The 144,179-nt window shown below is 37.6% G+C and overlaps 1 protein-coding gene across 6 annotated transcripts; it reads right to left on the reverse strand.

Moving 5' to 3' along the window:
* Positions 1-53,804: 53,804 nt before the first annotated feature.
* On the reverse strand, positions 53,805-120,213 carry ETV1 (ETS variant transcription factor 1). Of its 6 annotated transcripts, none has more exons than XM_077175498.1 (13): positions 120,097-120,213; positions 118,838-118,974; positions 117,959-118,046; positions 116,187-116,234; positions 106,260-106,313; positions 85,816-85,945; positions 84,080-84,268; positions 80,150-80,397; positions 68,022-68,090; positions 65,596-65,664; positions 62,408-62,577; positions 58,797-58,898; positions 53,805-56,235 (listed from the first exon to the last, which is right to left on the reverse strand). In XM_077175498.1, the coding sequence occupies exons 2-13, from the start codon at positions 118,880-118,882 to the stop codon at positions 56,014-56,016; spliced, it is 1,434 nt and encodes a 477-aa protein (XP_077031613.1). In that variant the 5' UTR covers positions 118,883-118,974; positions 120,097-120,213; the 3' UTR covers positions 53,805-56,013. The 6 variants fall into 6 exon arrangements, with proteins under 6 accessions (XP_077031613.1, XP_077031620.1, XP_054488314.1 ...); XM_077175505.1 differs by lacking the exon at positions 120,097-120,213 and adding an exon at positions 119,979-120,000; XM_054632339.2 differs by lacking the exon at positions 120,097-120,213 and adding an exon at positions 119,520-119,728.
* Positions 120,214-144,179: the final 23,966 nt, after the last annotated feature.

A 144,179-nucleotide genomic window follows, 5' to 3' on the forward strand; every position in this document is an offset into this window, starting at 1 on the left:
AAACATCTTTACAAAAGACAGAAAAATACCAAAAATAACAAAAAAGATAAAAATAAATATTTCCAGTATTCAAAGAGGGGACTGCTGAATCATACAGCAAATTTGGCAAAAGCAGAAAAACAGGAAAATCCCATCACTCCATTTTGCACCATTAATCAAAAAACACAATTTAACAAGCCAGGAATAAGCTCCAATCTACAGTTTTTGTTTTCTTTCCCCAGAGCAACAGGATTCTGGTTAAGGAGGTTCCTTGTGGACCATAATTGCTATGCTGTTTGCAAATGTTGGTATAATTTGGAAGTGTAAAATTATTGTCATGTGATGGTTCCATGGATTCAGCTAGTCCACTGTTGAATGGATAACAAGCAAAAAGAATAAAAGAATATTCCAAGATGTGGTCATTTATTTTTGCAGGGGTTTAATTATTATAAAGATAAACATGCATTTTCTAAGTATTTTGATAATTTAGAGGAACAGATTTTCTGTGAGAGAACTGGGGAGGAAAGGAGTGGTTATACACAGCTAGTGAATGGCATCATGGAAAAGCTCATAAATAAATAAAATAAGCACGAACACACACAGGGCAGCTGTCCTAGTTCCCAGCTTCTCAGATGTCCCTTTTCTACAGGCCTTCTCTCCCCCTTTACTCCTCCTGATCACAGCCAGCTCCTTGCTTTACCTTTAAAGCAGCCATTGCTTAAGCCATCTGACAGATCAGCCTAACCAAGCTTTTAAATAAGCAAAGGCAAACTTGACCACTCTCCCTTCTAGCCAAGAGGGCAGACAGACTCTCCAGTAACTGTGCCAGGCACATAAAACCCATATAGAATACTTACTTTTCAAAATTACAGTCATCAAGAATATTCAATTTGCTCTACCAAAATGCTGACCTGATGTAGACTCCCACAGTATAATACTGTGCACTAAGGGTACACATTTCAGCATTCTTTACACAGAATTCTATGGGCCAAAAAAAAACCTCAAGTAGAAAACTGTAGTTCTTAATTAGTTCTTAGGCCCAAAACCTGTCCTGTCCCTCATTCAGAAGCAATCTTTGACTTGATATCATTCAGGCTCTGTGCAGCTTAAGCCCCTCATCCAGGCACAGACCAATTCATGGCCTTTGTCTTTCAGTATTTTTATTTAAAAGTTGCTATTTAGCTGTTGACACATATTATATTTCAATATTGTCCCATTCTGAAGAACCAAAACTGTCCCAACTCCAGAAGCACCAACACAAATATTGAACAAACCACACCCCTACTCAACACCAAAGCAATTGTCTAAATGTAAGTGGTTTAATGAGCAATATCCCAAGCAGAGGTTCAGAAGAACATATAGGTTAATAATAATAATAATAATAATAATAATAATAACCATAACCATAATGCTTTGCAAACCATAATTTTTTAACAAAGCTGATTAGCACAGCTTTGTACCTAAAATAAATTTATAAATAAATAAATCCATGAAATGAAATGTCAGGTTTCTATCTGCTTATAATATTAAAAAAAGTTATCCACAGAACCAGAAATACACAGAAAGTCAAAATGGAAACACACACACACATATATATATATAAATATATAAACATATACATATCTATAGCTAGATATCTCTATCTATCTATCTATTGATATATATATATCTATCTTAGCATTTCTGGCTTTCACATGTTTTTGCATAATGATAGGGCTAATATAACGTAACAAATCCTAAACTGTTTTCACAAGGAGTGGAAAAAAGATGTGTAAAAGTATGCTCTGTCTTGCTTCCTTCTGTTCACAATGTATCTAAATACAACAAATGGTGTTCTTGCTCTTTCTGTCTGTTTCTCAATCTGTTTGGAAAGTAGCCATCATTCTGCAGCCAACCATAATATTTGACACTTCCTGACATCATGAAAGCCACCATCTGTCTATCATTGAAGCCCTGTACTTTTTAAAGACTGCTTGGCTTGATCTTTAATGAAGATTCACTGTGAATGCACAGATCAGTTTAGAGAGAAAACTGGAGAAGTCTGACAAAAAGACTGCAAAATCATGTTTTAGTTAGATTCAGACACAAAACAAAAGGAATAACAAGACCTTCTTGCAGATACCAAAGAAAAAGTTCAGTTCACTTTCAGTAAGTCCAAGGTCCAAATTCATCATGGGAAGTTTGGAACATAAAACCAAATTGAGACAAAAATTTAAAATTATCCAAAAAGCAGTTTACCTACCTGCACCTAACTAGTTTTCAAATACAGACACACATCCAGTGTTTGCAAGAGACAAAAAATATATAATATGCTATTCATTGGAAATCACCATGCAATTTCATATTTAGCTATTTCTATTTTCAACATCCAAAAAGCAGGTTTTCTATGGTTTTGGCTTGATACATAAGTTTTAACGACCCTTAAATACCAAAATATAGAAATCTCTGTTTTGTAAATATGTGCAAGGAAAGCATAGGGTTTTTTTTTTTTCTCCAGGACATATCTTAACAGGGAAATTTATTCCCTGTGATATTTTAAGGCATGTGTTTTTACCATAATTTTTGCACAAAACAGTGACTCAAGGTGTAACATCTCTACTTGCTTTACTTAGAACAGATTTAGATGCAAACCTTTAGAAATCTGACCTGAAAAACCATGACCTTTGAATACCCCATTCTCTGTTTCCTTCATCTAAAAATTAATTCAAGTGTCTCCACATGGCTACAGAGGCCGAATGCTCCATACAGCCTTCAAATCTTCTATAGCCCTATTTATCTACAGCTCCAACACAAACCCATTCATGGATAGAGGGCCAAGACCCTTGTGCCCTTTGGCTACCAACTCTCCTCTCCTCCTCCTCCACCAGTCTGCCCTCCTGTTTTCTGATGCTGAGAATGGAGATGAAGCATTTCCTGTGCTTTTCTCAGCATGGCAGCAGTAAATGTGGCTGGTTCTTCAGCAAACAATTCAGGTCAGGAGAGAGCACTGTGTACAAGATGTGTGGGGGCTAAGCACCCTGCAACCACCACCAGTCTCACAGGGTGACAGTGAAAAAGCAGCATTCAACAGGCCAGAAAGCTGCTTGAGGTCCCAGAAAGAGCTTCTAGAAAAGAGATGCAATGCACTTCTTACCACTACTACCTCTGCAAAACATCACTGCTAAGGGTGAAATTAATGGGCATGAGGGCATGAAAGGAAAATGCCTTTCTTCTTGACAATAGATGGCTGTCATAATAATTATTATTTTCCTTTTGGTAATTATCTCAAAGCTAACCATAATAATTCCCATAGCAAGCATTGAACTGTGGTCCTGAATTTTGCAGTAAGGACAAATAAGAAGCAATATGGTCTGAGTATGTGTCCAAATCCTATTTTCAGCCCCATGCCCATCCGTTTGTGCACCTTCCCATCCAATGCCACAGTGCCTGGAGGTTGTCCCTGCATCCTCAGTCAATGTATTCTTCCTGCCCTCCTGTCATACCATCCCAAGCCACAGCTGCAGGAGTTGGTCTGCACATGCAATAGGTTTGCATGGCAATGTTTTGTCAGCTGGGAGGCTACAGGGAGTGTCTTCTATGACAAGCTGGCAGAAGCTGCCCTCATGTCCAACTGAGCCAGCCAGTTCTAAGACAGACCCACTGTTGGCAAAGGCTGAGCCCATCACCAATTGTGGTTGTGCTTCTGGGATAATTTATTTAAGTAGCAGGGGGAAAAGAACTGTTTTCTTTTGCTTGTTTGGAATATATGGCCACCAGGATTCTCTCTTTCACCCCCTCTCCCTGCTTCTCTTCTTTCCCTATCACCATGACACCTGAACATCTCAGAGTCTTTCATTAATTTACCCAAACAATGCTCCTGGGAGGCTGGGAAGCCCTGTTGCCCTGTCTCATTCTACTATACTGATGGCACAAAGGCAATGAATGTGCCCAGCACGGCAGAGCAGGAATCTGAGCACAGCTTTCCCAATTTCCTCATCACCGGTTCCCATTGAGTCTTCCTGTTCACATTTCTCTTTATTGCTTTATCAACAGCTTCAGGTTTACTGCTTTACAAAACTATGTGTTATGATTTTAATAATTAGGTTTTTTCCATAGATAGTTTCGTCCTTTCACAGCTTTTCCTGCTACATATTTTTTGGTTTATAAAAAATGGCATTTTCTAAAAATATTATCTTGCTTTCCACACAAATATAGAGCATTGGAAGATGATTTGGTTGATTAGAAGATTTCACTAAAAGCAAAAGTGGAGTTGCCTTAGAGCACAATAGGCAGACGAGTGATTTGTTATAAACTAAGTATCATATAAGATACAGGTACAACCTAACAGTGTGGAGAAGGAATGGCTCTATGTTACCCAGAATGATAGTGATGTAATTGGGGTACCATGACATTCAGTGCTATAGAATTTGCTTCTTCAAGCCCAAAAAAACCATTCAAGATATGCCTCAGGTATTTTTTAAATGTAAGCCTGAGAACAGGGTCTTATACACTAACTTCATCCAAACCCTGTTCAGAGAGAACTTTCTCCTTATATGTGTTGTAGACTGTAGAGCAGACACAAAACTCAGTCGGGATTTTTACCTTTCCTTTGTGAAACACATGGAGTTGCTAAGTAAATGAGGTGTAAAACAGTGTTAATGTATCACTGAAACACAAAAAAGAAAAGTAGGAGCCATTTCAACAGTGTCTTCACATTAGAAAAAGGGGAGTGAAGAATAACCATCTCTAGCTGACATTGCAAAGTGGTAACAAAACAGACTTTTTCCTTAGCATATTTCCTCTATCTTTGAGAATATTACTGGATTCAAAACAGCAGCCCTGATACAGGGCTCTGTTTTGGACACTCATGCCAATGTTACCAGCGTCAAAATTATTCATATCTTGTCTCTTCACTGGGAAAGTGAGAAGGATGACAAATATTCCAAATACCAGTGTTGATACTTTCAAACACACCTTCATGCTCTAGCCTAGGTGTATCCAAGTGCAGGGAAAACAGAGAAGGACTGCAATCCAATAAAAAGAGAAAGGTGAAAAGGACCTAGAAACAACAAAGGTAAATGTGACTAAGTAAGAAAGCAAATAAGTGATCCGGTCACATACATAGTAAATACTTTCATCCTCTATACATGCCTCATTTCTATTACTCATCAACATTTACTAGACAACACTACATATTACTGAACAGCATTTAGTGGTTTCTAAGTTTTTGGGTACAAACCAAAAGTGAGATGTGATTGTATATACTACTTCCATTTACTATGGATTTAAGACAAATGCATTTAAATATGGGTATTAAAGGTTTTAAAAGAGTAAACTGCCTGAAAAAAAAAGTTGCATATTGGTTAAATAAAGAATAAATTATTTGGAGCAGCTGTTCTCATTAGAACAATATTTTTCCATATTTATTACAAACCTCTTAGTTTGTTTTATGTGCCCAAAACAAAGGCAGCCTAATCAGTATAAATTTAAGACTATTTTGTGCCGAAATTTGTGAAGACTTACAAAGTTGGTCAAGGCCAAGAACATCTAGGAAGACAACAATACATATTTTTCTTCTGGCCTTGATCACAATTTTTCTCAAGTTATTCTTCTGTGGACTCTTACCATTGGGGGGAAAATACCCAAAACCAACAAAATAAAAGGGAAGCCAAGCAACCCCTGTTGCAAATAAAGATGTAAAGTTTGATGTATTCAGCCTTTGAATCCTGATGCAAAGAAAAGTTATTGTGAGTTATTAATGGATGCCACTCTTTCATTTTACAGGAATTTTACAGAAAATTCAAAATACAGCTCTGCTGAAATCATGTTGCATGCCAGTAATGATAGTGAATCTTCTTGTATAAAGTTCTATATCCTGTCTACTACCAGATGCAGCACAAGACTTTTCTGCTGGCAAATTTTTTAGATGAAATGAATAATTATAGAAAGGGATTGGATGGAAAGTCAGGAGATCTAGCTTAAATCCTACAGCTGCCATATATTTCTGCATGACCATGTGCTGAGTGCTGAAAATCTCTTTCCATTCTCTCAGACAGGGATGCTGATTTTTCTTTTTCTCTTTCTTTGAATATCATGTTTTCTTAGAGTATAAAACCCTCATAGCAAACACTTTTTCTCCTGTATCAAATAAATTATTGTATCCTTGGTAGGATATGTTATACACATTTGTAAGATAAATAATCATGTTCCAGTTCTTAACTCAACATTCATAAACTGGGAAATTGTAGTTAACTCCTAAGAAGACTAATTTGAATGGATTATGAGAAAGATTAAAATGACAACACAGTGACTTGGGCTAGTCCTTTTAGGTGGAAATGTGTTGTCTTCAATGTTTGTCACTACATCTCTTATTAGATGCTGAAAAGATCTGTACAATAAAAATATACATTGAAAACCATCTTCATTCATACTTAGAGTTTCAGCTCTAGAACTCTCCTGAACTAAGAGGGTTAGGAGAGTAAAAAGAGAAAGAAAAGGAGGGGGACTTATTGAAAGTTAAATTATTTCATGCTAATGTCTGGGTACTTTCTGGAGTTCATCCAGGCCCAAACTGCTCTTCAGTTCAGTCCTGCCATTCTACTTCACTGTGGTCAGACAATTAATCAATTCTTATGCTCTTTCTGTCCATTGTCTGTTTTTCTTCCTTTCTCTGTGTAATTAAACATGTGAAAGAATCTTCTATTAGCTCCCTAGAAAGGACTTAAAAGATAATTGACCTGATCCTGGTAAGAAAATGGTAAGAAAATTTTATGTATAACACAGCTATCTTCACTTTGCCTGAACATTCAGCAGGGTCTGGAGATGCTGCCAAACTGGTGCTTCAAAGGATCAGGCCCATAAAATGCTCAGTAGTTTGTATTTATGCAACAGAAGCTATACACTGAGCTAGCTAATCCACTGTATTCCCCATGGAGGCATCCCAGCATCAGCTACGTTTGCTATCTCTATTCCTGTTTAAAGGTGTCAGCCTAAATTCAAGCAGCTGTCAGCTACCTAGTGGGCTTGGCTCTTTTCTAGTAGTTAATTGTGCAGACACCATTGATTGAGAGGATAGGCCAGTTGCACGGGTTCTGATTTGCAGGAAAGCAAAGAGGAAGAAAGAGAGGAAAATAAATCCTTTTATTATATACAAGCCAGACATAACAAATATAACCTCAAAGCTATTTGTAAAATTAGCTAAGCATGCATGCTCAATCTGCAGGTTATTTTCCATATCTTGATCATGCTATGGTCAAGATATGCTGCAAAAACAGATATGAGATGCAAGCAGTTTCTTTTCAATCTTGTTTATGATTTCAGTTATTTTATTTTATAATGTTCTGAGGAGACAAAAATCTTTCTGAGAAAACCAAATCAATGAAGTTTGCTGGCCAGCAGGGAATATTAGTATTACCTTTGTAAAACACAAGCCACTTCATCCTTTTAACTCCATATCAATAGTGTGTTAATGTCTAATCATGGCAACCATTCCATAAACATCTAATAATTTTAAAAGTCAGAAAATGGAAAGAATAGAACACAGAATGAAAATAATCTAGGCTTGTTTCAGAAACATTCTATAGAGATTTAAGTTCCCAGAAAGATACAAAATACTTTAATGATTTTTCCCTGCTAGTATAGATATGTGAGACATACTCTCTTTTTCAACACCATGAGTGTTTTATGTGGAAATAAGGGATTCCTCAGCATCTTTACTGAAGTTGTAACCAGTATAGCTTAACACATGAGCCATTTGGGGCTCTGCTTTCATGTCCTGGCATAGGTTTGAATAAAGGTTTAAGGTACTGAAATTTTAAGAATGCTGTTCTGTTAATATGCAAACTTTCCAGCATTTATTCTAAAAGCTGTACCATAGAAACAAGCTCTTTCTTTTCTAGCATTGCCTACTGTAAAACAAATATGCACAGACATGTATGTGTCTATGTGCAAACTAAATTTATACTTGAAATGCTCAGCTATGAGAATCACAACATTTCTTGCTTTCATAATAAAAAGCATAACATACACATTAGACAAAAATTCATTGCAAATCAGTGCATACCCCTTCAAAATCACTGACTCTCTGTGGGATGTCACTCTTCTCTCAGCAGTGACTGACTGAGTAGTCAAATACACCTGACATGCTTTGGGGACTTAAATCCAATAACACTGAAATGGATAAGGCAATGATCTGAAAGGTGACTTGAAGAATGGTGGATTTGTTAAATAGATCAAGCTCAGCAACAAGATTCATCTAACTCTTCTTCCCCTCACTTTCACAAGTGCTGACTTCCTGAAATTTTCTTCTCCAGTGACCCTTAACATGTTCAGTTGTGATGCCTCCAGCAGGGCCTTAACCTGTATAATTTTCCACTACCATCACCCCCATGTTTTCCACAGAAGGGTATTTCTGATACAGATTTATCAATATCCAGACATCAGTATCAGAGCACAGTGTTTGCTTCTAGAAAGATTCAAAAGAATTTTAATGTCCAAAAATTTTAGTAAACTGAAACTTTCTATCCTTAAAAGCCAAAAGAAAAAGGTGAAACAAGCTTAAAGGATCTGAGAATCCTATTCCTCCCCCATCCCTGTTCTTTTTCATTTCCCCTGGAAATATGATATTTGTTTTGGTACACATAGAATCTTTTTGAAAATCTGACTGATTGCATATTGAGCTTTGTGTGCAACCACTTTGATTTGAAAGAAACTGCATTTTCCAAAATAAAGCAAGGAGCACTGAGAAGGGAGAGACACAGCTGTATGAAGCTCCATGTCCCAGCAGTGGGTGTGTCAGGTCCCCCCCACTCCTCCAGATGCTTGTTGCTTAGCTTCTGTGTTTTCAGCACAACTTTGGGGGAGTTTCTAGCTTATGGTTTCTGACTCTGCCTAGCAACATTTTTAAGATTTTTTTTCTGTCTGGAATTTTGTCTGTGAATCATTTCAAAGACCATATTTCTGGTGATACATGCTATCAGGCAGAATTAGCAAAATTTTGCCTGACGCAGGCAAACAATATTTGAGTTAGTTTGCGGCATCAGGAAGAACACCCACAAAGAAAGTGCCACTTTTTGTATTGTCTAAACTCTGCTTTTCAACCTACAGGCAATTGGCACCTAGGCCTCTTGAGAATGGTGTCCCACCTTTGTGGTGGGCACAGTGCCACCCTAGCAGATGGTCATGAGTGTTGGCATGCTGAGAATCAGTATGTGCATCACGTTTGAGTACAATAGGTCAGCCTCCCATCCAAGTATGTGGGAATGAGAGTGCCTGTGCTGGGCTTCTGTGCCAATGGTTAAAGGAATATACCATCATTAAGCTAGCTGAAGGAGAAGATTAATTTTTTTAAGATTAAGTCATGTTCTCTATAGCCATTTGGGATCAGCATTTCTGCTGCAGTTCTCTGGTTGCTGGATCACTGAGAGAAGGCAGAATGCATGTATGCATACATGCACACAGATAGCCCAGCCAGGGAGACACCTTCTTGTTTCAACAAAGATGTATTTTTGCCCTATTTGGTACCCCTGCTGAATGGCTCATCTAGGTACAAAAGCCAGATCCATAGAAGCTAGCATATAATTTGAGCTCAATAGATCCCTAAGAGCACTAGAGTTTTTGGCATGAAATTTGCCATGGAGCCCTTGAGGGGCCTTTCTCATCCTGGAACCAATGGAGTCTAATTTTGATTCAGTAATGAAAAAAAACCACCTTGCTGACAAAACAGAATGGACCTGTTCAAGCTCCTTTCTCAATCACATTTAGAAAGTTACTGATAACAGTGGGCATGCTTTCCTCACTCTCTTCTACTAAAATAGTAAAAATTCTTCATAAGTACTATGGAGGCTCAAGGCATTTAGACTGAATTGTCTTATAACAACCTCTTTTAGTGTAAAATGTGGTAGGAAATAAGACTGCTATTGTCTGTCAATGGCTTCTCTAGTGCAGGGCATAAACTAAGAGCAAGCCAGGAGCATCTGCTTCTCTAGAGAGATGATGACCACTCAGACTTATTGATGTTCTTTGGCCTTATGCATTTGGAACTACATCACAAGATGCACTGCAATTCATCAAATTTCTTTCTTATGTCACTGAATATTCTGTTTGTGTTTCCAAATTTCACTCTTATTGGAAATGTAGACTGTTTAGTCCTCATTGAATAGATACGTCTGCTGTCATCAATTTTAAGTAGACATATTGAAGAGATTTTTTTTTTTTCTGGAGAGTGAACAAAACTACCTATATATTTTTTATCATTGTATGATATTTTAAAATTAGCTTTATGATGCCATCAGGAAGAATAATTTTGAAACTTTTTCACTACCCTACCAGTTCTTGAGAAAAAAAGAGACTGACTGTAATGAATAAGTGAGCAATTGATGTGGAAGAGCCAGAGTTAAATTTCAGACTTTACCTCACTTGAAATTATTTGAGTTATTAAAAATAATCATTAACATCATCAGCTGAAATCAAATAAAGGACTCAAGTCCACTTCCAATATCTGAACTCCTTGAACCTGTTCCCTGGAGGAAGCTCTGTTAATGAAAATTATCAAAATATTTTAGATTCAGAAGAAGTATATTCTTGATTAAAGCCAACAATAATCAGGTTTTATAAGAGTACACCAATTACATCTTACATAGGTAAATCACTCCTTGTCCTTGTATCACCAAAAAACTAAAAAAATTTCATGGCACCATTCTCAAAGCTACCCATGAGTGTTCAGAAGATTACCTGTTCTCATCTTAATTTTGAAAATTTCCCCCATATCCTCAAGTTACCAATAACAACTAGACAGGGCTCAGAACCACAGAATCATCTAGGTTTGGAAGAGATCTTAAAGGTCATTTAGTCTAACCTTCAATCCAGTACTATTATAATCACCCCTAAACAAAATCTCTAAGTGCCCCATCCAGACATAGCAACTCCAGTGTGGGGGCTTCTGAGCCTACTGGGAAGAAGGCGACAGCAATTCCCTGGAGAGATCCACCTTAGGCTCCAGGCATTCCTCACAGCTCAGGGTGAGGAAAGAAGTTTCCCCCATGGTGCTCTGCAGCACTATGTTAATTTGTCCCAGTTCTGTCCTCCCCACTGGCCTGTTGGCCTTCTCTACCCCTTTTACCCTTATGTGTTCAAGTTCTAGTAAATTCTCAACTCCCTGTAATCCCACTGGTTTGCGTAACCCCACCCTGGCATTCCCTATTAGTCTCTTTCCTGTGTACCACCCCTGAGCCCTCAGACCATTGGATCCCTGATGCTCTTATCTGCCCCCTCTTTCCCTGTATTTGTACCCTAGACTCTCCTTTGTCTTCGTTTTTGGCCCCTGGACCCTTTCAATGTTGCCTGAAATAAAGCACATTGGAACTCCGTGCCTGGTCCCTCCCATGTCTTCACTGCTGAGCTGCTGCTGAGCTACTGTGTGTGTGTGGGTCTTGTTTGTGTGTCTGTCTGTGTCTGTGTGTGTCTGTTTGTGTGTCTGTCTGTGTCTGTGTGTGCTGGTGCTCTTGTGGCTCCTACCCATTGGCACAAGACATTCTCAGGGAAGGTTGTGTCCGCCACCACTGCAGACTGCAACACTCCAGCACCTCCCTGGGCAACTCATTCCAATGTCTAACCATTCTTTCAGAGAATATTTTTTCTAAAATCTAATCTTTACTTCCCCTGGTGCAACATTTCCACTCATCCTTTCACTTGAGACATGGCAGAAGAGACCAACTCCCACTTGGCTACAACCTCCTTTCATAGAGTTCTAGAGAACAATAAGGTCACCCCATAGCCTCATTTTCTCCAGACTAAATAACCCCAGCTCCCTCAGCCCCTCCTCACACAAGAGGTTTTCTAGATCCTCCACCACTCCATTGCCTTTCTCTGGACACACTGCAGCACCTCTCTGTCCTTTCTGAAGTGAGACACCCAAAACTGAGACATCACAGAACTTGAGATGCAGCCTCACCAGTGCCAAGTACAGAGGCACAATCACTTCCCTAGTCCTGCAGGTCACACTACTCTTGGTACAGGCAAAGATGCCATTGGTGTTCTGGCCACCTGGACGCACTGCTGGCTCATATCCAGCTGGCTAACTACATCTGCTACTCATCCTACTGTGTCTGCTTAGGGCAATAGGAACACAGTTCCTGTGTGGCCTCCCATATTTCTCATAAGAAGGAAAAGAAGCAGGCATAGGAACTAATCACCAATAACACCTACACTTATCTCTATGCTCTAACCACTTAATTATTAAAAGCTGCATAAGGATCCACAGAAAATGAGAAGAAGTTTCTGAGTACATTCTGCCTGTATTCAATGGCAGGGAACTAATTATATTAAAAAAACCAAGAAACGATTACATAAAGAAATAATTAATGTTCCAACTACAACTATTGTTTATAAGACTATTACATATATAAAGTACATATAATTTATAACCATACATAGTGATATCCTTTGATACAGTAAAATAGTAATATATTGTATGTCACAACATAATAATTAGAATGCTAACCCATGCTAGATAGTCTTCTAAAACTAACAAAATCACTAATTAAAAAAACCTAACAAATTATTCAAACCATACAACAACACTGAAACATCAAATCATTCCTTGAGAAGCTGAGAATTCTTTTTTGTGTGTTAATTATGCAATGGGGAGATTAACAAAATGAAAACTAAAAAGCTTTTACTATATAATTTACTTAAGTCTTTGTATTTCAGACTTTGCACAAGTGAAGAGCTCCATCTGGAACTTACTTTTAGTAGTGCTAACCAGGCAATAATTTTTTCACCATATAAAAATAAAAAGTAAAAGTAGAGTTAGAGGTACCACTACATTGTATCATATCAATGACTTGTTCCCAGCCTTTCCAAAAATGACTGAATTAATTGTAAAATAAATAAAATTATAATTTCAATTATGCTTTTAAAAGTATCTGCTCTAGTTCAATACACATCTTGATATGCTTTCTTCTCTTTTTTTTTAATATCTTCCCATGCCCTTGCAAATAATTGTTTTGTTACTTACAATAAGCCAATAGAGAAGGAGATTACTAGTTCTACTGTGTCTTCCTGGGACAGTAAGTGACACACATCTCTATGCCCTCCTGTGTCTTGAGAAAGAAAAGGAGAGGAGGATAAATTCATATGGCTGGACCCTCCTGTTACAAGTTAGGGCAGAGCCTGCAAAAATGGGAGAAGTTATGACAGTCTCTCTTTAGTCCCCTCAACAAGATTGTGGAGGAAAACATCTTGCTGAAGTGAAAAGAGCAACAGTAATATATTAAATACTCTTTTATAAGACACTTCGAAAACCACTAGAAAGGCAGACCTCACACTTAGAAGGCCATTGTGCAACAGAACTTATTTTAGAGAATAACAAGGAACCTGAAGCTTCTGAGTTAGGAAGGACAATTCTCAAATATTACCATGACCATGGTATGTTCCGCCTAATAGAAAGACAGATTCATCCTTGCATCAGTTTTCTGTTCATGATTTTATTTTACTATTTTACAAAGAACCCCTGGATTGAATGAATCTGGCCTTTTCTGCTGTCATTGGTGACTAAAAGAAAGCTAATAAAGCCATTTTTATGCTGAGCGTGTAAAACTTGAAATTTTTGCAATGATAAAGGCGTTTACTTTATTTAACAGACAAAACTGTTGTTACTACTTCATGTATTAAACTAAGTTATACCATATCTCATTTCCATCTGCTTAAGAAACATGTAAATCAACTTCCTATGTTAAGCAGCATAACAGTCAATATGCTTCGTTTATGTGAGAATTACCTACCCTCCATCCTTCCCCAGAACTGGACATCCTTTCTGCTAGTCAGTCCTCCAAAGATTTAAAACAGCTAGGAGAGTGACAGAATAGTAGAATGCATTGTCAGAAAACATAGCCAATTATTAAGTTAATTAGTATATTTGTGTCCCTGGCTAATTTCTTCTTTTTTTCCTCATTAAAGGTAATATCATACAACCTTCAGTTAAGCACATGACATTGTCATACTATGTTCTGCAGTATGTGACCCCAGGGCTATCACATTATGCATGAACAGGCACCCATGAATGACAGTGTCTCAGAGAAAGAAAAAAAGAGATTTAGTTGTATTCCCACCAACCACTGCCAGTAACGTGGTAACTGACATGATGCTTGTGCTGGTTTTTGGCTGCAGGATCTACATTACAGGATTTATAATCAAGTACATCAAAGAGTCAGCATTTTTTGTCTGTCATGCTTTTCTTACATTTTTCTGCTTCTGAAAGTTCTAATTCTCTTTCTAAGTGTTTTTTGTAAGTGTAGCATCAAAAAAGAGATTGTGAAATTTGAATTTTTTATTCAGAAATATTTTTACAAAAAATAGTCATTCATGATACATCTTATCTGCACTGTATGACAGTTAAATCTGTGGAGGATTCCACAATTAAGCACGTTGTGCTGCAAACACATCTGACTGATCTAGAGATATCTTTATGTAGCTTAAGGCAATCTGGCTCAAACAGCAGGTAAACTAGAGAAGGTAACTTCACCTAAACCTATCATGGGCTACACCTCTTCCAGCAGCATGACAAAATGTTATTCCATGAAAGCTTAGCTTTCTAGACTCTACCTGAAATGTGGAGCTACTCTCAGGCTAAACAAGCACTACTCAAAGCCACAATGATAAATAAAATATAGGCATCTCATTGGCCAAGATGTTCCACTCACCTCAGGAGGGTAAGCCAGAGCACACATGCACACTCTACACTGAAAGGAGATAGGTTTAGATTGGATATCAGGAAGAAGTTCTTTCCTGTGAGGGTAATGAGGCACCACAATAAGTTGTCCAGAGAAGTTGTTGACACCCCTTCCCTGGAAATGTTCAAGGCCAGGCTAAATGGAGCTCTAAGCAACCTGGTCCAGTGGAAGGTGTCCCTACCCATGGCAGTGGGGTTGGAACTAGATGATCTTTAAGGTCCCTTCCAACCCAAACCATTCTACGACTCTATCATGCCCAGCTCCCTGTGACATTTCTGAAGAAAGGCAGATGTGTTTACAAGGTTTGGTTTGCAAGGTGCCTGGTTTACAAGGCAGGGCATTATGCAAACTCAGTAGGAAACCAAGACCTAGGTGCAAGTCTATGGCTCAAAATTTTATTTCTGAAGCTTTCAAGAACAAGAGACCATGGCCAACTGAGTTACAGCAGCCCTGAGAATTGCCCACCTGGCTAATACAAAATTACTGAAAAGTCTGGTTTTTTGTCACAGCACAGCCTATCTTTTTGCTAATAGTCATGCCTATAAGTCAGTGAAATTGTGTTTCAATTCCCTTGGCAGCCTTTGAGAGGTTCAGGTGTAAATCTTCATCTCCAGAAGGAAGACTCCATGCAGCACAGAAGACACCTCAGCAGCTGTGCTGCCTGGTTGGGGGCAGGCAGCCTTTCAGAAGGTGCAGTCTGGCTCTGCAAGGCAGCAGCAGTCCTTGGTGGTCTCTAATGGTGCCTCTCTGAGCAGAAGTCAAGGGCCTTTTCTCGCAGTCTGGCCTCATTTTTCTCTTTGTTTGTTTTTCACCTAAACCATTGAATGTAATAAGGGATAAATAGTCCAGGGAACACAGATCAAAACCCAGATCTCACATAAACCGTGCCAGCATCCTTAATCAATAAGATAAAGATTTGCTGTCCCACTTATCTGTTTTCATTCTGGCCATCAGAGTTAGGCAGTGATGGAAAGTAGACTCTCTGACTCCCTCTCTTGAATTTAGGTATCTATGTTTTATCAGACAAAGTAGCCTTGTCTGTACAAATGTCATTAACTGTCCCCATTCATTGGGAGCTAGGATTTCTGTATGTGCCAGTGATGCATACTAGCATCCCTGAAAACTGTCTGGCTTCTGGGGGCTTCTAGAAAACCTGCCTGGTTCCCAGAGCAGGCAAAACAAATCTAACTTCCCAGGGCAAGATCATTTATATGGAAAGAGTGAGGAATGAAAATCCACTGGGAATTTGTAGCCAATCCTCCTACTTCTGTGAAAATATTGTGGAGTTTATTCAAGTGACCAAGTCTGTTTTGTTTCAAATGTATATACCTTATCTAAAGGAAATCATTCATTATTCAGTACTCTTACCCTATTTTTTATGTCTTCCTCATAAATACATTAACATTATTGTAAAGCCTGGAATACAAAGAGGTGAGGGTAGTACGATGAACACTCAGCAGTATTGTGGGCCTGGTTTAGATCTCATCTGATAAGTATGTATTAGGAGTAACATTTCAGAAGTCCAAGAAGTCAAACTGACCTAAAACTGGTACACGGCCTTTGGTTGGAGATTTCTTACATATGAAATTGTATGAATTACAATTGTGGTCCTCTGCCTTGTTTATAAAAGTGCTGTGCATTAAGGAGAGGTCAAAAATTTATGAAGTCAGTGGCTGCCATATAAAGAGTTCAGTCATCAGGGTGAGAGCAACCTGACATTGTCTAATTGTCAAATAACAAAGTTAAAATTTCCCTGTATTTTAATGTCCTCTTTCTGAGCCCTTTGAAAAGAGTCATAATTTATCAGATCCAAGGTAATTAATAAATCAAAGTGAAGATGGAGAGTATGACCCAGGGCATGAGCCTCTTGCAACTATTCCCACTATTGTTCATGCCAGGCATCTCTAACCCCTCAGCTGGAGTCCCAAGAGATATCTAACCTCTCAGAGCCATTTACATTAAAAATTAGGCACCACCAAAACACATCCTTAACAAAATCATATAGCGAAGGGAAGCTTCCTAAGGAGCTGGGAATCTCCTATGTCTAGCTAATAGGAAATGTCAATCATGTCTGCAATCCCCTCTCTCTCCTCTGGAATTTTGATTTTCTGATCTGAGCTGTGAGCAGACAGATACTCCTTTCACACTTGGGACCCTCAGTCCCAAATGCTCTCCTGAAGGAAGCTTTACCAATTGCTCTTTGTGCAGAACTCATTGTTTTATTTCAAAAATAAATCCAATGGAGAAGCCACATGTAATAGCTCGGTGGTTAGAAGCATTCCCCGAGGAGAGTGAAGGGGGACCCTGCTCTCTTCAGCCTGAGGGGGCATGAAATTAGCAGCTCCAGGAGCTGCTCCAGCCAGGGAACCCAAGGGGTGCCTCCTTCCTCCTGCTCCCCTGAGCAGCATGTGGCTGGTGGAAAAGCCAGCACAGCTTCTGGGGCCAGCACTGCACAGACAGGTCTGACTGCAGCAAGGAAGTGGTGACTGGCCATGATTTGTACCGCCAATTTGTTTTGCTTTCCTTACCAGGAGAATTTATACTACTACACCATTGTCCTGCTGTCCTACTCTCCAGCAAGAACACCTGTAAATATATTCCCCATAGCAATAGTCAAACCTGATTCACCCAGTAGTATTGAGGAGAAAAAAGCAAAAAAGGTAGCAATCTCTCAAGATTCCTCATATAATTCTTTTTATGTGCTGTATATTAACTCCTGCAAAGACTGGTCTAACTACATTTCATCATATTCTCTAAATTCATTTGTTATGCATTATGTCACATCAAAGGTCACAGTAACTTTTTTCCAACTCAAGAACAGTAGATTCTAATATCAAATATTTTTTTCAAAGAAAAAGCAGATAATTAGTGGATAGGGTAAGCAGAAGTTTTATCTCTAGAGAATTCACTCCTCACAGATCTCTAATTAAAGCAGAAGAAATTGCATGATGTGCATATGCTGTTAAGCGTTAGCACAAGCAAACCTTGAAGAGGGCTGGTACAAAGTGATATAGGATATTTTACTTGCTTGTTTCTTAACACTTCATGCAGACAAGACCTCTACTTTTGCTTCAGCTGCTAATCAGCTTGTCTGGTTACTGGATTTTTTTTGTTGGCATTATTGATAATTATATGCATTGCCCTGGTACTTAGGAGACTTATTTACAAGCTGAAATTATGCTACTCCTGCCAAAAAAGCAGGCTCTGCTTCAGCAATATTGCAATTTAAGGATACATCTATACTGTTCAGGAGACTGCTGCTCATGATAAAGTCATTTCATTTAAAGATATTTCAGATATTTTCTTTCTATTCTGCAGCTAGCTCCATAAATATTATGGAGATGGTATGATAAGAGGCAACTGATACAGACATATGGAGAAATACAAGGGAAAAATGAGGCGATATTGGTCACTAAGATTGATAGGGGTCAAAGCACATCCACGTCATAATTGCTGTCAGCTGTTCACTAAAATTTATGGTCCCAAAGAAGAGGGTTTTAAGGAGGGAATGAAAAGAGGATGATAAAGTAGCTGTGTATATGGTAACAGAAAGCTTTTCCCCAGGATGAAGAGCAGGGGGAGAGGAAGTTCAGAGGTGATAGAAGATAAAACCAGTGAATAGTGAAGACTCAGGTGTGAATAGGAGGGATATCAATGGTGGAGACAGGGTCTGGAGAAACTTAATGGTGAAAGCAATAAATTTCATAACAAATGTGGGAAAAGATGCAGAAAAAGGAAAAAATCAGTCCTTTAAAAGATTGAAGAAAGATGGTAACGAAATGATTGTAACAGCATTTTACATGAGACCAGACTCTCATAAAACTTGGACTAAGACATCCTACAGTACTAAGATGTACTTGTTTGTAGTTATTAAATAACTATTTAATAACTACTTGTTATTAAATAGTTATTTAATAACTATTAAATAGTTATTATTTATTTAATAACTAATTGTTTGTACTTATTAAATATCCACAAAATTTAGATTAATAGTGACTTTAAAGTTATATTAAGGCAGTGGCTGAAGCTATATCTACAGACAGAAGAGTGAGATTGGCAGCTCAAGAAGATAATTCATCTTCCACTCTAAGAGAGCTCATGTGAATCTCCTTTTGACTAATAGACACAGTCAAAATCTTTCTAAATACATTTTCAAATTACTTTGTTGGGTTACTTTTTTTATTCCATTTTTTTATGCACCATCTCAGTTACATCCAGGCTTCCTGTCTCTTCCTGTTCTCTAAAGGTTATGAAGTTAATTTATCAAAGTGGTTTTAAACATGAAGTGGTAATGAATATTTACACATGCTATGTCTGTCTTTGATGAGATAAAATGTGAGGATTTATTAAACAATTTTCCAATTAAAGATAGTCTACAAAGAACAAAAGATACATCATTGGGCAAAGTAAAGCGGCACAAGTGAAGCTGTTAAAAGCTTATGAATTTTGGGAGTATTGACCTGTAATAATACACTACTTAAAAATCCAGCACTGTTTTCTCAGACACTATTAACTTTTGGTATGCATTGCCCTTTCTAGCATTCTTGGTAGGTTTGTACCCCATGATGCAAATTCCTTAGGAGGCTTCCATCCTAACATCTGTTGTAGCCTGTGGATAGTTTATTACATAAAACCATACTTTATTGCAGGCCTGTAAGGTGTAGCATGCCACAGGAGGATGAGTAGAAAAATGGTAATATTTTACCTGTGTTTGGGAAGAAGGGTGTTTTCTTTTGGTGGTGGTGATCATCACGTACAGAGATGTCAAAAGCTGAATAAACAGTTTAACTTCCAAACAACTTATTTTACTGGCCACACAAAATCAAGGGAAATGTGCTGTTAAGTCCTACATTATGTCTGGTTTATATTGAGCAAAATTCTCATATACACAGAAATACCTAGGATTCTTCAGTCTCACTTGTAAGAAAACCTAAGTAATGTCAATATTCCTGAAAACCAGTGGGCAAATTCACAGAACCACTGCCAAGTTGAAGAGCTTTCTCAATATTTTTCCTTTTGTTATTCCATGGGTCCTGAATGTAAAGGGTCTGTCATTTCTCTACATAACTACATTATATTCAGTTCAGCTGCTGGTAGGAATAGAAGAAAACAGGGTTTCTCTTTGAACTCCAAATTACACTCATGTTCAAGAAAATGTTTATGTTACACAATTATCAGATCAGATTTACCTTGATCTAAAACATTTTCATAACATTTATCAAATGACAAAAAAATAATTTTGTCCTTGTTTTCTTTCAAATCCAGCAGTGTTCTTATTACTAAGAGGGCTCTAAGTGCTAGTTCAAATTCCCAAACCTTTGAAATAAATCCAACATGTACAGTGAAAATTACTTATTTTTTAAACATCACTAACACACTTATACAAGGGCCAATAGATATCTGTATATTTTAATGTTAGAAGCAGGGACAAAACCCCAAATTTGCTATTTAAATAAAATAAGCTCTAAATATAATCAGGCTGGATCCAGCTTCAGGTTCAGCTTACCTGTAGGCACTTAAAATATCAAGGCATGTTACCTCATACAGGAGAGTTCTTGCTCCTGGGTAATCTACCACCCACGTGTGAAGGCACATGAATAGACACGGCTGAGGGGTTACCAGGCATTGACAACATATTGCACGTTGCTGCTCTAACTTAACCCCCAATAAAGCAGTATTATGCTTTTTATACTTCAGTGGAAATCTCAAGGCATCCTGTCTTGTCTCAGAAGATGATATGGCATGTCAAAAGGGAAGATCAACTTTGTTAAAAAGGAGCAAGAATTTTTTCAGCAAAATGAACACCCTCCAATCAGATTTTTTCTAAAATCAGCTGTTAGGGTTTTTTCCTCTTTTCTTTCACCTGCCTCATTTCAGTCAAAAAAGGCAAAATCTCAGTCCCAGCTTCACACATACTTTCTGCAGCTGATGCAAATGAAACTAGTTATTAGCTTTGGATAAAGGAAATATATCTTGACAAATAAGGTTCTTTGTCAATGGTGTATAAAACCTTTGATATATATTCACAAAACTGAGCTTGAATCTAGATACTCTATTCTCCTTAAGCATATATGGTAGAGCACAAAATGAGGTTAACATTTATAAGGGGTAATTTATAGTAGAATGAACAATTGATGTGATTTTACCTTCCAAAACATGAGAGTGATATTGGACTTTTGACTTCATGAGGCCAAAAAGAGCAAAATTGTTTCTACTGTTCCTGTCAGTGAGATGCCAGCTGTCAGCCTATGTTTGAATTAAAGTAGTTATTAGTGCATAGATCCTAAAATGAATTGCTGCATTCAGAAATCTCTTATTGAGCAGGATTGATCCTTGCTGTAGGTTGAATCAAACAAAATAAACATCCACCCATGATTCAGTAACATTTTGACATTTCAGACAGAACATGTCCAGTCTGGTGAAATCTCATCTGGGGTTTAGAGCCTGGTCCATGATGGCAGAGATTGTTGGCAACTTGAGTCAGGCAGCCCTCTGAACCTGTTACAGGATAGCTTTTCATCCGTGGGATAATTTCAGGTTGCATCTATCATTGCAAGTTTTTACAGTAAATCTAAGAGGCAGTTGGGCCTCAAAATATTTCACTTCCACTTTCTTTAATAAAATGCATTTAATTCATTAATATACTTAAGAATTAATAAATGTAAACATTATTTATATTAATAATGATAATTAATTAATCAATTAAGTCATAAACAGGTATAATAGTAAAAATGTGATTAATGCAGAACATAGTTACTGGAAAGAGCTTTGTAGTTTTTCATAAATATTAAACAAATGGGAATCATAACACATTTTAGAAAAAATATTGGCAGGTAAATTCAAGAGGGGATTGCCTGCATCTTTACTCACTTCTGGCATTTTGGAAATTGTCTCTACTAATTATGTCACAATCTTTCAGTTTCTCCATGGAGATCTTAGTTGGCAGCAGAAAGATAACTATGTACTAGATAATATTATTCTAAATTAAAACTGCTGTCATTGCAATTGAAGGAAATGTGAACACAGGCAAATTCAGCTCCCTGAAATTCAGAGCCATCACCTATTCAAGTCAATGGGTCAGCATTAATTTTAATTTAAACTTCTATTGCAGTACATAATGAAATTTTAAAAATCAACATAGAAAAAAGATTATATGGTTAAAGTTTTAAATCCAAAGAGTTATATGCATCAGTCCAATCTCACACCGTCCCTGCTGCCCCTCCCTACTCTGTCCATTCCCTTCCCAGAGAATGTATTCACTGCTGCCTTCAGTGCCATTACCCTGGCAACTGGATGGTCTTTGCACATAGTCCCACCCCAGACACATTTGCACCAGAGTTCAGATCAGTCCATAGCAATTGCTGACATGATACAGCCCCAGGAGTTCCTGAACAGAAGCTGACATCCCACAGCACCTTGAGGGAACTTAAGAATAAAGTCTTTTCTACCTTTTGCACTTACAGATTCACACACACCTTCTACCCTCATTGTTGAGAGAAAAATGTAATAATCAGGTCAGTTAACCTTAAATTGATTGTGAGACTCGCTCTTGGAAAACATTATCTCTTCTAGTCATCACTACATTGTTCAAGAAATCCAGCCCATATCTAAAAAGAGTACAAGGAGGCTCAATCCAGAACTTGGTCCCAGTGGAATGGGATGAGTGTTGGTTGATGAACTTATATGCACAAATGCATGACTGGGGAGCTTGGGGGGTGGTGTTGATGTTCATTTCTTAGCACACAACACGGATCCTTTGCCATAAGAATATCAGGAATAAGGCTCAAATCATCTTGATACAGCAATATTTGTCTCTGATTTCTAGCTCTGACACAGACCTCCAGTGGGAGCATGGACAAATTAATGGACCAGACTCTGCCTCAGTAGCTTGTTTTTAGACCAGAGGCTGTTTTTCCTTGCTTCTGAAGGAGTAAATCTTTCAAAGATATGCTATAGCTGTGGGAGAGCCAAAGGACATAGACATCCCACATTTACTTTTCAGAACAAAATAAATTAGCCAGGATGAAACTTGCAGATAGAATAACAGAATCATTTAGGTTGGAAAAGACCTCTGACGTCATGGAATCTACCCAGCACTGCCACATCCACCACCAAACCACATCCTCAAGTGCCACATCTACACTACACATCTTCTAAATACCTCCAGGGTTGGTGACTCAGCCACTTCCCTGGGCAGCCTGTTCCAATGCTGGAAAACCATTTCAGTGTTGCAGCTGGAGTGATCCTAATTCCTTCTTTAGGGGTAACTCAGTACTGTCTACAGAGTACTTTATATTCACCAACATTGCTGCACAAGCTGCAGAGGCATCAAACCTATCCTGCTAACAGCTCATCTCTGGCTGGCTGTTTGCTTGTTCCCAGCATATACAACACCCATGTGTTGACATTGCTTCAGAGATGACCAACCCCCAGGCAGCAACAGTGCAGCCAAATCCATTGAGTTCAATGGAAATATTTCTGTTCAGGTCAGCAAACACAGGGTCAGATTCTCTTACATTCAAATGAACAATTAACAAGCAAAGAATAAACTGACACGTACTCCTGAAGGCTTCAAGAAGAATGAGGAAGCTTCTCTTACAGCTCAATTATGAAAGGTTAAAAGCTTAGGACATCTGATTGTAGGACTTCTAAGCCTCATTGATCTAGGACATACTTGCACATTAAGCAATGAGAAATATTTCAATTGATCATCCTGATTAGCCATGAAGTGTAAGGCTGAGCCAGCTGGGCACTGGCACTGTCCAGGCTGAAAATCAGAAGTTATCTCTAATTTAACTGGACTTGGGGTCTTTTTCAGCCCTGCATTTTACTTGCACATGCTGTGTTTATTCCTATCTGCCAAAAGTCTTAGCTCCTCTGCAGACTAGCAGCTTGATCTCAACATCAACCATTCCAAACTCAGACAATGCAAAATCAATTTTGCAACCAACATTTGCCAAGACACAGAATATGTATGTGTCAGCTTTTTGAGTTACCTTTTTTCCCCCCATTGCCCTGTTTCCAACAGTGAGTGGCTCAGCATTTTTTTAAGGTAGGAGGGTTTCTTTCACTTTGTGTTAGTACAATATCTTTGATGCAGATATCTTCAAATGTTTTACGACCATGCAGTAACCTTACTGCATATCATGGGGGTTGTATATTTGTTTATCTGTATAGCTAAATTTACACACATTTTATAAAATCCATATAGCACATACACACATATGCACATATGTAAAATAATACAAGTATTAGAACACATTTTGCATTATATGATTATACAATACTACATGTGGTTGCCAGCTAGGCAAATATCTTACTGCATGATTTCCTTGAGGGAATATGTATTCCCTCAAGGAAATTATGGAGTAAGATATTTAGATGGTTGTAAAATACGTGAACATTTCTGAGTCAAAGATTCTGCATATACAAAATCATTGTATATACAATCATCATTGTCTCTACTCATGTCTGGATGAACTATAGCACATAGCAAATTCTCAAGATCATTCAACAAATCATGAGCACAATTGGGAATAGGCAACCCTACCCATGAGATACAATTTATTTTCAGTGCTGTGTACTGAGAAATGGAAGACATTAGAGAGAGTACTGATGTACCAGTGTTAAACAAAACAGCATTTCTCTCTTCCCTGACTTCTTCATTTTTTGGCAGAAGCAATTTTATTTTTGAACATTTATATTCTTCTTGTAATATAGTGCTTCAAAACAAGAGTGTCAGAAAGTTAAAGTGCAGGAAGATCAATGAAGCTTTTTAAATGGTTTCTAAAAATGTGATAAATGTTTCTTCTAGTTTCTTCTATAATAAGCACAATGTTTAGCAAAGTAGTTAAAGAGATTTTGGACTCCTGTAAATCTGACTTAAGCTGTTCTAGCATCAACATGGAGAGGAACCTTGAAGAATAAGAGGCCCTTTTGTTAGCAACTTTGACTGCAGCTGATTTACTTTCAACCAAAAAGCATGTTCTAGGGCACTCAAGGTATTTCTCTTTTGTCTGATTAAACCACAGGTAAGAAAACATATAATTAAAATAGTTCTAGCCAATGATTCATAATCAATATTTAGTAGGGTAGCACAGAGATTTCTAAGGCTAAGTCAGGGATACACAATGCTTTCTCAACAGAATGTTAGTGCACACTAAAAGAAAAAGGTATTATCCCATGTTGGTGGCCAGGGAATTACCAATCCTCTGCATTACTTGCTCCTCACAATGTTACCACCATAGTTTTCCAGCAGTCTTTTGGTCGCTGCATGCACAGGTGTTCCTAAATACAGTTAAATTAACACTACTTGCAGTCCATGTCACATGGTCTCCATAACATCACATCACTTAAGCAGTATGAATTGGTTAACATATCTTATGACTGAGCCATATTAATGAGTATTAAGCATATTTTAACAAAATGAAAGAAAACCAGCCCAACATGTTAGATTTAATAGGTAACTTGGAAAACGAAATGCTTTTTTTCCTGCTTGAAAATAAGAGTCATCTGGTTTTTTGTTACTGTGTGAATATGAATATTCTGATGAAACTGGTGTAGCTGTTGCTTTCTGTTGCTCTCTGTTACTCAGTGTTTTCAGAGCTTGGGAACAGATGGTGCACCACCTGACTCTGCACACTCTAATGTAAGATTCATTGTGCTTCACAGGAAATCAAAGATCAAGCAACATTGCAGAAGGTGAAGCAGCACCTCAGCAACCAGCAACACAGTATGATATAGTCAAGTGGTGGAGCAAGAAAGCAGAATGAGAGAAGGAGAGAGGTAAAGAGAGATATAATAGAAGAAAGAGTCCTTTTATTTTCTGCCTTTTTTTTTTTTTTTGCTATATTTTCGTCTTTCTTTTCAATCTCTGATCTATTCTTTGGAAAAGGATCATGTGATTTCAAATGAGCAACTTTAATCCTTAGGTTGTCAAAAGTTCAGATCTGCCAAGCAAGATATGCATTCTTAGAAGCAAGAGAGTTGTTATTGACTTCCATTTCACTGCAACAAATGCCTGTTTGCAACATTAACAGCTTTAGAAATTTTTAGAAGTTCATTCCAAATTTCAGAGGGTCTTATGGCTGTAAAGAATTACAGGTATTAGTTACCTGCCTCTCTTCACTTGCTACCAATTCTTCCCTCCTTTTGCCCTGACTTTCCATGCCTGGACTTAAGCCTAGGCCATTCCTTTAAGGAAATCCAGAGTTCCCAGGCAAATTGTTACATGCCTAGGCTATGTGATACCAACAATTATACCCATATTCAGAAACTAAAAACCCTGCCTAAACCAGATGGCATTTTCAGGTACCCAGGACAGTACCATGTAGAACACACAGTGCCTTACACTTTGCTAATAAGAGGCAGGTAACTATCTGAAAGGATCATGCCCCACTTTCTCATTACTAAAATACAGGAATTTGCATAACTCTATATCCTTAAGTATATATCCCATCCCAGCATCTAGGCCTGACCTAAATCTAAGTGAAGTCAATAGGAAAACTGATTTATGATCAGTTTGAAGCTCACCAGAACAAGTTTTGCACTAAAATACTATAGGGCTGTCTGTTTGCAATATGCAAATAGTGAAGCAAAATACATGGCTGAAACCTTTACTACAGTGAAGAAAGTAAGGAAAGTCAAGGATCACCTAAAAAGGAGAGCCAGGGGAGGGTACACAGCAAAAAAACTTTCACTCAGCCCTCAAACCTATTTGTGTGTCCAGCTTGCATCTGGGTATCTAATGTTCAATGAATTAAAGGTGAGGTGGCCCTTGAGGATCTGATCAAAAAGATCAGCAAAATTATCAAAGCCATTGATAAATACAAAAAATATGTTATTATTACAGAGCTCTGATGCTATAAAGAAGATCAGATCTAGGCATAAATATCCAGCAGCAGACTAGAGCATGACTGCACTGCCTCTGGCTTATGCTGAGTCTCAAGAAAGCCAAGCTGGTACCTGTCACTTAGAAAGTTTGGAGTCTATCTTGTTAGTTTTCACTTTTAACCCTTCCAGTAAGAGAGTCCTGAATCTTGTAAAGTCCCTGCTCCTCATCCTTGGCACAACCAAGAAGGAAGAGGTAAATACTAATTTTGTTTATAGAGGCTTAAGATCGATATACCCTAAGACTTACAGTGTCTGGATACTGGTAAGAAGAAGTGCAAAACCAAAATAAAAAAAACCTGATTGTCCCACAGGGAGAAAAATAGAACTCAGTACCAGATGAACAGAAGTTACACCAGTCTTAAAGAAAGTGAAACATCACAGAAGACAAGGAAGCTGAAAGCAGCACATAATTCACTGCATCAGTGCTTCACTGTGCTGCACAGACAGATGATAAGACCAAATCTTACACTCCTCCTATGACATTCACTTTTGAAACCACCTGATTGCCACTACACATATGCTTTCCAGTGACATGTGCCAGCTTTACTGCATACTCTTCTTTTACATTTCTAACAGACCCTATATTTATAGGAATGATGCATAAAGCGATGTTTTTGCTCCAGCTAGAGCAGTGCAACAGGGAACTGAGCACAGCTGATGTGCTGCCAGTTTCAGTTCACTGCAGTGAGGCTGTATCTGAGAGGATTACAGTGGTGTAGCTGGAGAGATTAGTTTAGTTATCCTACCCATTTTCTTTATATGAACAAGGTGGTATCTAGTCCCCTTGGTCAGACACACAGTGAACAACAGCTTTGATGCTTAAGCCTCAGGATTTATAAAGTATCTAGTACAGGAGGGTGCAAACAAAGTTGTGCTATCGGTGTGCTAATCATAATAAGAAATTTCATTGGTTTCATAGGTTTAAAATGGCCCCTTTACCCTTAAGCATAATAATAACAATAGAAGTTACAAATTTTAGTTATCAGGTTTTTTTGCTGAAATCTTGATATACAAGACAGCTTAAAGCAAATCCTTATTTGCAGATGGATTATTGTTCTTTGACATATAGAAACTGAAGCAATATTTTTGTGCAAACACAGCAGGCTTGAAAATTTGCATGTAGAATCAATTTGATATTACGAGTATACATTACCTACTGTAAGCTTTATTTTTTTCTCTTTTTTTCTACTTCAGACAATTATAGTGTAAGCTTTGCAAGTAATCCTTCACAAATCACTGCCCATGTAGGTCTCTACATTGAAAAGTGATGTGGTTGGAATAATGATATTTCTATAAAGAAATAGCAGGCAGGAAAAAAAATGGCATATATACATGGCATTAGGGAAGAGATATCTAAATTTCTCTTGGTAAAATCCAAAGCAGCTGAAATACAAAATTCAACAATCTCTTTGATCTAATCAATTTTTTATTCTTACAATATTTGCTCACATTAGTAATATAATTTGTTACTTCAGAAGTCACTGCAGTCACTTGGTTTGACTCTTGTAGCTGAGCATGACACAGAATGAGAAAAGATACTTTAGCTTCAATTTGTCCATGATATTTGAAGGAAAATACTTAAACACTTACAACAAAAAACTAAGAGTATTAACCAAAGAAGATAGTAAGTTTGAATAGAAAACATCTAGCTATCAATATGATTATCATTGTTATTTATACTGTGTTCTACCCTACTCTGCAAGTACAATTGACTATTTTTAAAATTCAGTAAAGATATCTTAATATTTTTCTTACTTAGGTGACAGAGGCACTTTGTGGACTGAGAGTCGAATCAGCTCTTCAGCAATGAGGAGAATAAACTGTACTTCATATTTTTCCATAGTTTTTTTCAATTTTCCTCCTTATGTCATTTGTGGCTGTTAAGTCATACTCAAACACAAACTCCAATAATCCTGCCACTCCTCATCTCTCCCCTGGCCATACAGTTTCAATCCCTCCTTGTCACCCATGCTGGCATTTCTGTGATTTGGCACTGAGCTAGTTCATGGAGCTGAGTCAGCTGAAGATCATTTTCTTTTTAAAGGCTGGGGAAGAGAGGCAGAGCTGTGACTTTGGCTGGTTGTGCAGCACTGTAAAATAATGCTCTGAGGGATGGGGCAAATACAAATACATGAGCTCAAGAGCTCACACCAAAGCTCTTGAGTCCACTTGTGAGTTTTTAGTGACGCATTGTGCATGCTGGTGTATAGCCTGCCCCTTCAGTAACAGATACAAAGGGGAATGGCTGGAGCACTTCTAGAAACTCAAAAGTGGTCATTTTTGGAGACATTCAAAAGGTGTCTGGGCACAGTCCTGGGCAACTGACTCCAGGAGGTCCCACTTGAGGGGGGGGTTTGAGCCAAATGATCTCCATAGGTCTGTTCCAACCTCAGACATTCTGATTATGTGAAAATTATCCAGACCCATACTGATCTGTTTTTTTCCAAATGTGGTGCTCATAGCATCTTGCTCCATTCCAGCCATACTATAGGCATTCTATTGGGATGTCTTATGAATCAGTACACACTCTTTAACCAGCATCATTGAAAACCTAGGTAGACAGTATCTTAAAGATTGAGTCATGGGTCTTGAATCAACTTCCTAAAAACCCAGAATTTAGACAATTACTGGGTAAGCCTGACCTGTTCATAATCAAGCTCAGCTTTCAGAGGAAATTAATTTACTTTTTCCCCTTTTACCAAGTAATTACCACTGCAAAGAAATTTGCACATATCAGCTTTGACATGAATACAGAAGGGACTGAGATTTTCAGGAAGAAGCTGGGAAATTGTCACAGGCAAGGCTACATATTAAGCCCATACTGGTCCTTCTGCATCCCCTTTCCTAGTACACATTGTAACTGAAGCACAGTTTAAAAAATGTTTAAAAAATTTAAAAATCCAAGTTGTACATTGGCAATAAGGTAAAAGCCATCAATGTACTAAATCAATTCATACTGAAGTGGCTCTTTCTTGCCACAGATATGCAGCAAATATTTAATCTAACCTTGGTGCTGGAGAACTGATTTTTCTTACACAGTTCTTTCTTAAGGTTCCTCTGTACTCTATTTATTTCATGCAAATTCTTCAAAATAGTGAAGAATTTACAAGGAGAGGATTCCAGAAGTTTTATTAAGATATAGCATCTGGTTCTCTTAATCTAAAAATATTACTTCCTTGCTTGAACAACACAGCTAAAAGTAAGCATGAGTGGATCAAAATTCAGATCTGTATTTCCCAGAGTCTTCAAAAAATATATTTTTTGGAATAGAAAAGTGAAAATTCTTCTCAAAACAGCTTATCTGGGAACAAAAAAACCTCCCCTAAAGACCAAACAAAAAGTAAAAAGCATCATTGGAGTCCTGTCTCTCTGCTTATTAGATAATTTTCAGAACAATAGCTTGATCAATCACAACAATGTCTTCTTTCTCAGTCAAACATTACCTTTTTATTCCTAATGTCATTAAAAATACTGGAAACTCCTGATTTTTCATATACCTTTACCTATAACTTCCACTTGCACTCCTCCCTTCTCCTATTTTATTCTCTCCATCCTGTCAGCTATTGACTGTTTTTTTGTTCACTTTCCTTGGCCTACACACCTGTCCTGCATGACTTCCAGAGATTTCCTATCTTCTTTCATACATAACTCATCATCCACACCCTATTTGTCTTTCTCAGTCAAATATTATCTCACTCCAAATATTTGTCTTTCACTCTATCAAGACCAAATAGACTTTCTGTTATCCTGGCCAAACCCAGACAACAGTAACCACACACCACTGCTCTCATTCAAAGGCTGGGTTGAGCCTGTAGGTCTCCACCCCTGCTACATGTCACCATCCAGGTTGCCTCTCTTGTCCATACCATGTCTGCTCCTGTCAGGTTTCATCAGCTCATTGTAGCCATCACTTCTTCCTTCCCAAAACCTCAACCAAGAGTGGACACAGAGCTTCAGGATAGGTTTTATCAGTCCCCCAAAGGGCTGGGTGAGCAGCACTCTCTACCTCCTTGGAGAAAGCTGGGATCCTGAGCACTCCTGGTAATGCTGGAACTGTGTTGATCTTCATACTAAAATGCAAATGAGTAGAACCATGTTGCTAGATACTGGCATATCCATCATTCAAGGATCACATAGTCTCTATTGCTTGAACCAGGACAAGGACCAGCAGAATTTTGGAAGACTCTTCTGTGCATCCTATTTATTTATTTCATGCATTTTGCAAGTGTTACTGTTTCTCCTCTACATTTTCCCTCCCAGGGAGATTTCTTCCTGGTAATTGTGTACAGAGGCTGAGGGCCAGCAAAAGGCAGACCAATGTTTCAGGAGGCTCTGGAATATACCTAATGTAGCTGCATATGAATGTACAGAGACAGCCCTCAAAACCATGGAAGATGGGAACCACAAAGGAGTTGCTGGGTTCCCTGACTCAATATTTCTCTACAAACAGCTTGAAAGTCCTGTCTTTGTGAAGGTGAGGAGTGTGAGGCTCTGAATTTTATCCAAACAGAATTAATAACAATCACAATACCAAAAAGGGTAAAGAAATTAATACCTCACCTCTGAGAAATCGGAACTGCTTCAGGGTGCATCCAGATGTTACATTCTGGTTCCAGCTTCTTCTCTTTCTTCCATATTAACAGCTACTGCAAGTTTATATTACTCAAGAACAAAATTGTTCCACAAGGAACTCCTGCTTCACGATCTCCAAGATATGGCAGTACTACAAGCCTGACTTGCATTCAGATTTCAGACAGACTTGAACTATAGAGAATAGATATTACAAAACAAGCTTATAGGTCATGGTGACTTCTTGCTGATGTTGCTATTATTTTAAAAGTAATTTTCATGCTGTCCTTGAAAGTTAAAAGCAGATCATACTAACGAAGAAGTCATTTTCCTGGAATCTTTAGGGCTGTGAAAATCGTGATTTGGGCCTTGACTTTTCTTATGTTGTCACTTTGTTCTCAGAGGAGAGACCTTGCCAGCTTTGCTTCTTGAAGAATACTGAAGTAAAACAGCTGAACATCAGAAACAGCTCATGATGAGCTTGTCATTTGTGTTCAACAGCAGGGGCCCCACACTTGGTAACCATTACCACTGCCTAATCTACTGCATGTTTTCTTAGTCAGTAGAGATTACAGCAATGGTACTTCAGACATCTATTGGGAATAAAGCTAAAATGGAATCATGAAAATTATGTGTAAAAATAAGAATGTATAATATAAACAATGTTGCTTTGCTGAATGTTGGCCTAATAAAAATGCTGCTTGTTGCTATGCTGGAGTCCTACCTTTGGGAATTGACTGCAGACTCTAACAACAGAATAAAGAGACTATGGGCTTTTGAGGCTTCTATAAATTTAGAAACTCATTGAGAACACTTGTCCACACAGGGGGAAGTTTTCTAAGTTACGTGCTTGGGATTAGGCTATGTGATTGCCAGCAATGTTAATGGGAGTTATTCTTGCCTCTGAAAATATCAGCCTAACTCTGCAATAAAGTAATTTCCTCCACTATTGGTTTTAGAGCTTTTTGCCAAATTTCTGACCTCAGTTACTTATTTGAAATCCAAGGTTGTTTTCTGGATTGCATTGTAATGAATCAGTGCCTTCAGGCAAGAGAAGCAATTGCTCAATAAAATTCAGAGACTACAAGTACATCTAGGACTAATATCGGCTGCTTCTAATACATACTTTTGTACCACTATCCTCCACGCATAAACCACCAGTAGGGGACATTAAATGCATTATAAATAGAAAGCCTGTGAAATATCTTCACAGATTGAGGAAAGGAGTATCAGCTGAGAGAACTGCCAGAAGAATGAATCCAAAGCTTAACCAAGGTTAGTTTCTGGCCCTTAACCTTGGGGCAGGCAGAGCTGTTCGGTGCAATGTACAAATGCCAAAATGTTCAGTGCAATGTACAGGAGACTAAAATGACAGCTGCTAGCTTTGCATTCCAGAGAGTCCAGTATCTCTTGAGACATTGTGGCTTACCACTGCATTGCAGTGAACTAAGCACTGGCCCACCACAGCAATCCAAATGGGCTGTGGGAGGCTGTTTTGCTGGTTTAGAAAATGTTCACTGAGATGCAATAGCTCTGACAGACCAGGAATAAAGGTTTTTGAGACCTAGGTAGGAGTGGGGACATGCTTTATAGGCAATAGCCATACATCAATATTTATCATTATTTCAAATTGGGGTGGCAACTTAAAACTGAACTACTCACAGAGTATAGTGTAAAAAAATTAAAATCATTATACAAAGGTGAAGCAATTTGCTTCTGGCCATTTCAGCATCAAACAATTTCATTATACCAATTAGAAGTGAAGCTGGAAGACATTTTTCCTTCTATGAAACAGTGAATCTGGTTTGAATATGTCTTACATATTCATGTGAGCCATGTGATACTGTTCCACTCTTTCTGGATTTCCAAAGATGCTATGAAAAGTGGAATTCTCCTTTCCAATGTACTCAAGACAATGCTCTAAACAACCCAGGCCATGTAAAATTGAGTTACTTGAACAATTTTTCACAGAAAGCTAAGTCAGAAACTACTGTTTAATATTAAATTTATCTAAAAAGAAATTAATTTAAGTTAACAAAATAAATCATTGTTATGACATTATATGTTATCATGCCATATTGATAGAAGTATTTTTTTCTTTTTCTGCCTTTTTTTTGTGTGAAAAATCTGCAATTTTGAACAGAATAAACATGTTAATTGAAAATAGTATGACTAGGTCTAGTTTAAATGCTATAAGCCCTTTGAGTTTACAAAGTGCTGGGCATCCTGGCTTTGGCATAGTAAAGCAGAGTAAAGTATATATAACTTTAAACACAAGAACAATCCAGCATTTATACTGCACCTGCATAATTTGCAATTCACTGTGGTTTCTAGCTGACTCCCATCAGTGGAAACTCAGTGGGCCACCACACACCTTGGTCTGATTATTTACACCAAAAGAACCTGTTGAAGTCAGAGATGCTTTGTTATTCCCTGTATATCAGTATTTGTTTACAAAGAAAAATGGGACTATGCCTGCATCCCATCCCAACATTTAGTCAGAAGTACATTGACTAAGGCAAATACTTGAGGAGGAGAGTAGTTTACATCTTGTCAAGCCTTCACAGCACACCATAACACATCTAGAATGTAAAGAAATTGTACAGCCTTCTTCAGCTTGGCTTTGGCGTGAGCATAGGTGTCCTTTTTTATCAGAAGCAATAAAGCAGATTGTTGCTGCTGCACTTTGGCAGATGCTGACAAAGGCCATTCAGGTGTTCTTGCAAAGGTCAGAAAAAAAACAACTTGAAAAACACACTGTCTTAGTCACCACAAACAAAAAGCCCAGGTAAGAGCAACACAGCTATGCAAGGGAAGGGAGGGACATTGACTTTTAGTCAATGCAGTACTTCCACTACTGCCACTAGGTCCATTGCAGTAGTGGATTATCACTATTTTTAAAGTGCTGCTTTACTTACGTTAATCCTTTGCAGCAGAGACATATTTCAAGAAAAGTTCATTTTTCCCAGAAAAGTGATTTTCAGTCTTTCAGTGTGTGCTTTACATCTCTCTACTCTAACCTAGAAGATCAGATGAAGAAAAGCAGTGTGACTCAGACAAGGAGGCATCGATCTTATGCCAAATACAAGAAGTGGTTAAAAGTGTGGTGTGGATTATAGACCAAGTAGGAGAGATCACTCTGGTGTTTACACTCACCAGGAATGTCAACAAGATCCTGTTTTTATTATCCTGTTCAGCAAAATGTCAACTTGAGAAAATTAGGGAATTGGCAAGAATTAGAGTTTAGCAGCAAGTTAGCAATACTAAATTTGTCTGCTGGGAAATTTGTCTTCTGTCAATTTCCCAGATAAAAACTGTGAAAATGCAAGTTGACTAGATTGAGTGAAGAACCACCATCATTTCCAAAAGAGAATGCTGCCTTATATCTGCTGATGAAAGCCTAGATCTTTGGTCTTCAGTCTTTTTACAGTATGTTATTTATGGTGTTCTCTCATGTCAGTCCTTTTATCTCATCAGGTTTCACATGAATAATTCACTGAAACTCTGGCTATATGATTTGATTGCTCTTCTAGAATGTATGTTAAATTTAGTTATGCTGCACTTTTCTTAGTGAAGCCTTATTACTGAAACTCACAGTTTAGCAGGATACAATCCCCTCCTCCCACCTTCCAACTGTGGGTTTTGTTGTGGGTTATTTCTTTTTTTTTTTGACAGAATGTCAACAACACAGTGCTAGACAGATCCTCCATTTATACTCTGAGGCTGTATTTTCATCTAGGTTTTCACTTCTCAGAAAGGTCTTAAGTGTCTTGAACTATGTTCTATTCAAGTGTATTTCTTGTAGGATGCCAGCTGCTTTCCTGGCACTAGCCATGAACGTCACAGCTAAATTATGCTCTCTAACACTGTCTCTGACATCTTGAATGCAATGTTTCTAACCCTGACCCCCCTTCTGAATTGAAAGACATGTTGAGGATTATTCCTGTTCTGGCCCATTCTTTCTCACTTCCACTTGTATTGTGTTAGATAACTGAACTAATTGCTGTGACTCAAAAATGTCACATCTTTGCATGTAGTAGCTTGCTATCATCCTCCCAGAAAACTAACAGCATGAATAATGTTGCATCAGCAAAGTTTTAAAATAAAGATGATTTAAAAATATTCTTTCTAACTGGGCAACAAGAAGATTATTTGGAAGAGATCTTCTCTATTGTCTGCCTAATTAAAATTTTATATTGACATATAAACCCCGTGCATCTCTTACTGAAGGACTGAATTTACCAGGACTGAAAAATCTGAAGGTCATGGTCTGAAATGAGAGTGGTCAACGAATCCTTTTTTGTGTAGATACTGATTTAATCAGGTCTCCTTACCTCTGCTTGACTGCTCTGCATACTCAAACTCTGTACAGCATAGCCCTGAACTTTCCTTTCTGACACATTGGGACCGTGGCTTTTCACAACATTCAATGGGAACGATGGGGAAGGGCAGAGATTATGACACAGTAAGGAAGTGAGCAGATCTTATTAATTGCATACATGTTTCAGTACTTTATGAAGCTTGAGCATGAAGGTCTAGACTATGAAGAAACACATAACGCTCATATCAGGAATACCACCTGCATCTAACTTTCTTTGAAATTATTTAGTGAAAACTTTTGTTTATAATTCCAGTTTGAAATCAAGAACATCTACAACCCCAAGCATCAATGCCCTTCAATATCTAATTTCACAGTTTTCTTAACACATATCTCATGTTATTTATTATAGTCAGTGTCATCCCAACACCTTTGTCTGTTCTTGCTACATTTTAAATGGTTTAGCTGGCAAGCCATCAATCATAAATCATGAGACATCTTTTAACTTCAACTAAGATCAGTTTAGAAAGAAAACAAGTCTTCTATGGCCTAAATGTGTACATTACTCACATCTATAAGTGATAAATGCCTGTTCTGGAAAACTTTTTTTTTTTTTTAGAGTTTTGGTATGTATCTATAGAAAGAAACAAATTTTTCCATTTCTTTATGGCCTGGAGCAACAATATTATTGATAAAACCAAGGCTTTTAATGTGAGGAAGCCACTGCAGACATTAGTTTCAGTGTTCAGAAATACATCCATTAAAAGCAAACTTTCTTTCTCCAGTTATATTTCAGTCACTAGCTAAATGGAGGAATTATATAATCTTAGGAATAACAGCATTTCCTCCTCTGAAGACATAAAGAAGCTGGAATCATTGTTTTTATTTACTCAGTGTATTTTAATGTTTCCCTTCCTGTAAGATATCTTATGCAGACTAGTTCTTCTGTTGTTCTCTAACTTCTGACACAATAAAAAAACAAAGATTTTTTTAAAATAGGAACCCATATGGGAATTGGCCATGTGTTTTTGTGGTTTTCTCTACTTGGTGTTAAAGAACAATATGACAACAATAACAAACTCACAATAGAAAATTATGAAAAAAACCCAAAAACATTCAGTTTTATAGTACAAAACAAACAAGTATTTGGAAAAGATAGCAGTCTTTCTACAATGCAATTTTAATTCAAAATAAAATAGATAATTTTGTATATTCCATCAGGTCTATTACTAGCCACATTAACCAGGTGATGCTCATTTCATTTTACAGGTAATTTATTGCAACTGCAACACTAACTCCAAGGCAGTTCACAAAAAATAATTTACCTTAAGTAAACACCATTTGCCACTAATGATGGGGCAAAACAAACTTGCAGAGCATTTATGAACAGTAACATCTCTCTCTTTCAGTACACATTTGGAAACCAATCTCTGTTGTTTGCAGATGAATTAAGCATGGCTTGAAAAATCATTAAAGCCATCTGCTTTGATGAGAAAAAAAAACCTGCTGTGATCATTTTATTGCACTCAGAGAGGCTAGGGACCATTTTACAATATTTTTTAGCATCATTTACCCTAAATTTGACATCCTGTCTAAAAAATGATCAGTATTATCATGTCATGCTTATTTAGAGCTACATGTACAGACAAAGCAGCTTATACAGGTAACTCAAGGTATTTGTTTTGCTGATCTCCAACAGATGGATAAGCCTGTTTTTCAACCATTAAAATCTGTAGTTACAACAAACTAAATGTTTATGGGTTCTGTAGAAAGCTTAATCTCCCTCCTAAATGATAGAAGCTAATAAGCATAAAAATATCATCAGTGTTTCAGTTACAAATTAGTTCCCATGGTCCATTTAAACATAACCTCCTTTTTTGGCTTTTTCTCCAAGAGTGCTCTGCAGTTATTCTAAGTATAATAAACCAGTAGGTTAATATTGCTGGCTTTTTGCTTTCCAAATACATACATTTTAGACCAAAACCATCTCATTTAGCTAGAAATAACTTCTAATAACTTTCAGAATCTCAACAATTCCATTTTTTAAATACTATTCAAACTCCTATAATTTGATCAGATTTTCCTCTCAAGTAGCTTTCGGCAGTATTTTACTGACTGGATTCCACCACAACTGACTCCCCTGAAATACTGTACAAGATGTACAATTGCAGCAATGCTCTACCAATAACAACACTTTCCTACTCCCTGTTTAGCTTTTGTACAAATAAATGTACTGCACATATGGAAGTTGTTAGTAAAATTTGTGGCAATAAAGCCTCCTAACATTAAATGAGTCATATTATGGCGCTTTTTTCAATTCCACAGAAGGAATGGACCACCTAGAAATGCCACTTATTGCATCACCATCCTAAATAGGATGGGCCACATGTGACCTGAGCTAGGAACCAAGGAAGAGGAGCCAAAGAGCCATGTGAGGCAGTAGCTGCTGCCTGGAACCACAGAAAGTATTTATAGGTACTAATAGTACTCCCTTTTCCTGTACTCATCTGAATCTTTTGGCACATAACAGACTCTCCAGTCCTGGGACCAGTCTAGAATAAACAGGCCCTGGGCATTCCTGTCTGTGCATTCATCACAGTTACAAGTCCTTAGGGATGACCAATCCAAGTAGATAATCAACACAGCACAAAGCAGCAATGTGACTGATGGGTTTCAGTGTCTGATGGTCATAACTTCCCTGATCCAGTCTAGAACCTCACCTGCTTTTTCATGACCAGATCACATCCTTCTGCAGCAGGCAAGACATCTGTGTAAAATCTGCTTGAAGGCTAGATTGTTCAGGAGAAACTCAATAATATAGAGTCCTCATTCAGATGCATCTGCCTCTTTTTCATTTATGATTCTCCAGTTCTCTCCATTCTAAGTCTTTTCTAGATATTCCCCCTAAACTCTATTCCTTCTCCAACAACCCTAATTCTTCATACGGTTTGAGTCACAGAATGATCATTTCCTCGTTTTCTTTACTTAACCCCCACTTCATTTCTTTTCACTTTGCATCTCAGTTCATAATGCCTAGAAAAGTACATACATTTCTTTGTTCACCCCTTCCTTGCCAGTCCTCTACCTTTCCCTTATGGTTATATATGTGCGTGTGTCCTAGGGATGTCAGCGACCACACTGCAAAACACTGATTACTACACAGCTTGATAAAACTTACTGAGTTTTCAGTACTTCCTGAATGCTTGTCATTCTTCTTTCAACCTCCCCCGTTGCCATTTCTGAAAAAGCCTAATCTTTGTAGCAGGTTTCATGAACAATTGTTTATGCTTACCAATAATATTTGGGGATATTAAATCAATGTAATTACTCCCATTTTGACAATGGAGAACTTGAGCACAAAAAAATGAAGACAGTGACCATCCTTGTAAAATAGTTCAGGTAAAGATCTGAGTGAGCAGACAGATCTCTGGACACATAGCTCTGAGGTTTGTTCATTTTCTCTAGTGCATATGACAAATATTTGATAACAAATTTTAAGCATACTTTCCCCTGATAAACATTAAAGAAAAGTCACCCACCTGAAATCTTCCATACCAAGGTGAAAACATGTAATCTAGAAACTAATTTCACTGTCAGATATGAAAACATACTTCATCATTGAGAACATCATGCAACGAAAGGCGTTAAATTGACAAGGAACACAGCAAACTCATCATACATGCTCATGTTTCTGGGTGAAGAATGGAGCCCGTGGGCTCATTCCTTTCTCATCTTTTCACAGGTGGTTGACCTGTAATTATCATCACTCTACCTCCCTTGTCTAAGAAAGGTATCTGCTGATACACAGAGATCCTTGCAAGGTCCTAAAAGCAGAGTCCAGCTGTATCTCTAATGGTGCAGAGAGACTAGAAAGAAATAGCCAGGAATTTCTTTGGCTATGTAGAGGATCACATGAAATGAGGACTGCATAAGAAGATAGTTGATATCTATCTCATACACGTAACAATAGCTGTTAAAGTCTATGCAGTATCAACTATACAATCACAAGTCATTACCTTTCTCTCATTATCTATTCCATGCTAATTCTAAGAATAAAGCATCATATTTGCATAAGAATATTATCTCAGTTACTCAACATTGTTTTTAAAGGCAGACTTAGAAGTTAAACAGTGATATTTTTAAAACAGTACAATGAATATTGTATGAAACAGTCACATAGCAGAGAGATGAGTGAGATAATGCATCTACAGTATTTTTCTGTCTCTAATAAATGATATTTACAAGCATCCGTGATCAGGCTTCTATACTCCTTGAATGACAGAATTGTGCAGTTGATCCCTGAACATCTTAAGCTGCCTTTTAAGATCCATTCTTTTAATTAGGTAGAGTGCCTTGGATCTCATTGCTTTTATCCCCAGATGTTCTCACACAGCACTTTTCTTTTAAAAACTTCTTAGGTTGTGTCACAGACACACACACGCACACACACACACAAAAAAAAACAAAAACAAAACCAAAAGTCTTTCAAAATTAACTCTGAGGCAGAATGTTCTTCTTCTAGGTTTCCATGGGAAAAACCTTGTCATTTCAAGACTCTTCTACTGTTCATCTAGTCTCTTTTTAATGAATTCAAACTTGCATTCTCCCCCAAAAAGCTGCTGAAGAAAAGACGAAAGTTACACTATAATGGAAGACCTACTACCATCTTAGACTAGAAATTAAGATTTATAGTTTTGAAGGAGCTGTTCCCCATGTACAAGATGTAAAATATATAATATACAACACACAGCATAGAAAGAATTTTATATGTATATTAGTTAATCTTATCATTTCCTTCATTTTCAAACAATTAGTTAATATATTTTCTTTTTTATTCCTTTATACTGAAGAATATAAATATTCTGTATCTAAGCTTACAGTCAGAGCCAACTTTTCCCAGCTGGTTAAGAGTTTAAGGAGCACTGCCAATACTTGCTGATTCACAAAGTCATGTTACTCATTCTCTCTTTGTCTCATGTTACTCATTCTCTCATTCTCTCTCCATCTTCCACATTTTCTCTACTCTTTTCCCTGTTTTTCTGATCAGTATTGTACAAAAGATGCAATCTTTTCTTTTTTTCTTTTTTCTTTTTTTGCATATTTGTTCCACAAAAAATAGTGTTGATGGTTCTGATAATAGCCAGAGTATGATTTATCTTGATATATTCCATATTCGTGTTTCATTAAAATTAAGACATGTGTTTTTTTCTGTCCACTCTCACATCTTCTATGTTCTAGACGAATGACAAAGAAGATTTTCTTCACTTATTTTGAATAGAAGCTATCTTTATGTCCTAAGAACCATCCAACATTTTCCATCATCTCATTTCTTTGCTCTTTACTTTCCCAACACTCAAGCATTTGAGCTTTCTTCATCCAAATATGCAGGTAGAGTTGTGACAAATTGCAGCTATAAACTAGAAAAAGTTAGAAGCTACAACTCTAGGTTCCAAGTGAAGCGCAGTATTTGCAAAGTACATTACATCACTGCTATTTTTAGAGCAGCAGCAGTAAAAAACAGATTCCAGACCCCACTTCACAAAATATTGCATGAATATATAGTAAAGAAAAGCTTTTATTCAGAAATCTTATTAATTCTGATCAACCTACTCTAGGTGTTGGTGGAAATAGTCCTATTAATTTTATTTACCTCCATGATGATTTGGGCTCAATCTGTAATTTGCATTATAATGGTTGCAAATCACATACAATCTCCTGAAAATTTAGAAGACTTTTGTTAACACTAAGACAAAACAAAACCAATGCAGCAGAGAATATTTTCCCTGACTTTGGGCAACTAATTTAAGCATGTGCATTGTCAGTATTGCTTCTAAAAGCCAAATCAGAAAGCAAAGATAGCATTTCCTGTTGGCTTTCTGGCAAAACTTCAGTTTCTCTTCAATATCCATAGTAAGAGACATGAAGAAAGAAGGTGGGAATTACACCTGTGGGAGGGATGGAAGAAGAGAATGTGACATCTGGAGTGGCATCTGGGATACAGGGCTCAGTACTTCATGGCATGGTCCATGAGGACATTTAGAGAATTCAAATAATTGTTCTGGTTGAAAAAGACCTCTAACAATGTAAAGCTCAGCTACTAAACCCACACTGCCAAGTCCACCACTAACAATGTCCCCAGGTGCCACATTCACTTGTGTTTTTAAGCACTTGCAGCAGCCAAGCAATTCCAGAATTTCTGTCACTACTGACTCAACAAGGGGCATTACCTACTGTGGTCAGGAGAAACCACAAATTAACCACTTGCTGTTTGGAGCATCTACAACCACCAGTGCCTCAGCTCTGCTACAACAGATGTTTCACTGCACCCCAGCAGAACTGGAATCTGATGGCAGACTGGACATGGATTTATAAAGGATTTCCTCATCTTATGGAAAAGCTCAATAGATGAGAATAATTTTTTTTCTGACACACCTGCTAAAAGTTATTATAGTTCTCACATCACTGAAAAGATGTTTTTTTTAAATCTACACATAATATTCTGTGTTCCATTTCTGGTTTCCGTTCTGTTGAATTCTCTATGAGTTTTCCAAATGGAGAAGTACTATTGTATTGATAGCAGTATCAGCGATCTATGATAAAGCTTTAGTAATATTATAGTCATTTGACCTAGCCTACATGTATGACACAAAAAACTTAGGCACAAAAACTGTACACTCTTTTCTGTGCTTTTTCTGTCCAAATTTTAAAAAGTTATTTAGCTAGTCATTTCTTTGCTGTGAATTTTTACCTCAGGAAATTATAGAGGCATTAAATTTCTGAGTGAAGTAACAAAAGAAAAAACTCTAGGAACAATTTTCTATTCAATGACTCAAATGATTGCAATTAACAGCTTTCACATTTTCATGAGTTTAAGAAAGAATTTGACCTTCTTAACAAAGAATCAGAAACTGAGTACTCTTTCTCTTAATCGCTCTCTGAAGCTGAGCTAATTTAATTCCTGGATGATGCTGATTTCTTTGCTATAGCAGAAATTTGACCTTATAGCTTATAAAAATTGGTTTTTGGTATAAGTGCATTGGAGATGTTTTTATACAGTATTAATTGATGCTTATTACAAGCTGGATGGCTGATCATTTAAAGCTGTGGTGTCAGGCAGGCCTTGCTTGTGGGTCTTTGCAACATGACAGCAAGTACAAAGACTATTAAAATCTCTTTGTGAAAACACACAAAAATCAATCCTCTTCCAGAAGGAGGTGCCCTCCAGCACAATCAATACAAACTGGTACAACAATATCTTATGGTGCTTGTCAGCTGCTTTAAACCTTTTTGCTCAGCAGAGCTCACAAAGTGCTGCTGCGTTTCATCTCTGCTGGATTGTGCCAAATGAAGATGTATTTCTAAATGAGTTTCAGGGGCAAATGCTGCCATCAGTTACCCCTGTGCAGATGGCTTTAAATTTGGCAAGGTTGTAGAAGACTGATCTCAACTTAGATTTCATCCACTAGAGTTAAAGAAGATGAATTTGTTTACTGCCTTAAGACTTTTCTTTCCTCTGCTTTAGTTATATTACTGGTTCTTGATGGAAATTTTTGCTCTACATTTTGATTCTTGCATGCTGGAGAGGCCAGAACACAAAAGCAATCTGAGTCATGACAATCTACAGGTTCTTTCACCTTCCTTCCATTTAATCAATGGTATTAGCTCTAATTACAAGGCAACTGGTGGAAATTAACATCTTCAACATGATCTGTGTGCCTTGATCAGGTGCAGATCTACAAACTTCTTTAACTTTGCTTTGTCTCTTTGAGGTTGTGCATTTGTCACACCTCTAACATATGGCTGTGAAAATCCCAGGATTTCTGCAAAGACTTTCTTGAAGTCAAATATTTTCTCCACATCACTATGAACCCATGGCCTGATAAGTGGAACTGTTTGGTTCCTACTGCCTATCACCTACTTCAATCAGTTTTATCTTCTGATATATATCCCTTGAAAATAAGCACCATGAAAACCAGAGTGATAAAGAGCTCTGGCTTAACATAATGTTGCTAGACACAGTAAAATACTCCATCAGCCCAGGACAACATAGCCTGCACACACATTCAATACAAAAAGGCTTGTGCAGTGAAAAATTCAACAGTATTTTCTGCTCTTGTGCTGTATTTCTTTATGTAATGAGACATCAAACACCACGACTGAAACCAAATCCCCTAAAATCTTGTCCAAACAAGCCCAGTCAAATCAAAATCCCTTTTATGGAAATTAACCTTCTGTGAGAAGAATAGAAAACTCAACCAAATAGGCAGCTGCATGACATTGTGAATTAGTACATTAGCCTTTCAGCCTTGGGAGAACAGAGTTTAAGTTCTGGCATTAGGCACAAAAGCAAACAATTTTTGAGGTCTCATATGAGTCATGCTCATGATGTACTTTTGATAGCTCATGTTCAAAGAAAGGTCACTGTGATTTGAATGGATGGCACAATAGATCTTTAGCCCCTGTTATTATTAGCTACTTATTTAATTTATTAAAAGTAACAGTGAAAAACAAAGAACCATCCTCCTTGATGAATAAAAAATATGGAGATGAAACAGATCCTGGTTTGTGAGTCAGGGAATGGTAGTAAAAATGTTAGTTTTTCAGTATTGCTCTGTTATTCCTTTGACAATGCAAAATTCATTAGGCATAGATGGAATTGGAGGAGGATAGAAAAACCTCCTAGTAAGTCCAGAGTGTAGTTGATACACAAGCACTTTGATTGATCTTTTCTCTCATTGAGATTACAAAAATCTCCAACTTTATTCCATACTTTTCAGTTGAGTGGAGCTTCCCTCATGGGTTGTGGTTAGCAGGAGATGCCTGTGCTGACAGCACTCCTGCAGAAATCAGGGATTGGCCCTTGTTTTTTGAAGCTGCTGGGGTCCATCTGTGCTGGGCACATTTTAAACATCACCTCCTAAGGACACAGGAGCAGGCAATTCCCAAATGGCAGAAGCAGGTGAGGAAAAGGCCAGCTTGGTTGAACAGAGATCTTCTTTTGGAAATAGGGCAAAAAAGGAAGGTGCATGTGCAGTGGAAGCAAGGTCAAATGACACGGGAAGAATAGAGAGACGCAGCTTTCTACTTGAGGGAGAAAATTTGTGTGGCCAAAGCTCAGCTGGAGTTCAAGCTGGCCAGAGGACAATCAAAGGAGCTTTTTGAAATATATTGATGGCAATAGGCAGTGTAAAAATAATATCATCCCATTACAGGATGATGGTCACCTCAAAAACAGGAGCAGAACAAGGCAGAGCTGTGTAATGCACTCTCTGTGTTTGAAATTGTTCTGTCCATGTTTCAGCAAGGAAGATGTATATAATACTGTATAATATCCTTCTACAGACTTACAGTGGCCTTATTTTAGTGGGCAATGCTAGAATAGTTCATACTCTAAGACAAAATATTACCGATACTTGCCTTTTGAAATGCTTTTTCTGCCACAGTACTCCCAGTAAGAGATGTCAACCTGTCTGAGTATGTCGTTATATCTGCCTTAGTTTCCTGAAAATGGGATTTTCACATATGAAAAAGAGAAGAAACTAAGCAAATGGAAATGCATGGGATAAAAAGAAAAAAGGATTTTTTCTCATCTGAAGAGGTGAAAAAGCAGATTGCAGTGTTCTAGTGCTGACAGAGATACAGAACAAAAATAAGTAATAGTCTGTTATTGCTAAAAAACAGAGGAAGAAAAACTCTTGGATTTGTATGGAGAAGATAGGAAACAACTGGATGCCACAGCCCAATTCTTTACGTTTTTATCTTCATTTGCATTTGTGCTGATTGGTTTGACCTTGCTCAATTCACACCCTCTACACAAGAATAAATGTATAAAGAAGGGGCAGAGGCAGAATGAATCAGTCTTCTCATAGCAGGCATACACAAAAAATCCAATAAGGCGTATAAGATTAGCTTCATCCATATGAAAATGAGGTGCAGTAGGGAAATCTTAGGCCCAGCCCTATTGAATTAAACAGACTTCTGAGTTCTTGTTTTAACTAAACTGTACAGAAAAATTCATAGAGCCTCTGGAAATGCTGGAGAACTTACCACACCATTGAGTGGAGCTCTGCTGCCAGAAAATGTTGAAAAAAACCAATGCTTCTGCTTGTCTTTGGCCTTTGAACTCTGTTCCTTCACAGTTTAGAGTTTCACCTGTGCAGAGAATGTTCATGCATTCAGGAAACCATACATCATTTACAGGTATAAAAAAGGCAGAGGGACCTAAAGTCTGTAGACCTCCAGGCAGACTCAGAGAAAACACCTGAACTGTGTACATTAAAACATTGTGACTAAATATTCTTCTCTTTAACTTATTTTGACAGAGCTGATTAAATTTCAATCCTAAACTCTCTGCTACCAGCTGTAATTATTATACTTAACCTTCAACTCACTAATTATTTTTCTTTTTCTTGAAGTTTTGTGAAGTCATTCTGTTTTACAGTTCTCAGTGGAAGGTGAACATTTTTCTATTGTTATGCAGAAACCTGCAAAAAATAATTGGGTTATCTTATGCCAGTAATAGGAATCTGTTAAATGTCATTCCTCTCAGAACTGCTCAGTCCCTTTCTAATTTCCACAGTTATTTTGAAACTGGACACAGGAAAAACAAAAAGTTTTCTATTTGTAAACTTTGAATATATATCAGTGCTGTCCTTCCTATAGCCTTTTCTTACAGATCTGACTATATTTTGAGGCCTGAGTATATTTTAAGTCCTCCTTGATCCCCTTCTATATCTTGTCTGCCCATTTCACCAAAAATTGGCCTGTGTGCTTCCTTTCCAGGGCAATTAGACTGGCTACTTTCCTAGGCTTTTATTAGAAGATTTTATGTACTGGTAAGAATTTAATGCAGCATTTTTGTCTTAATTCTGACAGACCAGAATAAATACCTTATGGGGATCACACTAAGTTCTATCTTACAGCTTCAGGATGGCAGAATCATTAATGACATTCCTTAATAGAAGCACTTATGTATTAATAATGTATACATTAATTACATGGCTATTATATAAAGTGCCTATAGAGTCTATGTACATGAATAGTATCCATGTAGTAAATCACAAAGCTATATGTCAACTGTAATTATCCATTCATTTTTAACTTCCTTTTTCCTGCTCCATTGGGCAATCTCATATTCCAGCAATCTAGAAAAGTTAGTCTTCCTTTCTTTTATTTTCTGATAAAGTTTTCCTTCCTTTCTCACAAAATCTAAAGTTAGGGCAAAATAGGAAACACCAATTTCTATCTTATAAACATCTGAAATAATTGACAACTTTTGTTGAAAGAAGTGGTTTGAATATGTGTGTGAGCACATAAATATTAGCTATGTTACTTCTCTGAGTTGCTCTATTTGGACCTCGCTTTCAAAATTCTTTGTCAGGACTTAAGATTTTCCATCACAGTCATTAACTTTAGAAGCAGAAAAATGAAGAAACCTGTGCCACTATTTAAAATTTTCTAAACACTTGAAGAATAGTTTTCTCTTTCTCCTTATTTTTTTTTTCTTTTTTTTTTTTTAGCATATGAGGTTCAGGGGAAAAAAATAGCTTGGGATTGTTGCTATAAAAGCTTTCTTTATTTGGGCAGGGGGAAAGCTGTAAAATGTACTTCTGTCTCCAGAAACAAACAGCGTGGAAGTAACAAGCAGCTTGGGCACAGTAATACAACTCCTTCATATCCATGTCAATAAAAACCCTATACCACATTGCTCTATGATTATTCTATAATTATGACATAGCAACAGCTGTATTCAGTAGAGTGGGTTAGAGGCTTTAGCTTTAAATCTCAATTTTACCTTTCAACAACAAGGATAAAGGAAAAGAGTAGGAATCTTGATAGCTATTGAGTTTTAAAGGGGAAGCTTATTTTTCCTTCAAAAGCTAGGTCATGACAAAAGGAAGCTACCCTATACTGTTTAAACATTTAAACCTGAGGCACTGGGGAGGCTTGCTTTTCTTGGTGTCCTTTTTTGTTATGTATATAGGCTCTTCCAATGGCCTTTTCTTTACCAATAATGTTACCATCCACTAACTGATTCAAATTTTTTTTCTCTTGTCAGTCTAGAGGTTCATTTTCTTACGTGATGATATTTTCTTTAACACATCTCGTTGAACACTCCAGATTTTTATAAGCAAATTTGAGACCATTTCATGTAGTTCAAAAATTCATTGGCTTGAGTTACTTACATATCCTAGGTGTGCAGTCCAACAGAAGCTGAACTCATCTGCTGTCCCAGAATCAAAGGTCTCTTAGCAAGCCATTCTAAGCAAAGTTTTGTTTCTCATTAATTACAGTTTACAGCTTGCAATTGCCAATTTGCACCAAGACTGAAAGTTTGAATCTTTTGTCCTTATAATTAATGGTTTTAGGATTCTTTCCTTGCTCTTCTCTACTGGATACAGCTATGACAGCCTGTTCTCCTAATGTATGGAGCTACTGTCTGTCCCATTTAGGGCTGGTATGAGAATTCAGCTCACACTTGCAATGATATTTTAGACTGATACCATTTTGGGACAATGAGTCAGCAGGTCACACTTTTCTGGCTAAATCCTCTTATATAAATTTTCAGAAATACTGACTTCCCGTTATAGTTTATGCACATGGTCACCCCCAAGTAACACAAATCAGCCAAATAAAACTGCCCTTAGTCTTCCAAAAATATTACTAACTGAAGACATCACATACACAGTATTTCCAGAGTATTTTGTATTATTTTATGTGAGAAATTTTGGTCTCTTGCTGTCTGTGTTTGTCATAAGCATCCCATCAAAATCCAAACCTTCTTGTCATGAGAAATTTGGTCTTGGATCCACACCTGCTTTCAGAGAGTCAGATGCACTGCTCTGTTGATAAAATTGATATAAATGCATGAAGTCACCTGAGGTTTTAAGGAAGAGTCCAAGTCTGATGAAATTATAATATGTACTGCTTAATGTTATCTGTGGAGGCTGGAACTCAGAGCATTATGGAATATGGAACTGATAAATTTAGAGGCAATATGAGAATGGAAAGACATTTATAAGCCTGTTTTTCTCTCTCGCCTTACTTTTGGGGGTTATAACTTCTTAGCCCTATTTCAACCCTTTATGTTACTATCTAGCCTTAGCTTCCTATATGCAAAAATGTCCTGCAGCGAGCAAATATTATGGTGAAAATTAGGTGTTAGTGGTAGTGATATAAAATGAGTATTACTCACTAATTCGTCAAATTTTATTCTTGATTTTTTTTCATTTCTTCTTTGTTGAAAGACATACAGTTCCCAGGTAAACATAAATGCAGCAATATTTCTCTTTCCCCTTTAAAAAGAACTCCAACCCCAATGTCAGCAGTTTTGCCATCATGCACAGGCCTTTGCAATTTAGTGTAAGAAATCCAAACTACTTAAGTGAGTTGTGTTGCCTCCTTTTCAGTTCAGTTAGAGGACCGAAACAAAATGCCATACACAGAACTACCTTGTACCAATAGAAATTTGTGACTTCATTTCAAATACTCATGTCCAGTTATACCCAAGTCATCTGTAGCCAAAGGTATATTCCTTTGCTGGTCTAGCCTTTCTTGCTAAATCTGAAATATACCTGATTTTCCCTAATATAGAGAATGGCTGGAAGATTAGTACAGTCCTTAAGACTTAAGTGGTCACAAGGTCTTTGTGACAAGCTGGACAGGCAGCCTGACCCTGCAGATTTCAGATACCTTTGTAGAGACTAGTGCTGAGCCACTGGGAGCAGAGACTCCAGCACACAGAGTCTGCCAGCATTGGTCAGGAAAGTTAATTGCAAGGATTAGAGGCGTGTATAGAGCTCCATCAGAGAGCTTTATACAAAAGCATAATGACTTGCCTACATCAGTAGAATTCAGAAGACATGTACTTTTGCTTAATTTCATGTTTTATTGTTGGTCTCATGCTACGCCCCAGGTCTTGATCATTTGTATAACTTTCTGAATAATGCAACAAGTAAAAAAGTCCTGTGTATATACTACGCTAGACAGGCATACACATTACCAAATACAGGCTCTGTTAACATAAAGCTACATAGCTGATTTCGAGCAAACCAAGCTGAGTTATACCAACCCACAATCTGCCCCATTATCCTGAAAGGTATTCTTCTTTTGTGTTTGTGGGTTTTGTTGGGTTTTTTTAGTATAGTGGGATGAAATAGACATTACATTTACAGCCCAAACACTCTCTGCATATTCCAGTATCTTGTTTTTAACAACTACCAAACACTCTGCAGATGATTTTACTAAATAATCAACAATCACTCTGAAATCAGAACTGGTATTCCTGTCCTTGGGGATATGCTACCAGGGCCATACACATCCCCAGTGCAGCTCTGAGCCTAACACATTTGGCCCACTGACCACAAAGTGCACTGCCTCCAATTACCTTTTCTCTCTTGCTCTTATCTCAGTGTACTGACTCTGCACTTATCTTAGTCCCTTCCTTTTATCTAAAACACTGCAATCTTCCAAGTCCCTTAATGCAGCTCATGGTTTGACTCCTGCTGTTCTCATCTAATATTATCATCCCTTTCTGTGTTTTACTTTCTCTCTTCCTTTTCCTGAAGCACTCCCACAAGCACCAGGGTCTTAAAAAATCACTGCTGTTTACAGAGTTTATTACTTTCCATAATTTCTTATGATTCTCCTGCAGCATGTCATTCAAATAATTATCTTTGTGATTTATTGTATTGGTCATATAACCTCCTTCTTCCTGTACTAATCAGCTCTGGAGTAGCTGTTTGGTAGAGCCAGATTGCCCCTGACAGACTTTTTCCCATCTCTGTGCTTCCTCACTCAGGCATGCTGGGATAGTGCTCTATCTGGTCTTCTACATACACACTGAGTTCCTTGCCAGGGCAGACTCACCCTGGCTGGCCAGGAATCAGCCTAAACTGCAGATTTCAGCAAATGTCTCAAGCTGAGGAGCTGGTGCCTCTGCAAAAAATCTCTCTCTGCCTCTGTTTAGGTGGTGTAGCCATATGGCACTGCCCATGCAAGATTTTTGACTGAAAGCCACCATAGAAAGCCTTTTGCAGTACATCTAAAATACTCAACACCCTGTACCTGAGCTTCTACAAAGTGCCACTGTACTGATGAGCAGCTTGTTCACTAAAATGGATGAGAGAAGAATTGGCTTGAACTGTCTTCAGGCAAATCAGCTGGGTCCTGTCACTGAAGGGAGGGGAAAAGAAAATGGTGAAATCTCCTCAACTCTTTCCTTTCTAGAGCAGCAGCAAGGAAATACCATAGCCTCTACTGTAACTTACACAGCAAAAATGCTATTTTGGACACCAATTCTATACCTGGTTACTTGGAAAGTAACTGTGGAATGTAATACATGTAGATGTTCCTTCTGAAACAAAGCCAGTCGTAGATACCCAAAAGCTACCAAACCACCCTCACCCCCCAAATCCAGCCAGTGGCTGTAATTTCCTCTCTACCACACAACTAAAAAGCATTTATATGGGTATATGTCCCCACAGAGCTTTGTAAGAGCAAAGACAAACACACAGAGTTATGGCTTACCAGATCCAAATGCTTGATTGTAACCCTGCCTCAGGGTTACCTTCCTGTAACTAATTTAAAAGCTCATTTAAAATGAACAAAATTTCAAGGTACAGTGAGTATTTTTGAGGTCAGCCCAATGAAACTATGTAATAAGGACAATACAGCAATATTAAAGACATGATACATTGCTAGAGTAAATACTACTATAGCTTTGGAGAGCCTGATGTATGGATAACTTCTTGGAGTTTATTTACCCTTTCTTGTGGTGATGCGTGCTGTGGCATTTTCACACAAAAAAAGTTCTTTGGGAAAATGTCAACAAGATACTTCATAGACATTTTCAGACTATTACATAAGAAGATGGCACAGATATTTCCTTCCCACAGAAATTAAATTGGTGTTCAGGGAGAAAACCAATATTTCAACCTCCTGAAGATTGAAGTTAACTTTACCTACCAATCATGAAAGCTGGGGGGTAAGGGACAGCACTTGGCTGATGCATTTTTGGTGTCTCAGACAGACAGATCTGGGTAATTCTGCAGTTTAAAAATGCTACCGCCCCTAGCTTTCCATCCTGCTGCTCTGCCAGAGATTACTGCTCTTGTAGCAGAAGAAACAAAAGACAGTGCACTGTTGTCCCCTCTTCTGTAAAAGCGCAAGGAGGGGAGGGCTCAGTGCTGTATTGCAGATACTCTAGTTCTCAGCCTGGTAGCTTAGCAAAATGCAGTGGACTTTGAACTGGGGTTTCTGATGCAGAGGCACCTGCTCTCAGCTGCTACCTCCTTTCCAAGCAGAGTAGCCTCTGATATAAAACCAAACCAAACCAACAAAATCAGGAAAAAAAAAATGAAAAAATAAAACAAAACAAACCACAACAAAAACCAAAACAAAACACCACAAAAAAACAACCAAAAACTCAAACACACAACAGAAAAACCCTCAGATAAGTAGAGAACTGAGAAATTAATTTCCTAGGCTCTTATTACTAGATGCTAGGCTCTTATGTTAGAGGAATATTCCAAAGTGATGATTCTTAGAGTATAACATACCATATTAATTAAGACTCCCAAAAAAATCTTTGAAGGAGACTATTTAGAAAAGTCCTCAGTACTATTAATGTGAGCACTGAATAGGGCTGTTTATGGGTGCTATTACCTGTAATACATGAACTGAAGCTAATGCTCTTCAGAGGAGAAAGTAGAGCCATTAACAACTCAAAGATTTCCTCATAATACCTTTTGTACACATTGATCTGTTTCCTGCTATTAAAAACCGACCAAACAAAAAAACCACAAAGAAGGCAAAAATATTTAATAGATGATATTGTCCTGTGAAAATGGACTTGAAGCCCTACCCAGTCAGATGTCAAGGGCAATAAAACTCTAAGCATTAATCCCTGGGGAATAGTACCATGTTGCAGAGAATCCCAAAGATGAAAAGGTTCTGAGTAAAGGCCTCTTTCCAGGGAATTTCTGGAGAAAAGCATTTATGTATCCTAATTTCCCCTAGTAACCTCACCAGACCATGGTCAGGACAGCAAGCAGATTTGGTCTGAGAAGCAGATGAAATTTGCTCTTTCAGTGAATGTAATGTTAAGGTTGTTAATGTAAGAAAGTTAGACTGCTGTAACCTTGGAGAGAAAAGGGCAGACTCTGCCATGGAAGTCAGATCCCTAAAGAAAAAGAAACTGTCCTAAACTTGTAATGTTAACACTCTCAAATGGAATCTGAGGGAATCTGCCAAGTCCTTCACTAACTTCACCTGTGTTCAGCTATTGGTGCAGGTGATCTGGGATGGCACATGAAAGCTGAGCCCCTTCAGCTGTTCCACAGTGCTGGGTCTTTCCAGTGATGCCTCCTGACTGTTTCACAGCAGCTGTGCCCTGTCTGCCCCACTGCTCTGCCCAGCACAGAGACAGACCAGCAGAGACAAGCTCATTCTATTACAGCTCCCACTAAAAACAGGTGAAAGCTGCATATTCCCTCCACTTGTGGTGCAGCTTGAAAACAAAACTAAAATACCCCCAAAGCAACCAAAGGAAAGCCCAGCCCCCTTACCCCAGCCCCAAACATCCCACATTCAAATCCAGTAAGGTATTAAAATGAAAATGTCTAAGTGTTCTTAGTAGGACTCAATCCCAAAATATACATAGACCATCCTCCTCCCTTTTGTCAGTCAAATACAATGCTTTGGTAATCTAACTCCTGATTATAACTCATATATACATCCACGAGAATTGTACATACACCACCTGTATTTTCCCCGATCTTTTTTTTTTCTTTTTTTTTTTCTTTTTTTTTTTTTTGTTACCCTTTGAAGCAAGCCATTCTAGGCAACAGGGACAGACCATCCTCTCCTCTCCCAAAAGAGTAACCTTTCTGCAGGGGCCTCTCCAATCCAAATGGTTAGGAATCCAATACACAACAATCTTGCAGAAATCAGCTGCCAGATTTATTATTCTACCTGATAACCCCCAAACAAAACAAAACAAAAAAAAAACCCAACCCCAAACAAACAAAAAAGTGGAATAAAAATAGACTTTAAATAAACCTCTTAGGTACATTTTAAAAAGGGTTAATCAGTTCAGTGAAAGACCTTTTTGTCTTCTGCTGAGAGATCATGTAATGTTGGTCTGACTGCTTGTTTTGTTCAGTGAGTCACTACCGTATACAGATATATATATATTTTTTCTTCTTAAATATTACACATTCAGTGCAATTTTAAAATCTTTTTTTTCTTTTTTGTCCAACCCCTTTCCCAAATACCCACATCCTGCCACAGCCAAGAGGCGCTCTGTGCTGACATTAAAGAACCAAAACCAATCCAAGAACTTTTCATCAAAGCATGTTTCATTTGAACCTTATTTCAATGGAAACCACATTTTTTTAAACAATATTACTGAACATTTTCCCTTTCCTTTTTGCTAGTTCTGCAATTTTAGACTTCTTTTTCTCAGCTGATCACCAAGTATTTAAGTGCCATTGAGACCTATGAATGACAGAATTAGGTGGCATATTAAGGCATATATCATAAAATATGTTGTCTCATGGATCTGGGTAAATTAAATACCTGCCCAAATGCTTTTTATGCACCTGTGGTTTCTAGTGACCACTACTTCTTTATTTTGATTAAATGTGTATTAAAATATTCATAACTTAAGTAGTGTCTTAACTGACAAAGGATGGAAGATTAACCCACCACCTAGGACTGTCTTTGAAATCCATCCATTATGATGAAAGTTATTCTTGTCTTTTTAAGGTTATGTATTTATTTTTCTCCCACTTCTTGACAATCTAGGAAAACGAGGTACTTCATATAACAACTATTTAAATTTCACTGGGCAAAAAATTAAATCCAATTCTTAGCTTCCTCTCCATCCCTCCAACTTATGAATTATTGTATTTCAAAAAAGGTGCTCATAAATATTTTAAACTTTTGGGGTTTTGCCGCTTTTTGTTTTACATACAGAATAGCACATGTGGTTTGTGTCCAAGGTAACCCCTCTCAAAACATAAAACAATTTGAAAAAATAACAAAACAACCAAAAAAACCCCTCAAAATTTAAATTGTCTTCCGAGCATATCCGATCACATTTACATTTAGTGTCCAAAAGAAGTTGATTGGTAACACCAGTGCCAGCACTACAACGTCATACAGCAACTTCATGGTATTCTTTGACAGTTCATCTCTGTTCCACCGAAAATTACAAAAGGTTCTGCAGAGCTTTCCTTAGCAAGCTGAAGCTTACTAGTCATTTGTGGATGCGCATAAAAGCTGCTTATAGCACAGCTATGGCGTAAGCTATTTTCTAAGCAATAAATGGTTCAAGTCATCTATTTTGTCCTGAAATGCTACCTGTAGTTACAGCATTGCTTATAAATGGTCATAGTAAATTCAGCATCAAAGAGAATATTACAGAAAAAGACAGCAGCAGAAGCATTAGCATTATCTAGTATTTATATATGTTATCAACATAACACAGCAGTAAAAGGTTTAAATGCATATTAATGGGTACCGTGTCTAAAAATTACTAAAGTACCTATTTAGTGTATTGGATATTTTTCTCAAGGAGTGCTTGCTGTGTCTAAACAGCATAATTAGATATGTGACTTAGTACAGTTAATTCCTATTGATTAAATAACTTATTTATGTACCAAAGGAAATGGAAGGATACAAAATGTTTTCTCCCTCCTCATCATGATCCTGTATTTAATGCTGACATGATCACCAGAAAGCCTACTCCATGTAATTACTACCCTCAAATGGATTTTGAAAAATCAGCGCCATAGCATGGGCCATATATGTATAGCAATGTGGCACCAGATACAGCATGCAGCTTGCAGTCTGAAGTCAGGGATTTCACTGCTTGGTCACTGTACTTATGGCCAGTCTGTCATTAAATAGGATTTTTTTTTTTAAGTCATACACAAAAAAAAAAAAAAAAAAAAAAAAAAACAGAAAAAGAAAGAAAAAGAAAGGAAAAAAATAGCAAAACTATCTGGTTGTTCACAGAGGCAAGGTACAAGTTCTGCCACTGGAAACTTCAAAATTAAATGCTGTGGTATATGCTTTGCTTCTCTTTTATTACTACAGAAAGACAATTAGGAATGGCAAGAAACAAATGCCCTAGGCATGCTGTGCTGATATCATCATCAAAAGTGGTTATTTTGCACAATGAGAATTAACTGTACTACGGATACCCAGAGAAAATGTACAATATCTTATGCCGATATGAAACAAAACAGACATGATATAGCTTTTTTTGTACTTAAAACCTGTATGTTCCCTTCCCAAACTTAAGTAAAAAGCAAACCCACCCTTTTCCTCCTTTTACACAGAATAACATTTAGGTTCCAACCCTCCCCTTTCAAATAAAGTGCGCTGTCCATGGCAGACCATAGGAGTAATGCAACAGGAAAAGCCCCTTTTTAGTGTACTATTTAAAAAACAAACTGAAGTCGATTCAGCTTTCCTCTGGGTCTTGGGAAAGAGGAGAAGCTTAAGGGAGGGGGAAACACCCCTTCAGTGTCACTGTTGTTAATAGACATAGCCTTCGTTGTAGGGGTGGGTGTTGCAGCAGCCCCCGTCCTGCATGTAGACCATGCTCTCGTCGAAGTGGGACAGAGGCACAGTGTCCTCCTCATTGATGTGGCGCTCCATGTCAGTCTTCAGCAAGGGGCGCTGGTTGTCGGGAAAAGCCATGGAGAAAAGCGCTTCAGGGTCACAAACAAACTTGTAGACGTATCTTTCTCCAGCCACCTTAGGACAACAGAAGGGGAAAAAAAGGTGCAGTGTAAGGCCCCGGTTTCGCAGCTCCAAGTTCAACAGTCTTGCAAAGAACTCACCTTTGTTACACAATTAATAACGAGACAGCAGAACTGGTGAGGTAACAACCTAGCAAAGACAAGTGGGACCTGCCAAAGTAGACTGTGCAGAATGCTCTAGATTTTGCCACTCATGACATCCTGTTGGAAGATGAACTAAGTATTCTGCTTCTAAACATTTGTTTGAGACCGCTTCCTATACTTAACCACAAATGGAACTGTTCTTATTGGAAAATGTAAACAAATTGTCACTACAGTGGCAAAATAAAATTACACACTCCGTGTGCGAAGTGGAAAAAAGAATCACATTGCACTGCAGAGATCTGGATTTCACTTTACACAGATTGATTCATGCTTACGTATAAAAGCACTTTAGTTATTGTGCCTGCTGATTGTACAGGGACAGTGTAAGCAAATACGTAGGCTAATATGTACTTAGCAATTGCTCATGCAAAGCTGGGACATTTGGATTTGCTTATGGAGGGGCAATTTGTCCAAAGATCCTAAAGTTTTCCCTTAATCAGAAACAGCTTTAAATGTCTAGGCTTCAACTTCCTAAAAGCTAGAGAATGCTAAAAACAACATAAAATTGCTGTCTTATTACAAGCAACAAACAGAAGTCAATATAGTGTATTCTCAAGTAGCTTATTTTAAAAATTGTGCTTAAAAATATGCATTAGATTGCATGCTCACAATTTATTAAAATGATTTTAAAATAAAATCATATTGTCTGCTTCTTGCAACTCCAGCTACCATAGCAATGAAGTGAGTTAGTGAAGAGAGAAAAAGTGTTGCAAACTTAACAACTCTCTTCCTATGGGTGCAAAATAGTGTGAAGCACCTCCTTAAACTTTCAGCTTATTTATTCTACAAATAGAATTTGGTATGGACTGTATCTGCAGCAGAATTTTAAAAATCAAATTAATGTCAGCAAGTTTGATAGACTAGAAGTTGCACTCAGAAATCAGGCTTTTGCATAACCTGCTATCATTGTTGATTTAAAAAAAAGGGAGGGAAAATATGCATACAAACTTTGCCATAAAGAAACCTGCTTTGCATCTACTACGCCCATTAGTTTTTAACATACATGAACTGGCCAGACAGAGTGATCCCAGGAAAAATACAAAACATTGCTATGTCAGAAAAATAAGCATACAAGCTAGCTTTCAAAACATGTGTTAAACCCATTCTTGTAGATAATAAAGTAGTAGTTTAGGATGTAGCAAGCTAGCTGTCCAAAGCACTTGTAAGCTATACACATTGAATGGATGTGTGGGTTAGGGCAGCATTATCAGCCTTCTGGTATTTCTATCCCCACCTTTTCAACTTGCTTCACTCTGCTACTTTTTTTTGCCTCTGCTGCCTTTGAAGTGTGCTGGCAGCACAGTTGCCTATGCTGCTGAGCTGTAACCTGCAACAAGGAACTCCTCTGCCTGAAGCACCAGTCAGCAAAACCAAACACTTCTGGTTCTCTCTGATCAGACCTAGTCTCAAATCCACTTTACAAAGACTCTGTGCACTGTTACATGACACACAAAAATGAATGAGGTGCTGAGCTACTGAAGAACTGTAAGCCAATACTAGCCCAGATTGTTGTCCCAGTTGACAACTGGTAGTGAAAAAGGAGTGCACTACAACAATCCTATAATCTAAGAAAGAGAACTTTTCAGACTTCACAAAACCTACCAGAAACGTTGCCCGGTAACCTGAGCTAAGAGCATTGTTTCCATTCATGGAATTGGCATATGACAAGTTTAAACATGTTCATCATCACTGGTCACAAGACCAATATGAAAAGACATGGAATAAGTTTTACAGTCCAAGGTATTTATTATGATCTTTGATCACACCTGGCAGTTTTGTAGATACAGCAGACTGGCCTCTCCTATTGATTTCTCAGTCAATCTACACAGTACTGCACAGCAAGATTTAAAAATCAGCAGGCCACAGTAAGAGGATGGCTTGAATACTGTCAGCAAGACTAGCCCGTAATAGATAAATTATTGTTATACATTTCTCTTAATTCAGTCTATTATAAATATTAAAATCCATTCAAAACCACTATTACTACAACACTATTGGTAAAAATATTAAAGTACTTGGTATGTTAATAGGCATAATTATTCTCCCCTATCTTGCACTTACTAAAGTACCCAAGCACGGGGCAGATAATTTAGATCTGCAAAACATTAATCATACTGTACTCTACCATTTGCCTTTTCCAGCTGCCAGGAAGCTCTTTTGGATATTTTTGAATGTTACTTCTTTCCTTATAATCATGAAATGCATTGTGTGAACTGAAACCACAGATGTTTTTTACATAGAAAAAAAAATCTTAATGCATATGCTGTACATAGTAGGTTCAAAAGCTTAGTCTTTGCCAAAACAGATGAAAAAAACTACCTTAACCATGCAATTACAAGAACTCCTTGTAAACTGACCTATGGATTAACATGCAAGACTCTGGTGAAATGTAATACAAAATTAGCTACTCACCTTTTGCATGATTCCCTTTTCATAATAATAGCGAAGCGATCGGCTAAGTTTATCATAGTTCATAGCTGGCCTGTTTTTCTGAATCCCCCAGCGACGTGCCACCTGCCACAAAAATGGATTAGCAATGATTTGTTAAATGCATTTAACAAGCAGATCTTATCATCAGATACTTTATTTGGGGATGCAGGAGGGAAAACCCTGCAGGTGCAACAAATAGGAAAAGGTTGCTATGACCTGAATTTCCCATGTACTGCTATAAATTTTAATTGGATCTGCATCATCATTAAACTTGTAACAGACTTATTGGACAATGTGATGGATGGTTAGGGTTTTTCTTTGCTTTTTAATAAAGAAAACCAATGAAAAAATAAAGCCATATAAAGAGAGGATGGACAAAAAACATTTAGTAAGTTCTACCAGAAAACTTTTACAAAACCTTTCTTCAGTTTGATACTATGGATAATTGTACCATGTCTATCTTTTCTTTGCTGTCAGGAAAAAAAGTAAGTTATTTTAAAAACACATGCATACATACTTAGTTCATGAACTAATACAGACTGTACTTGGAATGACAGCTGTGTTGCAATTATTAGGAGATACAAGTCAAAAGACAACTCCCAGCCCTAAACATTACTTCAGTAAAAAAAATTAATTATCTGAGGAGGCAGAATAATCGCTTGGAAGAACTATATGGTGGTATGAAGAATGGAACAGAAATTTCATAGTTTCAGCTCTATAATTTCCCCTTAAAAATAACAATAAAAAGTGAATTGCAAGTAACTCATGAAACGATTCCATAGAGAACAATATGCCTTCTGCTCTGACTTATGTTTTCTACTTGACTTTATGCTTCCTGTTTTATTGCTAAAGATAGTTTTGGACAAAGCGACCCTTTGTTTAAAGAGCTTAACTTCTTATTCCTTGCCTGAAATTTAATCGGCTATTGGTGACATTTCAATTACTGTCTGTAAAAATGACTGTAATATCACCTGAGGGAAAAAAAGGCAGAGCTGATGAACTCTTTAAAGCACATTTTATAAAAATGATTGAGAGGTGCATATGCATACAGCTCTGGAAAAAGGACAGAGTAGCCAAGCAGCTTCTCTGCAGACTGCTCTGCGAAACTTCCCATAGGTGTCTGGAGCTTTTTGATGCAAGCCATGGCAACACGCAGCACTAAGAAAAATCTATGATTTTGGTGTCCACCTGGACTATAATTTCTAAAATTTCTTTTGAAAGCATTATTTCCTTTCAGTGGTGCAGCTTTTCAGGGTTATGTAAATTATCACAGTTCTGCTAACTTCAGCTACATTTCAGCTGTACTGAAACACACCTCCAATCACGTACATTTATTCCAGCTGCAGATTTGGCCCAGATGTCTAACTTTGATTCACCTATTCATTTTTGTAACACATGAGCACATCATTCCTTTTTTATCCCTTCCAAGGTTTTTTTCTGCATTAATCGGAGTCCTAAATGTCCCCAACATAACAGGCTTGCAAAATAAATAATTACACAACAAAGATAAACAACAAGTAATGGTGGAGAATATGTTACATTTGTGGTATTTTGAGACTCCTAAACAAGCAGTCAGGTCCAGTTCCCATCCCTGAACTGCACAGCATTTACCTAGTCCTGCTCTGTGGAAGGGATTCCACTCTTCTACCCCACCTTCCTGCTGAAGGTTGTGGTCCCTGTGACAAGCCTGCATAAATGGACCTATGCCCAATTCTCAGGCTCCACAGTTCACAGTCACTTAATTCCTGAATGAACTATGGCACTCCAGGAGCTGATACATATTCATTTTTGTTGTCACTCTCTAAGAGGGCGTAAACCTCCAATAAGGAATGGATGGAAAGGTCATGTCACTGACATCCTAGCTTGCCACAGCAGAACCAACAAGCTCTTTGATTTCCCTTCAATTTATACTAGGCAACCAACAGAATTGTGTAACTTCCCATAGGCTATTCTTATTTTAATTGACTGTTTCTGTCAGATTCATGACATTCATTAAAAAAACAACTTAAAGTCCTTTGTACTTCTAGGAACACACAGAGTGAGGCAACCTTCAAGCCTCCTCCAGATCTTGGATGCAATGCTGCTCAAAAAGCAACTTCTACATAGCCAGACATGCAGATGATCTGTTTAAGTTAAATTGGAATATCCAATTCTTCAGGGAATTACACAATAAGGAAAACAGGGGTTTGTTACTTTCCTTTCCTTAGCTAATAAATCTATAAAGTTTTTGCACCATCTGCTGGAAACCATTTCTCAATAAAATGCTTCAATCTTTAAAAAAATTTGGCATACCTCAAAGACAAGACAAAACTGAGAGAGTAAAAATATGAGACTAGGGCAGGGGGAAAAAATCATGTGCAACATTCACCAAAACCAAACAAAAAACTTTCCAAAGATTTTGCTCTGTTCTTAGACAGGTTACACAACTAAGGAATCCATGTAGCTGGCTAAGGCTGCAGGCTTGCCAGCAAAGTTTCAGGGTCATATTGACTAGAACTATTCTGAGTTCAAATCCTCAGATACACAATGGCAGGATCTGCCATGGGGACTATCACTAGAGCAGGGGATGCTCAGACAACGAGAGCCAGCACCTGGGTCCTTGCAGCAACCTGCTCCTCAAACTAGACCACGTCAGGAAGGAAAGGGACATCAGTCCTGAGACCATCCCCAGCTGCTCCAACTTCTCCACAGGACTAGCAGACAATGTAAGTAACATGCAAGAAAGCTTTCAGACTCCTAATGCCAGTAGATGGATGGCAAACAGCAGACATAGCTGGTGGAATGCAGAAGCAGCCATAAACCCCAAGCCTTCCCCCTCAGCTCTAACTCAGAGGGGATCCTGTCAGAAAATTTGATGTAGTCCTCTCTATTAGAAAACCATATTCAAGGGGCAAGAAAAGTAAAGCAGAATGATACTGCCTTTTGACAACCCTAATTAAATCCTCCACTTAAATTTTACAACAAAATTCACATACACCTGATCTTCCAACAATTTCCATGACAGTTTAGAATGCAGGCTAGGTTACGTAACACTACCTAGTCCAAAACAGTTTACATAATAAAACATTCAATTTATTCCTGTTTATCACACAAGTGAACTAAGACACGCTTCAACAAATGTTCATGAATATAAGTAATTTTATCTACCTCATGGTACAGAAGAGCCATGCATGTGCATGAGTGTCTGCAAGCCTAGGATCTAAGCCTGTACTAAACAATCTAATGATTCAATCTAATGAATCCAATATTTGGTGTTGAAAGACTAATAAGGGACAAGTTTTCAAAGGATTTTGGGATACAGTTACATCCATAAAGTGATTCTGAAATATGCAGACCCCACAATTATTGTGAACTATTTACTAACTCTAGTACTTGCAACATTTTTATTGTTTTGTGGGACCAGGAGTCAAATCTATGCTTAGCCACACCTCTGTGCTAACTGAAGCACTTCTCTTGCCAGTCCTTTCTGTCACCTTTCTAAAGCACTACTGAAGCAAAATCCTGAAGGAAAACAAGGCCTAATTCCAAAGCAGCACAGTTAAGGTTGCAGGATGGGGCAGTGGATGTGAGGGCATGCTGTCTGTCTAGCTCACCTCCTCTGGCTCAATCAGCTTGAACTCCATGCCTCGGCCAGTCCATGCTATGAAGTGAGAGTTTGATGGGTCATCCAGAAGAGCTACCAAGAACTGCCAGAGCTGAAGCGAGCCTCGCCGCTGGTACGTGGGTCCCTCGCGGTACATGCCTGGCTCCTGTTTGACATCTCCTGCACACAACAGCAGCAATGTTAGAGGAGCAATGCCCTGGAACACCATCACTCACTTTGTCAGACACGTTGGCAAAGCAATCATTAGGGGTAACAAAACAAAGGGAAGAATCAGCCACCCTCAAATGCAACATTCCCCTGTTTGCTGGGGACTTATAATAACATATTAATATATTAAAAAGCATTTAAATTCATTCATGATGTATGGAAGTCTCACTAAGTCATGTAGGTATGATAAATGCAAATCTCTTGCAAACCATTTTGTAATATCTTCTCTTTGAAAGCACATTAACTATTTTTGAAGCAGCTCTGAAATGTGCAGAACTGTGTTTGTGTACTATACTTTGCACAGGCCCCAGTTTTGGTGAAGTAATGTAGGCTTCATAAAGGTGCAAAACCCTATTGAGTGAAACTTCTCTTGCATGCAAATGCTTCTAAGGAAATTTTGACATAGTATTTGACTTGGACTTAAACAGCATGTCCTTTATGTATAGGCATGTAAATCCTTCAGATACACGAGTTCCTCTGTGGCATACTGGACTTGCATATGAGTAAAATTACTTTTAGTCATATCTACATATTAAATTAGTATTCTCTTTGAAAAGCAACAAGTTAATTTTTCTAAAATTTTAAGTCTAGAAAAACATTTTTAAAAATATCAGTAACATTCGACTAGCTGTTCCACAAATTGCCAGTGAGAAAACCATCCTGTTACATCCATGCTGTCTTTGTTGTTTTTAAATCATATTTATACTGAACAACTCATGCAAACAACAACAACTGAAAGGTCTGATGCTGAAGCAGACAGTATTTTTTTCTCCACACAATGACTGCAATCCTACATATACTGGTAAATTCCTCATTTCAACTATCAGAACAGCAAAAGCCTCCAACAGTGTGACCTGTTTAATAAGGAAAGTCAGGAATTTAAATTCAGCCACAACATTAGGATGCTCTGCCAGCCATTACAGAATGGCTCTGCGTAGTGAAAGGCAGAATAATAATATTAAAAATGGAGCACTTCCTTTTGTAATCAGGAAAGAAAATTGACTCAATAGCTGTGGAAAACAAATAAATCAGCACAAGGCTTTTTGGTTTATGTGAGGTTCAAGTTCCAGTCCTGAAAGTCCTTCTTTTTCAAGGGCAGGTTTTTCCCTTGTAATGATAGCTGTGCAATGTGCAAATAGCAAGCACAGTATTACACAGGATCAAATTCTTTCCTTGTGCTGATCTTTGATTTCAAATGAAGCAGCTGAGAATCTACTTCTGAAACACCATGGCTAGTCCTGGGCTTATCCAACTTTTCCTTTACTGGCAAGAATATGATGACACATCTGCTATTTTCCCCTCAAAATATCATGCTGCAAGCATAAACACACCTATTTGCATCAAGAGTTCAATCTTCTAGAGTACAAGGTGTTCTCTCAATGGACAGTAATAGAAACTAGCAGCAGACTGCTTGCTGTGCAGGCACAAAAATACTTCTTAACATTTAATTCTTTTACTGTACTTGTATTTTTTTTAATTTTCATTCTCTTTCCTGTATAATACCCAAATTAACCAAACGGTTTTTTAAGGAAGACATAGACGAATGCTACTGTTAATGAGTCTTAACTTCTTGTAGTACAGGGTCTGATCCCATTCCCATAAATGTACATATAAATCTGACACTGGTGCTTAGATCAGATCCACAATCATTTTTGGGGAACAAAAAAAATACCTGACACAATGTGCTTTAAAAAGAAATGTTAAAAAAATCCAAACAAGCTCACATTACAAAGCCACAGTATAAAGCAGACTTTCAATAAAACACTCTGTGACTGTGTCAATGCAGTGACAATGCAATACTGAATTGAGCAGCCTTCAGTTAGGTCTAATGTTGTTTAAAACTCTTTTATCTATTTCTTAGCAACATAAAAATACATGTGATACTCTGAAGAATGTGCAGTTCTCTGGGTTACTTTCATTTCAGAGTCTCCAGATTTTCAGCAAATACAACAAATGCTGCTAAACACGCAATAGTTTTGTAGTCCATAAGTGAGTCTCAGGACAAAACAAACAAAATAAAGTAGGAGAAAAACACCAATTCTACAGCCCTACTTTTAGCTGTGGTCAAAGATTTGTTCACAAGTTTATCAGGAAATATCTAATCTTTCCTGCTGAAATAAATAAAGCCAGACATACACACACTAACACAAAAGCTATACTAACAACACTATACTAGCATGCATCCACTAATATAATGCCATTCTAGCAAATTTAAGTAATTGGTCTCTAAATTACTTCCCAAAGTTGCAGACTAACAGAGTCACTGGCAAGAAATACAGTGTCCATCTACTTTGCTTCTAATGAAATAAATCTGAAATCAACTGAGTTACACCAGGAAACTGATTTTACATCAGAGTAACTGAGGATAATTTGGACCATTCATTTTAATTGACCTCAGAATTCCTCTTTAAAAAATCTGCTGTAATTGGTAGTTTTGTGAACAGGTCATTGATTTGTTATCAATCCCACTGAAAAATAAACCACTAGTACATTCAACCTAGCGCAAATACATTGGCATAAACACAAAAAATGCACTATATACTCACTTCTCACTATTCATCACTTTGTAGACAGCAAGACAAGAGGCTTAATCCTCAGTAAAACCAAAGCTGCTGCTTTCTCCACTGTTTTGTTAATTATAAGTACAGCTTTCATTACATCTCAAGCAAAAATATGTGATCATCAGTGCAATGGAAATCCTCTAATGACTTCTCAACAGTACAAAACTGAGCTCCTTTGCCACGAGTCTGGATGCAGCATCTTTCACTGGCAAAAGTCAAATGACATCCTCTTGAAGAGGAGACTTTGGTTTCAAGAGACAAAGGTCAGCTTTGGTTGGGTGCACCACAAATGGTGTGTTAAGGAATCCTAAATTGGAACGTTACTGGGCTTTTTTGATCAGCAACAGAGAAAAGTCCCTTATCTCTTTTTCATCTCCCTGCACAGGAAAAAGAGATGTGTCATACATACCGTCAAACTTCTCTGGAACAACACAAGTGTCATCATAAAACTGCCTAGGTCCCTTTTCATACATACAGCCTGTAAGGTGAAAAGAGAGAGGTGTTTATATAAAAGATGCATGGAGAAAAAAAGAGATTGCAGGCTTAATGCCAGAGGGAACACTAAGTTATACAGGAATCAGATTAATATCCCACATCCTTTAGACACCGCCCAATCCCAACATTTTGGCCTAAGTACAAGGGTGTTTAATTAACATATGCATTCCCAAAAGACTGTTAATCTCCACCTGCTAAAAAGAAAAAGCACCCATATTTCTCTATGAATTATTACAAAATGTTTGCTCATTTCCTGTTTGAACTAGCATGGCTTTGACATTTAACCATTAGTTCCTGCAGATCTTCTCCCTGCAAGACTAAGAAGTACCACTCAGCATTTCCTCCTCACACCCACACAGGTCACCCTCACACGCTGCTCTTGATGTTCCTTCCAATTAAGATAATTTTGTAAAATTTTATTTTGTCATTAAAAGACACCGTCTACAACCCAGCAGCCTTCCTAGCACACCATTCTGTACACATTCCTGCTATTTCCTATTATGCTCACGTTTTGCCTAACCAGAACTGTATTGCATATCGATATCAGTTTCACCAGTGCTACTGAGTGAGACAAAACATCTCCTCTCCTGCCGCCTGGGACCCTCCTTTTGACTGCCTAAGCATTGCAGAAGGCTTTTTGCCTTAAGGTTACAGTGCTTGGTTGGGCTGGTTTCCCACTGTGAAGCTGAGGAGGAGGCCCACCTCAAAATCCTTTCTTCCAATATATTGTTTCCCTGTTCCACAGGCCTGATTTACATTCATGTATTAAAAAAACATTTTGTTTAATGTGCCCAGATAACCAAACAATTCAAACTGCTTTGTGACTGCCCTGTTCTGCCCGTTATTTACTGCTCTATCTTTGTGCCATAAAGTTATCTATTAACTTTGTTCCATATCTTTACTGAAAATATTGAATAGCAACACTCCTGATATCAATTCCTACAGAACTATAATCCATTCAGAGATGATTGCCTGCTGACAGCCTCTTTTAGATCTGTCAGTTGGCCAGGTCTTAATGTATTTAATGTGTACTTTATTGATATTGCTTAGTGCTAACTTCTTAATCAGAATGTAACACAGAGGCAAATTGAATGCCATAAAAAGTCAAACTATACGATACAAGCATCTTTATCAATCAAACTTTTATTTTCAGCAAAGAACAGAATCAGATTTGACATGACCTTTATTCTGTAAAATTATGTTGATTGATTTCCAAATACAGAAAACAAATATTTAGCTAACATCACTGCTTTTTTACGTCATTCATGAAAATTCTGCCACCTCCAACTCCTTATAAGACCATAATATGGATAAGATGGGTTTTCCCCTATCTGTGCTATGATTAAAACTAAAACTCTTTTGCCCTTATCCCTGCAGTTTGTTTATATTCTTCCTGATGTCTCTCACCTCCCTTACCAAACTTCAATACTACATATAATTTCATGTAACAAGACTTGAAATTTCCATCTCCTGTTTTACCTTCCTTTTTAAACACTATCTCTTTTTTTCTGTCTTTATTTCAACCCAGAAGCAGATGGGATTTCAGCCAGATGTGTTATCTTTTTGCTTCTATCTTTACACTAGCAAATGAAGTCTTCCTGGAAGACTTTGATTCATACGTCTATCTGGATTCTCATCAATCTCAAAACCAGATTGCTCATGTTTCTGAAATTTGCCCACTGGAAGAAAAATAAACCCTAAACAAACAAGCAGAAAATAATATATTGCTAAGACAGATAAACTAAAACAGAACAGTCGAGGCTACAACCTCTCTTTCACAGTCATCTTAGTTCTGTTGGACTTCTTATTTCTAGTACATATAAAGTTCTGTTACTCAGAATTCTTAATTTTGACAATTATGTAAGCTCTGTCCTACTGAAATCATTGGGAATTCTGGTACATCTCAATTTGGGCATAAAGTGCATCAAAACATTGCAAAAGTAATAGCAAAAGGAAAAACCCAAAACCTTCACTGAATTTAAAGTATAAAATGGATTACTTAACACAGTTAACTGAGCCTGTCATGCTAACAGCCTGGAAAATACCACTTGAGCAGAATGGGTGAAACAGACAAATTTTTAATGTGTCTTCCTTTCAACTGCTAGAGGCCTTGAAAAGCAGAATAAGTTCATAATATAATTGCTTCTATCCTGATCAACCCATGGCACTAAAAGAGCTACAAAAATTCAGTGCATCAGAAACTCAACACTGAAAAGGGAAAGAAGGATGATGCAAGTCTTCCCAGAACCAGAATTAAACTAGTGAGCCCCAGGTACCCCCAGGCTTTTAATTTTTTTTACATTTCTCTCATACAAAAGTAATACATAATAGGAAACTTAACTTCTGTTCTGTTTGGGTGAGCCAGGAAGCCTTCTTGCCTCATGTAAATGGAATGGCAGCTAGGCACTTCTGAAAGGAGAAGATGACAATGCAAGTCAAAAGACTGTCAGGAATTAAAAGTGTGCAGGTTATCAATGGGACAAGCTGCAAGCACAACAGCAACAGAAAAGGATGCAGCTTATAGTGAGAGGGAACCTGTCAACACACAGCATTTCACAGCAGCACACACCACGCACGGCCAAGGAGAAAGTCATGAAGTGAGGCTCACAGATCCCACCTACCACAGGCACCTGAACTCCAAACCTCTTGTAATCAACTTTGCTAAAAGCTGACTGCCATGGCAATTACACTTTGGACCATTCACCAAAAAACCCACACCAGTGACCATGAATATTTTAAACCCTCTGCTTGTATATCTATCTTCGTATCTAATTCAACCCAAAGTTTTTAATCATTTGTGCTGAAAAGACTGCCAGTCACACTTATAAACACTACATTTACACAAGGAATGTCAAAGTGAATTTAGAGTAGGATAATGCTTTTTAGACTCTGGCTAAGGACTTGAAGGGTTAATGAAATTTTCTGCAGTTGCTAAGCATTTTATCTAGAAATTTAGGTCTATCTTTATCACTCTCCACTTCTATGTGTTTAAAACAAAAATGACACCTTAAAAAAAATACTGTGCATATTCTAAATAATACTGATATTTATTTGCTATTCTCCACCTCTACTCAAATCTGCAGGAAGAATGAGAAAAGCCAAATAGAACTAATGAAAAATGTATTCTTTAAACGTCTTTCTTTTTCTTCCCCATGTCTTGCACTGTCCCCAAGTAGTCACATCCTGTGCACAGGGATTTGCAAACAGAAACACACCGTAAATGTTTGCCCTTCTAGACCATGTTTAACCTACTTTTAGGATATCAAAAGTCTTGCTCAACAAAGTCTATTTGATCTTGTGATGAACTCCTACCCTAAGCTATGCAATCTGTTACCAGTAACTTGTAACTCTTTAAGAGATGCAAACAGAGGTCGAAAGAGCAGACATTATTTTTCCAACACCGCCTACAGACTCTTTCAGACTGTGATTCCAAATTTCACTGTTCACTGACTAGTGATGAGTATCAAAGATTTGGCAGGATAAGAAAATGAGGTTTTACACTGACTTCACAAACAAGTGAAACACAGGGCAGTAATAATAATAAGTTTCCTCTAACAGTCCATGGTCCCTCTTGCACATCTGTGCCAAACTCTTCATTACCTCCTCTCTTGATAAAACACTGGGTGCCTGCCTCCTCAGGCCTAGAGAATCTCTAATGTCTCAGGCAGCTATTCTGAGCAGCCACAGGAATCGGTGACTCAATGATCACCCCAGTCAAGTATAGCTCTGCAGGCTAGAAGTCAAGGCTACAAGCAGTGCTTCACCTGCAAGGAATCATTCATGTTAGCAAGTAGATTGAATTCTAAGGAGAATGGAAAAATCTACGTAAAAAAGAGGAAGCTGTAGAACTGAAACAGATGCTATTTTCTATTTTAGGTAAAGCTTCTCTAGTATTGGCAGCAAAGCCCTTTTTGACTCATGAACTCCGCTCCTGCAAAGTGATAGAGCAGAGTATACTGAATAAAGAATTACGCATGCATCCACAAAGTTGTCTTCTTAGCCAAGTTGGGGTTTCATCTCCCATGCTCCTAAGTCAATTATAATTAACATCTGGAGTCTCTTTAAGGCAAGCATTGTTTGTACCAACATTACTTAATCTTCTGGTTAGCTTGTGCTTAAACAGTCCACAGAGGACCAAAAAAATACAGCAACGAAGAGTTTATTTCTCGTAAAGTAACTAGAGTCTTGTTATCCTAAAGTGCTATCAGTTAATTTATGACTATCAGAGTGGGTCAGACTCTAATCAAATTGTAGAAACATTTCCAAAGTGATTATTCAATCAAATGACTAACATGGTTAATTAGGAGCCATAAACATTGCTCTGAAGTTCATCAAAGTAATGACTTGCCCAGAAAAATTACTGCTAATTAAATTGCCTGCTGCTTTCATTTCTACCTTATCTAATAAAAAGTCCAACCAATGAAATTTAGTATTGCAGTTTTAAATTGTACTAAATGCTTGACTAAGACCCAGAAGTATTTTTACATGCTAAGCGGAGCTACTTCAAAAGAAAACATTTTAGTGCAGAAATTACAGAGCAATTATATGTTTCCTTCTTCTTAAACCATTGTTTCAAGACAACAAATAAGACAGAAGCAAGCATGAAATACTTCCAGGGCAAGATCCAAGAGATGACTGATTGATCATCTATTTACAAGTTTTGGTCTTTGAAGAAAAATGTGCCTGGATTTAGACACACAACAAGCTTATTTCAGACTGTTAATGAAGTAATTCACATTGTAAGGTTACATCAGCTCAAGAACAGTAGAGCTCCTTAAAAGAAAATAAAAACAACAAAACAAAAAGCTATCTAAAAATATGGAAATGTAAAACAATTGCTTATCTTTTATTATTATTTTGGAAAACTTAGGGGCCATTCTTAATTGCTCTTCTTATTAACAGAAACATAGCAATCATCTTAAAACAATGAATATGGTTTTATATCCTAGACCATGAAACCATTCTTTTCACAATAGGTGCTGTTTCAAAAAGTACACATAATCTAGACACTGCAAAAATGCCTTCTCATCCAGGACCGTCACAGAGAAAAATAATGGAAATAAGCTCTGCTATGCCTCCTTCAAAATACATCCAAGCAGAAAAAGCCCAAATAGACTTTCTCAGGACAAGAAAAATCTGCTATTGAACTTAGCAGGCACAGATTCTAAGTTTCATTATCAGGTAAGACACGAGTGGTCCCTTGGTAAGGTAGTTCCTATTAATTATCATGTCAGAATTTAAGGGGTTAGGTTGTTGCAGCTCTGTATAACTCAGAGCAGGTAAAGAATCCTTAAATCCTCTCTTCTGATTGGTTTTCAGATATAAGGATGAGATTTTGTTCCCACAATCCCACCCTGCAAAGAAAAAAAACACAATTTCAGCCTGCGTCCCTAGGCAGAGTAGACACAGGGAAGATGGAGCTCCTGCAGGCAAAGGGATGAAATGACAAAACTCTGTTCTGTATTCTACAGGAGGAAGTGACTGACCGTCTTCTTCTGAATGAAGCAGAGCAAATCAGGAACTGGAAACCTGAACCACGATTTATTCTTCAGCTGTTCCTGTTTCTGACTTTACACAGTCTCCCTAACTGAAGGGCAGGTTGTTATGTTACACTCTAACTCCTTTTTTAATTCTTTCTGAATAACTTTTCAGCTCACTTTATCGACATCAGCTGAAGGTCTGGAGGCCCAGGGCACAGCCCATGTGCTGGTGACAAAGCACAGTGCCATACAGAGGAGTGGCATTGCACATGTACGCGTGCAGAGGGGAAGATGTGGAGATGGAGCCTTAGAAGGCACAGGCCACCTGAAACAGGGTGGGATGAGAAAGGAACTGCCTGCCTGGCCTCACCCTCCATGTGGCAGCTCAGGTGAAAACTGCACTGCACTGGCAGGCAGCTGCCTTAGTCAGGGAGGCTGTTAACAAGTCACCCAAATTCACCAAATACTCAACTCACAGTGAAACATGCCTACTTCCCTAAAGGTTTAAAACCAAGGGATAATAAGACTGTAACCTTCTTAATGTTTTCCTGCCCACTTTTCCACTTACAATTTATTACCAAGTAATAGCATATTAACAGCAGATTCCATAAGGAACTGTTTCAAAAGGACCTCGTCCCCAAAACATTGAAGGGACTTCACTGGAAACCTTGCACTTTCACTAATACCATGTCCTTCTAAATTGTCCTTTTGGTCTGAAAAGTAATTATCTGAATTTTGGCCCCTATTTCATTAATTCAGAGTTTGTGTGTCTATACAGATAGCCTTAAATGTGCCACTTTGCCTTCCCAGAGACAAGAAATGCAGCACCTGCAGATTCTCTCCCATTGTACTACTGGGTACAGGACATGCACAAGTCCCCTGGGTAGCTGGGACAAACCTGGAGTCACTCCCATGTGCCAGCCTGACCCTGTGAACACACCAGCCCTTCTTTTGGTGCCTTTCAGAGCTTCCCTTGCACAGTACAAGCACTTCTCTGCTACATGAGCAGGTGGTTGGTGTACTGGGAGAGATTTTTACCAAGTGCAGAGACAAAAGTAGCCTTTTAAAAATAAAATGTTCAAACTAGAACACATCATACTTTTGGCATTAAAACTTAAAACATCACAATATCACTGCAAATAACTTTTCTGTTCATGGATTTCCAAGAGCACTGACAAACTGTTTACAAAGGAGCACTTCATCCACCACTGAAACACATTCAGCCTCCTGGTGGAAAGCAGCTGTTTACAACATCACTGAGAAAGTTCTGACCAGCTCAAGGGTGAAGATAATAGTGAAATCACCAGAAAAAAGGACCTTTTTAGGTAAGAATGGCAGTTCTTCAAACAAGATCGCAACAAATCGCTCAGGTAGCACCAAGAGTCACTAAGAAAAATGCATGATTTGTGTTTTGCAGGGAAAAGTAACAAATTATTCTTTTGGATTTTTAAACCTGCAGAACACATTTATATTCAAACTCATATCTCCCCAAAAGGAGATATTCAGGTAAAAATACTGGAACTAATTACAAGAATTGCTTGAGAAATTGACCCACCACTCAAATGCTGGTGGATCAAGTTTTAGTTCAACCACCTTTAAAAGCTTTATCCCCTCACAAGCTATGTAATGAACAGAGTCCTACAAACTGGTAAAGTCCTGGCAATACAAAAGTTAGCACTATTTTTTTCAGTGGCAGATTCAGCATGAAAAAAAATGTAGGTGAAATGCACTGAAATTACATGGGTGAAAACAAATAAAAATTCTCTAAAAATCAATTTAAAAATCAGGCAATCTTTTCCCAAATCTTTATGTAATTTAGAAACATTCTGAATGAAGGTTTTATGCATTTTCTCAGTCACCAGCCTTTGTGCCAGCAATCTAGGAAAAAAACTAAACTTACAAGAATGTGCACTCATAGATACACATACGCTTCCTTCTAAAAATAGGTGATTAAAATTGTTAAAGTTTAATTTCTCACACCTCATTTCACAAAAACTTGTCAGAGAATTATGTTTGGCCTCACCGGCTCATGTCTAAGTGGAAATATTACACAGATACAGAAAAAACCTTAAGCAAACATCTTCCTTTCCACAACTTTGGTTTTTAGATCTATGACAACATCCAATGCATTTTGTGAGACCAGATGTCAACAGCCTGTCTAGGCGATGTGTAACTTTTTGTACAGCAGAACAGGAAAACAAAGGCTCATACATTCAGCTCTGAATTGAAATTCCACATGGAGCTGATCTTTTGAGCATACTTTAAAATCATGTATTTGCTTTTATTAACCTCAGCAACTGTAAAATGTGTCTTAAACATTTCTCTCCCTTGAATTCAACAAAAGACAGCAGTATTTTCTCTCTTCCTCGCTCCTTTTGTTGGTAATCTTGCTGCAAAAATGTCTGTGTTGCTTTTTCTCCCCCGCCCCATTCCCTGCCTGTAAAATCGAAGTTGGACAAACACTGCACGGCTGAAGTGACATATTTGAATGGAATTCAGACCAACCAGTTCCTGTTTATGTTTCTGATTTGAGAATGTAGCCTTCTCATTCACTATACATTAGAAACACACCAAGGCCATAAATGGTGTCAGGTTGCAGGCAGGCAGGGCCAAGAAGCATTAATCATTACTTTAAGGCAACTGGCAAAAGCAGCAGCTGAGGGAACACTACACCCTTCAGCTCCGCATAAATGGACATTCCAGGGTTTGGTGTGTGTGGGTTGGCTTTTTTTTTTTTTTTCCCTTCAGCATCCATTTTATGAATGAAACTTCAGGCTGCACAGAGTCCATTCATATAAAAGCTATGCTCACAGGGCTCAGTCTCTCGGGATCAATTGGTCTTGAGCAAGGCTGATGTGATTGGTTTAAGGCAGGCTTCAGCCTTCCATTACTGATTTAAAATGCAGCCTGTGTCCATTTGACCTGCCTTAATGCACAAAGAGTAAATCCAGACTGCGCTCTCAATCCTCAAATCAAATCATTAGCCAGTGCCACTTACTGTAACTGTAGATTTAGAGGATATTTATCCATTTCTTTGAAAAACAGGGACTGCAGGACAATTTTTCAGATCGTATTGTCTGCCTCGAAAACAAAAATACATATATGGTCTCCTGCCTATATACTCACATTAACTTGGTAATCAGGCTTTCCTTTGTTCACAAAAGTAACATTGCAAAATGAAATCATTTCTAGCTACAGATTTATTTCAGGCAGAAATAGTGAATAGAGGAAATCAGCTAGATTGACAGCAAAGTTAAATTTCTGCCCTTCACAGCAAACTTCTGAAGTCCAGGTTTCCCAAGTTTCCCTGTCAGATGCTCTTATTTTCTGCCGCCACACAGTCCGACAGCAGATTTGTCTTTTAAAAGCAAGTACAAAGTCCAGTGCAGCTTAACTATTGAACAAAATTCATACTCATTCACTGAAGCAACACAGCAAAGACAAGTTCCCAAAACACAAGGATGAAATATTTTAAACCACAGGGAAAACTGCAAAACCAAAATTGAGGTGGGGAGAGTTCTTAAACTTCCTAACACAAGAGCAAACCCTGTTCCTTCTCTCCTCCTGCATTTATGCCATCTGGACTTTCATTGAGAACAATTGTACTTTTGTGTATAAGAATTTCTTTAAGGCCATAAGTAGATGCAGTTTTGAGATGTGTGTGCTAAGCACCATACCCAGGAAAAGGATGGAGTCAGTTTTGTTTCACAAACCATTTTATAAAAATGTGTTCAAAACAGCCTGATTAAGAAAAAAAGAAAAAAAAAAAAAAAGAAAAAAGGAAACTTGGAGAGAATTTGAGGAAAAGATGCAGCAGCTGGAAGACTTTTGAAGCAAGATACAAAATCTTGAGTCACACTGACAGAGCACACACACAATCCATCTACAGTGATTTAGAGATGGTACATTAATACCAATAAATTGTTTTCCATGAGATGTAGCTATGAGCAAGGGAATGCAACCAATCAAAGAGAAAATTTAGGCTTATGATCAAGAAATATTTCTTAACAGTGAAGTCTATTTGTCTGTGAAATAATCTCCCAAGGGGAAAAAATAGAAGTAATAATGCTTAGCAATCACACAGAAATTTATATTTTCAGAGCATGGTACAAAAATTAGCCAATAGAATCAAAAACAGCAGTGGAAGCACCATGACTTGTGCCACTTTAAATGCCGCACTGGTCAATGCATTTAATGCAGTACTAGAGAATATCCTGGAAAAAGCAAACCAGCACTGCCTCCAATTGACTTTTTCTCTTCACACTAGCATCTCCAAATATCTAAATTTTTCCTTCAGAAATACAATAGAATAACAAACTGCTTAAAAAAGAAATTGGAGGGAGGTGGGGGGAGGAGGAATCAACCTGCAAATAAATATAACCCGAAGAAATATTTTTTCCCCCTTGAAATTTCAATTCAACACTTTCTCTTACACTATTCTGCAAAATCCCAAATTTAAGAATACATTGGCTGACACCTAGGGAAGAATGTGCTCCTAGGGGTCTTTTTCCACCTTAATAACCACTGACTTGCTTTTCAAAAAACACCTCATCACGTATTTGAGAGAATTCTTGCATTTTAATCTGTTTCCAATCATTAGGTAAATACATTTATAACATGGATGGCAGAATGCTACCAACATTCTCTTCCTTAGGAGAGCAAACTTAGGAGGTTAGTAAATGTCATAATTAACAACCTCCTGCACAAACTTTATACAATTCCTTTGCTGCAAATATCGTACAGCCTTTTGCTCCATCACTCTTGTCTTGAAAGCACAGGTCAAAACTCTTTGTGGGAAGGAGAGCCATGCTGCAAACAGCTTAGCAGGAGGAGCCCCTGCTTCATTTGTTACAGGGGATGGAAGTTGTCTATGTACTGAGGCAGAAGTTTTTGAGAAAAGAAAAGATAATACAGCTGAATGGTCAACTTTAAGTCCCAGTAAAGCCATTCCAGCTCCAACAAGGTTTTTCAAAGTAGCCACATTGCTTCTGCCAGATTTTTGGTATTATGTATTTTTATACTGCTTATAGTGAGACCCTTATCTGATGTTCCCATAATTCTTCATCTAGAAACACAAAGAAAGTCCCTAGGAGCTAGGATTTGAACATATGTAGTACATAATGTTATTTTAAAAATCACCCAGTTCTAATTGGGTATCCAAACAAACAGGTTTATGTATCTAATTTGTCTCTCGGCCTCCGTTCATTTCTCTTACCAGAGGGGAAGTTCCCCATCCATTCTCACTTGCAAACACAAAGTATTTGCTTGTGAGGCTTCAGGAATTAAAGGGATGAGCAACTCAGAAAGAAAGACATGGAGGCTAATAATTCTGTCTGGAGAGTTCATTCTTTAAGTGACGTGACTAGTGTCTCGGAAGTGACAGGGAGAGAATCCAAATTTTCCAAAGTCCATTCAAGCGTATTAATTGTAAGGCTACCCTGAAATGAAACTGTGAGAACAGCCCTGCTAATGCCTGTAACACATTCAGGAAGTATGGAATCTATCTAAATTTCAACAGAAAAATTCCTGGCAATCAGTAAGTAGTATATGCAAGCAACAGTTCCTCCTCTATTCATCTCCATTACCACTGTGTGACAGTTTTCAGACAGAAAATTTCAGTTTCCAAAGACATGATTATAAAAATTTCTCAACCAAAATAACTGTTTCAATTTTGCAAAATAACTATTTTCAATTGGGCAAAACCAAATATTGGACAATTGGGCAAAACCAAATACAAGATTTAATAATTTAAGATGTCGCTTTAAAACTTGATTTTTAGTATTAATTGATATACACACAGCTAGAGTCATACCTTACTATATTTGCAAATGCACTACATCATGTAAGAAGGGTTAAACCTGTGAAGGTCCTGCTCAAAAACAAAGCACAGAAGAGACAAGCTATATCAAGTTTGGCCTTTTTGTTTAAGTACCTGGATACATTACTGAACTCTAGCAGTGCTAACTGTACAGGAATACCCACTATTAGGCCTTGTAAACAAAGGTCCTAGGAAGCCTTTTGGAGTATATTCATTAATTATGCAAAATCTCAAAGCTCTGTATGTCCCTGGCTGCACATCTGTGACTAAAGTTGCTAGATTTACCATCAAGTACTAAATACATCTGACTGTCAGACATGGGGAAAAAAAAAATCCATGACAGAAAATGTCTGATTGAACCTATATGATGCACTGTGACTTCTAGAAGCGTGGATGGATAAGGAAGAGACTCTACTCTGTTGACATTTTTCTTTTTCCATTATCTCAAACATCTCCATTATCTCTATTCTGCAGTAGAAATTGCATACCTGCAATTACAATTACAACTAATTGATCTGCCATTTCCCATGTCATAATTAATGTCATGTTTTAATAGAGTTGTAATCATTCTATAATATGCTTTTCATTCATCAGCTTCCCACAAAGTATAAAAGAATAGTGCACAAAAGCGATGAACTTTTACGAGTCCCTTTCAAAAACATCCCAAAAGGAACATCTCAGTGCATTACAATGAACTTTTTAAATGTGTTTCTATATTCTTATCTGAGCTGCAATAAAATACAATGAAAAAAAAGACTTTTTACTCTGGCATTCCTTCTTCCCTGAACATCCATAGGTGAAAAATGAAATCAATGATTCAGTGACAAATACATTATGTTTCCTAAGGGGTTATTTAATGTACTCTTAGCAAGGATGGAAAATGATGGTTTCTGGAGAACAGATGGTAACAAGACAAAATATCAACAGACCACAGTTGTTGACTGCAATTTATGGAGTGTACAGATGTGTCAACTTAAATGCAGTGATTCTGAGGCCAATAAAAGTACTTCCTGATACCAACAGATTAATTTTTCATGACCACTGGTTACACAGCTATTACATTTTTAAAAACTAATCATTCATCTACAAAAGAAGCAACAATTTTGCTCGGAGATAATTATTATAAAGTGGAATGTTGTTCTTGCTGGCACAAAATAAATAGACATGACAGGACTGGATACAAGTTTGTACATCTTCATTTCAGAATAAAATTTCCTGCTTTCTTCCATACAGAATATTCCAAAGAAAGATGAATGTTAGCAGCCAGTCCAGATTTAAAGCAACAGTATGCAATAAGGAGATCCCACTTCTGAGCCAAATAAGAAGCATATTTACAAAAGGGTCTTTTTTTGACCTTTAATTTAGGAAGATGAATAATGGTGCTTGTGAAGGTTTCAAGGGATTGGCAGTGCCTGAAGCTGCAGTCCCCCATTTATTATCCACTGCCACATGAACTACACAGTCTCTCCCATATGCTCTAGGACCAGAGATACATAACTCCACAAAGCCACAGATCTCAGAACCCTCATCAATGAATGGGTTGAGTTCTGGATCTGATCCTTGTAATTCAATTTCACTTTCATCTTGTCTTATGTTTCAGCTTGGAGAAATATTTCACCCCTGGTCCCCTCCCTGTTAAGGGCTAACTCAAATTTTCCTAACTTTGGTTTTTTGCTTGTTAAGAATAAGAAAGGAAAACTTGCCAAATTCCCCCATTCTAACATCGAGATCAACTCTACAACAAGCACTTTACATTAATGAAACCACAAAATACCCCACCAGATAAACAGTGTTAAGTTAGCTACAGAAAGAAAATAAAAAAACTGTTCTGCACTATATCAAATTGCAAGATAGTCTTGCATGAGCTGAAATTTCAAAGGACACTTCAATTCAGCTGTCATATAGCCTTTGGAAAATAAACTGCAAAAGCATCTAGCTACAGACTGAACTAGAAGGAAAGCCCTGGGAGTACAGCTGCATCATGAAGAAGGGGGAGTCAGACTGAAGTCAGACAGAGCCATCCATTCCCCCTGCCCAAGTGATCATGGATGTGTACGAAAGCAATGTACTCTCCTCCAGAAGCACAGCTGGGACATGCTGAAATCCCTCCTTTCAACAGTGGAGCATGCACAAAGCAGGACCAAGGCAGACACTGAAGAGGAGCTGCAGAAATCACTTACACTAAAACTGAACAACAATTTGATTGCATTATCTTGGCTCCATACCAATCAACTGTTTAACCCCACCTAAAGCATTCCTCATGTTTTAATCTCAGCTTCTTTTCATACCACCTTTCCAAACTTTCTTCTTTGTAGCTTCCTTTGCCTTGTTACTTAGTACTCATTACTAAATTTCTTTTTTGACTTCTTAATTTTCTCATTCTTTTTCCAAGTATAATAGAAATATTATGTTGAAATTTTGTCAAACATTTACAGTATTATTCCCTTGTTTTCTATCCTTCCTATTGCTTCTCTTTTCTATTTTGATCAGAAGCTATTGAGAGCATATTCTGCCACCACCTCCTCTGTTTTGTACTGTCTGTAGAGCAATAAGGTTCCATTCCAGTTGCCCTATAAGCACAATCATAATAAACATTATTAATAGCAACAGTGTATTCTCTACATCAGCAACCTGGCATCTCAGATTATGTACCTCCACAAACACAGCAGTATGCACAAACTGAGGAGCTGACACCAATTTGGCCGATTCTTCTCCCTCATCGGTTTTATAGCTGTATAAACCCCACTTCAGTGGAGTTACTCCTGATTTAAAGTAATGCAAGCAAGAGAAGAAAGAGTTCTCTATTTCTGGCACACAAATGGAAGAACTCATAAAATGGAGCACACAAATTCAGAGGTCAAAGATGAGATAGTACAAAACAAGTTCCCTCTTAACAAAGCAAATTTGCACCCATTACTTTCTTCCTCGACTTCTTTAATGTTTCTGGACAGAGATTTCTAGAAAATGAAGCCCTTTAAAGAGCAAGAGCAAGCACGAGTCACACTGTATTATGTAGCAATCTTAATACTTTGTAAGCTCTCTCAGACATAATTTGTGAGATGTAAGTGTCAAAAGAGCAAGTTTCAATTCATACAATGAAAACATCAATAGCACTGGCTTGGAGTCACATATTGTTTTGCTGTGCAGAACTAAAGGAGAATCTCACCTACCTGAATCATATGCAAAATCCCTAGGTTCCTGTTTAATCATCAGAGGAGGGGGGAAATTTTGACTGGCTGCGCTGCCAACCATAGCGTTGTGTTCATAAACTGGATCGTGGTACTCCTGCTTAAAACCTTGAGGTGGGAAAGGGATGTTTGGTTCAGACATCTGGCGCTGATATATTGGACGTCCTTCCCTTGGCATTGCAGGCAAAGGTGGGAAAGAATTGCAAGGTTCAGAGAGCTGGCGGCGAAATCTAGAACACAAATTAGAGAGGTCATGTAAAGGACTCCAGCTACGTTCCATTTCCCAAAGATCTTCAGAAGTCGTTATTAGTGGCTGTATCACTTTCTCAATAACCAACATTTTGCTTATGATCATGCCAAGTGCTCCCATCAGGGTCACTGTCACTGTACAACAGCGGCAAGCAAAGAAACAAAAATCCCACCTATTAATACCAGCTCTAAGACCCGTCCCCACCACATCCTCTTTGCTTTCAATATCTTCCCTCAACAGAAGAGGCAAACAGGAAATGCACCAGCTCCAAAACAGTAGAAAGACTGACATTCTACCACAGTGACATGACGGAGGCGTAGTTAGAGTTCTCTGCTCTTTCACAAACGTTAGCAACATCTTGCTCCTACTCTAATATACTCTCACCCATCTTACTGCTACACAGAAATCATTCTGACCACAAGAAACACATTTTTTATAGAGTGTTGTCTGCTCTAACATTTGGAAACATTCCAGGGTAAAAGTCCACTGTTCTGTCCTCTCAGGGGTAGTGTTGTGAGAGATCGATTCACAAGGATGTCACTGCACTCCAGCTGTAACAGGAAGGGAATGTCAGCACCCCCGTAAAAGGAGAGGGTGCAAACTTTTGCTAGGACAATTAATTACCCTCCTGCTTTAACTTTTCCCCTTGGTTATTTCTACATGAAAGTTGTAATCTGTACAAGCCACACTGCCATTTGGTATTCCCAAATGCTCTTCAGTAGGCAAAAAAGAAGAGAATTTCATTTCAAATTATCTTGTTTTACATGAAATGCTACTCTCAAGAGCCTATGCTTGTTTTCTCTTAGATAAAACCTATCTAACTGAACTAAAAGGCCTGAATGTAATTACTTGGACATCTGCAGGTTCAGAATCATACAGAAGAATACCAGGATGCTTTTTTCCCACTGGACCCTGATGAACTGCATGATGTCTTCCAGTTATCTCCTGCAGATTACCACAGTAGTAATCACCACAGCAGTAATATTGTGTCCACACTAACCAACAGCAAATGCAATGCTCTTGCAACAAACTGTTTACTAGTCCTGTTAGCACTTATTACAAACAAGACACTTAAAAAAAAAAAAAAAAAAACCAAAAAACTTGTGCCTTTCTTTGGAAGCTTCTTACTGTCACACAAAAGAAAAATGGAGACCTGAGCTTCTTGAACTTCGGGTCTGAACCAGCTTTGGTTCACGCAAGCAAAAGACTTTCTTTTGGAGAAAACTGTGTGAGTGAAGTACAATGCAGGAGTTTGATTGCACAAGCAATAAAACCCTTGACTATCAACTCATAGGTAGTTCATATTTCTACAACAATTTAAACTCTATTACCATCTGTCATAATACTGCTGTAACTTGTTCTGACAAATATTTACTATCATAGCTTAATTATAAATACTGTGGAAACTACAGAGATAGAAACTATTACCATGCAGTAGTGGAGACAAAATGAATTTTTCCAATGCTGCTGTAAATACTATAATTTTTGCAGTAGAAAGAGTACTGTGCTGTAACATTGGGGTTTGCAATTCCACCTACACCTGCAGAAAATAAACTTAGAAACTCAAATGTATTATGAAACAGTTAGGCTGACTGGCACTGCATTCATTTCCTTTTTTTCCTTTTTTCATTAGCCAAAAAAAGAAGCAGAAATTATCATTAAGAACTGTCAAGGAGTGAATCAGAAAATTGCAACTTGAAGATAAAATAAGAAACAGGCTCACTCACAAAGCCTCAAAGGAAGTTAATAATACTTGTTGTACTGGAAGCTTTGTATGGAATCAAGCCATTTGTTTATACAAGTGGATTTGTTTCCTGTTGGTACTTGTTAGGACCACTTATCGTTCATATACTCATGCCCTGTATGAAGATGTATGGGCTGTATGTACTAGATACTAATGCTATCTTGTGCCACCAATGCATGTTCCAAAAACACTGTGCCTTGAGTTATAAATGCATATATGAACTCACAAAGGCAGGTCATTTGTTTAAGTGACATTTTCTGAATACATTCATTCTAGTAGTATCTCACCTTGTAAATCACAAAAATTTGAATTTCAGAAAAATATGAAGTACATGTTTGCTTCATACACAAGATTCAAAATAAATAAGAAAATGGGGAAAAAATATCTCCCACTACAGTTCCACCTTTCTTTAAAAATGGAGAAAAATGAGATGATTTTTTTTTCTTCCTTGTGTCAGCTATTTTGGACTTTACTAGAACACATGATGTTCTATAATAGAAGATTAGGGCAAAATGCCCTAAAGAACATGGATATCAGAGATGGGGAGGGAGCAGAAATTATGTAAAGAACCTACAAAGCTTGCACAGAGCAAGGACTCCAATAGTTGTGGGTACAGAAACTATACTATGATGTATGCAAATGTCTATAAATACTGCAGCTTGACTTTGGTGTATGTACAGGAACACATTTATCCACCCTCCTGTAATCCAAACCACTGCCTGCCTTCACTGGGGGCCTTTGTGGCTAGACCACAGTCCACAGCTGGGGAGGAGAAGGGGACTCTGACAGGTGAAGGGGACAATTCAGTGTTTCTTGATGGCCAGAAGGGCTTGTAGAGAGCCTTGGTGGTATTTAAAGCTATCTCAGCAGAGCACAAAACAGCAATATTAACGTTAGCAACCTCCTTCAAAAGTGATCTGCACAAATCCCTGGAGATAACAGCCCTTATTAGAGCAGAAACATGCAAATCACACTCCCAACAGCTGTTTTTCTTTTCAGGTCTTTCTTAACTTGATAATGGTTAAGAGGTAAAACAAGTTTCTGAACATATATCTCTTTACACACCATTGGAATTTTAAATGTTCGAGAGCAATGAAAACTCAGCGTACAAAAACAGGTTCATGCATTAAAGGCTAGGGTAAATAGAATTCCACAAACAAGTGCTTGGACTGAAAAAACAGGGAAATCCACTGAACATATCTGTTGCAAAACTGAGCTAAGACAGTTGTCTGGGGATTTCTAAGATATCAAAACAAAACAGGGTGACTTAAGGACAGTTTAAGCTTTAATTCTAGTCTCTAACTCTTGTGGCTTTTACTCAGACTAATGTTATTTAAGCACAGTTTATGTTGGCATCTTTTTTTGAAATGCTACATTACAGAAGGGCTTGGAAAAATGATCCACCCTCCTAAAGAATATTCTGAAGAAGGAACACTGTAACATAGCCACTTATCCCTTAGATATGTGAACTGCTTAGTGAGAGGCCAGATATTTATAGTTAGGAACATGCTTGCTAGTGACTTCATCACCTTGAAGGGCTTTCTAGCCTCAAGTGAATCACAGAACTACAGAAGAGCCCAGGTTGGAAGAGACCTTGAAAGACCGTCGGGACCAACCTTTCGTGGGAAAGAGAGGCTAGATGAGATTACCCAGCATACTGTAACCACCCTCACAAGACAGAACCAACATGTAATTTAAATTCTGTCACTGCCAATATGAACTCATACACTAGCGCACCAAGCTGGGTGCCAGCCTTTCATAAGCACACACATTTCTGACACTACCAACTTTGCTGGTTTCCACCCAATCCCCCAACCTAAAAGGGAAGAGTGGTGGGCAGGAAGCCAGTAGTACCCTATATAAGAGCCACAACAAGAAACACCTTCTGCATGGGTCCTTCCCATGTTTTGTGTTTTACCTGTGATCCATAGGGAAGCTGTTGTCTGGAATGGACTGGGATGGAGGGAGGTGGGTAGGGAAAACGCGGTCAGGTTTAGGAGTCTGAGCGGAGTTTGGGGAGGCATGGTGCAGCGGCGACACGGGAGTGCTGGATGGCGTCGGTGGGTTGGAGGGCCTCATTCCCACTTGTGGTTTCTGATCATAGGCACTATTAGCAAAGCAAGGGAAAAGCAAGGTAGGTTATTTTTTCCAAAGAAAGAAGAAAAACCAAAACCATAGCATCTACATCCAGAAAAAAAGTCACCACAAGTGCCCCATTTAGAAGCTTTTGATTATAGTTAACTTATGAATCAGTTTGGGGCAGAAGAATTCTCAACTTTACACTAGGAAGAGCAATGAAGAAGTCATGTTAGAGGCAAGTGATTCAGCACAGCATTTGCTTCTCTGAGACACAGAAATGTATTTTTAAAGGACTCAGTCTTACAGTCACATTCTAACAGGAGGTATACAAAATACATAAAATTAGAAGCACCTGGACTAGAGCACAAAGAGCTGACAGTGCCTGTCAAGGCTCTTTTTCTTTTGCACAAACCACAAAGTGAGACAGTAAAACAATACAGCCAGAGGGAAGTGATCTGACCCAGAAAAACAATGGTATGCTGGCTTAGCTACCCATACTAGGATGTCAGCAGCCTCTCCTGACAGGTTTTTTTACCCCTCTCTCTCTCAAACTGCTGGTCCTACAAATACATAGATGCTATTTTCAAGGGTGTCTCACATCAGGAAAGGACCTGAGAACACTTTGATCATCCCTGTTTCTAACCAGGAGAAATGCAGACATTAGGAATATAGTAAGCACAAGCTTGCATGCTTTTCTACATCAGGTCCCTTAGCACCCATCAAATCCATCAACGGATTCATTTGATTTTTGAAACCAAAATCATTCCTTATAACTGGCAAAATAAAAAAAGCCTTTTCCTTTTTTTACCCCATTCATATCCAAAAAGTTAAATGCTATAATGCTTTAAGTGCTAACAGTTTTCATACTACATTGATGAGAATCAAAGCTAGATGAAAGATTCTAAAATAGACTGAAATGTCAATAAGAAATCCTTCACTGCTGACACTAAAGGAAGGAGTGACATGTAAATGCAACCAAAAGAAAGTCAATAAGGAATGAAGAGGTATCAAGCCCCTCCACCACCCACAAATAAATAAAGCTTTTATTATCTATGCCTATAAAAGAAGACAACTTGCTTTTGAATGCAACTAATGAAACACTGTTTTAAAAGGTAATCACCCAGGAATATACAGATACAACATCTGCACAATTTGTCAAATACCTAATGTGTTGCTCAGACCTGCCAATCCCTTGCCTGTTACACAGATCTCTCTTTCCTAATGCACATAATGCATTTTGAAAGTACTTTCAACACAGCTCACAGAAAACAAGATATTCCTTTCTTCTATTTCATGCTTGTACCCTGGGTTTTTAAACTCTGGCTAGCTCCCATGGAGGAGGAACGGAGGATGTGCATTTTGATGAAAAACACTGCTTTAAAATTATTATGTAAGTGTTTGACACAACTGTAAACAAATCCATCAGTGTTCATCAGCTAAATGCATTATCTCATCAGTCTCTTATCTGCTGAAGAGGTAACTTTTCTAAGATCTCTCTTATGGTTTTATTACTCTTTCGTCAGTCCTCATTTAAGCCAGCAGTTCTCACTGCAAATATGCTCCTAATTACTTTACCTGACATTGTACAGGCACTTTTCCCCATAACTGAACTTGAATGGTTGCTCTTGACTGCAAGCGGAGCCAAGTTCCGAACATGGGCTATGGGGTTCCTTCTTGATTTTCACAGGGAGACCATGAAAAGCCACTGGAAAGAGAAGGAGAATGCAATTAAAACCCAAGTACAATATCAACAATTAGCTTTCCCAACTAAGCTCGACACTGCTAATTAAACACATGATTAATTAAACAATTCTAATAATAAAAACAATATAGGAAATAAACATTTCAAATATTTCTTTGAGTGTCAACTGAAAAATAGACACCAGAGATCCTTCACATTGGCTATTATCACTTCTATTGTTTAATAGAATGATGGCCAGCATCCCATCTCATTAGCAGGAAAATAACAGCCCACTTATATTTGGCTTAACTACTGTAAATGTTGTCAGAGGCAAAATACTTCCCAGGCACCAAATGTTTCTAAGTAATATCAGAGGGTGCTTTTAGTTATAAATGCAATAGTAGTCCACTTCAAAGAGTGTCACACAAACAACTCCAAAATAAATTTAAGATATATCAGCCTCAAGTGTATGATCAGTAATGTTTTCATCCCACAGAATGCTTGAAAATTTGCAGTGAAACCCCTTGAAACTGGATGATTATATGCACTTTTAATTATAAATAACATAATTTAAAAATGAGAATAAATGGTTTAAGCAATTTTTCTTAAAAATAAACAAGATAAAATCCTGGCCTGATGAAATTCAATAGTAGATGTGATATAGACACAAACAAAAAAAAAAGTCATACTTTTTAAAAGCTAAAAAAAACCCCAGAGGAGGTGTGACAGAAACGCAGCATTAATTAGAAGCACAAGGTGGTCTGTACTAAGGGAAAGGCCAAAAGTAAAATCAAGGTTAACAAGCAAATTAGTTTACACCAGAGAACTTTCCTTATTTCATATCCAATCTTAACCAAAATTAAAGCAGAAGAAAATTCAAAGTTCACCTGACACTGACAGACCTAAGTAAGTGGCTAGAAGGACAAAGGACTAAAAGACAGGTATGTAACAGCTTGAAAACACACCTTTCAAGTTTTAAATAAAATGAGGTTGTTAATGCATTTTTGAACTCCAAGATGCCTAGAATTCAGAGATAATTTTATCACTTTGATGTTGTCACCAAAACACCATAGTATGAACATCACATTCCAGCCTGACATAGACACTTGTATCTCCATAAAAATCCACGTACATGCAGCAGTTCCTGTTAGGGAATCTCAGCAAAAAGCCAGGCTATCATTGAATACCATCAAGTAGCATCTTACGCCTTCTCTTGCACCTGAACTTGGGAAAGAAGATTTGTTAGACTACATATCTTCTGATACTAATGAATCTGCATACACATGCCAGGGTTCAGTGGGGAGATAAATGAAATGCTAAGAAGTGAGCATCAGAACCACTAAACTCTGGCATCTGTGAGTAAGGTCTGGATTCCAGGCTTTTGCATTGGGTTTTCTCATGGTTAGGCAATGTTCAGAGAACTCTTTCACAAATAGATCCTCTCATACCCTATTACATGACAGCTTCTACTACTGCCTTTCAGTTGAATCATCTGCAACATAACACTATTCTGACACGTATTTTCACAAAACTCACAAGAGTTAGCAGAAAACTTCTATTCAGCTATTATATTTTGTGGACAATACCAGTTATGTGGAAAGATTAGAAAGGAGAAGCAGACAATAAAACATATAGAAATGCATATGCACAGCACAACAACTTAGGAAACAGAGATGGAAAATGTGAACATCACAAGAAGAAAAGAATTCTTCCTGAATAAAACTGTTTGAACTTGCACTAAAAAAAAGCCCACATAGACTTCTTGAAAAATGATTCTCAGACTTAATAACATGGCAAAATGCAGCTCAGTCAGTTTTCCAAAGCAATCACAAAGCAGGCTGATATCCAGTAGTTTGTTTCAGGATGCTTCTAGTGAACTTTTACTGCTGACTCTCCCTTGTATGTCTGGTCAAATAATGCATGCATATACATTTAATGTATACGATGGGCCCCACAACTCTGGGATGCTGGCTCCAAAGCTAAGGTAGGCAATCTCTTTAACTTGAATCAAAAAATTAAAACACAACTGCAACAAGACACTTTTTTAAAGCCAGTATCACATATTTGCACAAAGGCCACATGCTGCTCTATTTTTTATTTTTTTTTTTTTTACTTTGCTACTTCCTTGGAGTTAATCTGTTATGAAAAATTACTTCCCTTATTTATTTTTAAATAACGGGAGTACAGAGACTCCCACACTACAGCCCTGTGCGGAGAACTGGCTGGGTATTTCATCACAGCGCTGAGAGCCTGAACGTCTGCTAACAGGCAGTTTTCCAGCTCACTGGCACAAGCACAAGTGAAAGCAGCACATTCATTTTGTGCAATTTGCTTTACCTTCCCACATGGAGTTGGTGCATGTAAAAGGCTGTTAAGTACTAAATTATTCCTTATCAAATCACCATCATCTGGAGTCATGATCAACACTAATTAAATTACTTTCACTGAACACGGCTCCAGCCTGCTGCCTCAACTGCGAGGTACATTTTATTTTGCTTACTGTACAGTCCTAGCAAGGTACAGGGCACACTGCTAGAAGGCATCTGTGCTGTAGTTTTAATTAAAGTTTACCTCACCTTCCTACCAGCTTTATAAGCTAGGGTAAAGTGTATCAAATCAAGTAGGTTAACACCTTCACTTCATTTAGAGAAAGCATTACAGACCAAAGTGATTTTATATTAGATCTTTATCTTAACTACAGCCAGAAAGATAATGTAGCTGTAAAATTTAAAGCCTTCCTCGGGCAGTCCCCTGACACAGTCACCATGCTAAGCTTTATCTGTAACTCCACTTTTAGAGGTAGAAAGGAAAAAAGATAGGCTGATAAAAATACTTACTGCTTTTTGGGGGCCTTTCTTGAAGGCTACTTGCCCTTTCAGGACATGTCTTAAGTGTGGCTGAAGATGACAGACTTATTTTAACAATACAATTTCAAACATTCAAAGCGGTTTTCATACCATCACTGAAACCCTCTGCCCGTCACTTCTGATTTTAGTGTGACACTCATTCTATAGTGCACCTATTAAAAGAGAATTTAAACATACACTCTTTTGCTAAACTGGATTTTATATTATGTTCTCAATCTTCTTTCTTTTGAGGAGAGCAGGGTTGCTTATTTATACAATCTAATTTTAGTGCAGCATACCAGCTACCAACACATTCATATTAACAAAATGCCATTTTAAACAACCATCTCCTTACCACTTCTTTCTTCCTGATGGTAAATTCATTTTACTTAACCCCAGAACAAGAGTCTCAACCCTATTAAAGTAAGGGGCTCTCTGCCTTAATAATGGTCTTATTAAACAGTGACCAAGGGCCAAGATTTCATCCCGAGTGATTACTTACAGATAACTACCTCCGAACTTGAAAGGCAAACAATCTTACAACGCGTATTTAGATGGATGGCTTCAACACCTCATCTCAACTACCACGCAAAGTCAGGCTTATCAGTATCAGAAACAGACCCTTGCCCCACAGACCCTGTCTGGAGCATCTCCAAAGCCAACACACAGATATAAGGCAAGCATGACTGCTGCCATTTGTAGCAAACTGATGAAGGTATAATAAATTACTGTATGCATATTCTCTGTGCATAAACATGTCTATTTATATCTGCAGAGTAAAAGGGCTTGCATATTATACATAATGTGCTGCTGTACAGAACTAGATTTTATACAAAGCCATAATGATTTCCCCACAAAGTAAGCTCACATGTAACATGCAAAAGCATGGGGTGAAACCTGCCATCCTTCCTTCAGAAGTGCTGTTCTACTTTGCTATCTGTCAACAGCCTAATCCCTGAACATTTTGTTCATAATAACACCCAAAGAATGAAGAACAACACCTCTCAAATGAAGAACAATTTTATCAAGAACTCTGAAGTCAAAGGAGGAATTGGTTTGTCTCAGAGGAGTCTGATACGTACACTTTCTAGCCTGAGAAACAGGAAGTGTACCACCTCTGTACAAACAGAACTGAATCTACTTCTTTTGAGAAAGCCCTGAAATACACAGCATTAAGCAATGGCTTAAAATATTTTTCAATTCAAGAGATGACTATTCAAGATGAAGAAGAAATTAGGAATATGTTATATGAAATGGCAAGTCATTTCTCCTTTGAACAAAAAGTAACATTTTAACTTTCAAACTTCAGATTCCTGCCCAGAACACATGATAAAATCTGATTTCTGAGAAAGAATGGTTTTAAACATACTTTAAAAAGCCACGAAATATAACTGGTAATTCAGTGATGTTGGCTAATGGCAGGCAATGCTTACACTACTGACCAAAGAGACAAAGATGCCCTATCCACACTTGTGGGTCAAGAACATTTACTATATGGTATAAAATCAATTGACAGCAGTTGATTTTGTACCACACTTGCTCCTGATAGTGAACTCTGATGTCACCTAATTAATACTATATTCACATGTATTATGTTTGAGGACTTTGAGTACCTGAAGAGAAAAGAAAGTAACAGTAAGTCATGGCCTAAACACGCTGTTTCTGAGCTGTTTTTCAAATTTATGCTCTCAAATCATTCTCTAAACACAATTCTGTAAATAAACTAATTTTTATCATCAATTAAGGCAAAATGGTTAATATGCAATGTAAGTTTTGAGAGATTTCTTGAACATACTTTAATATGGGGGACTTGATTCAACAGCAAGATGAAAAGACAGAAGACATAAAAATACTTAAGTTGATACCACTACAACTCCAGGTACTAGACTGACTGAGGTGAACCAAGATAATACTTGGTAAAATTTCAAATGCAAGAAGGAAAGGCCCCTGTACTGATAAAGGCAACAGTGTCACACTCTAAATCTCTCTCTCGATACATACAGCAATGCAGCAGGCACTTCAGATACATCAGAGTCTCTCCAAGAATCTTTTCCAGTACATTTACTTCTGCCAAGCCCTCCCCTTCCCCCAACACACAAAAATCCATTACTAAAGGGTCTAATCTCAGCTATCAGCACAGAGTGCCTTTTATGGAGCCATTAAACCATTTCTCTTGTTTACAGTGCCTGAAGAAAGATGTGAATTATGTCTGTGACAAAACAGGCGATAACATTTCTAAACTGCTATCAAAATGCAAACTGAAATACACTTAAGGACAGGGACCCTAATTCATGTTTTTGCCATTTTCCTCGCTCACTATAACTTAACAGCACTCACCTGATGATTCAAACAAATTATTTATGCTATAAGTACAACAGGTAGGCATTAGTAAAAAAAAAAAATCTGCTTTTAAACAGTTTATTGAACAGTTCATCAAAGAGCATAAAATGCTAGTTATGTCTTAGGTGATAGTAGTGACCTAGCTGCTCTTATCAGAAAACATTTTTAAAAAATCCAAGCACAACACTGTGTGTTCACAAGTCCTAAAAATGCCTTATTTTTGTTACAGTCACCTTAACATTTGAATCATACATTCAGTATAGGTATTTGCTTACCTTAAGAATGAGCTATGAAACTAAATACCTTCTCTATAAGTGGGAGTGCCAGGCTTTATATATATTTTCCAAAGAGGTTTCAAAAGTGTGCATTCAACTCATGAAAAAACAGCCTTCTGCATTTTGGAAGGCATGTATTGATTATTTATTTCTAGATGATTATGATTTGAGCTTTAGAGCTTTGTAGACAGCTGCACTCTGAATTTCAACAATAAGAATCAGATTAAAGACATCAGGATGCCAAAGCAGTGTGCTCTTTCAAGTTCATTGTACTGTATATTTTGATGAGAAGTTTTACTGGTAACTTTGAGATGCTCAGGAGTCATCAGAAGCAGGCACTCGACATAGCTGACCATTCATTCATACTCCAGAGGTAATTGTGCTGCAGCTGGATGAGGTATGCAGCCTCGTATACTAACAGAACCTGAAATAAAAATATCATGTAGGAGAGGTGACAGATGAAGAGAGCTGGGACAGTAAAGGCTGGTAATCAAGAATTGCCCTCTAAACTGTTCCCAAAGATTTTGAATAAAAAGCCTATAAATACCTACGATTGCTACAGCTGAAGACAGAAGTGACTGCAAGCATGGATGACTGAGGCAAGATCTGCAGTTGTTTTCACCCTAGGTAATCTCTTGCAAAAAAACGTTTTGTTTCTGACCACTGCAAGAGCTGCAGAAATGAGCAAGACTAGAAGGCTGTGGACTGATTTAAAAGTGGCTGAAGAGATTACATCTACACAGACTCCACCAGGTTCTTCAACCATTTATCTATCAAAGTCACCTCTATCAGATCTTAGCTGAGCTCCAGTCAACTGGATTTCATTTAGGTCCTGCTCTCTGCCAGATATTGGAAGAAGTTGGTGACAAATTGGATATCTGACACACAGATATGCATCATCACTGTGGTTTCAGAGACTATCCTGGCAGTTTATAGAAAAGCTGAACATAGACAAGAGACCTGAACTTTCACTACCTTACAAATTTCACTACCTTCCTTTGCTGCTAGCAAGAGAAGGGAGGGTGGGGATGGGAGGAATCTATGCATTCTTGTCAAGTATCTTTTTGAAGAAATACATGATCTTGATATTATTCTCCATTTTACAGTTGCATCTAGAAAACTAGAACGCCTTCAAGATCTAGAATTTAGACCTAAAGAGAGCTGGGCTCCATCTAGACTCACCAAGTAGTGACCGCTCACCTGAAACAGTCCGCATGTGTGTTTGGGTATTGCTGTGTGCACACAGAGTCAAATGAAAGTAAGCATACTGAACATGCAAGCATGCCTCTGCAATGATACGTTACATATGGCCAAAATATGTGTAATACTGTAATAAAGAGCAGAAAGATTTCTTCCTCTTCAAATGGATATGTATAACTGGGGAGAAAATGGGTAAGCAGCATGCAGAAGAAAGTAGCAACTTGTAAATGTGTGAAAAAGCATGCAATAAAAAGCTAGTTCTTTCTTATGTAGTAACCTGACTCTAAGTCCAGAAAAGAAAATCTCTGGACAGCCCTTAACACAGAGAATGCTCTGCCACCCCTTGTCTCAGTGCTCTTTCCCAGAAAGTGGGACTTCATCACTGGGCAGCACTTGGCAAAGCCATTATATATGATTCCATCAATTCAGTCTTCGCCTTGGCTTCAGATCAGATCCTTCCAGCTCCTACCAGCTCAAAAGATAGAAACAGCATGGGACCTCATTTTTTGGAAGCTAGTTCTGAACGATGAGCCCAAGCACCAGCTTTCAAAGCCAACTGGCAAGAATAGAATACGTGGGCAAGATGGATCTATTTGAGAACCTTGTTTAACAAAAAGAAAATACCAGCTTTGAAGTAATCTGTCACCTTTACTGGAAAATATGCAACTACAAATGCACTTTAATAACAGTTAGAACTCATGCTGCAAAATGAAACAAATTGCTTATTTTCTCTTCCAAACTAAAGCCTACAATATTGTACATGTCAATTAATGGTCTACTTGAATCGCATGAACGCTATGCAATAGTATAGCCTTTACAATCCTTAGGGGGTGGGAAAGGATGTGGGGGGAAGGTAAAGAAAAAAAGACAGCCCAAAATTGTGGGATTTTTTCCTCAAAGCCTACATGGAATGTTCTCAGATGACATGGTATGAGAATAGAAAAAAAAAAATTATTTTGAATTTGACTTAGGAAAAAGTAGCAAGTAGGTGAAAACAAACTGCAGCAAAAGCTGGAATTTATTTTTGTTTACAAACAAGGAGTTGCAAGATGGAAAATAACAGCCCATTTTCCTACAATTGATATTGGAAAATTCTGGACATTAAGATCTACAGTAATGGATCCATCTTAGCCAGCACTGTTTGCTAAAATAACTTGCTCTTGCTTTGGAGTCAGGGTTTTTTGTTTCCTAATTTTTAAGCAAAAAGCATTACAGATTAATGACTAAAAGACAAAAGGAATGCATCGATGAAACTCAATTCTAAATTAATTGAATCACCTGTTCATCTCTAGATTATGTTAATTCTCTATATTCAACATAATTTTCCCTATCCTGACTATGATCTAGCATTAACATGAAGTCTTTGAGATTAGCACCTGAGGCCAAAAAAAGTGTTGAATTAGAAAACAGAGAAGAGTTCACTGCAACTATAGGGCACCAAGTCTGCATCAGTATCCATCAGGCAGATTTATACAAGGGCATTTATACCCAAGGAAAAGGTGACCAACGAAACATCACGAAAATGCAGGCATATGCCATTTCCCTGCAGGACATCTTATTTGACAATTAAACATTATGGTCCTGCCCCTGTTCAGCAAAGAAATTCTTCTAGGACCTTCTTCACAAAGGAAAGCAAGTGTCATTCTTTAACTGGAATTTTCTACAGCTTGTGTGCTAAGACACTAAAAAATTCTGCCAGTGTAGCTATTTCTGGGCAGCTAACCCAAGACCCTCTTGCCATGACAGATGTAGCCTCCCCTGAGAGGTGGAGGGGTTCCCAGTTAGTGTGGGAGAGGAAGCACAATATTAGAGGTTGTACGCATTCTGCTTAATAATTGGTTCACTTCTATAAATCCTCACTTTTAGTGCAAGATATCCCTGATTTGCTTATCTGTGGAGATGCAATTTCTGAAATGCTCATTAGTTACTGAGGGTACACCTGCAGCCTTCTGACACTGGGAGTCCTGAAGGCACCACTGAGATAATTCAGATATTTGTAGCCACTTCACTTCTCATGTCAAAGGACCATGTCAGTCAAAAATTTCATAGTATATTCACTGAGTATATTCAATATAACAGCAAGTAAAAAGCCCACCCAATAGGGTAAGCCACTGGGCTGGGGAGTAGGGGGAGTAAGTTTCAGAAAATATCAATAAAAGATAACCTACTCACTAAAATGCAAATGTAGAGCAATTCCAAGGCAAACTTTTCTAGAGGCTTCTAGTAAATACCTAGGTAAGGCACTAATAGGTTCTTTGTCACAAACTGACAGTGTATTTGGGCAGCTGCTACCTGGCTGAACTGCCATACAGTATTAGAAAACTGTCTCTACTCTTCTACCCTCAAGCATGGAACATTTTGGCACAATTGTGGTTAGTTGATCCCTCTTTGCCTCTATCCCCAAAAGATTTTCACTTTCCCATTAAGAATTGTCTGGAAAGTATTTTCAGGCAGCAGGAGCTGCAGTTACCAACACAGTTTCTCAACTTCCAAAAGAAGCAATCCCATAGAAATGCTGTCACTGGCACTGTTTTATTCCGATTTATGTCCCCCTCCTGCAGTGCTCTCCTTCCTTTCCAGACAATTTACCTGTCCAGCTGTAGGAGACTCACAGCTGCAGGCAGTCGAGTGGAAAGTGCTGCCAGAGGGTCTCTGCCTCCTAGCAAGTACCTCCAGGGTAAGAGTGAACCTGCTGACAAATACCAGGGGCACTGGATTACTGGGAAGAATACAAGGAAATTTGCAGAACATTGGTGGGAGGGAGAAGGGAAGGATTAAGCTAGGAGGAGTGAACTGGCTCACTTTGATGTCTGAGGAGAGCAGGTGAGGCAGGACTAAGAGCTCTCCCTGCCCCCAAAATAAACAGAGGCTTAGGGCTCTCTGGAGGAGGAAGCGGTAACCTAATAAAATTAAACCAGCTGGGTTCTGTAGCAATTGAACTAAAACACGTGGATAGCTGAAGATGATTATAGGGAGGGAAAAAAAATTCCGAAGAATTTTTAATCCCTCTACATTGCATCTGCTACCTCCACAGAGAAACAGGGCTGCTCTTCACCTGCATTTGCTTTGTTAAAATCCAGGGAGGAGATCGGGGCATTTTTTCCTACCGTTACTGATAATGTATCTGGCTTCAAAGGCTCCCAGGCACGGTGCAAAAAGAGGCAATCCACCTTTAGAGCTTCTGCTAAAGAGGAAGTTCTTAATGTAAAATCAAGCCTGGGAGAAAACTTAAATTGTATTCCTACCTGGGAATTATCAATAAAGTTAAATGCAAAGAGAAGAGCTGGCCACTATATCAGGATCTGTGTGCTTTTCTGAGGACAGGATCTCCATTTGCAGCAATTTTCAAAATTTAATTTAAATTGTGAGAGGTAATGGCTAAGCATTGCGTAGTTTCCATTACTAAAATATCCAATAATATACCAGCATTTTACACATACACACACATGCACACTTTCCACTTCAGGTAACTATGCAGTTTGACATTTCAGGTCTGGATTTAAATAGTTTTATAGAAACAAAATTATGAAGAAAACTCTGGAAACTATAACAAGCATTTTTACCAAACATAACAATAAACTATAAAATGAACAATTTTTTATTTTCTATTTATTGTTTTTAAGGTATCATCACCTTGATATTTAGGAAAGATGCCCACAGCAGAAAACAAACAGAACTGATTCTGCCTCATTTCGCCTCTTACGGAAAAGTTTCAAGGTACATCAATATAATTATTATCTTTGTTGTTCTTTTCTGATGTATTCATGCAAAGAGCTAACAACCATCTATGAATGAGAGGGCCACCAATCTTGTTCTTGCAGCTGGACAAAATGTGAAAGAAACTGGATTTAATTGCTGGTTCTGCCATAATCCAAACAACCAGTGTCAGAAGGTTGATTCTAGTTTGAAGTAGCTCAGCCTCAGGAGCCTACCCTTAGAGACCCATAACCAATGTGTCAGTTTGTGTCCCTATAAAAACAGGAATGTCCTCATAATACAAGAGCATCCTAATAAAAGATTATCCTTAAGGATAATCATGCCTGTCAGATAGCTACTCAAGTATATGCAAAAGTAAGAGAAAACAATAAATAATGAAATGGACTCCACACTGAGTGCTCTCTAGCATGAATTAGAGAACTAATTTAAAAGATTATTTACATTTTGTTTTTATTTTAGCGGCTCTCAATGTTAGGCACTAAAACTGAACAAAACTGTGTTTTGAGATTATTTTTAATTCAATTTTGCCTTTAACAATAAGTATATATTCATAAAACAACACTAAGTCAGGGTAGCTAATGGGATATTTGTTTACTTCATGTGGAGAAAGGGACTGTCACCACTTTAAATACACGTGTCCTCCATGCTTCAGTGTTCAATTTTCACAAATGTTCACCAGTAATAACTCTAACAGATCGCTTTTACAAATCATTCAAGCAAGGCTGAAATCGAATTCTCTACTTCACTACTGCAAAACCTGCAGTCTCCAGTGGAAAAGGTGCGGGCCACTGAAATAAGTCAACAGTAAAATTCAGCTCACAATTTTTATCACTGATTCAACAGGGAAACAAAGAAGCCATTGTCAGAAGTGGTTACGTCTGGGAACATAAAGTCAAGACTATATTTAAGTAGGCCGATTTTCAAAGACTCTTAGCAAAGTGCTCTTTCTGGAGCCAGTGGAAGTGTGACCACCTGCAACCAGGTGCTCGTGCTCAGCACAGATATTTAAGGCTTCTGCTGCTACTTAAAGCATTCCTAATGTATGTGAGACTTGCTGAACATACATTACTAATACACTTGCTGATGCTTTCTGAAGCCAAGCATTCCTAAAGTTTTATGATTATTTTATAAGTACATACAATCAGTTAGACTGACAATTACATGTTGTATTTCCTGTATGCATGTATACATATATTCACACACACACACTGACTATATAGACTTGTATTAATCCAGCTCCCAAATTCTAATGCAAAATGCTTGAAACTTTTTGTCTTTACAGAATACTGACACTTTAAAAAGTCCTTGCTGTTTTCATTTCTTGTATTGCTTTGGCCATGTGAAATTTTTTAACAGATTGTTAGTAAGGAAACATTGCATTCAGTTACAGCATGAAGACCAAGTATTAAAAAAGAATTAAACTGTTTATCTTTTCTAGGTATACATTATAAGCAGAAAGGAAACAACCTTTGAGCAAAGAGGATCAAATTAGCAAGACTGGGAATTGTTTTTGCACATGTAATTTTTCAAATGTCCTTGATGACGACTCATAATATATAAATTCAAAGACAAAAACCTGGCCAGTCAGTAACCTTCCTATTCGGTGACTGCAGGACTCGGCAGTAAATGTCACTGCTAGAAAATATTTCACTACATTAACTTACTGGCAACCACATTTGCTGAATAAGTTCATAAACAGCCACAGGAAAAAAGACAACCAGAAATAAAGCTGCTAATGATTCACTCTTTTCTAACATGCATAATCCTCAGCTTACAGAAGAAATAGATATGTAAGAATTAAGATATCCTTTACCAAGACAGTTCACTTCTCCATTCACCTCATCAAGGTCATACTAGAATCCAGGAACTGGTAAGAGTAATGTATTGAAGACAAAGAGAATGAAGAATAAGTGAAAGGAAAAGAAAAGAGTCCTTCTCAGGGAAAAGACAAGCCTTGATAAAATAATCAGTTTTCCATTTACAAGTTTAAACTAGGTTTAGACCATTCCTAAAAAAAAAAAAAACCACTGATGACTTCTAAATTTCAAAAGAATTAATAAATATAATCATTTTTGCATATTTATCAGCTTATAAATGGCTTCACTGTAACTACTTCCTAGTACTGAAATGCACCAAAACAAAAGGACTTAGAACCTGAAACAAGGGCTATTTTTCCTGTAAGCTTACAGAGGACTACCTCTGTCCTACATGACACAAATGTGCGTTAAGCATGTCAGTGCTTAACTGACATCTTGAGGAGTTTCACTCTCTCCTCCTTTTTTTAACTGGTATATCCCTTGAAAACTTCACAGCACTCTGTAGGAGAGCCTGATTTCTATCTCCAGTTGCTGAGGCAGCAAGCAGAAATAAAAAGATAAAAAAATTATACAGACTGCAAACACATTTTTTGTAAAGAAACATATGTGATATATAGAAGTGGATGAACTCAGCTTGCAGACTGCCTCCTTATTTTAGACCATTCCAGAGCTTATAGATTTTCAAATCAGTATTTACACTGCTCTTGAAATACAAAACTCATTTTGCAAAAACACTGCACGGAAAGGAGCATTAGGAGAATAAGGGTTTTGTATCAAAATAGAATCACAAAGACCCTTCAGTCTGTCTTGCTTGGTTTCAGTGTGAAAATACAGCTAAAAGAAGTTTATGCACATTTTAATACAACTGGAAGTGAAAAAATGTTCTAATACATACACATACTCCTGATGAAATTAACAACTATCTGGTTTGTAACAGAAATAATGGCAGTGTTAAGAAAATACTGCCGTGACCACAAGTTACAATGTGAGGATCACTTGTATTTCCACAGACAAGACCTCCACAGAAGGAAGGAGGGGAGGCTCCCTCAGAGAGGAAATAGAAGGTTTTTTCAAATCTGAGAATTCAACATTTTGAATAAAATATGTTTAATGTTTTTGTTTTCATGTAAACAGCCGTTAGGAAGTGACCTGACAGCCTTAAGAAATTACCATTTGAAAGGAAAAAGGTCTACATGCTTCATCTTTGATCTAGGAGACAGATTTATCACAGGACAGGATGACTGAAGTTTATTCATTAGCTGATAACCTTCACATGCAACCCAAGCCTTTTATCTGCAATAAAGCAGCAAACAAGGACGGGGCTCTAAGGAAAGGAAACTAACTCAGCTCGGATGAGCAGGGACATGGCAGTGGAAGGGCAGTGGGCAGACAGGGGCACAAAACCCCACAGGAAGAGCCCTGTCCAGCTGCCTGGGCTCCCCCATGCCCCACACTGCTGGAGACCATCAGCTTCAGATTGGGGCTGGGCAGTTAAACCGGTCTGCATGAGGTGTCTGCTGTCTCTGTGGATGCCCAGAGGTACCTTTCCATTAGCAATAAAATTCACATCACAGCCTGCTGGGCACTCTGAAAGAAAGCTTCCGCTTTAGAAGTTTTAAAAATCAAAAGCTATGTTCTTGATGGGGGTCTTCTAATTTGTTTCACAGGGCTACTACCACCACAAGTATTTACATAATCTGTGAGACATTACCAGTACTGCAATCCTAGAGAATCTCCAATCTTTGCACCTTCAAAGCTGGAAATTTAGTATAAAAATACAAGCAGATAAGCAAATAAACAGAAATTGCTTATTAAAATCAAAGCAAGCCCACAAATTCTCTACTATTAAGATCACAAATTAAAGGCATTACGGTCGACACTCTCCCTCATGGTAAAACTTTTTCAATAATCAAATCTTGCAATTATGGTCACAACTATATGGCAGATTTAAATATTTCCAAAAACCTTCTAGAGGAAAAAGAAGAAAACCAAAACCCTTATTAGCACAGGCTAATGCCCATCAATGAGCTACAAAATGAGTTTTCTGAAAGACACCAAATCCTAATTTCTTTTGAATGTGAATTAAGGAAAAAAAAATAGGAAAAGAAAAAGAAAGTTAACAGGTGGTAACAGTTTCAGTCGCTTTAAACAAAGGAAACAAGTGCTCAGGGATACAATGAAAGAAGCAAGGCTATCTAAGGCAACTATGAAGGGAGATAAGGTGGTCAGCATCGACTCCTCAGTCTGACCTCTCCAGCTCTTACAACAGCAATTGCACTGGACTGTCTTTGTAAAATGCTTTTGAGATCTCCAGATAAGTGATCATTAAGAAAGCTGTGTATCTCACAGCAGAGTGATACATGCATTTCTGTACCTACTTCAAACCAGAAACAAAGATGTTAAGCAACATGCCCAAGGTCATGCAAAGCTAAAGGCAGGAACAAACCGCAGAGCCCCGACTCTCACAGCCCTTAAGAAAGAATCCATCACAGTCGGGCATGGACTAAAAGAAGTAAGCAAATGTCTCTCTATTTGACAACATCTGACCTATGGAAGGAAGTAGTTTCAAGACAAGTGGCAAGAAACAAAACACAGCTGCAGCAAAAGCCCTACCAGGGAATAGCTCAGCACCAGGAATAAGTAGCACCACCTTGCAGGATATTTGTCAGACTGCCTGCTGTAACACCACACTGGCAGAGCTACACTCAAAGAAAAGGTTATTCCAGACACACAGACTCTAAATAAAGGCATAATAAAATAAAATAAAATAAATCTCAAAAAAGAAACTCTGAAAAGATGCTGGTGTGTGCAACTTGCCACAACCAAAACGCTACCAACTGTAATTTCTAGAACATTGTGCACTACCAAGACATGACTACCAGCTGCCTATGAAGTGAATCATCACATTAAAAAATGACATTTTTTTTTAGTCCACAAAAATCTCTTCTAGAAGCTGCAAAATTAAACTATTCTGCATGAAAACCAAAACTAATTCCAGTAAATATACCTCATTTTGACTTCAGTAGACCTGTCACTGTATTCTGTACACTGTATTCTATTCAATACACCTAGTATTCTGGTGTTTTCTACTTTTATTGTGTGGGGTTTCTTCTCCAAAATATGTCAAAAGAAGGGAAAATTAACCTCTGTCAATTTCTCACCAGCTCTTGCCATACTAAAGCAAGCAGAAAATGCTCTTCTAATTCTGAAATTCACTTTTGAAATTTAAATCACAAAAAGAAACAGAAAGAAAATAAACCAAAAGAAGCATTTTTTAATATGGTAATGTAAAAAAATAATTCCTTTGTATGCTGCAAATATATAAATAAATATTAAAGCTTTTTCTCATTTAAACTGCATTTGGAATATCCTACACCATCAGTTAAAATGACAGAAGAATACAGCTACCTGAAGCCTATGTAAAGAATCTCTCTTTAACAGGCTTTTAAAGATGGAAGCAGAGCATCTAAAAAGCACATCCCTGAATAATTTAAGATTCCTGGCATCTACATTGAAAGCGCCCCTTTACTAAACCTGGAGGAACAAAAAAAGAGGTAGGAGAAAGAATAAAGGTCATAAAAGATCAGTGACAAAATCACTGCTAAAAAAAGTATTTTTTCCTATCTTAAAATTTAATCAGACGTGGAGAAGCATGGATTTTTACAGCCAGCCCTTCCCATTTACTGTCAACAGATGTGGTCTAACACTAACATTTACCCCTTGGCAGTGGTAAGGTAAGGCTGTGATGATCTCGGAAACAATACAGGAACAAAATAAACAAGAAGGAAGGAAACTGATCAAGAAGGTGAAGCACAAGACAAATCCTCATTAACTGAAACTCCGTAGCAAATAAAAGCCAAAATCTAGAATTTATCATTAATTTTAAATACATAACTAACACTTCAGGGCAAAAGAAAAAGAAAGAAAACTCTGAAAAAGTAGATCCATGCAAATACATATTACTAAAACAAAATAAACCATGATTATACTATTAAGACACCAGGCAATCAAGTTTGGTGCCGAGTAATCCCCATTCATAACCAACTGTACCAAGGTCGCGTTACAATTCAGTGTTTTGTTGACAATACCAAGTTTTCTTTGCCAACTACATCTTTTAAACATCAGCAAATCCTACCTACTTCCTCTTGTGTCTGTCACAGAAACCATCCAAACAATGGGAGCAAGTAATCTTCACCTCAACAGCTATTGACTTCGAGCAAACTCAACACTTTATTCATTTTTGCTCCTGGAGTGGCAAGTCCTTGCTGTTCTACGGTATCTGAAAACCTTGCCACTGATTACAACCAGTTCAGGATCTGGCTCCTCCTCAGTATATGAAAATGGACTTGAAACAATAGGAGACCTTATCTGAGGAAGTTAACACAGGTCACCCTTCTCCAAATGTGAATACTGACTCTACATGGAGGGAAAACCAGCTTAATTAGGTTTTATGAATTGGATAAGAATTAGGAAAAAGTGTCACATGAAGTATGTTGATTAAAAAGCACACCAAAACATTCACCTTTTTAGAGCAAACAGATTTTTATATCTTTGCTTTACACAACTTTTCATGTTATTGTTAAAGAACAGTCATTAGGAAGTTACTTGAATGTTCAGCAAACAAGTGACCCACATTATAGAAGCAGATTCAGAAAGAGACAAAACCAACCTGCCTAAAACAGAATTTTTGGGAAAAAGCCTGTAGAAGATTCCTCACTCTTTCTGTGGAACTTTTATTTCTTGTGAGAATGAAATTGAAAAACTAAGAAAATGACATATTTAATATGCAATTCAATATTTTTCCAGTATAATTTCAAACAAAAAAAACCTTTTTTATACACATTGTTGCCTCTTAGAACTCAAGAATTTCAGTGCTCAAAGAAAGTAGAAAGGTACAAGAAACCAAACTGCATTTTGTTTTTCAAATTTCAGCCAAACAAGCTAGTTGTTATCTACTCTAAATTCCACTCACTCTAAATAAAATTACAAAAAGGTTCTTTGTGATAGATATGCTAAGTTAAAAATATTTAATAAAAGAGTAAGAGAAGATGGGACTATGATGACAAAAATTAAGGTTTGAAAGTGCAGTAAATAAGAATTACTAAGATTCTTATGGTAGGAAGGGCCTCTTTCCAGAAGACATAAAGGAGTAACAAAACAAATTTTACTTTTAAACAGCTTAAAGCTTGACATGCTGGATCCTTAGCAAATAGAAATGTGCATAATTCCAATAACGTCAATAATACCACATGAAGTTATGCTGGCTGTTGATCTCACCCATAATATCTAAAGCCCACACCTAACTATAAATACACATATTATGTTTGCTTTTCAAAAACTGATTGAAGTTTAATAGCAAGTCATAATTGAAATATTCATGGTCCCAAGCTAGCTTTGAAGTTAAATCCCTGAGTGGACAAAGTGGACCGTATATCTAATCTAAACTAAATGTTTCCCCTAGTTACTAATACCAGTGCAGTTTCACTAGTTAAAATCATTATTACAGAAAATAAAGGCAAAAGCCATAGCACTTCAAGGGGCATTTAATCCTGCTCAATGCTAGGACACAGCACATGATCTTGGCATAGCAGCTCCTCCACTATCTTCCACGTCTTGTTTCAAGAGCTGATTTCTTCAGATCACCAAGCTGGTGATTTCTAGGCAAGAAAATTTTAACCCCACTCTTCCAAAACTGCCACTGTTACTGAAGCTTCTTAAGTCTCCTTTTAATGTTTCAATTTAACATCACAACTTTAAAGCCGAGACGGATCTGTGCTGTTAAATTGAAAGCCCCTTTCTCAAGCAATGAAGCTATAAATAAAATGTCATTATTTTTTCTACCTGGACTGCAGATTGTAACTGTTTCACTGGAACACTTCAGTTTTCTTTACACACTTATACACACCCCTATCTGTATCCAGCTCCATAAATGAAATTTCTGTAGCAAAGCACAGTTTAGTTTAGATGCCTTAACTCATGCGGCTGTGACCCCCTTCATCGGTATACACTTGTGTCCTTCTTCATTTTTGCCTCAATTAAATGTATTAAACAATAAATCTATGACAGCTTGTCCATTCTCTCCCACGTAAAAATAAAAATAAAAATAAATAAAATAAAATAAATTTAAGTAGATTTTTAAAAAAAGGAAATCAAGGGCTTCTGCCAGACTGCTGCCAGTAATGGGCACAGTACTGCACAGTTATAGACTATATAGAGCAAGTCATTATAATGGAGTTTGAAGGCAGGCTTGGATCTAGAGAAAACAGTCACAATTGTGCTACTTCTGCAGCAGTAATTTCCCCATGGCTTTGGTTATGTTGATCTCCGTTCCTGTTTTGCAGAGCCCACAGCTACGTACATTATATCCAAGTATATGTCTGAAACTCCATAACCTTTGCCAGAGTAACTCTCCAGGAAGCTCTCCTGACCTTTACTTAAGATAAAGAAACCAACTGAAATGAAGAAATAAATGTTCCTGTGATAATACTGTGTAAGCTGTGGCTAAGGAACTTTGAAACACAACAGCATTAATAAAATAGCCATATTAGGAAAATTTCTTTATCACCAAAAGCAGTGGCCAGCTTCAATAGGGCTTTTCATAGTCCACAAATTATTTTCCAAGAATCATTGACTTGTTGTGTAACGATAATTGTGGGTTAATAGAAGCCCCAGTTGAACTTTGTACTCTTACACAAAGGCATATGCATGAATGACTATATTTGGACACAGATCCATATGTAAAGTAACATATCTGATTTTCAATGTATAGATTGTTCTCTCTTTTGTATTATAATTTAATTAAAAAAAAAAAAGTCTTTGAAGACAGAGGTAAAAAAAAAAGACACCTCTCTTATAAAAGGCAATTTTCAAAGTTTAAAAGTGACCATGATTGTTGGTTAGCATATGTACAGGAACTTTGAGAGAAAAACTAATTTAAATTGTGGCTGTGCAGGGATACTATCCTGCACAGCAACAATTCCAGGGGATTAAAAAAAAAGTGTGGGGGTTTTTTTGCCTCACAAAATGCTGTTATGAATACTCTCAATGAATTCTTCTTAAAACAGCTACTTAATAACTGGAAAAATAATCTGAAAGATTTATAGGAAAATTCAGTAAGTGTGATTTTTTTTTTTTGGTTTAAAGACAATTTAAATGCAATTCTTCCTAATCTCTCTATATTAATCTTAATATTTCAGTATATGAATGCCGTGTTTAACAGCTATCTGGTTTAGTGAACTGCAGTAATTCACTCCAATAGGATAAACTATTTAACTTATTTAGCAAAATGGAAAAGCTACCATGTGTTTTGCTACAATCAGCAGACACTTTTTAGAACAGATCTCTGATGACGGGGAGAAGCCTTGCCATGAAGAACAGAACTACAAAAAGAAGCTCCAAGAAGACTGTCAGACGTTTCTCATGCTATGCCCTTGCAATCACCCAATACCACAGAACATCAGGTACAGCAAAATGGAGCCAGCATTTAACTGAATAGGAGCATTTTAATACATAAAGGCAAGACTTGAGGAGTACAGGCTGATAAAAATAAGTTTAGACTCTTGTTAAGTAAGTAGAAAACAATGCAAAGCACCCAGCTTAACATAACTCCTGTTTTCACCGATTAACTCAAAGGAAAATATTGTTTGAGCAAGAAAATGCCACATGCTAAGACAAATTTAGAATGCTTCAGCTGTGGCTGTATTTGACTGATTACATGGAGAATTTTATTTATTTGTTCATACACAAAATGTGTCGAGCAGCCTGACTTCTGCTCAGCAGAGAGGCATCCTCCGTCCCACAGTATCTGATCTGTACCAGCTAAAAAGCTCCTCTGCACACTCTACAGACAAAGAAACTCCTTCCACCTCCACAACCTAAGTTTTTCCGTGCTTCCCTGGGGCTGTGGGTGGAAATGACAGGGAAGGGCCCCGTGCTAAAGGTTATACCTTCAGCCCAAAGAAGTTCTTTTGGCTGCACATCAAAATGCCACTTGCTTTATCTACTCATCACACTGATGTCATTGATCAGCAAAAGGAGCTATCACATGACCGCATATGACAAAATAAATAACAAGTATGAAGATGCAGATATAAACATACAAATATGTATATTTCAAGAAAGTGATGATTTGTAGTATACTTACAACTTTCAGCCTGATAGTCTGGCACAAACTGCTCATCATTGTCAGGTACCTGAGCTGAAGAAAGGAAAACAAAAACAAAACAAACAAAAACCAAGAATTAAAATAAGCTATTAAAGCATAAATAAAGACTCTTGTGCTTAATTTAAAGCACAGTCAAATTTAAAATTATGATTTTTTGTTTCTTCATTGTTGGGTATGAAAATCAGGCAAGAGCATCATTTTAATATCAGATAAGCCCTGGGGTGAAGCTGTGTGGTGCAGCGTGAGTCCAGAGAAGTCCTGGCACAGAACAATGTGAATGGGAGGATGTGGGGACTCACTGGCCCTGCCTCACTCCCTGTACCAGGATCTGGACCCACCAAGTCACTGGTAAAACTCATCAGTGCTTATTTTCAAAATATCTGCACATCAAGTCCACATAAAACCAAATCCCACTGATTAACACCAATGCTTCTTTAACCTGAAACTACCACACCTTTGGCTTACTTAAAAGTGATTCCAATTGTTCATGGCAGTCAGCCAACACAGTAGGTATTTTCTGTTATTATTTTAAATATTCAAAAAGAACTATTTTACCAGACCACAGAATTCCTGGTTCAAAGACAACATTTCAGACATCAAAAAAGATTTACTTAAAACAAAAATCACGATTAACATCCATTTGCCTTTTGTAAGATCGTCTTTGCTTTTAGGAAACTGCCATCACAAACCTGAGCTATTAAATACAATCATTTCACGGTCTGCTGATAGATAATTTTGCTCCTCTGGTACCACATTTCCTTTTCGTTGTATATCTAAGACATTATCCATCTCTCAAACTGTGTGGTAAACTCATTTAAACCATTTAAGCTGAAATAGCACTAAACGTTTATTATAGATGAATACATTCAAATAACTGCAGAACATTACACAGAAGCGGCGTCCTCGGAGCATGACTGTTTCTGGTACACCAAGAGAGATCCCGCTTATCTTCTCTTAACTTTGTCATCTTTTCCTCAGCATCCACACTAACTGGAATCACCGCAGCAAAGCTGCGTAAAATTCCTGTTTAAAAATACTTTCCACAGTTCTTGTCCAAACACAAGCAAATAATTCATACAATCTTAATTAAAAGTTAACATCTGCCATGATCTGGTTACCCAATAAGATTGGAAAGGTAAATGCTGCTTATATAATCTTTTATCGAAACTGTGATTATCAAATGTTCTCAAATACATTAATTGATAAAATGTGACTTTCGTGCCCTTCAGAACATTTTCTAGGATAGGAAATGCATATTCCCCATTATATATGTGCAATTTCTACTAGTTTTTATATAATTTGTTTGAATTAAAAATATATATTTAATTAAAATTACTCACAATTATTTTGAATGTGCATTACAGTGCTCTTCATGGACCAGATCTCCACTCCTTTACTCAGGAAATATTTCTAATGACTTAACTGGAAGTTTTTTTCCTGGGTAAAGAGTTCAGAATCAGGCTCATAATACTGAAAAACTATTTGCTCTGGGTTTTAAAACAAAATTAAAATCCTACTGTCTTAATTGCAGCAAATACCCCTTAAAAACAAATGACCTTGGAAATTTGCAAATACAGATTTGAAAAGAAGTGTGAGATAAATACACTAAGTGTAATTAGCCTTACTTTGAAAAAAAAAAGCATGGCTACTGTTGCTTTGTTGTTCAGGTTTCTAATTTAAAAAAAAACTGAACAAAATCAAACCTGACAGTAACTCATCCTTTTATAATAAACCAGTACCTCTGAGGACATATTGGCTCCTCAAAGTTTGAAGTTGTATAAAACACTACCAACCCAAATATACCCAGTATTTTGATGTGTTCAATTTCTCTTTCTTCTAGAGAAACCATGCAAGTTTTACAAAGAAAGAACTCAGGGACAGAATGAGCCCAAATACTCACACTCCACAATTTCTGACATTTCATGCAATTGACTACACGTGAATGTTTGGCATTTTCCTTACAAAAATGCTAACTATTTGATTGTCACAGAAATATCTGATTATGAAATCAAGATCTTCTACTAGAAGTTAGTACCTAAGATTTCTAATAAGTCCACTTGTTTTTGAAGCATCTGTGAGTACATTCAGAGTTAAAGTAATTGAATTAAGTAACTTGTTTACAGAAGACACATCCCACACATTTTTCTTAAGCCACACATCATTTTCAAATGCAGCAGGAAGACTAGCAGAATTAATTTTTTAACATGCACCTGCATTTCATATATACATGTATATGTAGAGAGATATATATATATAAATTTGTGAATCTAGGATATCTTTAAAAGCCTCAAAGAAAACAAAACTGCCTTCTGTTTAAATAAAGAAGCTACATTTAGTGGCTGCAGAACAGGGATAGAAATCTCATATAACTTTCCAGAGAGCGTCCTCTGTGCACTGGACAGCTTCACCAGTGCTTCATTCTGGTTTTATCAGTTTAATTTGACTTAGTCCAGAAAAAAATCTGTTGTAGAGATTTATGTATATATCAGTAAGTAAGGTCCTTTTTTTTCTCAGCCATAGTACTCTACGAAAAAAATAAAATATATCTGGTTGAACTGTCATAGAAACTACTACATTACTGCCATTACCACTGATTTGCTCTTGTTTATGGAGTAAACAAGAATAATGTACTTTTTTCATGGACCCCCAAAATTTATGAAGGCGTATTTAATAGAGATGGAGCACATCATTTTATCGGCACTCTAGAAACAGGTGGAGACTATGCTGTCAAAATTTACTTTAAATGCAATATTAACATAGCCTTAAAAGCCTCTGTAGAGAAAGGAACAATGCAAGTTAAAGAGTATTTAAAACCCTACCAAATATAAACATAACAAATAACAGCAACCAAAACATTCAAACTAGGAACATGCATTTCCAACTGGAATGCAAATTTAGTAGCATCAGTACCTTAGAAATGAACCCATAAGCCTATATGGAGAAATTAAAAGGACCTGCTAACGGGTGGAAATGAGTACTTATTTCTTTCACTTAACCTGATATTATTCCTAAAGAAGCAAAACTGAAATTGCATATGCTCATACTGCTGAAATGCAAGCACTCATCGTCATACAGAGACTCCTTCCACCAGCATCTCGCTGTGAGATGCTGCATCACTGGGATACACCATCCCATCGCTCAGGCAGAGGAGGGCTTTTGTACCTGGATTTTGGATAATCACAGGTAGATCTTGCAGCAAATTAAATAGGCAGGTAAAGACACCTCAACATGAATGTCTGAGAGGAAAATGTAACTTGCAGCGTCACAACTGTCTACACATTTATATACATGGCCATTCATTTCCTCTTTTATTCATAAATACTGCAACTTAGCAAGGCCACCATAAAAGCTTCTGTTAACATACACAAGTCACAATGCAGAAATCAGCACAACTTTTTTTTTTACTTTGCCATTCAGAGGGAAATTGAAAAAAGATATCTGAAATGATCACCCATCTGAATGAGAACATTTCCTTGAGCTACTTAATTATGGGGGTCTGAGAAGGCAAGTATATTCCAAAAGACTGATAAAAGGTTTTGAAGGATATTAAGCACGTGGCTTTTACTGCTTATAGCAGAAGCAGCTACATGAGTTCATTCCACATTCAGAGCCATCAAGCCTCAGACTCCTGAAGCAGACAACATCTGCAGCATAAGCTATCCAACTCAGCCTAGAATATTACCAAAAGTTTTTTTTTCCTTCTGACTATAGCTATAATGTCTCAAGAGGATTTGAAAAGCATGCAGAAATTTAAATGACGATCTTGAAGATGTTATCAGTTTAGGTTTTACAGTTTCACTACCTACTGAGATATGCAAACATTCACAGCACAAAAATACTTAATGCTTGTTTGTAGTTTTTAAAGCTTTAAACACTCTTTGAAAGGCTGAACTGATGGTTCATTTTGCAAAGGGAAAGCAATTTGGAGGGAAAAAAAAGTTTAGAACTTGGGCCTGTTAGCTTGCTTTCATCACAAGTAAACAAAAAGTTCCCATTAACAAGCATCCAGGACAAAAGGAGTTAATATTTAATTAAAACCAGCTCTATCCACTGTAACAATGACCTGGAGCCAAACAAGGCAGAAGATGTATGAGTCATTCTTTCTGCCAGTGAATGAGACAGCTGATCTCCGAAGCAATTCCTCAAGACAAGCAGTCAGAACTGGAGTTCTGCCTCCATTCACAAAAACACAGTCCAGCATGAACCATGTGGCCCCAACCACAAGCTTTTCATGTCACACCCTTCCAGAAAGCTACAGCAAAGTAAACTTGAACTTTAGGCATAAACACAGTGATTTCACTGCTTTGTCTCAAGATGCAGCACAGACCTGCTGAGGAACGTTATTTAATAAATGAAAAGTTAAGCAAACTATAAAGGGTTTAAACTTAACTCTTCCTTCTCCCACTCAAAAACTGCTTCCAAAAGCTCAGCTGCACTCCAGAGAAAGGTGTTCTTGTTTAAAAAAAAAAAAAAAAAAAACAAACTGGAAACCGTCCAGAAAAACAAGAAGCTGAAAATGCTTCACTTAAAACTTTATTTTGGGTAGCAGAACACTTCCTGCGGTACTGTGTGCTCTGACCTCATGCTTCACTTTTAGAGCTAAGCGCAATTAGTTTTAAAATATCCATCATTTATTCAAAGTGGCAAAAGAAATTGAAATTGACAGGAAATTCTATATGAGCAGTAGCATTTTGGCCTTAGCTAAAATAAGACTTTGGGCCTCAACAGTAATGGATCTATTGAGTTTTCTTTGATTCATTGTCACTTCTGAATATCTGAAAGATTGGCTAAATTGTAAGTATTCCTGCAAGAGCTGGGGTGGGGGGGGGGTGTTGGTTGGTGGCTGTACTTTTTCCACGGGAACAACTGTTTCTAACAAAGAAGCATCGGGAAGGTAAAACAGTGATAAATTTCAAGATGGCAAAAAAAAATTATTACCCATAAGCACTGGATTTGCTGTCAAAACAACCCCAAACCCTTTTTACATAACGTGAGATGCTCACACTAATAAACTTAAATGCACTTCAAAACTAGTTCCAGATCTCAAAATTCTTCCTTATGTGAATAATCCCTAGGAATATGAGGATGGGTTTGCAGAATCTGCTCTTCATTTGCTGCTATACTAAAAATGAGAAAAAAAGTTAGTTTTAAAAGGAGTTCTCACATTTAGTATTTTGCTACATGCCTCATGGTTAGCAAAACCCTGTCCGCATTTAAAAATTATGATTTTGAGTAAAATTATTTACTTTACTAGCAAACAAGAAAAACATGAAAAAGTTTATTACTACGCAGACTTTCAGACTTGTAGATTTTTGGTGGGTTTATTTCTTTTGGATTTTTATTTTAGTAACATGCCTTGACTTCCTTTTTTACCTAATCTAACTGTTCTTTTTTTGTGCAGATATTTATGATCACGAGCTGAATTAGAAAATCAAATTTATCAGATCACTAGACTCCACAAAAAAAAAAGAGAATAAGATATTCTCTGTATTACAAACTGAAAGTGTTTTCACTTCTTTTAAGAGTGTTTGTTCCTGTCAGGCAGATTTCAGTCATGGAGGTACTAAATTATAATTTCTTGACTCTTATTGCTCCTATAAAAATGTGGACAGGTCTTGAATGTGGCTACATACCATCTGCCTTACACTGGCTAAATTTTACAACTTTTTGGCAGAAAAAAGCTAGTTAGCCAGATTAAACAAAGCCACTCTAACTAGACTAATATTTGAAGATCCAGTACTCTCTTTTAATAAAAGCAGTCCTTCAAGACCTAGAAACTATTTCCTTTCACACCTCCTCATTCAAGAAACAAACTACAAGTCAACACTTGCTTAGACATCACTGCAACACTGGTGGGACCTTCACATTAGGAGAACAGAGGGAAGAAACTTATTTCCTCAAGTTCATTCCAAAGTTGGCCAATAATTATTTGAGAGAAATTACTTACTTTCAGATACTAAGAAGGGGCTTCTGAATACCACTAGCTGAAGAAGCCATCCCCTCAATTTAGCAGAGTTGCGGTAGAGGCACGAACCCGTTACCTGTAGCAGTTATTTCAGACCCCTTTCTGTTTATTTAATCTTTTTGTATGTTTTTCAAATCACACAAAAAATGTTATATTTTAGTTTTTAGTATATTGCCATCTGAGAAGCTTATTAGCTTGCTCCAAGAAGCAGATCTGGTACATAAATTTATTATTTGTCTTCACTTGGGATGCATTTTATGTATCTTAAACAAGCTGTAGGAGAAATTAGTGTCTAAATAATATTTCAAAAAAATTGGAGTTCTTTGTTAATCTAGTATTCCCCAAAACCAAATGCTTTCAGCATAGAAAGGAGACACTCACTCACTCACTAACAATTTGTTCTCTCTACATTTTGTTCCACAAGTAGGTAGAGCTGCCATGACAAGATAACATTAGATTAATATTTTAACCACTTTTTTTCAAGTCACTGAACAATTGCTACCTGACAGAACCAATCTGATTCCAAACACATGGAATCAATAAAGTCATTTTATAGTATTATCATGTCAAAATGTTGCCATTGAGTTATTTAAATAGACAAGATAAAACCCAAATAATATTTGTCTTGGTTAGCAATAGGCAAGTTTAACTATTTCAAGGTTGAACATTGAAAAAATTATTAAAGGCTTCCCATTTTCAATTTCTAGCATGAGAAAACTTATACTCTATCTTCTGTCTTGCATAACAATTGACACAGGGCAATCTTAGAGTTGTTTTACATCAAAATAATTTAGATTCTTTCTTACATATATAATACAACACAGAATAAGAAGTAAAACTCATTTCCATAAAAATCTACTATGCAGCTAGTGGAATACATTTGTGAGCTCTCTGTAAGTAGTATTCAGCTTGTTAATTATGTAGTAATAAAATATTAAACAGGTTACACAAATTGTTTACATTTGGATTAATTCTTTAATACAAGTGAACCTCCCACCATTTTCAAGAGGAAAAGAATACATATCTTTTCTGTTTACTTGTTTACCACCAACTTGTCACAGGTGATACTAACTGTAAAAGTCTTCAGGCTAAAATATGTGATGCAGTAAGGACAGCTTCAAGAAAAGCAAAACAAAGAAAAATCCACAAGCATTATTTTTGTGTGTCATAAAATGCAACTCACTTTCTTCTCCTAACAAATAAGTAGATTTTTGACCTGGTTACACCCCAGTGGGGATCTGAACTTGTGGGAGAAACCTGGTCAGCTGCCACTGCTTTTCTTAAAAAGGGTCAAGATGTTTTAAAATTTCATGGTCATTTCCCTGGCTCCAGAGCATTATGAAAAGAAATATGTAAACAGTACTGATGCTGCCAAATTGGCAGACTTCTAGCCTAGGAAGGTCCAGAAGAACATAAATGGACACATCTAGCAATGGGTAAACAAGTCTGATTTCAAAATCTGTTTCCTGGCTAAGCTCATCCATATAGACATTTGAGCAGAGCTACAATGTCCTCAAACACTACCATATTATAAAGACTAACAGAAGTTGTTAAGGGTGTTTTTTTAATTTTTTTCCATAAAACTTTGGGATGAAGCTAACAGTTCAATATTTGATGTTGCCATCTTAACTTTTTATTTCAGTTTTAGTTTAGCCTTATGAAAAGCTGTGCAAAGTTTGTTCCATGAAACAGCTCAAACCACGGCATGGCCCGAAACAGAGATTTCTTAAAGTATTTCTAGAACACTGCAAAACCTGTAATATTTAGTTGAAATATAGCATGGACAAATAGTGTTAGTTAGGTTTATTTCTTTCTGCTATGTAAAAAAAAAAGAACTTTTTTTTCATTTTTAACTATTTCCCAGATTATTTTATCTGCCTTTATAAAGGTTATTCAACCTAGCTGACATGGGACTAGACATCTTCTCTCTCAAAACCTATCTAAAGTTATTCAGTGAAATACTCTCTAATAAAGAGGTTAAAAGGCTCTCAAACAAATGATTCTAGTCTAAAATAAGCAGTGCCTTCAGAAAAAAAAAATTGCCATAACATTAATTTATGTATCTATGGAAATGATCAAATTTCAGTTTTAAATTCTGCATTATTTTTCCAACTTCCATTATTATCTGCACATGCATTATGAATCTGCCTGCATTGTTTCTGACTTAAGATCAAAGAAATTTAATCATTTTTCAGAAACAAAAACATCCATGCCAGTGAAACAATCAAACTGAAAGTTAACCTCTAAATTAAAATATAGTATCTTTTGAGTAGCATTTTAACATGTTTCTGATTGCTGACATGAATGAGATGATACAATGTAAAGAGCTCCTTAGGAAAATCACCACAGGGAGACAGCTACAGCTGACCATTATACTACAAAAATGATCTTAGTTCAGGACAGCCTGTTTTCAATTATTAGGGAAGAATTTTATTAGTTCATAAAAATATATCCTCTGTTCCATTAATTTCAGGAGGGGTTTTTGATTATACACAGAATAACCCCATACTAAAACTAATACTAGCAGAATAAAAATGTCATCAAAATAAACAATACCCCACAACTTACTAATAGGTAAAAGAAACCACACAAAAAGCTGTTAAAACAGAATCAGGGTATAAACAAGTAGTCAGCAATATTTCCCTTTTTATGAACACAAGCAGTAAGCATTTCACCCCAACATCCCTCCTTTAAAATAAATACAAAACAAAACAAAAAAAATCAAAACCCCAAAAAACCCCAACAACAACAACAAAAAAAACCAAACAAAAAAAAAAAAATCAAAAAAAACTAAACACAGACCATCTCTTCTATAAACAGCTGCACAGATAGAGTATAAGTCCTGTACAGGAAAAAACTTAAACATTTGTGAATACTCACATTCATTTAAATCAGGATGAATCTGGAGAGATTATTTTAACTTGCATCAAATTTATGTCTATTTCAGATACAGAAGTTTACATAAAAAAATTGACCAGAAATATTGAGAAGAGATAATGCACAAAAATCTTTATGCTTCAAATAAACAGTACTGCAAATATCAAAGAAAAAAAAATCGGAAAATGTTGCTGAAAACAAATAGACTTGAACAAGCAAAAAGGTACCTTGCAACTTGTTAAAGTTCTAATGCAGCAGCTCATTTTTGTTACTGTTAAATGAATATCTCAACAACTACTCGAAATTCAGATTTGTACATTATTGTTCTTAAATCTTGTCTCTTCACTAGAATGTGCTCTGCAAGATTATTTGAAATACTTAAAAGAGCATGCATGTGTAAAACAGACCGATGTTAGTTTTCTAATCACCCGGTACAGAATCTCACAACTACAAATACAAAGACAAAAATAACATGCAAAATATTTAAAGGTTTCTGAAAAAAAAAAAAAAGAAAGAAAAAGTACTGGTTAAGCATTTCATACACACCTAATGTTCTGTGTTGTGAACAAGGTGGAAAGAAGACACTTGCACTTAAATCTTGAAGCATCCCGTCCCGATGAACCCAGAGAAACTAATTTCTGCCATCAGAAAAGTACTCCACCAGAACACCAAATAATTATATGTGCTGCTGAAAAGGAAACAGCAAGCCCAGTTCTGGCTGTATGTAGTCTCTCGAGGTACAATAATATAAACCTGATCAATTGCAATTAAAATCTGAACAGAGGCTTAGAACTTGAAGTCTTGGTGCATTAGTTCTTGCCAAAAGCAGATGTGATTGTGAGCTGGAAGCAATTTCTCCTGGTAATTTGTGATGACACTGGGTAGAGCAGCCCCAGAGTCCCCAAAGACAAACTCATCAGAGGCTCTAATGTATGCATGACACATGAGGTGGCTCTTTTAGAGCTCAATTAATTGGGCTGAACATTAAGACAGCAAGTTCAGGACTTTTTTTTTCCCCTCCAGAGTTGTTTTTCCTCTTTTTACAAGCAGTTTTTTTCCCTTACCTTCTGCAAGCCATGTCTCCTGTAATTGGCTCAGATCTTGAAAGAGTTCTGCAAAAAGATAAAGACATGGATAAAATTTTATCTCTTCAAAAGATTAAAATAGGTTCAAAAATATATTTTTCCTTAAGAGCAATATACATTAATTCTGGTTTGGCAGTCAAGTGCACAGAAAAAGCAGGCATTCTGAGGCATCAGTTACTGATTTTTCTACACCTATTAATAAAAACCCAAGCACTTACTGTATTTTCAGCTCCTGAAATAATAACCAGAATCTTAACAGAGCTCTCTAGTATAAAAGGCTCATTCAGCAACACATAGAAAAGTTAAAAATCGTAATATTTCTTACAGGTGAACAATTTCTTCTTATACAATTCAGGCCTCCTCCTGTAATATCTGCCCCAGATAAAGCTTGCTTGGACTTCCACAGTTCTGCCTGAGCAACAACTGAGAATTTTTAATAGTAGGGTCATAACTATCATATAAAAATTCTGAAGCCGTGACCTGAGATGCTGCAATAGCAAAGAGAAATGGGAAATCTTTTGTACTTCCCCTAATGTTTTACTTCATATGACATGAGAACCACCACTATTTCCTCTATGCTGTACTCACTGTACTTCTTTAAAACTAAAACCACCTTCTTCATGGACTGAATTTTGCAGCAGCTTATCTTTTGCAATGCACTGAAATCAGTTACTTATAATGGGTGTAAAGCAGAGCAGCATTCAGCTTACTTGCAAGCCTCAGAAACTCAGTTACGAAAATTCTGTTTGCTAAGACTAAGTAGGATATTTGAACTAACAAATGGTTTATTTTTAATTTACTGTATTTTGAGAGAGACTTTCTTTTTTATGAATGCTGACAGATAACTATTTACATATACTTAAATGACAGAGGCTATTCATTTATCCTGTGGACTGATACCCCACATGCACACTGGGAAATGATTTAACTGAAAATCAGAAAGTTGCTTTTTTTTGAATCTACTTTTCCAGGCAAGTATGGACTTTGAAAAGTGTGTCAGTGTGTTCTTACCCTGATAAGATTTACATAGGGGTAAGTTATAGGCCTCTACATATCTTCCTGTAGGTCTCATGTACTTTCAGGGCTGCAGGCGTAGCATAATACAGACCTTGTAACCTAAAGAAGTGTTAACAGCTACAGTTCTCAACCTACAGTCCTGGGTGGCTACTGATGGGACTAAGTTACAAACCTCTGGGCCTCCAAAACTCTCTCCACTGTAGGTTCTCTTAATCGAAATTCCCTGGATTTTTAACCCTGTTAGTGTTATACAACAAGAGAAACCGGCCAGCAGGCACCAGAACCCTGACTATACAGTAAAGCTGGTGAAAATCAAATCTCCACACCCACATTCTCTCACTCCTGCTACCACTAGTGAAGACATACCAGGGAAAAGGACGTTAAAAGATGGGAGGGATGAAGAATGCCCTAAATATGAAGAGGCTTGATGGTGAAAACCCAGGTGCCATGACTTGTGTCAGATGCCGCAAAGGCTTGTCCTCAGTGCATGACATTCGTGTGCCACATGTGCACAAAATGCAACAGGGTAAGTCAAGGAAAGACTTTCAACTTTATAAATTTATTGCCTTTGCCAGTTTGTTTTGCATTAGTAAATGTAGTTTTCTTGTCTTGTTTATTCAGATTGATCTAGATATATTTATCTCCAAAATAAATAAATAAAGAGCTCTCAAAAAGCTTCTCTGCATTAGTAAGAAAAGGGGGGGGGGGGTGGGGGGGAAACAACAAGCCCTCACCTTCTGAATCATGAGCCAGGTCTCTGTTAATGAATTTTCTTTTCCTGACATTTGTCGGTCTCTCATTACAGTTTCTCCCACGCGGATTCTATAAACAGGAAAGATCAGTTACTTTAGAAATCTGAGGTTTGAGATTTGGTTGGGTTTGTTTTGGGCTTTTTGTAATTAATCAGGAATATGCAAACTTGGCATAAATTCTTTATATTTTCAAACAGGGACTTCTTGCCAGCCTTCAATTTCAAACAAAAGATATTGCTGAGCACCTAATATCCTCCCAAAGAGTCCTATATCTAAATGCAACACATTTCTATCTATCTATGTAGACATCTATTTGTACAATACATATATAATGTGCTCAAGCAGCAACACAATGCCAATCGTATTTTTAGCATCTAAAGTATACAAACCTACACAATAGCCCATAAATCCCCATAGCATAAGCTATGCAGGAGAACCCAGACATGAAATTATAATAGACTGCTTTGTTTCCCTGCGTTACTTATAAAATTGTTTGCAAAGTCCTGAAAGAAAAAAAAAAAAACAGAGAGGGGAAAAAAAAGGTTAATGTTTGCCTCAACTTCATTCTTTTGAACGTTGCAGGCAAACGCAGCCAGAAACTTTGAATGCAGCTGCTGCTGCTCTCGCCTCCCTCATCCGCTAATCATGTGCATGATTTTTTAATCATCCCAAAACTGTCTTTAAAAGAACACGATGCTTTATTGCAATAACTAAGAAGATAGGCTCATCTTGCAAGCAAAGCTCCCAGATGAAGAGTCGCCCCTACAGCCGTAACAAAGCAGAGACTGTGTCTGTAAAACTCCCCCACAGAAATAAGTCGGAGTCAAGTTTATAAACACCAACTTTGAACTGATCACTCACATTGGTGACCATGTAAGGCACTTGCTGGTCATAAAATCCATCCATTCTGCAGCTCTTCCACGAGTCTTAGCTCAGTGTTTTTTTATTTACTGGGCATTTGATCTGGAGATTTCCTCGGGATCTGGACTCCAATCAGCCTAGAGGGGAATACAAGATGGCTTTTAGATTTAAAAAAAAAAAAAAAAAAAAAAAAAAAGAGGCAGCATGAATGAACTGCTTGCATTTGCATACCTAATTAACCTCAAAGAGTCCCATTCATAAAAACAACCCTCCCTTCTCTGCCTTCACCTGGGTTACACGCTCCTGCCAGCAAAACGCGGAGGAGCAAAAGCACTCGGCGGCGGCCGGCGGAGCGAGAGGCAGGGCTTTATTTACACTGCGCGCCGCGCCCGCGGGCGATCCGCGCCGGCGGCAGCCCCGGCTCTCGCAAGCGTGTGCTCAACTCGTAATGGCGAACGCGGGGCTCGCCGCGCACCTCGCGGCGGCGGCGGCGCCCGGCGGCCACGCACTCACCGCCCTCACACACACACACACAGACGGACACACAGACACACACACACACACAGACACGGCCCCCCCGCCCCGCGCACCAGCCACCTTCTCCCACAGGATCGCTCCCGCAGCCCCACCGCCGCCGCGCAATCCTGCGGGGCGGCGGGCAAAGTTGCGGGGGAAGACCCACCTGAAGGCCACGCGCGGCGATCGGCTGCAAAAAAATTCCCTCCAAATTTAATAAAAACATTAATTATTCCCCGGCACTTCCCCCTTGGAAGCCGCGAGCGCCACTGACAGAGCTCAATCCCGTGGTTTTTCCTCTCCTCCTCCTCCAGGGGCCCCCGAGCCGCGCCGGCGGATCCCCGCCGCCCATTGGCTCCCCGCGCCCCCCGCCGGATCGCCGATCGCCGCGGCCCGCCCGCCCCGGCCCCGGCCCCGGCCCCGCCGCCCCGCCCGGCCCCGCGGGGGGCGACTCCCGCCGCGGCCCCGGCCCGCGGGGCAGCGCCTCGGAAGTGGCGCTCGGGGGCCCGCCGGTAGCCCGGGATCCTGCCGCGGGCACGCCGTGTCCCCTACGCCTCCCCGGGGTGGCAGGGCAACCCCTTCCATTCACAAAATTTAAATTATTTAAAGAAAAAGTTTCGCCTGCCTGACTCCGTAAAGCGAAACGCACCCCCCACGCACACGCGCGCCCTTTCTGGCGGCGCAGCTGCCCCGCAAAGCGCCGCGGGCGCCCGGAGGTGAGCGCGGCCAGAGACACTTGGTACCGTTTTGTCCGGAGCTGGTGGCATCCCGGGGCTCATGGCTGCTCTCGGTTTGGCTTTTTTTGTCGGGCGTTTTTGGTTGGCGGGTTTGGGGTGGGTTTTTTTTTGGTTCTTCCTTTTTTTTTTTTTTTTTTTTTTTTAATTGAATCATAGAAAGCAATTTTTATTTCTACGAGGATGACATAATTTCTAGGTTTTGTGGACAGAATTTGGCAGCACCCATACACCGGATCTATCTAGGGGAATTTTTTGGTGTAGTGGTGCCAGGACCTACCAAGGTCAGGACTTCTGAGAACTTCTCTAAGAAAGCAAGCTTTCTGTTCTTTGGACAGAGTGGCTGTTGGAAGGCTGTGTCCAAAAACTCTTGCCTTTCTCAACAGCCAAGATGCACCAAAGCAGATTTGTGTGGTTTTGTAACAGCTATATTTGTCCTCCCTTTGAGCAGTAAATCCCAGGTATCGCAGCAATCAGGTGGTAAATTTAGGTATTCATGACGCTGTCTTGCTGTGAGATACAAAGTTTCAGGTTTCTATGATCTGATGTAGTTCAGCATTTAACAAGTAAAGCCCCAAAGCCAGCAAGCCCAGCTTCTCCCTCGGCCATTTCTGAGGGCTCACTTTATAGCTGACAGTGTAAAGCCAACTAAAGAAACCTGCTTTTGCATAATTTCCCTCTGGTGGTTTTAACAATATTCAGGTCACTTCTTCTGTACTACTTTGTTTCAAAAACTATGGCTGTTTCATTACACTCTATTCTGGAGCATATTACTCTCTGCCACAACACTTTGATTGTCCTCCTTTCTGATCTCACCATCTATACTCACTTGTCCAGTCCAGCTGAGGAAGAGAGAGGCACCATGTTCCCACCACTCCTGTCCTTCCCATATGGCCTTCACAGGGAAAACATCCACCACCAGCAGCTTGTTTTTTGTGTTCTTGCTCCTTCTGTTTTCACACACCCATCCCAGCATACCTGCAATTACAAGAGAGTAATGTTATTCTAAATGTAAAAACCTATGATAATTTTATTCTGTTCTTGACCAAGTCTCTCAGTTGTTCCTGTAAGCCACTTTTGTGATACAATAATTGCTAATTCTACCCCCCACCATGGGCAGCTCTCACTACACCAGATTGCTCAAAGCCGCATCCAGCCCAGCCTTGAGCACTGCCAGGGATGGGGCGTTCACAGCTTCTCTAACGAGGCCGTCATTTTCTTATTTATACCCATACTCAAACTGGAGCAGCTGCTGGGCTTATGGGAAGGCTGTGGCTACACATACAACCCTGGGAAGCAAGTGGCCAATTTAACCCCTGGACCAGCAGAGCCAGTGAAGCGACTGCCTCCAGCTGACCACCCCACCCCACTGGATGGATACCCTGAGCCACTCATCAACCAGCTCCCAAAGCACTGGACTTTACCACATAGTCTTCTAAAGCAAAATCAGTAATGGATTTTCTTGTCTTTAAACAGTGCACTAAAAATCGTTGGTGTGTCAGTTGGCCAAGGCAATTAAACCAACATCAAGTGAAGTTTCCAAAGTTACCGCAGAGCCATCACATATTAGGAATGGCCCATGAAATAATCACCCAAAATCACCCATGAAATTCACATGGGTTGGGTCCCACCTTGTACTTCCCTACACCACAACCTGCACCTTACAAAGTCTGGCACAGCACCGTGGCCACCTTCCAGCACACACCACCACCTCCCCTCCATGTGCACAATTTTGGCATCTTGCTTTACTGAGCTGTAGGAGGTCAACTCTCTGCAAACAGCCGAGCTCTCTGTGGTCCCGGCTGGGCTGTAACTCCGAGAGAAGCTGTGCAATAAATGCATCCTGGCAGGAGAAGCACTGTACTGCTTGCTGTTCCTCCTCATGCCACACATCTCTTCCCTCCTCCCTCTCTCTGGCCCTGTTACACATGCTAGGGAGGAAAGGAAGAGTAAAGCCGTTTTGAAGCCCTCTTTATCCTCATCTTTGTTCATCCACTGTGCTGAGTGGTACTCAGAAAAACTTCATTAACTATTAAGAGGAGGATGCTGTAGATGTAGTTCTATGTGCTGAATTGCAATTTGTATCATCATCAGTCATAACTGTCTCATATGTTAACTGGTGAAGGCATAGTAATTACTTTGTAATTTTACATGCTTGTTCAAAATTCTTGCAACTTTTGGGGTTTTTATAAAGTTTTTGTGTTTTAACTGCTCTTTTTGGAAAGAGTAGTTAAAACATAATTAAATAGTACTGTATTATTAAATATATTTTCCTTTTAAATAATCCTTTTAGAAAATGAAAAATTAACTTCAAAATCACTTCCATTTTTAGTTGAAAAGGTGGAACAGATTTTACCCAATTGAAAATATCCAAAAAATGTGCTGAATTTATTTTGCTATAAGAAATTATTTTTAAATCAACTTTTCTAATAATACTGCTTTAGAAATAAGATACTAGCTCCCTTTTACAAACAGACATGTTCAAGTAATCTATAAAGCGTCACTATATATTGAAAATTATATATTATTTCCATTTCTTAATGGCAATATATATTTCACACATTTATTTGAAAGTGGACAAGGAAATCTATATTTTCTGTTCAATTTGACACCCTCATCAAATTATGCTTATACTGAAGAAAATCCTTCAGAAAAGGGACAGTCACAATTGGAGCATAATATGCAGGTACATTTCAAAGCTACATTTAAAAAACCTAGGTTTTTTAAATACTAGATTTTGGAAATTGTTTTCCTTTATCCATTCCTTCCAGGCATTTCCCAGTAAAACTTTGATGTCACTGATGAGCCTGACAGACAACAAAAAGGGATACCCTCCATCCAAACTGTTGAGCAGGAACTTTTAAAACATAGTATATAGAAGACTCATTAAAATAACAACTGCATATGTGACTGACTACAGCAAATCCATGAAAACCTAATGAGATTTCTGTCTGGTAAATTAACCCTTGACCACATTTTAACCTCTTGATGCTGACTCTTTAAGAAGATTAAGAGTGCTTATTTTATCATGATGTGTCATAGTGTCATATAACAAAATAGTATATAACATCAAAATTTAAAAGAAAAAAACAGAGAAATTAATAGGGCAGATACTTGCCCAACATTATGGCTTTCTGTAAAGCCTTTGTTTCAAATGCAGCATCAAGGACTAAACCTTAAATCAGGAAAAAGGAATGTACCAGTAGGAAGAAATAAAATGGTGATTATATTCATGTGTGAAACTATGAGATGTGGAATTAAAAGTACATGCAAACAAGTATCTTCAATTAAAAAAGAAAACAACAGTGTTATTTTCTGTTTGACTATATGAATTACCAGCACATTGCATACATCATTGTCATTTAGACCTAGTATTACAAACCTAGAGGCCTCCATAACCAACTGCATTTCAATGTCTGTTTAACTGATAATGCAGTGTAGGGCAATTTTCAGAAAACATTTATGTACTAGAAAATTATGCTACACAGGAAAACAAAAATTAGAATATTTCACAATGAGTGCAAGAAATTAAAATTCCAGACAAATCTTTTATTGCAATGTGTGCTAACCTTACCCTGGGCTTCAAGAAGAAGTGTGACCAGGAGATCAAAGGAGATTCTTCCCCTCTCCTCTCTTCAGGGCAGACCTCACCTGGAATACTGCATCCAGCTCCAAAGCCTCCAAATAAAAAAGATGTAGACTTGTTGGAGAGGGCCACTAAATTGATCATAGGATTTGGGAACCTGTCATATAAAGACAGACTGAGAGAATTGGGGTTGTTCCACCTGGAGAAGAGAAGGCTCCAGGGAGAGAGACCTTATAGCACCTTCCAGAACATAAAGAGGTCTACAAGAGAGATGGAGAGGAAGCTTTTATGAGGGCATACAGTGACAGCACAAGGTGGGAGCAGTTTTAAACTGAAAGAGGGCTGCTTTAGATTAGATTTTAGGGAGAAACTGCTTACTATAAGGGTGATGAGGCACTAGAACAGTTTTGCAAAGTGATGGATATCCTATCCCTGGAAGTGTCCAAGACCAGGCTGGGTGGAATTCTGAGTAATCTGGTCAAGGTGTCCTTGTCTGCAGCAAGGGGGCTGGAACTAGATGACCTTTAAGGTCTGGTCCAAGCCAAACCATTCTGTGATTCCCTGAAAGATGAAAAGTAAGTTAAGTTTAAAAATATTTTCAGCCTTCATCATAACCAAGACTTCAAAGTATAAAAGCTTTAGAGAGGAAAAGGCTTGGCAACTCAGAGCACTGGCCCAGTTGTTGGAGCAGAGTAACCTCAGTATTGTTCTGGATCTCCTAATGGTCTTCTGGGTAATTCCTACACAGGCACCCCCTGTCATCTCACTGGGGGTTTTGTCCCTATAAAGTGAGATATTGAGCATTGAGTTCTTGAGTAGTGTTGACCATAATAGTCTATTACTATTGATTGTGGAGATACTAGCTGCATCTAGCCTCTTGGATTTTCCTAATCTAGTTCCTTCTGAACCTTTGAGGAGCAAAAATGCTACTCATATGTATTAATTTCAATGACAATTACTACACAACAGGAGTGAATCATCTAGAACTGTGAATCCATGATCAGGATAAATTCTCAGCTCTCTGTGCCAACACAACCAAAGCATCAGGCAGTGCTCTAGTGGAAAATACTACAGAAAACTCGAAAGACTTCTTGACTGAGTTGTATAAATCATCTTAATCCCATCACAATAATACTCATTTCTTTACCAACGGAGAAAATCAAAATAAAATAAAAATGATACTAGTCCAGGACCTAATATAGCAGTGTATGAGTCACTGGAAGAACAAACCAAGTTAAAACATTAAATGTAAATTGCAATAGGTTCTTGCAGGGTCAGTGGAGTATCCAGATTTCTCTCCTTGCAATTAAATTAATTAAATGGCCAGCCATGATAAAGTGATAATCAAGTAGCCTAGAAGTCACTTGAATATCGGGCCAGCAAAAGAATTTGTGCATAATCTCACAGATGGCTTGAATTTGCATGTCCTCCTGTACAGGTACCAAGAGAGAATCATGTAAACACTTCAGAATCCTTCACATACTTTGTGAGATTTCTGCCCCACTGTAGTTCATAGAGTTTGGAGAAAACCTCAAATCTCTTGATACAATTATAGTCTAAGGCAAACATGAAGCAAGGAACAGGAAGAGAAATGCTTAAAGATTGTGTTTACTAAGTTTGCTGGAAAATCTCTCATTTATAAGTTGTTTAGTGCACATTAAATGGTTTTGGTCATTCTTTAAGCCCTCCTGAAACACAGAAGACACAAAGATGACACAATGTGCCCTTTCAGAATTACAAACTCTCCCTCAAGATCACTATTAGACATGCTCAGAGCTCGAGCACAGATATTAACATAGCAGCAAGGGAAAAAGCAATGCCATTTATTAAATGACTGGCTATAATGACAAAAAAAACCAACAAGCTTGTGGATTCAAATAAGGGCCTTAAGCCTATTTCCTCTTTTTCTAGCAACTGCATCACCTGAGTTAGTAAAACATATGACCTCTCTCTACAATTATTAATTTATGAATTTTCATAGTTACAGCAATATTTAAAACTATTACTATTGGCAGGCGATGGCTATATTTATATTATATTGTATATATGTACATTTGAAATAGTTAACCTGCATAATCATTAGAACCTTAGGACCTAGCCATCCACTTCCACCTGTGTACCACCCCTAAGCCCAGATAGTTGTGCACAACACCTGAGTATTCCAAGACAAGCAATAGAAGAGTCAAAGAAAAGGGACAAAATCTAAACACAGCTCCATGCACATAAAATGACAAGATACTGAAAGCTGATGTTGATTACTAAGAGAAAAAAAATTAAAAGACAGAGAATAGTATTTCTTAGGGTTTTTTCAGAAGCAAAGACTTAGTAAAACAATAAAAAGACCTAAATAAACCAAGACATTAGTTGAAAAGCACACTGTAAATGTTGTTCCAGAAGCAAACCCTGCCCCAGTCTCCAATTAATTAGGAAGTGGCTTTGCTATTAAGAGGCTGAGGCATGCATGTGTTGCCACTGGTGTTCAGGAGAGGAATTAAATTTTTTGTGCCCATTTGCAGTAGGGCATGTATTTTGTTGTAGAGTAGATAATGTAAGAGAACAGACTATGTTAACTTCTGGGAAGATAATGAGATCATATGCATTATGTTCTCACTTTTGCCATATTTAATATGTTCTCTATTTTTAGTTGCTGAAAATGCCAGCCTTCGTAGCCAGGCTTTATTGTTCCTGTGAAGGTGCTGAGCAAAGATGGTGGTCTCTGTCCTAGAGAGCAGAGGTGTTTGCTCATCAAAACAGAAATGAAAATGTGTTCTCCCTCACAGCCAAACCCAGTATCCTTGAGAGGCAGAGGTAACAAAACAGACAGTAGCTATGTTTCACTTCTATCTGTGACTAGCAGATGCATTTTAAATTAGAAGTTTTAAAGCAGCATTTGAAAAAATACAATGTATGAGGTTCTTGAGCTTTCCGTGAGAACTTTTCCCATCCAAAGCAAAAAAGCAAAAAGTAAGAAGAAAATGTGGGGCACTGCCGACTGTCATTACTGTTTTTATGGCTATCACAGCTATTAGAGAGCTACCTAGATCAACCAATCTCACCCTCAGGATAAACTGTATTGCAAAGAGCCAAAGATGGGGTGCATCTATGAAAGGTGGTTGAGGAGAGCATGGAAATCAGGAAAGGACAGCAATAAAGACAAGGAGCTAATCCTTGGCAGCACTACATGGCGCACACAGGCAGAGATGCCAAAAGAGAAAATGAAGTTGAGATAAAAGAAAGCTGTCGGTAGACTGAGAAAAGCCAATGTTTGCAAGGTTTAAATTGAGGACTAAACAGCTATGTTGAGTCATGTGGTAGGGAAATTCTTCCCTGGGAGGAAATGTGAGGTAGGAAAAAAAATAAACAGAAAATGGAGACTAAAACTATATGTACAGCTGTAATAGGATATACAGGAACTATAGATCAGAGTCCCACCAGACAAATTGTGCAAGTCTCCACCAAAATAATAAATGCCACAAAGGAGATATCATTTGAACCCTTAGAATTATAAAATGCAAAATATTTAGAAGCAGGAAGTGATCTTTTCATTTGGTGAATTTAATGTGCTTAAAAACTTGTATTTGCACATCCCAAAATCTGTTCACAAGATTGGAAAAAATAATTATACCTGTTTTTCAAAAAAGGAAAATTAGGCTCTTGTGAGTATACTAAGGATCAATAATAGGGACAAATATTGCATGCTGGGAGGATTTCAGTAATATTCCAGGACTTCATTTCTTCTTTGACCTAGCTATATTGGGTCACCAAACTCAGCTCTGATGTTAGAGGCTTCTTCCACAGAGAGTGCGCAAGGTTCCCATTATTCACAATTTTGCAATTCATTAGTTTTCAGTATTTGAAAAAGAGGGAAGAAGGGAAGAACATGCAATCTTTGAATGTTAGGATTTTCATTTTCGAAAGTACTGTATTTTAATAAGGCATGAAGTTACTGGCTCTTATTGGATTTTATTTTGTCGTAAAGATTTTTTTTCCTATTTTGAAGAGTAATATTTTAAAAAGTCCCACATTCAATCAATCAGTCAATCAATCAATCAATCAAACAAAAAAGGAAATCAAAGCAGGAGGTGGAATTCAAGCCCTGAGATATGTGACAAGGGCCAAATGTGCTCTAATTCCATCTGCAACTGCTGCTATTACTGCTACAGGTTCACCACAGGGAAGCAAGCAAGGTAAAATGACTGCAGGTTAAAGGAAGCTGCCCAGCTCTTGCTCTCTGAAATATATGGCTATGAATTCACACAATTCTGGCCTTTTCAGTACTGTAGAAGCATAGAAGTATGTTGTATGTAAGTTCTCCCGTCACTTTCCATTAATGCATATTAAAGAAAAATCAGTTCTATAGCTAAAATAAGACATCTTCTGAGAACTGTGTGCTGCCTTAATAAGCAAACAGCACGTGTACTGTCCCAAGGAGCAAGAAGGATTCCTGTAGCATAGTAACATTCTATAGTTTTATCTTCATTTCTAATACACTGCAGGCTGAAAAAAATTATTGCAAATCTGAAAAACACTTTTTACATAAGAAACCCTCATAAACCATTCTGCTCCATCTATTTCCTTGTGCACATTGTTCTGCCTAATAAGTCTGATCATAAAAGGTATAATGTAGAGCAGAGATTTTGAAGACAAAGTCTGTACAACATTCTATACTGTTTTAAAGGAGGAGAAGGTGGTAGAGATATTGAAAAATCTTTAACTGATCTTATTTACTCTTCACTGTACCTTTTTAGTTAGTCTCTGTATCCCTTAGGTTTGCATAGTATTAAATTCGGTGGTAATACTCCACATACAAGTTTGGAAACATCACAGACCAAGGTTTAAAAGTAACTGAAGGGTTTTTTGTGAGGGTCAGAGTGTCTCCAGGAAAGAAAGGTACTATTGTGAAAAAGATCCACAGAAGCAGCTGCTTTTAAAATGTCATGCATAGGCGCAGCAAGGCTTGCATAAAGTCCATGACTTTTGCAAAAGAGTGTTAAAATAATGTAAAATAAAAATTAAAACAACAACCACCAGTTCAACAAATGCCACTCAGCCTGAATGGAAATTTCCAATTGGGCAGAATTTCAGCAATGGAATGGCAGAACAGAGGTCAAAGGAACTGACATTCATTTGCTTGTGTTTCAAAATCAAATCTAGCTTGAGAAAGAGGGAAGGACAAGAAATAGACGCCTCTAAGAAAAACGGCAATATAAAAGCTACAGGTTATGTTTGATAGGACAGAGAGTATTTAATTACATTATACCATAAACCTAAGATATAAAAGACAGAAATCATATTTGGCTTTTGAACATAACAGGCTTGAGTGACATTCCTTTTTCCAACTTTGCTTTGGGTTCATCTTTATTTTTTGTAATTTTAATTTAGGTTTTTATTTATTTTATTTATTGTACTTCTAAGTTTAGGTCTCTTTCAGTGTTAAGTGCTATGCTTATTTTTCTTTTTAAATTTAGAGGCCTGTACTACAGTTTGGACTGGAGATGAAGTAAATTCCTGATAAATCATGCTCTAATAGGAAATGTTGGAATCCCATTGTGAACAGGGACAGACTACATTAAAAAAAAAAAAATTAAAAATCTTCTCTTTCACTTAGAGTCCAGTGCAGATACAAACAGAAGCTCAGAATATCATAAAATTCCTCAGATCATAGATTTACCTCAGAAAAATCCAGAAATATAAGGCTCCTTATATCTAAGATTACAATCTCTGCAATCTGGTACTTCATTCAGGATGCTCCTGTTGCAAAATCTGTTGAATCTTTATATTATCATCTGTATGCTTTTGATAATAGCCTAAGGGAGAAAGATGTTTTCCTTCACATTTTTCAAAGGAAAGCTAAAATTTACTAAGCACAGTCCCCTGAGTCACTGTGACTTTTTTCCCCCTTTGGACAAGGAAGATACAAATGAAAACATACTTGAGCTATGGAACTTTCTTGCTTGCTTTCTTCTAACGTTGATTTGTTTTACCAACACTGGTTATTAATTTAATTGTGTAAATCCAATTCATTGCACAAAAAATGTACCAAGTTTTTTGGGAGTAGCACTTTACTACAAGTCAATGAAAAACCTTCCAAGGAGGGCTTCTAAGTTGATATAATAGGTTTTTTTGTCTTATTGTCTGGCCTGGATGTCATTTTTATCCTCCAGGTCACCTAACAGGGTGTCAAAATATTAATTTCAAAAACTAAAAGGTACAGGATGAGAATTACCTTTGTCTCCCTGAGAAGTCCATGTCATGACCATAAACATGCCATCTTTGGTACACGTTCCTTGGATAATATTGATGAAAAGGAGAATATACACAAAGAAGCACCTATGCACTCAGCCAGACCTAAAATCACTTAAAAGCTAAATATTCCACTCATAGCTTTACCTTAGGATAGTAAAAGGGGTGTACATTACATATATTGGTTAGTTTGATAGAGTATCCTTGGGCAATGTTCAAAAACAAGCAATAAGGAAATTGTTACAGCCATGCATAACACAATTCATACACAAGGATTCTACATTTGTATACATAAAGTCAAATTACTTAAAAATACCATAAACAAATTACAATGGTAAAAAGAGAAAATATTCAAGTATTTTGGCTGAATCACACAGTAAAAATACAGATGTCCATAAAATTCATCTCTATATCCTAGAGTTTAATATTCCATCCATGACAGCAAATGCAAAAAAGGGAGAAAACTAAACCTCAAAGCTGAGAGCTTGAAAAATTAAAGAAAATGTAATTAGACATGATTTTTTCTAAAAAAGAAAGTGTTACCCTCTAAGGTAATTGCTAAGTAGCAATGTCAGGGATGCTGGCCTAATTTCTAGTAGTAAATAGTGAAGTAACAGAGGATGATTGAACTTGTGCTTCTCTGATTGTTTTAGCTGCCATCCTTACTAGAAAAGAGCAACTGTAGGCTGCACAGATATTTTTTAGAGCTCAGGTCATCAAAAAAAGTGAGCTGGTCTCTGTAAAATTCCTTCAATAGCTTTAGCAAAGGGATGTGATTTCACCATATATCAACTAATGGTTGCTTCCTAGTGGCTTGTGGTTCTCCAGAGGGCTCCTGATGATAGAGAAACAGTTTCTGCATAAACTAGCGTAGATTCTTCGGTAGTCTTTCCATGCCACTTTGCTGCAACAGTGTAGCAAGTAAAGACTATTAGAGGTAATTTACTGAAACTTCTAAGGGTTTCTAGTTTATCCTGTGGCTCTTTCTAGCAATAGTTCTTTTATTGCATGTGATGCTGTCAGCCAAGTGTGACTTAGTGGATTGTGCAGCCTATCAAATTTTGCAAGCTCATTTAGAAAGCCCTTATGGAGCTTAAATTCAGAGTTTTCTCCTGAAAGCACAAGCATGTCCCTAAACAGAGCTAAGAGAGACCAAATACTTCTGGCATTTTCTTTAAAAAGCCCCAAACAAATGAAAACACATAATCTTGTAGGGAACTAAGCAGGAATATGCTGGAATGTCAACTCAAAGAAGTACCCACACTGTGCCTTTTAAAAGTAGCAGTTTATAGTATGTTTAATATAGCAGAGAAATCTGTGCTGCCAGTACTGGCTGACAAGCATCCCTCAGCTTTTCCAAGAGGAACATGTCTATGGGAAGAGTGCAGTTGACTCTTGATGAGCATTTGGGCTTGGACTTCTGAGCAAAGACTGTCAACATGAAAAGTATTCTTGCCAACCATAGTGGTGCTTTTGCAAGACCACTAAACACAGTTTCTTTTTTCTGTCTGAATATAGCATTTCTTATATTTTTGCTTGCTTTCCATATGGATATCATCTGGTGTTCTGAATGCTTAATAGTGTAATATAACAGGAGCATGTTCAGAAGACCGCTCTTATCTGTAGCAACATCTCCAGAAGCAACTCTTGTGAAAATATTACCCATCACATTAGAGTGAAACACCAAATATAACTCACCTCATCATGAATACAAAATCACATTCATCCTATTTATCACTGTTAAGATAAATTAGTGAATTAGAAGAAGGAAAAAAAAAAACTTTCCTGCTTACTTAGGCTAATGATGATAGTGTCATATTATACTTATTAATAGCAGGGGTTTTAATAGTGAAATAGTAATCATTATTGTAAAAGAGAAAGCTATCCTAAGTGTTAAACATCAAACAAGCCACATCTAACACCCCTGAAGACGAGATCTGGAACACTGCAAGAGCTCATCAACTCACTCAATAGTCATCAGCTGAGTGATTTTTACCATGACAAGGGAGGATGGTCTCAGTTCTCTTTTTTTATATGCTTTTTTTTACATAAGAAATAAATTTTAAGAAACTTTTAAGAAATTAAAAATTTAAGGGAATAAAAAGGCTAAGAACCTAGGTCAAATTTTGTGAGTCATTATTGGAGCAGACCACATTTCACTAATTCTAAATCAAAATTTGCCCTGTCAATAAAAATTTGACGCAGAAGTTCCCATTGTATTTTATTTATTGATACTAGTCTAACTAGCTTAACTCATATAATTTTTCTTGTTCTGACTAAAATTTCCATAGGGATGGCAATTATGCAGAATGAGCTCAGGAATATCATCTGGTATGGCAACTAAAGTGCTGCCCTGGGTAATGTTTGCTGCAGGTAACACTAGTGGGGTCTAGAGGTCTTTTTATGGCACTAGGAAAGCACATAGTGTTATTTAATTTTGTACCAAAGAACAGAAGGCAAACCTTTACATTATGTACAGCCTTTATGTTCACTGAAACTGGGGAGAGGAAAAACAGAGGGAAGGGGAGATGTCAAATATCGCCTGGGAGGTCTCATCTACAGGAGTTACAGAGAGGTGGGCAAAAAAAACCAAACATGTGCAGTAAAAAAATAAAATCATCACATCAACACTAGATAAACAGAAGAAATGGGCACAGGCAAAATAACAGATAATGTGCATTTTTACAGTCTGAAATTTTGTGTAAGACTTTCATATAAGACTTCAGAATATCAGTGAAAAGTTTTGTAAAACGTTGATGGAGATGTCAGGAAAAACTTTATCTCGCGTTTTAAGTCAAAGTGAATTTTGCTAGATCTGAATTCACACAGCACACACTACCAATGGGATGGTAGCAACGACTGTATTTAGAGTTCAGCCAGATTTGGCTTGGTAAGTTGTGTTAATCGTGAGTTCCAGTTCACCTATTTGACACAGTATTGTGAGTAGGTGTATTTTGCTTTACTGCAGCCATACAGAATGTGTCTGAAGAAACAGGGACAGAAAGCAGCAGAGTACATTGTGTTCTTCTTGACCATATCGAAACATGGTGCCCAGAGAGGCTACCTGGAACACAGGCTAGTCAGTGTTAAAGGAATAAAGTAGGTATTTCTTAGAAAGGCCTTCAAAGGATACACCCTGGGCAGTACAAGAGCCTGTCCATAGCTACACACAAGATGGACCTAAGAGGGACAACTGGTCACGAATTTTGACAATTTATAAGCTTTGCTCCATTTACATATTGGAGTTAATTGTCCAATTACAGCTTCAGGTTAACTCCCATCCTCCCAGACTGCTCTCCTCAATTTGCTGTTGCTTACAGTCTTTGGGCCTGAAGCTGCACCAGTGTCCTTGGTTGTTGGGCTGGAAAATGATCTTTTTGTCCAACTAAGCTGTGAAGAGAAGTTTGTGACCACTTTATATGAAGTTCTGAGTTACACTAAAGTAGTACAGAATCTGGAAATTATGAAAGCTTAAACTTAAGGCATCAACCAGACTGCCAGAACTTTTCCATACTTCCCAGAAACAACACCCACACAAGGAACATAACCCAGCACACTAGGGACAGAAGCTGGGACCTCATCCCTGCAAGTAAGAGTCTTCATAGATTCACAGTTTAAGTGCTTCTGAGAACATAGTTTAGCTCTTTGGTGTACCACAAGTATGCAGCCGTTTTGTTAAAAAGTCCCAGCTGTATAGTAATCAGCACACATTTTTAATCCATCCATTCTCTGTTATGAAATGCCAATAGAGCATAATAGAGAATTTTAACAAGCATCTACTGCCTGCAGTTATAATCTTCACTTCAGCCAGCTTCTCATTTCTGTAGGTGGTGAACCAGTACACCACTCAGATTCAGCAAGACTGTAAGTTAGAGAGTGATTTACTGGGACAAATGACATAAAAGCAGGAGGATTATAAGAATGTCACTCTTGCCCAGTAAAACCATTCAGAATTACACCCTGTCCTTGTTGTATAACATGATAACAATTAGGGTGCTAGGTAGCATACCTCCCTCTGCCCTTCAACATCACAGCCAGGTTCAGCTGTGAGAACAGAGATCAGCCCTTGGTAGCACCACACAGACATTCGGTGTGGAGGGGTTGTTGAGATTTTTTTTTATTTTTTTCAATAGAAAAGCCTGGGAGAAGGCTTCAGTATATTCTATTTTTTTTAAAGAAGCACTTTTTAAAGCATTTCTAAGCCTTTTTACTTTTAAAAAAGTAATATTCTTAAGCAGTAGAACAATTTTTTAACAGCACAGGCAGCTGTAAAATGGAATCTGACAAAATGGTCTGTTATTTATCTGCACAATGTCATTCCAATTTTGCCAATATCTTAAGGCTAACTTCCTACAACTTTTCAATGAACTGAGTGCTTTTCATTTCTCCTCTTTGAAAATGAAAATCTTTACATTTATAAACATGGAGATGTCTGTAATAAGCAATATTATTTAAATTAGAACCTCAGAAATTCTATGCTGAACCCCAGAAGACTTTGCTAGCCTTATTATATAATTATGCCTGATGACTTGCCTATGGGGAAGGACAAATCTCTCACCTGGAAGGTTTCCCTGCCCAGTATCCAGCAGTCATGCCAAAGCACACGAGTGTCCCTTTTCCAAACTACGTGGCTGTTAATAGTCTGTAACATAGAGGCTACAGAGAAACAAGACAGATAAGAGTCTGCAAGGGAAATTCTCAGTCATGAAATCACACATATGGCTGGTTGTTCTTCTGAAATCTCTGAAGAAACATGCAGTTTTTTAGACATATGGACATGAAATGGATCATTCTGTCTGTACTTGTGACAACATATTATCTGTCTGTAGTGGTTTTGGCTAGGCAATTTAAGATTTGCCCAATTTTGAGCTGTCCTCATTATTCACCTAGATACATTGTGCAACCCATCCTCTGCCAAAAAGATGCAATGTGAAAATAATTATGTATGAAGATATTGACAAAACATTAGAATAATTCATTGATGAAAACTGACCATTGTGACTTCAAACGTTTTGTAAGAGAAGTGCCATATTTAATAATAATAATAGTAATTACAATAGTAATCCTAAATTTAGTCCATTTATAGTGCTTTTAGTAATCTGTAGAGCAATTGTCATAATTTTAAAATTCTCATTATTCATAAAAGAAAAAATCCTGAGTAAATTATTCCATTTCAGTCCTGCCTATGCAATTCTAACTAAACCAGATTTAGTTTCTGTGACCAAAAATTACAGCTCACTCTATTTAAAAATATTTTAGGGACCAGATTATCATCAAAGAAATAGAAAATTATTAAAATATTTCTGAAAGCTAGTACAAACAGAAATTGAAAATTTTAAGTACAATCAGTACTTACACCTCAGTAAGTACACCTCATATATTGGTATATAAATTATGAGTTTTTGAAATTTCATCACAAAACACATAAGTGTATCTGCCTACAGTCTCTGAATTTTCATCTAAAAATGAAGCTCAGAAGTATTTGTACATAATTTGAGAAATTTATTTAGATTTGTATTTTTGTAAAATAAATGTTTTACTTAGAGCATGCATTCTTACAAACTAAAAAATTTATTTAAGCCTTATGTTTTTGAAAGAAAAACTCCTATTCAGAGTTAAAATTGTGATTTTGACAGATATAAAAATGCCTAAAGATGGACAACTGACTCCCAACCCATATTGAAATCAATAGTGGCAATGCATTACCAACATATTCAGAAGTCTAAAGACAAATCGAAATCTCATAATAAATGTCTACAGTTTGAAAGAAAACTATTATCCATTTATGGGAATGAGATTGTGTTCCCTGTTTGGGAAATTTAATCCACATCTGTTCAAGCATGTAAAAATGCCACTACTTCATAGACCCTTCCACATAAAAACCTCATTATACAGGAGCAGTGCTGTATGCTAAGTTCCTTAATGCAAAAAAAAACCCAAAAAAAACAAAAAAACAAACCTAAAAAACTCCACCCCAACTAAACAATAGCAACAAAAGTAATTCACAGTATGCCACAGACTAAACACCATTTTCTGTTTTGACATTTGTCTCCATGAATGAATTAAAGGATTTTTTCCACCCAAATTTCTAAGGATTTTGAGAAATATTTTTAGAAATAAATTACATGGAAGGAGAAGTACCATTTTTACTTCATGTTGTTATGTCTATCGAGTTTTAAATACTGATGTTTTTAGGGATTGCTAATTATTGCTAAAGCTTTTCACTTTTTTCTTTTCTTTTGATTTGACTGCACTTCAACTAGAAGAGTACTTCCTTGGGAGTTCATGTGTGACATACAACCATAAATATCTGGCATCTTTTTCAAAGCCTAAGTTGTGGTGCATCTTCTAAACTGTACAAGCATATAAGCTTCATCTCAAGAATCTTAAAAGTGCTTAAAAATCAATAATTGAGTGTTTTGTAAGAGCATCATCAACTCTCTAGTGATGACTTAAGAGGACTTTGAAAAAAGGTCATTGTGTAATACTTGAGAAAGTGTAACTCCTCTCACCTTCAGCATTAAAACACCTCTTCATCTTAAAAATAATTGCATAATAATGCACATGAAGCAAATAGTTTACTTCCACGTAAAGATACTGCATACTGAATAGTGTCCATTGTTGGATAACAAAAATTGCATTGCAGACACTAAGTACACAGACAAATGGAAAATTTTGATGTATTGTTTGTGGAAACAATGTAATCCCCATCTATATCAAGTCTAATTCTCTAAAAGACTACAGTGCTCAAAAATTCAGTGCACTGTAGACAACAAGGGCCGTCAAATACATTAAAGATTTTGCACTTCAGACTACTTCAATTTGTTTTAGCTTTAAGAAGGTTTACTGAGCTGCATGTCACTTCCATGTCACTGCTTTGGCAGAAAAACATAGCTGATGGACACAAATGAAGCTTTGCTGCAGTCACTGTTCAGCCACTCTATTCGTTCAATTCAACATATTCACCTGTATCTGTATTAACTTGGTGGAAACATTTCTCTTCATTTCAGGAGGGTTTAATCACATTAAATCCCACTTTTTTACACCCTTCCACTACATCTTTTCTAAAGAATATTTATCCTAAAGTCACATATAAAATGGTGTGAAATAATTAGAGTAAAACTTGCCTCCATAACTGAATTTTAAATTTGTAGTATTGTGTAGGTGAAGGTGGGGAGCTGCTTGTTTTAAGCTTAATTGGAATGGAAGCTATATTTCCCTGGAAATATTTAACATTAATAGTAGGTTAGCAGTTTGGCATAAAGGATTACCTACTTAAGGCTCACATGGTGCTTAATTGTGTTTTTTTCCCTTAACCATAAAATCTAGAAAAGAAACATAAGCCCAAGAAGAGAGCATAAGCATTAGTTTTGATTATTCAACTATCTTGGCTTGTGTCATATCATAAACATGTTTCCAGAAATTCTTGACAATTCATATAAACCAGTCACAATAAGAAGCCTCGTACTGTTTCACTGGGAAGATGCACACTGTGACAGAGACATTTTTAAGAATCCAATTTACTACTGTTTCCCTGAAGAACAGGGCTAAAACGAAGGGATGCCAGGCAACTTTGAGAAGCTTTCAGATAATCTCGGGGTCTGAGGCGCCAGAAGGGTTTGATCATCTCAAGATGCACTCCCTCCAATTGGCTTCAAAGCCTTATGACCCTGTGTTTCACTAGACATGTTCACAGGAAATTGTTGTGGATATGCAGAGGAAAGTGAATCGAGTTCCATTGCAACAATATTGTGGTATCATGAAAAAAGCATAGATGTTGCAGACCTATATATTCTTATCCCAGGTGTGTCTCCCTGTTGCAAACTAATATCACTACACCTTACACCATGTCAATACACTTCATTGAAAATTCCAAGGTCTGTGCTCTCAATGTTCCATTTTCCTGCTTTACAGCAGTTATTCTGAAAGAAAGGCTACATAAAACATGAAATATTGTGGCACACAAGTAAATGGAATGGAGTTGATTTCTGTATAGATAATAGCAATTAATGATAAGAAATGTGCTACAGTAATTTTTAAAGCAAATGTGCTTTATTAGTTAACTTTTGAAAGTTCAGTAATTCAATTCAGAAGAACAAGTTTTCCTGGAAGGTTATGTTGTTTTAGAACAATCAAACACCTGTAAAATGCTTGTTTAAGAAAATAGGACTCACCAATTATAAATGACTGTAAATGACAAATCTACAAGAATTTCTTTGATTCTTTACAGGATCTGCAACAGGATGCACTCAGTTTTCAGGTACATTACTGTCTGATGGCAATAAGGGCTTCTAAAGTTCCCCCTGCTTGCAAAAATAAAATCTTAACTACTGAAATTTTATTGCTAACGCAAATATTATTAATTATATACTGCTACTGTACACATATGATGCAAGAAATTTCCAGCTCAGGCAAAATCTTAATACACATCTGATTTTCTAATTGGAGAAACACTTAACTCTATATTTCAGGATTAAAAATGTCAGTCTTAGATACTCAAAGTATAAGAGACAAGAATAACAAAGAATGCCAAAATAAAAGAACGTCATAAAATACTCACAAGTTTTTGGTTTTTGTTCTATTGTCTTTTAAATTAATGTTTCCCTTTTCAGAACAGAAATTGCTTTGAGCATTTTTCATGTAAAATGCTTATCACAGCATCCATGTATAAAAAATTGATGGTATGAAAGATTCTTAAGAAGTGTTTTTCACATGAATGGTTTATAAAATCTAAAGCTGATTTCAGCTGAGATTTTTCTTCTATTTTCAAGGCCTTGTAGCTAGCTGAGAAAAACTGTTCTTGTCTTTTTACCCCTTTCCAGTTTTCATAGGGTTACTCTACAATACAATACTGCTGAGTTCAAGACATTCATATTAATGCTAGAGAGAACAAATGTCTGTGTGACATATGTCCATGTGAGAAGGACTAAAACTTGTGATATTGTAAGGGCCTCAAGAGCAGCTTAAAGAAAACACTTCCTCTCAGGGGTGGTGGAGGTTATGTAAGTCCTGTCAAGGGTATCTAATGCCAACTGCATGGCACAAGGCTGCTGTAGGGTGAGACTTGAGGGATTACTCAGGACAGCAAAGCAGCACTGACTAGACTACTGAAAATGCTGGACAGATTTATCAACATAAAAACTCAGTAAGAATTGCAGAGCCCCTGCCACAGGTGTTGGTTAACTTTTCTTGTTTTCTCTGACAAAAGATAACTGCTTCCTTTTCTTACCCGGTCAGATTTAAGTAACAAAGGAATCAATATATAAACACTTAGGAGAGACCAGATGGTGAATGATAAATGGCAAGGATCAATTTAATAAAACCTATCAGGCCACAGTAAACCAAGCCGTCTCTGAAAAAAATTAAAAGAGATGGTTTGCTGGGTAAAGTGATTGTAATTGTTTTAATAGATTTTTAGTAATGATTTTCATGTAGTCTGTCCTGGAACCTTTACAGAAGAAACCAAAAAATAGGACTGGAACACACCTCAGGAGTCTGTCTAGTGCATCCTGTATTCCAAGTAACCAGTGGCACAAACCCCACACCTAACATATTTGTCTAACCAGTTTCTAAAAACCTCTAGCAACAGAGAATCCAGCCTTCCTAGGCAAACTACTCCACTGCTTAACTGTCCCTTAGAGAAAGATTGTTGTTCTCGATGGTCAAATTAATCACATTACTTCTTGCCCTATCCAGAGACGTCTCTCTTTGGGCATCAAGTTTTTATGTATAGAAGCCCTAATATTTCTTCAGAATATTCTGTTTTCCATAATAAACTACCTCAAATCTTTCATCTTTGCACACAACTCATCCTCTGGCCCACAGATTAAAGGCAATTGGGTAGAACATGAGGGGAAATACTGCAGATAGAAATACAAAATAATAATTTCTCCAATATTAAAATGAATATTCTACAGTTAGGTTTTGAGAATAATAATGAAAGCACACCATAGTTACATAAGCATAAGTTCTTCCATGAAGGGAAATGCCAACTCACCTAACAATTTTACAACTTCCCTCATATTCTCTTATCATTTGTGCAGGGATCATCTCCTAACTGCAGAAATGGAAGTTCAAAATCAGGTGTAATGACAGTAAATTTTTTTCCACATAGAAGTATTTATACCTCCCTACATTGAAATGAAGATCAGCGTTAGCTGCACATGGGATTTAAAGTATTACATAGACATAAGGTATGTTCTAAACTCTTTTTTTAGAAGACTTTAGAGCATACAATTTTTGAGATGTTATAATGGCAAGGAATCAGAGGTTATTGCATTTCTGATCTATTTTAAAAAATACAGCTTGAATTCATATTGTGAATATTCCAATCTAATACACTTCCTTTGACTTCTCAACCATTGTGATGTCAATAGAAAAAGCTTACGTGTCATTTGACTACTATAAAAAAAAGGAAAAAGACAACATTTTAGACCCACTCCATGTTTAAAATATAAATGTCTGGTGTATTTATATAGGCTGGTAACAGTCTGTAGAACAGTCTATAGAAACAACAGGAATGGAAAAGTTCAGTATGGAAACTCTGTCTTTTCAATGGAATCTGTCAGTTATGAACAGAATATATATATATAGCTGGTGCTGACTTTATTCCAAAAAGAGGCAGTGTTTTGCTTCTGTAGTAGAAACTGAGTGGTAGATTGTGATACGTGCTACACACACACAAAAGAGTTACATGAAGACAGGAGGTAAGCAAAAACATCCTTCTGCACTCCAAAGCAGCTTCCTACATCTTTGTTAGGACTTTCCAAGAGTAAAGGAAGAACAAGAGCTTCACAAGCTACCTCACCCATCCAATTAGAGTCTGTTTGCTCCCAGGGTATTGCACATAATTCATCTCAGCCAACAGAATTGTTGTACAAAATTTCTGCAAATTACGTCAACTTACTTTGTCCAAAAGAGAAGAAATTCTGCTTAAGGCACAGACACATTCAAGAATTTTACCATGTCAATGACCAAGTTGGCCATAACCAATTTTATGTAAGAATTTCACATTACCTTTGAAATACTGAAATACCATTTAGCAAATTAAGTCTGAAATTCTTCACCTTCCTTAGATTAAGTGAGACCTTTAATTCAATTTTACTTCAGGGTGTTTCGGTAGTTAATTAAATGCAATGTGGTGATGCAGAGCTCAATGGAGGTCTTTTCTTCAGATAGAGACTCTGTCTCTCAGATGTTAACAGCTTCTTCAATATGCAGAATTTGGGGGTGGTGTGACAACATACATGGAGACAGAGGTATGGCTGCAACCTGAACTTTGGTATAGATCTGTCTGCTTCCTACCTTATCATTAGTTTTCATGTCTCTTCACTGCTTCTTGTATCTCACTTGACTCTTACTTTCTTTAGATTGATGGAGACTTGAAAGCCAAAAACCACTGTGAGGGCAGGAAATGCAAAGTATGGTCGCTCTCTGCATCCTATTATGAAATAAAATTGCTCAGTATCCTTTGTGCAACATGAGGATTCATTTATTGATTCAGAGTACCATCATGATACCAGAAAATTGTGTAATATATTGCTGCCTTTCAACAACACAAAGCAGGGGGAAGGGAGAAAAAGGAGAGAAAGATAAATGATAAACCAAAGGACTTCTTTTGTCAAGCAAACATCATAATCCTGTGGACAGACTCTGAAATTATACAACTAGCAAGTTAATTATTTTTATAATAGAATCACTGAGTGGTCTGATTTGGAAGGGATCTTAAAGGTAATCTTGTTCCAAGGGACACCTTCCTCTAGACTAGGTTGCTCGAATCTCTATCCAGCCTGGCCTTGAATGCTTCCACAACTTTCCTGATCAGTCTGTTCCAGTGCCTCCTCACTCTCCTAGTAAAGAATTTCTTCTAATTATCTAATCTAAATGTACCCTAAATAATTTAAAGCCATTGCTCCTTGTCCTATTACTATATGCTCTTGTAAAAAAATCCCTCAGCAGCTATCTTCTGGGCCTTCTTCAGGTGGTGAAAGGCTGCAATAAAGTCTCTCTTGGAACCTTCTCTTGTCCAGGCTGAACTGTCCAATTCTCTCTGCTTTGAAGATGTTTTCCATGCCTCTAATCAGCCTTGTGGCATTCTTCTGGGTCTGCTCCAATAGTTCAATGTCCTTCCTGTGCTGAGGACCCCAGAGCTGGACACAGCTCTCCAGCTGGGTTGTCATGAGAGTGAAGTAGAGGGGCAGAATGCTCCCCCTCGCCCTGCTGGCCACACTGCTTTTAATGCAGTCCAAGACACCCCTGCCTCTCTGGGCTGTTGGATGAGAGGCACTGCCAGCCTCTCATCCAACAGCCCCCCCAGGACATTTTTGGCAGGACTGTTCTTCATCCATTCATCCCTCAGACTGTGCTGATACTGGGGATTGCCCCTTACTCTTGGCTTTTCTGAATTTCAGGTGGTTACCTTGGACTCTCCTATCAAGCTGGTCAAGGTCCCTCCTCTTTTTCCCCCAGTCCCATCTTGCAGCCCATTCACTGGAGAGGTGTGGAAAGAGACTGCCATAGAAGACTGAGACAAAACTGCTGCTGAGCATCTCAGCCTTCTCCTCATTTGTTACCAGTCTGCCAGCATTGCTCATCAGGGGGGTGCTGCTCTCTTTAACCTTCCTTTTCTGGCTGACATACCCGCAGAAGCGCTTCTTGTTATTCTTTACATCCCTTGCCAAGTTCAGCTCCAGCTCCACCTTGGTTCTGCCTTTTATGTGCTGGAATATGGCCATTTCTGTGTTTCCTAAACTAGTCTTTTGGGTAGATAAGTTACTTCTGTCTTTGAAAAAAGATCCCTCATATTCAAGAAAATGAACATGAATATCTTTCATTGAACAACCTCTAGGCCCAAGTAAAAAAGATGTACAGAAAAACCTTATCGATAATCATTGACAATGATCTGCAAAACAAAAGCCAACTCATCATATTCTTCAATGGCCCTTTCCAAATGTTGGAAATACTTTCCTTTTAACGCAACAGTTATCATCTGTCTAAATTACCTTTCTCTCAAGGCTTCCCTGCTGCCAAGAGACCCCTGAAGTCCCCTGAGTGTTATGTAAGCAGAAAATGGTAATGAATAGGACTCCATATCTATGAAGACATCAATAGTTAATGACTAAATGATATTTGGGTATTCTAATTATGTAGGTTCAGGGAATGTTCAGATTTAACACACTCCTTTCCTACTAAAAAAGGGTGAGTTTATGTGCTTTTCCCCACTATTCCCAAGAATGATACCTTGTATCTTAGGGATCCTGTGCCTGAGTCAAATATCATGATAATTTTTAATGAACTAAATAATTATAAAGACACCTACAACATGAGCTTAAGCTATACATTTTACAGGACCTAAATTTAAGTTTTATCTTAGTGCTGGTGTACAAGCAGCCTCCAGGACCTATCTACCCTTTAAAACACTCTTACACAAGTCATTCACACCTCCCTGATGGAACTGCAAAGAGCAGCAGTCAAGGAGGCTGCTCAGGCACAAAACAACACTAACTCATATTCTGCTGTCCAGAACTGGCTGCGAAGGAAGTCAAAACAGGTGAGCAAGAGAGGTTTCTGAAAACATTTCAGAGATGGACTGAAAGACTGTTCTGCAGTAGATTTGTTATGCTTCTAACTTTCCAGGAAAAACATAAATGAGCTCTAGCAATGTTACATTTGGTACCTATTGCAGACAGAGGATAAATAAAGATTCTTCAATAGTTTTGGCAGACAAATTAAATGGCTGTGAACCCATAAGGAGAGGGAGAAAAATCCAGTGTGTTAATAAAGCTCTCAAGTGTGACCTTCTAACGCAGGGGGACAAATGAGGAATTCTCTTTCTTGCCTAGATTTTCAAACATGTGAAGTTCAGATTTTTTTTCTTTAGTTGTCTAACTCGCACTCAGATCTACAAAGAAATCGATAATATGCCTGTTAAGTGTCAGAAAAAAAAATCACAAAAAAACCCCCATGTCCAGTACTACAAGTAAAGAAAAAAATTTAAATTCAAACCACAGAAATAGAAAAAAGGAGTTTTATGTGATCTGAAACCACCTCAGAAGATGACTTCTGCTGTTACCCTGCTTTTGTATTTACCAAGTTCATAATCTGTTAAAGCATGGCTTGGCATGTGTATCTAGCTCTATGGTACCATGTGTAATATTTGGAAGTTTTAAAGAAACTTCCTGTGATACAAAGTATAACTCATCATAAATGCCTAGCAAACAAACATCTATTTTGCTTTTCAATGGGACTAAATCAAATATTATAT

Source organism: Agelaius phoeniceus, chromosome 1 (assembly GCF_051311805.1).
Source record: "Agelaius phoeniceus isolate bAgePho1 chromosome 1, bAgePho1.hap1, whole genome shotgun sequence".
Classification (NCBI taxonomy): Eukaryota; Metazoa; Chordata; class Aves; order Passeriformes; family Icteridae; genus Agelaius; species Agelaius phoeniceus.

Bases quoted from the DNA above. Each gene is read 5' to 3' on its own strand.
- ETV1 (XM_077175498.1), bottom strand. From the start codon at position 118,882: ATGGATGGATTTTATGACCAGCAAGTGCCTTACATGGTCACCAAT. The intron at 118,047-118,837 runs GTGAGTGATCAG...TCCTGTTTATAG, and splicing joins TGCCTTACATGGTCACCAAT to AATCCGCGTGGGAGAAACTG. The intron at 68,091-80,149 runs GTAGGTGAGATT...TTCTCCTTTCAG, and splicing joins GGATTTTGCATATGATTCAG to AAGTGCCTAGCTGCCATTCC.